The following is a 125,096-nucleotide window of genomic DNA, read 5'->3' as shown; positions in this document are numbered from 1 at the left end:
CAGCAGTGTTTTTTGGCTTGTTTTTGGTTTTCCCTGTACCATATCATGACATCAAGCATTACATTTTTTTACAGCATTTAACAGCATATTTGTATCCTGATCATCTGCTGAAACCCTGCAATGGCTCCATGCACCCAGTTTGACAACCAGCCAAGCTCATCTCCTTTACATGTTACTTTCAAACGTCCCTCATTACTGATGGATATTTCTCACATCCAGATGAATAGTATCAGCCTTCTGGGATTTGTCTTACCTGGAAAACCCAAGACTGAGAGTTGTCTAAAATGAAGCAAACTGTAGAACTTTCTTCGGTGTTAATTACAGGCTAATGTAGTATCTGCAGTTTGGAGTGAGTTTGACTTTATGTTGTGTAACATGGCAAATGGTCTGGTTCTTATATGGCACTTTTCTAATCTAAGCACTCAAAGCGCTGAACGACTAATTCTAAACTGACTTCCAGACTCTGATGGATGCATCGGAGAGCAACATGGGATTAGGATCTTGCCCAAGGATATTTGGCATGCAGACTGGTGGAGCCTGGGATCGAACCGCTAACCTTCTGGTTAGTAGCTGACTTAGTCTACCGCCTGAACTACAGCCACCTAAAAGGTGTATGGTTACCTAAGTCAAAAGAATAATTTTACTGTAACTCAATACAATAGAATATGCAAAGCTTAGCAATGTTGAGCAAATGAAAGAAAGCAGTCATATTTGTTTAATATGTGCATTGAAGGTCATATCATGGAAAAACAGCTGTTTACTACCTTGCACAGTGCAATCAGTTTTCCTGCTAGAAATTTCACAGTTCCTGTTAGAGCCAATAACCAAAGTAAAAAAAACTAAAATTGATCCCATTCAGTAGCACTTAACAGGTCAGTTCCCCTACCCTGGAAAACTAGCTCATGATCCTCATGCAGTCACTACAGTAACACTACAGTAACACTACCCCTTGGAGATCCCTAAGGACATTTATTGTCTTTTTCATTTTTAGTTTTAAACCATCTTCACTGTGTTGAGTGGATTAAAGCCAAATTTGTCAAAGAATGTTTTTTTTACTTATTTTTTTTAATTGTGGTGTCAATTCATTAAATCAGCCTAAAATGGCTAAGTTACAGCAATCCATCCACATTAGTCCCTTTGGACAAAAATGTCCACATTGAAACCCATTATAAACGCTATTTTTCACGCCAGAAAATTTACGGTCAAATCGATCGTCAGGTTTCAAGCTTAGGTTTTGTTTTGGACTACAGGCCTTAGAGTTGTAATTTTTTTATTTGTCCACCGGGTGGCGCCCTTGCTCCACATGTGACGCCTGCTGGAACATACACATGTTTGTGTATGTTCTCCAGCGGCCTGCTCGAGACAGATACCCGGAAAAGGCACACTAATTTCCCGCGTAGCACAGCAGGTTGGCCCGCTGCTCGTTCCGGAACATTTTCTGCCCTTAGGTTCGTTTGATTTTTTTTTTTTTTTTTTTAATCAACAGGAAATGACGTATTTGTTTTCACGTGGTAGCGGAAGTGTGTGCTGCAGACACGGGAACCGAACCATATGCTCCGGCGCTGCGCGAAACACACCCGCGGCAGAGGCACTCCTCCCCGGGGGAGCAGGAGCAGCAGCGCCGCCTGGGGACATTTTTGGCTTCTGGAAAAAAAATTAAAACCGGATCGAAATTAATGTTCGTGCCAATCTTTTGTCCATCTAAAGGCCTAATTATAATAACAATAAAATATTACTTCAAATGTTTTTTTTGGAAAATATTTTATGTTTTATGTTTTATGTTTTTGGGGCAAAAAAAGCAGTGGGCTCATGTGACGAAACCGGGATATAAAGGGTTAAAATCCGCGAAATGTAATTAAAACTTGACATGAATATTTCAGGGAGAAGTAGTTTTAAAAGACTGACCAATTTAAAGTGAAAAAAAAAATTAATATTTAATATTTTTATTGCACTTTTTGGGCGTGGTCGATAGTGTGCATTTTATGAAATGCGCTCCTGGAAAAAAAATAAAAGGCGATCGAAATGACTCTTGGTGCCAATCTTTAGTCCATCTAAAGGCCTAATTATAATAACAATCAAATATTACTTCAAATGTTTTTTTTTTAAATATTGAGTTTTTTTGTTTTTGGGGGCTAAAAAAACAGGGCGCTCATGAAGTAAAACTGGGATTTAAAGGGTTAAAACAACGAAAATATAATTAAAACTTTATATGAATATTTCAGGGAGAAGTAGTTTTAAAAGACTGACCAATTTAAAGTGGAAAAAAATATTAATATATAATATTTTTATTGCACTTTTTGGGGAATGGACATTTATGTCCATTAGGGATCAAGGTGGATGTCTTTTTTAGGGATCTCCAAGGGCTACAGTAACACTACAGTAACACTACAGTAACACTACAGTAACACTCTCAGTCTCAACACTTATTAGTCTTAATAAAGGTTTACAGCTGTCACACACTGCCTTAGAATAGTTTTGGTACACTGATGTATTAACCAACCAATATACCTTTCTAGAGCTAGGCCTAATAAACACACACACACACACACACACACACATGTGTGAACTTCAACTGTGATGAGAGTCCCGTCACGGTTAATGTTGTTTCTTCAGTGCTTTTCCTTCTGACGTTTGGAGGGCGAAAGGAAAGAGCCAACATCCGTGATCGTATCTGACAAATGAGATAAGAGTGATTTCCTCAGGGTAACTCTGACAATTAGTGGATGGACATAAAAGGTCTTACAAGCTGATTACGCATGGATAACCCAATTTAGAGCAACTAGAGCAAGTGATAGGGAGGGTCATACTGGAAGGTTGTTAAAATGTTTTGATTGCTCCCTCCCTGTGACCACTCTGACTTGGGTTATACCAGTTCCTGTCTTCAGTCTTGTGATCTTTTTTAGGTGAAATTTGTGGTCAGAATGAGCAAAGATTATTTTGTGCTTTAAATGATTTCTCTGAAAGGTTCTTTTTTCAGGGTGGAATGATCGCACAGCACACACGTTTATTGACTTTGAAAAGAAAAACTGGGTAAACAAGTTTGAATTTCATTTGGATTTCTCTAATCTACACAACTTTTTAGGATCACAGTGGGCATCTGGTGTTTTTCCACTGCCTTCCTGTGTTTACTTGTGGAGCCCTGGTTCCTCACCTACCATACTCACCTGTCATCCACTGACAACAGTCAGCAAGTCTGTATTTAAGACCAGCGCAGTCATCTATTCTCTGCCAGTTTGTCACCCATCTCACTTACCTCACTTAAGTCACTGCTTCACTCCCCTGCAGCTCAGTTACCTGGACGCTGGTCTCTTTGGCATGTCTCTGTAACCCACTCCTCAGAATCAAAACTGTTCACCGCTTTAATCTGCCTGTCCTCCTGCCTCCTCTGTATTATCAGGAAAACCAGGTTGGAACCACATTCCCAGACACTCCCTCAGTTGCCCTCCCCAGAGCCTCACGGCCTCCACCTGCAAAATGAGTGTTCTTCTCGATTCCTTGCATTAACTCCAAACTTCAGAACCTAATAAAGTCCTGATCAAAAGTTTAAGAGTACTTGAAAAATGGTAAAAAAAATAAATAAATAAATAAAATCATATTTTGCATGGTTGGATCTTAACGAGGTTCCAAGTCGAGCTTCAACATGCAACAAGAAGACTGCCGTGTCCCCACCTCTGTCTGCCCCCACGCTTCTGGGGGCATTGCTGCAGCTTCCCACCCTCATTATCAAGCACATTTGTGACAGAAACACAGGCATTTTCATAGTCACACACTCAAACAATATAGGACGAATAAAAACTAAAAAAGGACTGGTCATTGGCATGGTCTGGACTTCCCGTAGTTTACGATAAACTCCCTGTTCTTTGAGGTGTTGAGCTGTAGGAGGCTCCTCTGGCTCCAGACAAAGTCGCTCACCAGATTTCTGTTCTCATCGTCTCTGCCATTCCTAACACACCCCATGATGCCTGTGTCATCTGCAAATTTCTGACACATCACTGAGCAGAAGTCTGAAGTGTATAAGGTGAAGAGAAGAGGGGCCAGCACCGTGACCCGAGGTGCACCAGTGCTGCTGATATCCTGCAGCCTGATATAGTGGGGTCTTTCCGTGAGATGGCTGCCGATCCAGGTAGCCTCTCCTCCACGTGTCCTGTAGTGCCACCTGCAGGCACTGCTTCACCTACCGCTGACTTGATAATTGACCTGTCCTTTATTCTGAAGGTCACCTTCTTCCTGTTGAGGACACCCTTCACCACCTGTAGTTTTTATTAGAAAAACATGCTGCTGGATCCACTGATAAGGACAATGAAGGGATCGCCGGCTGTCTGACTGACTACATGAATATCTGTGTGGATGAGGTCTCCTCTGTCAGCGGATTCAAAGCAGTCTGTCTGCATTTCCCGACACAGTGTGGTGAAGCAGAGGGGTGTACTGTAGCTAAACAACGTTATGGTCTGCCTTTCAGAGTGGGGGTAGAGGTGTGACTCCGTATGCATCCCTTACATTAGCATGCAGTAGATCAGTTGTCCTGTTATTCCTAGTGGACAGTTCACAAACTGGTGGAAGCAGGCAAAGTGGAGTCCAGTGAGACGTGATTAAAATCCCTACAGATAATGAAAAGTGCCTCTGAGTACTGTCTGCAGCCACAGGCAGCATCTGCATCATTAATTATTCAAGAACTGTTTTGGACTACATTTTGAAAAAAGCAAACTGAGTCTAACTAATTAAGGTTGAGTCTGTCATCGTCAGCATCTACATGGATGTTAACATCAATCAGCAGAGCTGTTTTATAGTTGCTGTGTGGGACGCTCGAGGGCACAGAAATAGGAAAGTGAATGGATGCAAGCGCCTTGAGGCCACTGTTGTTGTGATTTGGCGCAATATAAATAAAATTGAATTGAAAAAATGCACATAGAATGATGATTTAATTGGTTCTTTAAGCGTATTAAAAGGGCTTATATAAGTTAATATATAATCCTGGACTCCCTTGTGGGGACTATATCGTCCTCCTGGGGGGATCGTGTGATCTAGGCTGTGATTGGGAGAAACAGCCTCCACAGTCTAAACTAACGTGTTTTATTGTTGGACTCCTTTAAAGGAAACAAGTTACAATTTTTACATTGCAAAATTGAAGTAATTAACTTTCATCCATTGCCTACTGAGAAAAGAACGTAATGAGAGTACGACTGCACTACCAGATAAACACTTCTCATTTCTCATATTTGTTTTTGTTACTAAGCTGTGTACATACTGGCAGCACTTCACTCATCGAACATTGCTTTGTAGTCGATGTCTCGTGGCCATTCCCCCTCTGGCTTCCTACCACTCCTCCTCCTGACTGTGAACACTGCTGCCTGAGCCCAGCCCCTCCTCAGCCTGGGAGCTGCTTTTACTCAAGCACCACAGCAAAGGGACACAGGAATCATGACTCCGCTATCGAGGGCAGCCTCTATGCAAGCTCCTCCAACAACAGACACCTTTCCCACAGCTGATCTTCAAGGCAGAATACATCACGAAGAATCTCTAAGGACCTTTTCTTTCATCTTTCCTCTCTGAAACTCACATTTAAGTTTTCTGGAATTCAAATTTTGCTACGACGAGATGAGTGTGAAAAAAAAGGCTGCACTTGTCATCAGCTGGCAGAAGTCATTTTCCATCATGGCCCCTTGGAGGAAAGGTAAAGTCTCCTTTTTTCCTCTCATAAAGTCCTGAAGCCTTGGAAATGGCTCCGTCGTCGTTTGCACAGTGATGTCCGTGACTTTTGTTTCTCAGCTGTTCTTGTTCTTCAGTGTTTTGAATCTTGAGCAGCATGTGAGAGTTATTGTTCTATAAAATTAAAAGCTGATGTCAGTTTCCATGCTTTTGTTTGTGGTACTTGTGCAACTACTAGCAAGCTTTCAGTTTGTAACCATTTAATCACCAGTTAAAGGACAGCCACTAATTTCATCAACACAAAGACAGCACCAAGAATGGGAGAGACTAATAGAAGCAGTTCTGACTCGAGTTACCGTGCTCCTGCACATTCTTGTCTTATCTTAATGGTTTTTGATAAGATGGGGCCCCACTGACTTTGATAAAGAAGACCGAGTAGCACGGATGGATGGCACCGTGGTCAGGAAGCAGTGGAAAACATAACAGGGGCCCCAGCTGTGCCTTCTGTTTCAATGTAAGCTCAGTGTAGGAGGCAGGTGCAAACATATGCTACTAGCTTGATTTCCTGCCCTCACGGCAGGGCTCATCGGATTTATTTTATGTTTGACTGCAGATAAACTGCAGTGGAATTCCTGTTGTGAAACTTTGTTATGCAAATATTCTTTTTAGTACTCAAGTCTAACTGCAATAATAAGACAACACATTTAGAAATGTTCTATTGAAAACAACATTGCTTTAGAAAATAAGAAAGGGCTATGACTGGGGATGCTGTTTTCGGTCCCAGGCCAGTAATGACCGATGAGCTGGGAAGGACTGAAGGGCTCGATGCTTGACTTACTTTGTCATCTGTTCTGTGTACATAAAATATAAAGGCAATGTCAGTTTCCTTGTTTTTGTTTGTGATACTTTAGTCGGTTGAACAAATCCAGGAAAAAACTGCTTATTTGTCATAATTTATTCAGAATAAACAGTTTCACCAAGATTTAATGACTAAAGACAATCACTAGTTTTCATCAAATTGATCCAGACTAGAATTTGATGACTTCTCCACGTCCCTAACAGGAAGCATCAAATTAGACCTGATGGATGTCTCGTAGACAAAAACACACTGATAATATTCCACCACCTTGGCTCTAAGCCCAGAAGTATGGAAGCCCGTTTCCACCACTAAAAACAAAAAAAGGATCCATAACTCAAAATTTCGAGTTATTTTCTCAAAATTTCGACATATTAACTCGAAATTTCGATTTATTAACTCAAAATTTTGAGAAAACTAACTCGAAATTTCGAGTTATTTTCTCAAAATTTCGACATATTAACTCGAAATTTCGATTTATTAACTCAAAATTTTGAGAAAAGCAACTCGAAATTTCGAGTATTTTCTCAAAATTTCGACATATTAACTCGAAATTTCGATTTATTAACTCAAAATTTTGAGAAAAGCAACTCGAAATTTCGAGTTAGCGCTGCCAATCAGTAATCTACGTGAATGACGTCATTTCCTCGTTACCCAGAAGCTGAAGCGTCAGCTACAAATGCTACAGCTAAGCTGTATTACATCCAGTCGCACAGATTGCTGAGTGTTTTCAGCCTGGCTTCACAAATGATGAAATCCCTGTTATTAGCTGAATCACACGGTGTTACTATCAGCAAACGTACTCGCCAAAGCGCCAATTTGTTGGGATCCGTTTTTGAGTGCGCGCTCCTCTGCGCCATATGCTTCCGGGTAACAAGAAAGCGACTTCATTCACGTATATTTTTGACTGGCAGAGCTAACTCGACATTTTGAGAAAATAACTCAAAATTTCGAGTTAATAAGTCGAAACTAGCTTTTTTGTTTTTATTTAGTGGCGGAAACGGGCTTCCATACAGAAGACCAGCCTTCCTAAAACAACAAAAAATGCTTGGCTGCTCCACCTAAGCCTCTTCTTCTGCAGCTCCAGATGATAAGTGGTCAGTTTAACCACCCACAGTGACCCTGACAAACACACACCACAGCAGGGCTGTAAAAATAGCAGGCCTGTCGCAGCCTGTTTATGACCTCGTGTTGTCAGAGGCCAACTAAACCAACACCTAAGCCCAAAGGCTTTCCATATGTGTTCTGTGTTGTAAATGTCGTTCTCTGCATTAAGAGACAGCCAGAGGGCACAAACCAGAAGGTTTAGTCCACATCTATAAGAAAAGTAAAGGGCTCTGGAAAACCACCTTTTATAAGAGCGTGTGCAGTTTGAAGGTGATTTCATGGGAAGAAAAAGTGCTTCACTTAAGGGTGTATGATGATCGTCTTTGGAGCCACATTCACAGTTTGTATTTCTTCCATTTATGATACTTTTGCTTATTCAGCATGTTGCACACATACAGTATACTTTTGTCATGTTTTTTTTATTTAGAAATAAATATTATCTTTATTTTAAAAATCATTTTTACTGGAAACTTTAAGTAACATAGCCTTTACCCAATAAATATCACAGTTTAGCTTCCTCACCTGGTTACTGGCATCACAAATGAAAGAAACAACTGAGGTTATTATCATATCAGCATTATTATTGGTTGAAAAATGTCCAGCAGACAAAAAACATCTGATGTCACCAGAGCTGCTTAAAATGATTTCCAGACAACTGCTCACATTAAGCATTTGTATTATTATTATTACAGTTTGGAAAAGCTGCAGATTAAACACAACTTTATTTGTTATCGTAATAAAACAAATGATTCTGAGATGCCAAAGTTTTTGTTATTTTTTTGAGGAAATTCATTTTGCAAACATGTAAGTTGTAACGTTGGGTTGTGTTGTGTGGTTGAGAAGAGGCGGCAAAACACCTAGCAGGCTAGGCGGAAGGATACACACCCACACTGGTATCAGTAATCCACGGTGGTTCTTTAATATTTAATACGGTTGCTAATTCTTCAGCAACCGTATAAAAGCCCGGCTGAACAGCTGCGGCTCAACAACAAAATGCCCAGCGTTCATACAACCCAAGCGCTGCAAACAAAACAAAAAAAAGGGTCTCGAAAAGAAAACATAAGTCCGTCCCTCGTTAAGCACGAGCGTGAAGGCACGTGTCCTCATAATCACAGAGAGAGAAAGCGAGAGAGCAGTGGCACACACTGATAACACCATCAACCCTCGACTTGGGTGTCTTAAAGGGACACCACACCATAACGGCTGTTACAAAGTCCATAAGAGCACCATCACCCAACTGTTAATAATAATCATTAAACCATACTCACAATGCAACATTAACTGAGGTCTTGATACCACTTGGGTGCACTTGAATCCAGCGACATACATTTTATCATCACACAGTGCGCGTGCGGAGACAGGATGTTTCCCTCTGCCTTCCAGGCGGCTCAGAGCTTTGTTATTAAGGTGTGAACGCTTAGGCATCAGGACGAGGCAACAGGGCACTCTGCTTACTCTACTTTAACAGCATTAGTCCTCAACTCAGACTTTTTAAGTACTCGCTTGATTGAAAACTCAGTGGAACGTGAATAAATATGATGGAAACAGCTGAAGGACGTCTTCGTACAGAGACGAGCTTTAGAATGAATTTGGGTGGGGGCAGCGTTGGTGGACTGTCTGTAATAATATGTTGCTGGGTTTAGAAAGCACAGACACTAGGACAGAGACTGCTGTAAATTACAGGATAAAATACCTGTTTGTGTTGTTTGGCCAGGATGAGGACAGCTGGATCACGGCGACACCTGTCCAGCTGACAGTTACTGCACAGAGAGCGCTTTAGGGATGGACGGCGATTGGATCACAATGGCCAGAAGTCTGTTCACATGGCCGACGTGGCTTTAGTGTGTAATTGCACTCGCCCATTTTTGTGTGCAGGCATGAACATGAACAGGGGTGCAGGATTATTGAGACGAGCTGCTGTACATAGTTTAATCGCTCTGATGGTTTTGTCTTTTCTGTTATTTCTTTATGGAAATAAATTCGTGGGCTCTTCTGTCACTGAAAACACATCAGCTGCTATTTGGCTTTGACAAGTAAACTCTGCAAAGGAGTTGCAACTGATAACAAAGCAGCCTCGCCTAATGGACACGTGTGGACCTGCCTCCTCTTCTCCAAGGAGAAGCATGGGTGCTGGCTAACTCTGGGTTAATGCAATAAATGAACAAAACCTTTAATTCAACTGAAGGGAAACTTGTGAGTGGTCAGAGAGTGAGGGCAAAGAGACAGAAGAGTAGCATCATATAATAACTGCTGCTCAGCCTACCTTCAGCACTTTGTGAGATGCTATTAGAATACAGTAAAATGTTCACATTATTTCAGATATGGTTATTATAACCTTGTGTTGATGAAGAACGCTGATACCTGGTGTAGCTTTCTAAATGTAATGTTCTGCTCATTTTGTAAGAGTACTGATAATCTCATCTGTATTTCCTCGAATAGTTATCATGTGCTCAAAGTAACAATCTTTAAAAGCAAGTATAGTGCTGTCTTTCAGGCTACATATAATTTAGTTCTAACAGCAGTATGAGCTCAGCTCTGTATGCTGTGTATTTAAAACCAACAACAGTAGCCAGGATGTGTTAAAATAGGATTTGGCATGAACCCTAAGATCAGGTGTAGCAGTGCACTGTGTGGAAAAGAATTACAAGTCACATAATCACTCGTTTTGTGAGCTGCAGGCTGTGATCAGCTGACACGTGCTGCTCACTGCTTCTTGTGGATTTAGGGCTGAATTCAGCAAGACATAAGCAGATGTTACAAACACTGTGAGGCTGATTTGTAACGCCAGTATAAAAAACCATCAAATTAAATAAATTCACAAGATAAATAAGAATAATTGATGTAACCTGTCATTGGCTGCCCACCATAAAGAATCATAGGGAGTCATTAAACTTAACCACAGTACTGCAAATTCACCATTTCAACCGTTTTAGATGCTCACTGCTGATATTTATGTCAACTTTGAAACCTCTGGTGAAAGACGTCCTGAACCTCACTGACTCTTTTAGTCGTGTTCAGTCGGCGCTCCCTCCCGTGAGCGTTCAGGTTCATCTCGTGTTCTGTAATTATGTGATATTCTAATTTGCAGTTTAAACTTTTCTGATCACATGTCTGTTATAATTCAAATTTCTGCGCCATGTCCACCAGTTAAACTTCTTTTATGTGTGCGTGACCCCTGCATCATCCCTGCTGGACATTCCTCTGCTGTTTATCAGAATATTGGGCCCCTCCCTTGGACAATCGCTCCCTTAAGCCGTGAGCTCATCATCTGCTCACTTTGCTCAAATGCTCTTGAGTTTTGCTTCTTGTAAAACCAACTGTGTTAAACCTAAAACGTATCCCTGGACTCAGGCTCTCAGAAGGATTTGTAGAAAAGCAGAAAGTCTTGAATGTATTCTCATTTCAGCCTGGTTTTCAAATGTTACATAGAACTGAAACTGTGCTTTTAAAAGTTTGTAATGATCTTTTATTAGTTGCTGACAGACCTGAGCTCGCTCTGCATTGTGGTATTCTAGTGTTTACACTGGACAGCTGTGCGGGTAATAAAGGAGCTGCCCTTGAATAGTTTAGATCCAATATAACCGACAGCAGTTTTGTGGCTGCTCCTCTGACATCCTGTTTTTATTAAATTACTTGTGTCTCATTCATCTTTCAGTTCAGGCCGCCACCGTTTACAGTTACAATGTCCCTTCTTTCAGAGGGAAGCTGTTTCTCACAAACACACACTGCTTTTACATGTTTTCTTCTGTGCTTAGACAAGAAAGACTTCTACTTTCATTCATATTGTTTTACGTTTATAGTTTCGTCAAAATTCCCATGCAAGAACTGCCTCCTCCACTCAGAGAGGATAAAAGCAAACAGGTTTTAATTTTGCATTTGCTTTGACAAGATATCCACCTTTGTTTTCTGGAAATATATTCGACCAAAAGGCCCCAATGCCGTCAACATGTTGACGTTACATTAAGTGCTCAGTACTCCCTGTGACCAGCTGTAGATCTACAGCAAGATCCTCATATCATCCTCATCATACAGGTGGTGACAAGTACTTGCACTGCTGTACAAGACACAATGTGACAGATGTACACATATCACCCCTCCCAAAGTTAACAAGGTCTCATTTGTGGTAGTTTCCTCCACAGTATCTCCTTTACAACATTTAAACATAATGATAGACAAGGTAGCGTGCATGTTACCGTGTATATGACAAGAAGAAAGCTACGACTGTCTGGCTAAGAAAGAGCTTTGTCTAAGGAAGTACGATTCTTGGCCCTGGAGTTCAACCAGGAAACTGTTCCCAAAATTTTTAACCATGATGACAAACATTCTTCAACCGAATAACTTTTTACTCAAAGACGCGTTCGCTGGATTCAAACCGTTTCAAACAGCTCAGAGAATGGTTAGGACAGTCATCACAGTATTGAAGGACTTCCTAAAATATGAAAAATGACAACTGACACATATTTCTTTTTCTATTTAACAGGTAAAGGAGGCAGTAAAAACACATTACTGGACAGTGAGGTTGTCCTGACAAAAATGAAGCTTTTTATTGACCAGGACAACTCACACCCCGAGCTGAATTCTCAGCTTGATGAAAAGCCTGGGCAGCCTCAGATCAAGCCTGGCTCCAAATATCCATCTGCCATTTTGTCAGATACTCATCTCTCAAACTTGTTCAAGTGTGAATCAGAGGACTCTGGAGTGGAGCTTCCCAGCGGAGCTCATTCACCATCCACCCCAACAGGATCTGAGCAGAGCTTTGTGGTGCACAGTCGAGAGTCTTCCTGTGACTCCTCCAACTTAAACTCTGAGCCCACCGTCCTCTCTGACAGACTTGTTGCAGATACAAAGAGCACTGAGAAAAACCAGGCAAATGACTCAGCGGATAACAGTTTAAATACAACAGTGGATACACAGGATGGTTTGTTAATTCATTCAAATACACTTATTTCTTCGGCTATAACAGTAGAGTTGCACATAGGTGAGGATGTGAACCACTGCATGGTTTCAGGTCCTGAACAAAGTGAGGATGCTGAAGAGTCCAGGGCTGTGACAGGAAGGACCGGCTCAGAGGATACGAGGCTTGGAGAGCAATCCTTAATACAAAGCTGTGACGACATGACAAGCAAAGTCTTTGAACCCGAGCCTATTAAAAGGAGTATCACCAGTGACAGCCTGGATGAGTACATGGATGAATGCTGCAGATTAAGTAAGGTAAGAAAAAAGCAGCACTGATCATCAGCTGATCCGTCCTCACACTTTACAAGGGTGCAAACTGAGCAGACTAATGTAGCCCCGATGTTTCTCGATGAAAGCAACCTTTATATGTGACATACACAATCATGCAGAGTAGTGAAATGCTTGTGTCCGAGCTGCAGATGCAACCGTGCCATTCCAGGGCTTGGTTTTTTTGTTAGCATGGGGGGTCTAGCCAGGACCCTTACTGGATGGGAATTGAACTTGCGACTCCCACTCCAAAGGTGTGGCTATCCAGCTGCCAGGGCTATCCAGTCCTGGCAGCTGGATAGTGAGATGCCAGATGAGCTGGCATGTCAGAATTTCCTAAATCAAATCTCCAGTAGAGGTAGGCGGATCGATCCAAATATCGATAGTATCGATACCAACACTAGTATTGGTATCGGATCGATACATTGCTTTTATCCTTCAGTGTGTAGCCCGCTGAACTGTGTTAATTATGTCTTTGGGAAAAATAAACCTCCAACATGCACTATGAAAAATGTCCAAAGCTTTTTGTGTGCTGAAAGACACAAAAACATTCCAGGTCTCCAAAAACCCAGTTTCTGTTTAAAATGTTTCACAATTTGCTAGTTGAGAATTCGTCTCATTAATCGTGGCACACTACTCTCCCCCATTTAGCTGCCTGAGTCACATCGACAGTACTGGCCCTGTATTTACTTGGTACTGGATCGATACCAAAATGTGTAGTGTGGCACAGCACTGCTGTGAACGAGGGAAAGTGTGAATGTTGAAGGTTTTTGTTGAAGCGTCCAGGTAAGTATCTACATGTTAAATGACAACATATGTGTGTTCAAATAGCATCGACACACAGCTTCAGGTTCTTTATTTCTATATGATAATTCTTCATAATTAAACAATAAGAACAAGCAGTCTGATGTCCTGCAATCATTACGAAGCTATAATCTGAAATACAATAACACATTAAGTTTTTGCACAAAGTATCGGTATCGGATCAGTGTCATCGATACCATCCTGAATTTTACTCGGTATCGGATCAGAAAGGAGATCAGTGGTATGGCACATCACTAATCTTCAGGCATAACACATACAGTACTGCCCAAAGATTTTACAGTGTAATGTCTTATTGAACCCGAGTCACTGAACAGCTACAGTTAGAGCATCAGTTCATACAGTATCCAATCAAGCATTCTGCTAAAGACTATGTTTCAGTTTAGTTCTGTTATGCTTTTAGTGTTTAATATATTTATTATTTTCCACAATGAAATACAAAAATACAAAGCATCAAATAAAAGTAAAAGAGGGGAAAAAATAAAAATAAAAACCCACCCTAACAAACAACACCCCTGTTCGCCGTCAAGTAATCAAAAGTTTAAAAGGAAAAACATACAATGCAAAATAACACCAGCCAAGGTATACAGAATAAGAAGAAAGAAAAAATAAGCAAACAAATATAATTAAAAATAGATAAATAAATAAATAAATAAATAAATAAAGGTCATTCCTGAACCTGTGTTGGTCAAAACATAGTTTGGTCAAAAAATATCAAAAAGGGTTTCCAGACTTTGTTAAATTTATTTACAGAGCCTCTCTAAACGAACATAATTTTCTCTCATTTAAGATGAAATAATACATCCTTAACCCAATGAGAAACTGTGGGCGGGGCTGCGTCCTTCCACTTCAAAAGTATTAGACGTCTTGCCAATAGTGTAGAGAAGACAATAATTCTTTGACCACCTGCTGGTAGTGCCAGACCATCGGAATTGACCCCAAATAAAAATAAAAGTGGATTGAGTGACACTCTCATTCCAAATATGCATGACAAAGCCCCACAGACATCTGTCCAGAACTTTTGTATTTTGGGACAGGACCAAAACACATGGATCAAGGTCGCCTCTGCCAATTTACATCTTTCGCACGTTGGGTCAATCTGGGGATACATCTTTGCCAGTTTTGATTTGCTAAGATGAACCCGTGCACTATTTTAAACTGCAGAAGCCAATGTCTTGCACACATGGAGGACGAGTGAATATTACTTAAAACATTGCCCCAGTCGGCTTCAGCAACACAGATTCCAAGATCCTCTTCCCAGGATCGCTTGATTGCAGACATAGAACAAGAACCCAGGCGCAAAATCAGAACAAGTATTGATGATATGGCCTTTTTCTTAGCCGGGTTAAAACACATAATGTCATCCATTACATCATTAGGGGGTTTATTTGGGAACCCTGGGATAGAGCCTGAACGAAAGTGTCGTATTTGTAGGTACCTAAAGAAATGAGAGGGGGGTAAGTTGTATTTATTAGTCAGCTGTTCAAATGAGGTGAACGTGCCATCAATGAATAGTTCTTTTAAAGATCTCAGCCCTCGCCTCTGCCAGCCCTGAAATGTGGCATCAGACATTGAAGGGGAAAAAACATAGTTGGAAGCTACTGGGCTGCCTAAGCACATCTTCAGAAGATCAAAATGTAAACTAAACTGAAAGCAAATCTGGATAGTATTATTAACTACAGGATTCTCAATTGACAGGCTTTTGGGTAACGGGATAGATGCACCTACGACAGACGATAGCAAGAAAAAACCAGAAGAGAGCTTCTCCATATCTAGCCATACGGGTCCGCTGCAGTCGTGCTGAGCCAGTAGGTCAGACAGCGTAAACTAGACCCAGTAATAATAACGGAAATTCGGTAGAGCCAGGCCTCCGTCTTGCTTTGACTTTTGCAGATGTGTTTTATGCAAACGTGGTTTCTTGTTGTTCCAAAGGTATGATGTAATTACAGAGTCCAATTTCTTAAAATAAGCATTCGGAATGTATATAGGGAGGCTTTGAAACAGATAAAGATATCTGGGTAATACAGACATTTTAACTACATTCACTCTCCCAACTGACGAGAGAGGAAGCGGCGACCATTTTGACAAGTCTTGTTGCATACTGAGGTGTAACTTAGTAAAAATTTCTTTAAAGAGATCACTGAGGTTTTTCGTCACAGTTATGTCTAGATAGACAAAACTGTGCGTTGCAATCTTGAAGGGAACAGTAATGTTTGCTAATGTGGAAAGAGGCATATTTAGAGGCAGTAATTCACTCTTGTGTAGATTCAATTTATAGCCTGACACAAGCCCAAATGCATCAAAAAGTTCAAGAATGGAGGGAATTGTTACCTCAGCCTGACACAAACAGCAGGAGATCATCAGCATAGAGAGATTTATGCTCAGTTCCATATCGCGAAATGCCTTGAATGGCACCATTACTTCTTATAGCTATTGCCAACGGCTCAATAGCTAACACGAAAAGGAGGGGGCTGAGGGGGCAGCCCTGACGGGTTCCACGATGCAAGCGGAACGGTTTAGAATAATGGTTATTAGTGAGTACCATAGCTGAAGGACAGGCACAGAGTAATTTCACCCAGGACAAAAAGGAACTTCCAAACCCAAATCTTTGTAAGGTCTCAAATAGATATTCCCATTCTACTCTATGGAAAGCCTTCTCCGCATCCATGGAGAGAAGGCTTTCAGCTTGACTGGGGGTGTACATTATATTGAGTAGTCTACGAATACTAAAAAAGGAGTTTTTAATAAAACCAATCTGATCTGAAGAGATTATGTTGGGTAAAAATTTTCCAATCGGTTGGCCAAAACCTTCGCTAGTATTTTGTAGTCTGAATTGAGGAGTGAAATCGGCCTGTAGGATCCACATTCCAAAGGGTTTTTGTCTTTTTTGGGAAGTAATGTTATACAAGCTTGATTTAGGCTATCAGGCAAAACACCTTTGGCAAGAGAGTCAGTATATAATGTAGCTAACACGGGGGCTAGTTTTCCAGCAAAGGCGGCATAAAAACTCGTTCGGTAAGCCATCAGGGCCTGGTGATCGGCGAGACTGTAACGGTTTTATTGTCGCTATGATCTCCTGTTCTGTTTTTAGTTAAATGGCTGTTACAAACAGAATTCCCTACAGCCAGCAGTGATGACACGTGCTGGATGTGTGCAAGGTCTAGTTTGTACAAAAGCTGCACTTGTTACATTCGCTTGCATATTGTGCTGACTGTTACCATTTTACACAGATTGAAAACGACTCAAAAGACTCTATAAAGAAGTTTTACATGTTCATACTGCATTAACCTTTGATATCAGTATCATAATTTATATTTTTGTGTGAGTGGGATATTACTATTAATATCACAAATAAAATGAGCATTTATATGAACATTTGGTGTTACATAACATAATATGAATGCTATATATATATAACCTCATGGTTGCTGCCTTTTCACGACGCTACAGTTCATTGGCCTGTACCTTCATGTAGGCATGTACTAGGGCTGCCACAAACGATTATTTTGATAGTCGACTAGTCACCGATTATTTTTGCGATTAGTCGACTAATCAAATCCATTGGACGTAAAACGTACAGCTTATTGCACCAGCAGCATCTGCTCTTATATAACTATCATTAGCTTACAGCTGTAAGTGTTTAAGGTGCTAACTAAAAATAAAGACAAGATGATAGTTTATTAAATTTTAATGAAATTTGCAGATTGTTTTGGTGAAGTTTAATAAACTCCTTGCTATCTAAAATATAACAGGACACTGGAGTATATTCTGGAGCATCTCACACTTCTGATAATCAGCTGTCTGCTTGACGTTTATTCAGCTGTGTAAAAACTATAACTTTAATCTCAGCCAAACCGATTTACTCAGGAACAAATAAAATACTAAAAAAAAAAGCCAAACAATAACATTTTAAGTTATCTAAGTGACTTATATATCATGTTTAACCTGAGTAGCGAAAGACGCGATTTGCCGGGAGTCCGGTGTTCTCACGGCTCTAGTGACCTAGCCCCCGGCTAGCTATCGAGCTAGTGGGTAACAGACGTCTCCGAAAACGTCGGAGCACTTTTGAAAATATGTGGTGTCCTGATAAACTGAGCCGATATTTGAGGTTTACACAGCTACATTCTCGCCTGAAAATATGTTAAACGTTTATTTTCTGACCCAGAAAGAATAATAAGAGTAATATTAAAACTAACTAGCTGCCGCCATTGTTGGAAACTGAGCTGGGCTGCGCTATGAATTCTGGGACACAGCTTCTTCTTCTTCGGGTTTAACGGCAGCTGGCATCCTTGTACATGCAGTGCTGCCATCTTCTGTTTCAGTCCGTTATTACACTCTTAAATCCTGCCACTTATTCCTGCGTCTTTTGGGATCTTACAAAGCTTCAAACAACGCGTCGACTATTAAATTAGTCGTCGACGTAATCCTTGACGTAATCGTGACTAGTCGACTAATCGTGGCAGCCCTAGCATGTACATATAATTGGTTCAAACTGGTGATAATATTGCTGACAGCACTAATTCATAACAATAGTCATCTCAAGCCACTTTGTATTGCAAGATAAAGATACTACAATATTAGAGAGAAAACTCCATCAATCATTGCCAATGGTAGAAAGAAGGATTAACCTTTGGAGAGGAAAAGTCCTCCAGCAGAATCAGGTCCGTCGTCCGACACAACTGACCCTGATTGTGGGGGACGAGAAGATAAGTGTATATTATGTGGTTATGTGTGGTAGACAAAACCCAAAAGAGGACACTGGTGATAACTCACTGAAGCCATTGGTGCACATGCATCAACCTGCGTGCAGCCTGTTGCAGTCATTCCTAGTATTTGTTTAATATTCTTGGATTTTTTTATCCTACTCTTACCCGTTAACTTTTGCCAACAAACTGGCCAAGTGTCTTTTTCTTCGGAACAATGGGCCATGGAGCAACAACTTCATGTCAGTCACACTGTTTGCGTTAGAGATCAGCTGATTGCCCTGAAGCTGACTGGTCTGCTGGTTTGAACACAGTGATTGTAGCTGATACCTGGATTGAAACACACCAAGCATGCAGAGATGGACAGAAGAAGAGGAAACAGACAGAGTGCAGTGAAACAGCAGAGAGTTTTGGAGAAACAGAGTCGTAAGTTTCCCCTCTATCTAATGGCAAATACAATGGAGGACAGCACTGGCCCAAAGTCAAAGGAGGCATCAGAAGTCTAGTTTAATATGCTTCACAGAGAAATTGTTGCACCAGTATATTTCAGACAGCTACATTTCCTTTGAGGGCTTTTATGCTGTTCAGGCTGCCGGAGACTGCAGCGCTAGCAGTAGGAGGAAAGCAAAGGAGACTTGCTGCTCTTGTTAATAACCGCTTACGTAACCCTGCTCACATCAACATCAAAGAGCATATTTGTTGCCAAGAGTTTGAACTGTATCCTTTGGGTACACCCCAAAAACTCTGTTTCCTTGATGTGGTCTCGCTTTTCACTTCTGTCCCACTGGAGACGGTCAGAAAATGACTACAGCAAGACAGCTCCTTAGCAAACAGAACCAGCTGTGCCACCAATCAGATTTGCATTACCCCCACATATTTTAGATACGCCGAGGGTTTCTACAGACAAAAACATTGATGTGCCACGTGCTCCCCAGTACAGTTCAATTCAATTCAATTTTATTTATATAGCGCCAAATCACAACAAAAGTCGCCTCAAGGCGCTTCATAGATACAGAGAAAAACCCAACAATCATATGACCCCCTATGATCAAGCACTTTGGCGACAGTGGGAAGGAAAAACTCCCTTTTAACAGGAAGAAACCTCCGGCAGAACCAGGCTCAGGGAGGGGCGGCCATCTGCTGCGACCGGTTGGGGTGAGAGAAGGAAGACAGGATAAAGACATGCTGTGGAAGAGAGACAGAGGTTAATAACAGATATGATTCAATGCAGAGAGGTCTATTAATACATAGTGAGTGAGAAAGGTGACTGGAAAGGAAAAACTCAATGCATCATGGGAATCCCCCGGCAGCCTACATCTATTGCAGCATAACAAAGGGAGGATTCAGGGTCACCTGGTCCAGCCCTAACTATATGCTTTAGAAAAAAGGAAAGTTTTAAGCCTAATCTTAAAAGTAGAGATAGTGTCTGTCTCCCGAATCCAAACTGGAAGCTGGTTCCACAGAAGAGGGGCCTGAAAACTGAAGGCTCTCCCTCCCATTCTACTTTTAAATACTCTAGGAACAACAAGTAGGCCTGCAGAGCGAGAGCGGAGCGCTCTAATAGGGTGATATGGTACTACAAGGTCATTAAGATAAGATGGGGCCTGATTATTTAAGACCTTGTATGTGAGGAGCAGGATTTCGAATTCAATTCTGGATTTAACAGGAAGCCAATGAAGGGAAGCCAAAACAGGAGAAATATGCTCTCTCTTTCTAGTCCCTGTCAGGACTCTTGCTGCAGCATTTTGGATTAGCTGAAGGCTTTTCAGTGAGTTTTTTGGACATCCTGATAATAATGAATTACAGTAGTCCAGCCTGGAAGTAATAAATGCATGAACTAGTTTTTCAGCGTCACTCTGAGACAGGATATTTCTAATTTTAGAGATGTTGCACAAATGGAAGAAAGCAGTCTTACATATTTGTTTAATATGTGCATTGAAGGACATGTCCTGGTCAAAAATGACTCCAAGGTTCCTCACCGCGTTACTGGAGGCCAAGGTAATGCCATCCAGAGTAAGAATCTGATTAGATACCATATTTCTAAGATTTTCAGGGCCGAGTACAATAACCTCAGTTTTATCTGAATTAAGAAGCAGAAAGTTAGCGGCCATCCAGGTCTTTATGTCTTTAAGACATTCCTGCAGTTTAACTAATTGGTGTGTGTTATCTGGCTTCATGGACAGATAGAGCTGGGTGTCATCTGCATAGCAGTGAAAATGTATGCTATGTCTTCTAATGATACTGCCTAAGGGAAGCATGTATAATGTAAACAGAATTGGTCCTAGCACTGAACCCTGTGGAACTCCATAATTAACCTCAGTGTGTGAAGAGGACTCTCCATTTACATGCACAAACTGGAGTCTATTAGATAGATATGATACAAACCACTGCAGTGCAGTACCTGTAATACCTACAGCATGTTCTAATCGCTCTAATAGGATATTATGATCAACAGTATCGAACGCTGCACTGAGGTCTAGCAGGACAAGCACAGAGATGAGTCCACTGTCAGAGGCCATAAGAAGATCATTTGTAACCTTCACTAAAGCTGTTTCTGTGCTGTGCTGAGCTCTGAAACCTGACTGAAACTCTTCAATAAACCATTCCTCTGCAGATGATCTGTTAGCTGTTTGACAACTACTCTTTCAAGGATTTTTGATATGAAAGGAAGGTTGGAGATTGGCCTATAATTAGCTAAGACTGCTGGGTCTAGAGATGGCTTTTTGAGTAAAGGTTTAACTACAGCCAGCTTGAAGGCCTGTGGTACATAGCCGATTATTAGAGATAGGTTGATCATATTTAAGATTGAAGAATTAATTAATGGCAGGACTTCTTTGAGCAGTTTTGTAGGAATGGGGTCTAAAAGACACGTTGATGGTTTGGAGGAAGTAATTATTGAAGTTAACTCAGAAAGATCAATTGGAGAAAAAGAGTCTAACTTAATATCAATGGTACTAAGAGTAGCTGTAGATAATATTACATCTGTGGGATGATTATTGGTAATTTTTTCTCTAATGATAAAAATTTTATTTGTGAAGAAGTTCATGAAGTCATTACTAGTTAACGTTAAAGGGATGGTTGGCTCAAAAGAGCTCTGACTTTTTGTCAGCCTGGCTACAGTGCTGAAGAGAAACCTAGGGTTGTTCTTATTTTCTTCAATCAGTGATGAATAGTAAGATGTTCTGGCTTTGCGGAGGGCTTTCTTATAAAGCAGCAAACTATTTCTCCAGGCTAAATGATGATCCTCTAGATTTGTGACACGCCATTTCCTCTCCAGATTACGAGTCATCTGCTTTAGGGTACGTGTTTCAGAATTATACCACGGAGTCAGGTACTTCTGATTTGAGGCCTTAGTTTTCACTGGAGCTACAGTATCCAGAGTCGTACGTAGTGAGGAGGTGAAATTATTAACAAGATAATCGACCTCTGTTGGAGTAGCGTTCAGATAGCTGCTTTGCTCTGTGTTGGTACAGGGCATTGGAGATGATAACAGTGGGTGGATTATATTCTTAAACTTAGTTACAGTGCTTTCAGAAAGACATCTACTTTGATAAAGTCTACTCTTCACCGCTGTGTAATCAATTATTGTAAAAGTAAATGTTATCAGGAAATGATCAGACAGGAGAGGGTTTTCAGGAAACACTGTTAAATGTTCAGTTTCTATGCCATATGTTAAAACAAGATCTAGAGTGTGATTAAAGTGGTGGGTGGGTTCTTTTACATTTTGAGAGAAACCAATTGAGTCTAATAACAGATTAAATGCCATGTTGAGGCTGTCATTTTTAGCATCTACATGGATGTTAAAATCACCCACAATAATTATTTTATCTGAGCTCAGAACTAAATTAGATATAAAGTCTGAGAAATCAGACAAACTCTGTGTAAGGCCCAGGTGGACGATAGATGATAACAAGTAAGACTGGTTTCTGAGTTTCACAGCTGGGGTGGACAATGTTAAGCATCAGGCTTTCAAATGAATTAAAAGTCTGTCTTGGTCTTTCATTAATTAATAGGCTGGTGTGAAAAATTGCTGCCACACCGCCCCCTCGGCCTGTGCTTCGAGATTTCTGGTAGTTAGAATGGCTCGGGGGTGTTGATTCATTTAAACTAACATAATCATCCTGCTGCAACCAGGTTTCTGTAAGGCAGAGTAAATCAATTTGTTGATCAATTATTAAGTCATGTACTAACAGAGACTTGGAGGAGAGAGACCTAATATTTAATAATCCACATTTCACTGTTTTACTCTTTGGTTCAGATGTGGATACTTTATTGTTCTTTCTTTGTAATTGTTTATGTTTAAGTTGTTTGTTGCTGGTTTTTAGTTTGTTTTTTGTTGTTTGGGAGCTGACACAGTCTCTATGGAGATGGGTTTTTGGGGGGGTAGCAGGAGGAGAGAAGCTGCAGAGAAGCGTGTAAGACTGCAACTCTGCTTCCTGGTCCCAACTCTGGATAGTCATATTTTGGGGGGTTTAATAAATTTGTCCATATTTCTAGAAATGAGAGCTGCTCCATCCAAAGTGGGATGGATGCCGTCTCTCCTAACAAGACCAGGTTTCCTCCAGAAGGTTTGCCAATTATCTATGAAGCCCACATCGTTTCTGGGACACCACTCAGACAGCCACCAATTTAAGGAGAACATGCGGCTAAACATGTCACTCCTGGTCTGATTGGGGAGGGGACCAGAGAAAACTACAGAGTCCGACATTGTTTTGGCAAAGTTGCACACCGATTCAATATTGATTTTAGTGACCTCCGATTGGCGTAACCGGGTGTCATTACTGCCGACGTGAATTATGATTTTACTGAATTTACGTTTACCCTTAGCCAGCAGTTTTAAATTTCCTTCAATGTCGCCTGCTCTGGCCCCTGGAAGACAATTGACTATGGTTGCCGGTGTCTCTAGCTTCACATGTCTGAGAACAGAATCGCCAATTACCAGAGTTTGACCCCCGGCGGGTGTGTCGCCGAGTGGGGAAAAACGGTTAGACACATGAACGGGTTGGTGGTGTACCTGGGGCTTCTGTTTAGGACTATGCTTCCTCCTCACCGTGACCCAGCCGCCCTGATTCCCCAGCTGCTTGGGGTCTGCCGGGGAACAGCTAGCGGGGCCTACGCTATTTTCGGCTGCACCAGCTACAGGGGCCTGGCTAGCTGCGGGTGAATGAAGGGTGCGAAGCCGAGTCTCCAATTCAGTAATCCTGGCCTCCAGCGCTGCAAATATGCTACATTTGTTACAGATATCATTACTGCTAAAGGAGGCCGAGGAGTAACTAAACATCTGACACAATGAGCAAGAAAGTGCAGGAGGGACAGGTGAAGTAGCCATGGTGCTAATGAGTCGGCTACGAGCTAAGCTAAGCTAGCGAGACAGTACAGAGACAGTGAGTGAATACTTTGGCTATAAATTAGGTAGTGAGTACACAGAAAGTGTGCTTCGGAGGAAGCACGTGAAGATTATACTATGAAAGAAGAATGTATTTAAAAGTTGTTAATTAAATCGCTAAGCAAATAAGCTACTCAGAAACACCACTGTGTTTGAGCAGGAACAGGAAGTGATACTCTACCGCAGAGCGAGCGAACACCAAGTGACAGCAAACCTCTACATGGACGAAGTGGAAAGTAAAGCTCCTGGCTCTTTCAAAGGGACAACACCTAGCCACTGGTACAGATGGGTGCATGACACCTGGCTCAAAAGCAAACCAAAGAAATAAAAGCCTTCACTGTTCACAACAACTCAGTGGAAGATGCAAAAGATAATAGTTTGCCGGAAGCCCCCACACACACAAACCAGCACCTCCTCTTTGACTCCCACTGACCTTTGGAACACAAACTTGGAGTCATCAGGACCTGCAACGCCAGTCAGAAAAACGTTCCCTCTAGAGAAAGAAAAGGAACACACACATGTAAAGAAAGCTCTTACAACACGTGGTTATCCCAACTGGGCCTTCATCAAATCAGTAAAGCTGCACAGAGAGAAGGTCAGATGCCAACTAGAAGGAAACAGACGGACAAATGGAACAACATCCCTTATGTAGGAGCGATTTTGAGATCTCTCCCCAGACGCCTCACTCTCTCACATCTTTCATCAAGTGATCTCAACAGGTAAGGCAAGGTCTCACAGCAGCTTCACCCAAAACCTCTGCTGATAGTGACCCATGCCTTTTTCACACCTTGGCGTATGTGTTGGGATGCATGATCAATACTTGCTCAACAGCACTCCCACTAGGTTTTAAAAATGTGTGACTTTTCTGGTGTTTTCTTTTGACCAAACCAAAACAACTTGTATTTTCTGTTTTGTGGAGGAGTATTAACAAACACAGCGTCTGTACTCATTCAGAAGGATCTGCAGAATCATGTCTCATTCATGTTAAGCCAACTGTTATTATCTTGTTGTGATGGACCGAGCAGTGAAGGAAACTTAGGCACAGGTTAAAGTCCAAAAAACGATTTTTTATTTAACCCAAAAAACATAATTGGTTAACTCGTGCAAAAAGAATCAAAATCTTGGGCCCATAAAAGAGGTCAAACTAACAAAACTCTACTCAAAGTTGACAACACAACTGATAACTCAAACAAACTGACCTAACTTAACGAGACAAAGGGGAAACTTAAATAGTGGCTGATCAGCCCACAAAAACAGGAAAAGGGGTAAAACACACAAAACCTAACTAAACCAAACATAATGAACTCCAATTCCCCCCCATGGTCCCGAGTTATGGCGTGAACCAATTTGTAGCCTTCCTTTAAAGCTCGCTCCGCCCCTTTTCCACCTCTTGGCTCCTTAATCAAGGGACTGGAACAGCTGCAACTAAGGTAACTCAGAAAACAAAAGATTAATCATACATAACAGTGTAAACTAAAATGTGCGCACTTATTTTAGAATGCAGCGTTATGTGGATATGTGAATGAATTCTAAACCAAAACCAGTTATTTATTGTTCTGTAAATAAATTCCTATATTTAAAGAAAGAAATGTGAATGCAATATTACTTATAAGCCTCTACACTAACATGGTGATATTACCACTGTGTGGCTGTAAGTGCAGCCATCACACACTCCCCTTCTTCAGATCTCTCCCTGGGACAGCGAGAGAGACAGTCTGCAGTGCAGTTATCCTTGCCGGGGATGTGGTTGATGGTGAACCGGAATGGCTGGATTGCAAGGTACCATCGCGTGATCCTTCCATTTGTGTCCTTCATTCTCTCTATCCATTGAAGAGCCTTGTGGTCTGTTTCCAATATGAACTCCCGTCCGAGAAGATAATACCTAAAGGAGTCCAGGGCCCATTTGATGGCAAGTCCCTCCTTCTCGATGGTTGAGTATCGCACTTCCCTCGGAAACAGCTTTCGGCTGATGAAGGCCACTGGATGACGCTCTCCAGGCGGTCCCTGTAACAGAACAGCTCCCAATCCTCTCTCTGAGGCATCAGTCTGAAGAATGAAATTTCTCTCAAAATCAGGGCTGTGCAAGACTGGGCTCTTACTCAGAGATTGTCGTAGGTCCTGAAAAGCCATCTTAGCCTCCTCTGTCCAGGTGATCTTATTGGGACTTCGGGCACCAGTCAGATCCGTCAGAAGAGCTGCCCTGGTGGAGAAATGAGGGATAAACCGATGATAGAATCCTGCCATACCTAAAAATGATCTCAGCTGTTTTCTGGTCTCTGGCAAAGGACAGGATTCTATGGCGGTGACCTTATTGACTTGAGGTTTTATTACTCCATTTCCAATCACAAACCCAAGGTACTCAGTTTCAGCCTTGGCAATGGCACACTTACCTGGATTAACAGTCAACCCTGCAGACTGAAGACGCCCCAATACCTTCTCCAGGTGTTTCAGGTGTTCTTCCCAGGTAGAACTGAAAATCACTATGTCATCAAGGTAGGCTGCAGCAAAATCAGACATGTCAGACAGTATCTGGTCCATCAGTCTCTGGAATGTTGCCGGGGCACCATGCAGTCCAAAGGGCATGGCTTTAAACTGGAACAAGCCCCACGGGGTCCGGAAAGCAGTCAGCTCTTTTGAGCGCTTAGTCAGTGGTACCTGCCAATAACCCTTGCAGAGGTCTATTGTTGTCAGGTATCTGGCCTTCCCAAGGCGCTCAACCATGTCATCAATGCGGGGAGTTGGATATGAATCAAATTGTGATATTGCATTCAGGTACCTGAAGTCTATGCAGAAACGGATACTGCCATCCTTCTTTGGCACCAGGACCACCGGGTGGCACCACTCGCTCTTCGAGGCTTCAATGATTCCTAGTGACAACATCAGGTCGATCTCCTCTTTCAACGGGATCAGTAGACGCTCAGGTATCCTGTAACTCATTCTCCTCACAGAAGCTCCATCTTTCAACACAATGTCATGTTCCACAATGTCCGTTCTACCAGGATTTTCACTGAACACCTCTAATTTACACAGGTTTCTCACCTGAGCCTGTCTTTCCTCAGGAAGATGGTTGAGAGATCCAGGTCCTGAGGAGTGGGTTTTGGCAGATACTGATCATCCACTTCCTCCTCTGAAACCTCCCGGATCAGAAAGACATCTGCTTTTGGTCTCGCCACCCATTCCTTAAGCAGGTTAATGTGCAGTACTCTGCTGGAGCGGGGCTGATCTGGAATAGCGACCTTATAGGTTGTTTGTCCAAGTTTCCTTTGGATCTCATATGGCCCTTGCCACTTTGCTAACAACTTACTGTCATCACTTGGAAGAAGCACCAGCACCTTCTCACCAGGACTGAAGGATCTTTGCCGAGCTGACTGGTCGTACCAGGCCTTCTGGTGCTGCTGTGCTTCCGCTTTGTGGGCTTGGGCCAGCTCCGTCATCTTCTCCAACCGTTCCCGCATCTGGACAACATAAGAGACAACATTGACAGCCTGTGATCTTTCTTGATCACCCTCCCAAGTCTCCCTTAGAAGAGACAAGGGGCCTCGTACCTCATGGCCATACAATAGTTCGAAAGGTGAAAAACCTGTAGAAGCCTGGGGTACTTCTCTATATGCAAAGAGGAGGTAGGGCAGCCACTGATCCCAGTCTGTACCAGTTTCATTGACAAATTTGCGTAACATTTGTTTCAGAGTCTGATTGAAGCGCTCTGTTAGGCCATCTGTCTGAGGGTGGTATGGCGTTGTCCTCAGGCTCTTAATCCCAAGGAGCTGGTACACCTGCTTCAACAAAGTGGACATAAAGTTAGTGCCACGGTCAGTAAGAATCTCACGAGGAAAACCAACCCTTGAGAAGAACTGTATGAGACAGAGGGCGACTGCTTTGGCTTTTATTGATCTCAAAGGAAAGACCTCTGGATACTTTGTAGCGTAATCTGTCACAACCAGCATGTAACGGTTGCCTGCCTTGCTTCTTTCTAGAGGACCAACAATGTCCATTCCTAGCCGTTCAAATGGAGTGCTGATAATTGGTAGAGACTGGAGAGGAGCTCTGGAGGGGATTTTAAGAGAAGACTTCTGGCACTGAGGGCAGCTTTTACAGAACAGTGTCACATCCGAGCGCACACCAGGCCAATGAAAATATTTTCTAATGCGGGCCATGGTTTTGTGCTTTCCCAAGTGGCCAGCCCATGGAATGGAGTGTCCCAAGGAGAGCACCACCTTCTGGACTGCTCTAGGAACCACCAACTGCAATGCTGAACCCTGCTGACGATACAGACTGCCATCTTTCAGGAGAAACTCCCCCTTGCTGTTCAATTCTTGCTCAGTCCCTTGGCTCCTCTCTGCAGCTTTCTGGAACAAAGATGTTAGAGATGGATCGTCATGTTGCATTTCAATAATATTAACAGGGATTTTGAAACCCAAAGGTAACTCCGGCTCTGTGCTAGGAGCTTCTCGAACAGCAGTATGTAGAAACTTCTCTTGCCTTCTCTGTCCACGTGACTTACGAGACTTCCCGGGTGCAGTCTCTATGTCCGCATCATAGAAGGGCAAGGCACGGAGTGGGTGTAGGGACTCCTCTTTCTTCTTAGCTTGAGCTCTTGTTACTGCAACATTGCATGTATGACTAGGATTCAGCAAGTCAAACAACACAGGCAGATCTCGACCCAGCACTACTGGAAATGGCAGATTCTCTGCAACACCAATATTTAGAATATACGTTTGTCCTTGTACCTTGATGTACAGATCTGCTGTTGGATATGATCTCTCATCTCCATGAATGCAGCGAACAGGGATTGTCTCCACATTAACTTTATTTGCAGGTACAAAGTCTCGGTGCACAAAAGTCTGAGTACTTCCTGAGTCAACAAGGGCCTTTAATGGTTTCCCATCAACCTCAACTAAGGTCATTTTGAAACCATTCTCAAACTCCACTTTAGGCTCCACACTTTGTCGGGGCACAAAACACATCTGCGTTATTTTTGTAGCATTCTTTGGGCACATAGGTTTTGTGTGGCCCTCCATCCCACACAAATAACAAATCACAGTCTTGGGTGGAGGTCTTGACGGCATATTGACAGACTGGCTCTTTGGAGGTTTACTCACCCCTGCTTTCTGGTAGTGAGGGACAGATTTTGAACCATCTCTCATTTTCCATGCTGTGTGGCTCCATGGCTGTCCTTTTCTCCGTGCTGCCACAAACACATCAGCTAGCTCTGCAGCCGCCGCTGCAGAGTTTGGATTGCATTCTTTAATCCATATCTGTAACTCAGGAGACAGCATTCTCAAGTATTGTTCTAAAATTAATATTTCACTAACCTCATGCACCGTTTTTCCTTTTGGCTTCACCCACTTCTCATATAACTCTTTCAATCTTGCATATAGTTCTTTTGGATTCTCATCAGGTTTTACCTCCAGTGAACGGAATCTCAGTCTATATGTCTCAGGATTAATGTCATATTTTTGAAGGATAGCTGCTTTCACTTTGTCATAGTCTAGAGAGTCATCCATATCCATATGAACATACGCACCTCTTGCTTTGCCAGTGAGTAAAGGAATCAGATGAAAAACCCAGTCCATTTTTTGCCACCGGCAAACTACAGCCATGCGTTCAAATGTTGTTAAAAAAAATGTTCAATATCATCCTCCTCTGTCAATTTTTCCAGCCTGGGTTCATAAAAGCGAGACTGACCTGACTGAGGATGTATTTGCTCATTACTGGAGCCAGCACAGGGAGGATCCTCCTCTTCAAAGGACTCTACCTCTGGTTGTTCAGGTTCCTCCATTTGAGGCTCAGGGACCGGGGAGGTACGAGCTTGCACTTCTACCTGCAACAGCTGAAACTGATGTTGCAGTGCTCTAAAGCGCTGTTCCTGGCGGGTAAACTCCTCCCTTCTTCTTGCTTCCTGGGCCTCCTGCTGACCCATAGGAGAACGAAGCATGGAAATCAGTTCTGACATTGTCAGCTCCTTACCTTGGCTCTCAGTACTATCCACCCCTCCAGAGGCTCCATTTTCCTCTCCTCCTTCTACTTGCTCTACAACTCCAACTGGCTGGTTTTGACAATCTCCTTTTGCTCCTCTGCCACTCCTTCCCATTCTGTGCATGGCTTGATGAGTGAAGAGGGGAAAAAAAGAGAAAAAAAAATCCTGTGCCTTCAACTGCTGATCCCACTCCTGACACCACTTGTGATGGACCGAGCAGTGAAGGAAACTTAGGCACAGGTTAAAGTCCAAAAAACGATTTTTTATTTAACCCAAAAAACATAATTGGTTAACTCATGCAAAAAGAATCAAAATCTTGGGCCCATAAAAGAGGTCAAACTAACAAAACTCTACTCAAAGTTGACAACACAACTGATAACTCAAACAAACTGACCTAACTTAATGAGACAAAGGGGAAACTTAAATAGTGGCTGATCAGCCCACAAAAACAGGAAAAGGGGTAAAACACACAAAACCTAACTAAACCAAACATAATGAACTCCAATTCCCCCCCATGGTCCCGAGTTATGGCGTGAACCAATTTGTAGCCTTCCTTTAAAGCTCGCTCCGCCCCTTTTCCACCTCTTGGCTCCTTAATCAAGGGACTGGAACAGCTGCAACTACGGTAACTCAGAAAACAAAAGATTAATCATACATAACAGTGTAAACTAAAATGTGCGCACTTATTTTAGAAGGCAGCGTTATGTGGATATGTGAATGAATTCTAAACCAAAACCAGTTATTTATTGTCCTGTAAATAAATTCCTATATTTAAAGAAAGAAATGTGAATGCAATATTGCTTATAAGCCTCTACACTAACATGGTGATATTACCACTGTGTGGCTGTAAGTGCAGCCATCACACTTGTCCACATTCATAATGAGAGGGCACAGCTGACTCACAGGGAGAGCGTCAGACAGCTGTGGAAGCTGCAGAGTCATAATCGCCGTTATGATATTCCTGGAAACATCAGACACAAGCCTGGGCTGCCTTTCGTTACCAGCAGAGTTATCTGACAGAGTTTTTCAAATGAATGCTTGCTGATGTTTTAGAAATAAACAACAAATACTACAACTAAGATGTTAAACATTAGTCTATAGTCCCTAAAAAGAGAAATAATTCTTTGTAATTCATTAACATTCCTCATCTTGTGGCAGATGTGACATATTGGCACAAAGACAACAGCTGTCACAGTCCAGCTGATTCAGATTCTTGGGTCAAGATTAAGCTCCAAACCTTCCTTTGCAATAACGTTTGCAGCTATGCTACTACTGGTTTTATCTGTGCAATCTTGTCATTTATTTTTACTTGTTCTTTGTGTCTCTCTTTCTGTCTTCTCTTTGAAAGCTGGATGCCTCTCTGAGCCTGACTCTACCTGTGGTCTCTTCAGTTAAAGGAAATGCTGCTATTGCTCATTGTGTCATTATTGGGATCATTTCTTTGGTTTATGTAAAGTGTACCTTATAATAATAAAGCATTGTGAGATGACTGCCTTTGTCAACTAGTACTACATAGTATTTTTTTAACTGTCAGTATATAAACAGAATAATTATATGAAATAAATACAAGCAGATCAACAAAATAAAGAAAAACTGAGTAATTTTCTGGAGGTTGTGTAACAACAATTTCATGTTTGTACACATTTGGATCCCTGTGTTTACAGCCAAAGCACCTCTGAGTCTCTCCTGAGTAAACTGCAGCTGTTCTGCTGCATCCTTCAAAGGCTTTTCTGGAGACACAGCTTTATTATTTCTGCCACATCAGTCAAACTTAGACACGAGAGCCTACGAGCTCACAGACCGAGTGCAGCGAGGCTTCTTTATGAAACTGCATGTCAGGCAACACTTGTTCATCTGTGCTGGAGGACTGGAGATTTTTCTAGTGATACTGTCACTGACCACAAGCTCCTCTGTCATTGACCCTCAGCGGTCTGTGTGGACATATCAAATCGGTGTCAAATATCTCAAATTACTCACATATTTAGCTAAATAAAGGCTCTTTGATGGCTTTCTGGGGCCCCTGTGAGGTAATGGCATTTGGCACTGGATTGTGGGGCCCAGCACGACTTCAAGCTGACAGGCAGTATTACATCTTCACTTGTCACCACAGCTAATAATGTAAATACTTCCCCTTCTAAATGGGGACTCTGTAGTTCACAGTACAGGGACGTTGGCTTTTTCTTGCCTTAAACCTCGTGTCAGTTCACAAATATTTGCTTTGTGTTGACTTGGTTGGCTATTCTCTCTGTTCCTCTGTGTGTTATTAAATACGAACCCCACGGATGCCTCAGGACTCCAGAGCTGGAGACATTCCTGAGTGCATTGCTGTCATATTTTGAACAGTAACATCGTAGCTCTTATCTTTGACTGCATATCTGATGTGTTGTATTAATATCCAATGCATACCTCACCAGCACTCGTGTGAAATGTAATTAGGAGTAGTGGATACTGGGTAACTGTAGTGGAGCCTTTAAATATGAACAATATTCCAAAGCTGAAATGGCTGAAGTGTTTGTTACAGCAGTGTAACAATAATGAAATACCTTCAGAGGGACACAACTGTGCATGGCTTCATCACAAGAGTAAGTCTAAAACTAACACAAAAAAAGCACGCTTCAGTCTGCAGTTCCTCCCCTAGAGCTTTGAAAGATATACTGCAGAGAGGTGAGGCCAAAGCACTGTCTGTGTGCTCAGGAGTGTTGGCAGGAAAGGCAGAGTACGTGATGTTGTAGCGCCTTCCTCTCTATCACGGTGCTCAGCATACACATCTGGTGTCTCATTCCTTTCTAGTAGTGTCATGTTGAGAAAGTATTCTGGGTGGAGCACAGATAATGGAAATCTTACAAATGAGGACCAGAGCAGATTTCAATTTCCATGGAAATGTTTGATGTTATTTTTCTTAATAAATTCATAAAAAGAAAATCATCACTGAAGAAGAAACACCCAATGCATCATGGGAATCCCCGGCAGCCTACGCCTATTGCAGCATAACTAAGGGAGGATTCAGGGTCACCTGGTCCAGCCCTAACTATATGCTTTAGCAAAAAGGAAAGTTTGAAGCCTGATCTTGAAAGTAGAGATAGTGTCTGTCTCCTGAATCCAAACTGGAAGCTGGTTCCACAGAAGAGGGGCCTGAAAACTGAAGGCTCTGCCTCCCATTCTACTTTTAAATACTCTAGGAACAACAAGTAGGCCTGCAGAGCGAGAGCCAAGTGCTCTAATAGGGTGATATGGTACTACAAGGTCATTAAGATAAGATGGGGCCTGATTATTTAAGACCTTGCGTGTGAGGAGCAGGATTTTGAATTCTGGATTTAACAGGAAGCCAATGAAGGGAAGCCAAACAGGAGAAATCTGCTCTCTCTACATATTTGTTTAATATGTGCGTTGAAAGACATTCATCCATCCATCTTCATCCGCTATATCCGGGGTTCGGGTCGCAGGGGCGTTCCCAGGCCAGCCGAGAGATATAATCTCTCCAGCGTGTCCTGGGTCTGCCCCGGGGCCTCCTCCCGGTGGGACATGCCTGGAACACCTCACCCAGGGGGCATCCTTGTCAGATGCCCGAACCACCTCAGCTGGCTCCTTTCGATGTGGAGCAGCAGCTGCTCTACTCTGAGCTCCTCCCGGATGGCCGAACTTCTCACCCTATCTCTAAGGGAGAGGCCAGCCACCCTTCGGAGGAAGCTTGCTTGTATTCGTGATCTCGTTCTTTCGGTCACTACCCACATCTCGTGGCCATAGTTAGGGACGCTTTTACACTCAGCTGCCTCTTCACCATGATGGACCGGTGCAGCGTCCACATTGAAGGACATGTCCTGGTCAAAAATGACTCCAAGGTTCCTCACAGCGTTACTGGAGGCCAAGGTAATGCCATCCAGAGTAAGAATCTGCTTAGATACCATATTTCTAAGATTTTCGGGGCCGAGTACAATAACCTCAGTTTGATCTGAATTAAGAAGCAGAAAGTTAGCGGCCATCCAGGTCTTTATGTCTTTAAGACATTCCTGCAGTTTAACTCATTGGTGTGTGTTATCTGGCTTCATGGACAGATAGAGCTGGGTGTCATCTGCTTTGAATGTTTAGAGATCAGCTGTGATCAATGTGAAAATGTGTGCTACACATTTGAAAGATATTGCCAAAAGGAAGCATGTGTAATATAAACAGAACTGGTCCTAGCGTTTATCATTCAATGATGGCAAAATGCCCTCTGCCCACGGTAGAGCTTTGATAGCATGTTATAGCATATAAGAATATGATATAGTCTACAGGTGAGAAATCAGATATGAAGGACTCTTTCATCCTCGAGACATTAATGCCAGTCCTGTGCATCACTCCTTATCATAGTGACAGGTGCCATCGTTTCTACTTTCAGACCTCCCTTTACATGATCCCGACAGTAAAAAGAAAGACAGTATTATACCACAGATATGCCAAATAAAAGTATGAAACGGTCAGCTCAGATGTTCATGGTTTCTTTCTAAAAGGAAGGCTCCATTCATCTTTCTCCTAACTCTAGTTTGGATTGTGGGATTCCTGATCTGAGCTTCCAATGTTCATTTTATTTAGTTTTCCAAACTTGCAGTAGTTCTTTTATCAGACATGTAGTATCTTTACGTAATCCAGTCTTGGTATACTTTCCACGTGAGACTCACGAGATCAGATCTGAAACAAGGAAGTGCATCACTGTGTGTGTGTGTGTGTGTGTTTAAATGGGGAAATCCCCTTAAGTCTTCCCAGCTCAGCGGTCTGAGCAAGGCCATAGATAAGATCAGTGCCAGCCCTGATAATGTTTACTGTCCCATCAAGAAAACCCCCAACCCCAATTACTGACTTCCCCTGAGGAAGTGAGAGCCATCTCCTGGACTGAATACCCATCCTTATCTTAATTAGCCACCAAAAATGACCAAACCTGGCTCAGTCAAATATTCACACTGCTGGAATTAATGTTCTCCTTTAAGTTGTAATATCTCTGATATTCATTGTGTTTTAATCATCGTTCCATGGTCATGTTTAGAGTTTAGTGCCATGCAGCATGAAGCACCGCCTTTGTCAGTAATAACGTCGTTCACTCCATTTGTGGCCCGTTCGTCTTTACCGTGTTGCTTTGGTTCATTGAGGTTTGCAGAAATTCATTTATGAACGACTCTCTTAATCATCTGAGTCAGGCTGAGGTCTGAACTTTGACCCTTCAGTCCTTTTGTTTTTCAGTCATTGTGTCAAAGATTTGCTGCTGTGATCGGATAAATGTCCTCTGGAATATTTTGGTATAGAGAGGAGTTTGTGATCAGTCAGTCTATAAGGTCCTGTGGCTGCAAAATAACACTCGTCCATAACCTCCTGACAGGATGCAAGATGAATGAGGTGCTGATGTGCTATGGCCACATGCTGTGTGTTAGGGCCAACTGTGTTCTCTTTGGTCTGTCTAAAGGGTAATGAAGACATTTGATTTGCTCAGATGCTGGTTTTTAAAGTCAGACTGTACTGTCGTGTTCTTTTAAGAGAGAAGAGACTTTCTCCAACAAGCCTTCAAAACAAACCGTACTTGTTCAGTCTCGCTCTGCTAGCAGGGTCTGATCTTGGGGCAGATGTGTCAGAACGTCCTGGGAGGATTGTGGGATTGCACTAACACACAAGCAACCAGCGAGACTTCTGTTGTAAGGGGGCCTCGTGCTGAAGATCAAAAGGTCGAGTACGTTGGATTTGGATGGGTGTTGCTGGTGCCGTGGATAAACGTGTTGCTTCCCAGCAAAATGTTTCATGATTCAAATCTGAGGCACGTCCGTGTGGAGTTCGTATGCTTTCCTTGTGCCTGTGTCAGTTTCTCCTGAGTAATCCAATCTCCACCCACAGTCCAAGCATATAAATGACAATGAAAATTTGCCATCGATGTTAAGAAAATAAAGTATTTCAAGTGTATAATTAAAATATAAATGTTTAGTTATAATGCAGTTTGTAGCCTAAAGCATTTTGAATGTTCAGCAAGACTAGCAAAGTGTCCCAGTACATTAGCACCATCTGGTGACGCCTTGCACCTCGCTCATCTGTTTAAACCGGCTGCCCTCAGGTCAGTGCTGACAACATATACACAGGAGGAGAGTGGGCGCACCTGAGAACACAGCTAAACAGAATCAAACTGATGAGACAGGAGAAGCAAAACTGAACATTATATACACGAGACAGGAGGCGATCAAAATAAAATGTAAACTTGACAAAACTGGTAAGCCCATGGAGGCAGAACACAGAGAGATGAGACAGAGGACACGAGATACGACTGGTGAGACTGAAGGTAAACAGAGGCGAGGACGCTGGAGAAAAAGCATGGTGACAAGACCAGGACAGACTGGACACAAAAGGGGAAATAACAAATAAAACAAAGCCAAAGAATCAAGAACTACAAATAACAAACTCAGAGGTGCTACAACATAACAGACACAGGAACTAAAACATAAATTAAAAAGTCCAGAACAAAACTGAAAATACTTGATCAAAGATCCAGGACCGTGACACTATCCATCTATTCTCTAAACTGGAATATCAGGAGGCAAAAACAGGATCTGCAACCTGTGCACAGTCATTTTCAACGTTAATGTAGATATGGATTTTTTAACTTAAATATTAACACATTATTAATGTATTTACTGCAATTGTAAAAATTCTCAGTCTCAATACAGTCGTTTCTGTAAAGCATCAGAGGAAATGAGTGATGTCAGTCCCTAAACCTGTTTGGCCATTGTTTCCACCACAGCCACTGTGGAGCAGCGTTTCAGTGTCAGCTGCATGGGAAACACTGGGCCTGAGCTCACATCCTGCTTTTGTTGGTACACTTACAGGAATGTTTGTGGTTGGATAAATATTTGCTCAAAGTTTCCTCTTATTAAAATATGGATTTTACCACATAAACCAACATTTTGAATATGCCTTTGCAAAGAGATGCTAGCATCTTGTGTCAGGAACTGAGGGTGTGACCTTTCCTATACATTTAAGGTTGGAAAACAGACTTGGAAACCCTTGATGAGACATTTTGTCTGAACTGTATTGCAGCAACTAAACTGCGGCTGTAAGGAAGCTTCAGTTTTTCCACATTTTAAATAAATGCACAGAAATGTTGATGAGCTGGCGACTGAGCGTGGGATCTTGAAAGCCTGGAAGTTGAAATGAAACAAACAATCAGCTTTGGTGTTCATGTAACAGGGGAGTGAGAGGGTGAGAATGAAACTGTGAGCGACAGAGTCAAACTGAGGTATCCTACGAAAGGCAACACGTCAGGAGCAGAGCAGCCTTTAGTGAAGCTTCACTGCAGACACGGAGACATGCATTTGCACTTTCTGACACTAAATGTATGCAAACTTTAGGGAACAGCTGGTGCAACAGAGAGAATGACACTGAGTGATTTTGTGGCTATGAGGCAGTTTTTCCAGAGGGAGCATTTCATACACAGCTGTTGGAGGCTATGCCTTAAAACATCAGACTGTAGCTCAGATGGTAGAGCACCACCTAATCGGCAGGGTGGTGGTTCAATCCCAGCCTGCATGCCAAATATCCTTGGACAAGACACTAGCCCTGAGCTGCTCTCAGATGCATCCACCAGAGAATGAATGTTTGAAAGTTACACAGAAAAAGATGTGATTGAGGCAAGTTGTGGAAAGTGCTTTTAGAGTTCGGCTAGAGTAGAAAAGTCTGTCCATGAGTTTACTGAAGTATCAAAATCACCTAAAATGTGCAGAACACAGGGTACTTTATTCAGTGGGATCCAGCAGAGCTTTTTCAGACTAGTTTAAAAATGAGTGGACTGCTTTTACACCTGAATGTTAATCTAACTGCAAAACATGTCCCTTTTTTTGAATGCGTCAGTGATATCAGCTCTGGTGCCTTGATCATCCTAATGGCACAGTGAGGGGAGAATGGTTTGATAACAACATCATCATGTTGTTGATGCTAGGAACTGGACCCAGAAACATCCTTATCAGCCTTGTTCTTACACAAACTCTTCCCATGGTTTCTGAAATCTCTCAATGTGAAGTGTGAAGCTTGGTGGGAGGTCACCAGGTAAAACCAGGTGAGAAAAGCAACCTGCAGGTCCAGCAGCACTGGGTGCAAGCTTATCACTCTCCTCACATACACTTCAACCTAGTTTTTCGACCCCCTGCTGCCAAGTTTAATTAATGTGTAGAAGGAGCAAGCACACACTAACAGTCACAGCAGGTGGGCAACAAAACGATTAGACTAAAGTAATGATGTCAGTGTTGAGTCTGACACTATCTGCTCTGGTTTAATAAAAAGGTCAGGATTTGAGACACTGTTAACCAAAACTTTCCATCATAATCATAACAAAAGCACTTTTCTTGCATAAACTAGACTAAATGATAGGCCTGGGTTTTATCTGTGGTGACATTCTTCATTAATAAAACTGAATAATGAACAAATAAACCCAGCCAGTAATTATGGTTATTACACTACAGCAGTCCTGGAGAAAAAATAGAAGCATTGTTTAGGATAATAATGGCGTAATTATCATAACTATCTTAACCCATATGCCTTCTGCTTGTACAGGCGCAGCAAGTGAGTCCCAGCCCGCTATCTTCAGGACTCGGTTACCTGGAGCACATCTGTCAACTCGTTGAGAAGATCAGCCAGATGCAGGAGACTAACCTCCAGCTGCAGAGGCAGATCTGCAGTCTGCAAAAGCAATGCAGGATGAGAAAGGCCAAAGAGGTGTGTGAACGCTCTTATTTCAACTCATGCAATAAAGTCGAGACCTAAACGTGAGGATTTCTGCTAGCTGCAGCTTTGTCCGACGACCTTTAAGAGTCTTTGTCTGCAACTGGGGGTGTGGAGATTGAAAAGCATGTCTCATTGGTCTATATGGTGCTTTCCTACTAGGTTTGAGCACTCAAAGCACTTTTCCTTCACATTCCAAGCTTAAGCACTTTGAACCTGATCTCAGAGTCCAGCGGAGGCGTCAGAGGAAACTAAGGTTTCAGTATCTTGCACAATGATATTTGGAGATGCACGCTGGAGGAACAAGGGAATGAACCACTGGCCTTTTATAGACAACCAACTGCCTCTACCTCCTGTGTCTTTATGCTTAAATACATTTTTGTTTTAAATATTATGAGCAGTGCTATTACTGTAGGGTCTTTACCTTACAGTGTCATACCTCGAGGTGGCTGTTGTGATGTGGTGCCATGTAAATAAAACTGAAGTATACTGAAAAGCAGCACAGAACTTGAGAACAGAAAGGCAGAGCGTGTTAACAGTGCTGAACAACCAGGTCAACCTCCAGCCACACTCACAGCTGTTTAAACTGACATAGCAATTCTGTATTTTATAACCAATACATTTAATATGGGCAGCACAGTGGTTAGTGCTGTCGCTTCACTCCAAGAAGGTCCTGTGTTTGACTTCACCATCAGGCCGGTGAACGAGCTTTCTGTGTGGAGCTTGGTGTCAGTCTCTCTGTGTTAGCCCTGCATCACATTGGAGACCTGTCCAGGGCGTACACTGGCTTCAGCCCGCCGTGACCCTGACAAAAACAACACTAAAGACACAGAGTAATCCTGACTGGAATATCGCCTGTGGTCTCTGAATGGACCGTCATGTACAGCTCTGTGTATGAGTGACAGCCCTGGTGCATCGTGTACAGCAGGGGTGGCAGGAAGAGCACCAGCAGAAAGCATTCACCATCTACAGTAACACTGTGTAGGATGTAGCGCACCCGAGCAAGTGTGTGTGTTAAGAAAATGACATGAACATCGATACTGTTAACAAATGAGAAGCTGAAAGGTAGAAGGACAGATTCAAAGGACGCACAACAGAGGCTGAGTCTCATTATCACATTAAGACTGTGACGGTTTATGGTCAACAACAGTCACCTCAAAACATTTTTATTGTAATGTAAAGTCCCTACAAACGACTCCCTATGAACACTGAACTTGGCGACTGAGGGAAAGAAAAACTCCCTTTTAACAGGAAGAAACCTCCAGCAGAACCCGGCTCAGTGAGGGGCGGGGCCATCTGCTGCTACAGGCTGCTGGTGAGGGGAGGACGACATGACAAAAGACTCTCTGTGGAAAACAGCCAGAGATTAATAATGATTGAATGCAGAGTGGTGTATAAACAGATAATGAGTGGAAGAAGCACTCAGTACAACAGCAAAGACTATTGTAGTGTAACTACGGGAGAATTCACCAACAAGTAAGTGTGAGAGTGATATGGTACTACGAGGTCATTAAGATATCACACATGCACTTTCTTCTTTCTTTGTAAGACCAAGCTAACATTCACACTCCCAGGGATGCATCAGAGAGTAACTTGGGTTACTGTCATGCTCAAGAACACTTGGCAGGCCGACTGGAGCAGACAGGGGTTGAACTGTGTTCTACCACCTGAGCTACAGCCAACAGAGGTGTGGCTACAGTGGTGAAGAGAAGCCTGGGATTGTTCTTATTTTCTGCGATGAATAGTAAGATGTTGTAGCTTTACAGATGGCGTATTTATAGAGCAGCAAACGGGCTCTCCAGACTAAATGGTTAAATTAGTGAGACAGCATTTCCTTTCCAGCTTACAAGTGAGATCACCTCTCAGAGTGTCTGACTTTTTAAACTAAAACGTAAGTAACGACACACTGCAGGCTTGTTTTGGTTATACCTAGCAAACTCAGAGATTTAATGGGAACAAAAGATGGCAGCACAAACCCAGCTAGCTCAGTCGGTAGAGCGTGAGACTCTTAAGCTCAGGATCGTGGGTTCGAGCCCCACGTTGGGCGATGTAGCTCAGCAACAATAGTCCCGGTCCCTAAGACCATCATTGTCCTTAATGACTACAGACCTATTGTGAAGTGCTTTGAGAAGCTGATCCTAAAGTGCATAAAGAACTGCCCGCTTCACCTGGAGAATGCTGGGACTTCAGTAAAGATGCTCTTTGTTGATTTCAGCTTAACTTTTAACACCATCTTTCCAGACATTCTTATAGCCAAGCTGGTAAACTCAGACTTCCGCCTCCGCTACATGCACATGGATGAAAAACTTTCTCACTGACCGAACACAATCAGTCAAGGTTGGCACCCAGAGATCACTCAGCACTGGCTCACCACAGGGATGTGTGCCGAGTCTTCTCCTATACACCATCGACACCAGTGACTGCACCCCTCGCATCCCTGCATCATCATCACCAAATTTGCAGATTTGGTGATGATGGGACACCAACGATGGCGACACCGCCTACAGAGATGAGGTCTAGCATCTGACAGAATGGTGTGACTACAATAAGTAGTGATTGAATGAAGCCAGTTGTATAAAATGCTCTGAATGTTCAGGTAGAGCAGAAAAGTGCTGAGACCCAGTTCATTTACCTCACACATCCCAAGGTGGGAAAAGACTGGGAAGGTAAGTGGTAACTAAAACGAATGAGCGGCAGGAATAGTTTGCAATTACATGAATTAACACGCAACTCTGTCTGGGTCTACGGTTGATTAATAAACTGGAGTGAAACATTGCTCCTCCTCCTGGGCCTGTGGGGAGGTCGAGACAGAGCTTTGTCTGTCGTAGATCGTGGTACTGTTCAGGAACAGATGAAGGATCCGGTGCGGGTATATGTTCTGGTTGTGATCTGTTAGAGGCTGTGGGTAAGGCTGATTGAAAGCAGCAAGGCAGAACAGACTCAAACCCTCTGCTCTGTTACTGGCCCAGTCAATGTGGGAGTTGTGTTTCTGCAGCCAGAATTAATGGAGCGTCTGGAGACGTGAAAAAGCCGAGGGTCTCCCTAACTAATCAAACAGGCTCAGGCTGGTGAGTGATCATAGCTTCATCACATGAAGCCAACTGATTATTTAATGCTTGAAAACAAATTTCACACACAGTGTTTTCCACCCAGCCGGTCTCAGCAACCACAGGTCGAAATATCCACTGTGGATATGAAATACGCCTCAGCCCATGCCTGCACGCGTCCTCTCAGCACGCCTACGGCATACGAGAGTTTAGTGGCATCATCGTGGGAAGAGAGCGCTGAGCGGCTGAAAGCGAGCAGGTGGAAGGAACCCCCCCAAAATGCCACCACCACCACCACCACCACTCCCCAGGAAAGGACTCAGGTGAAACAGCATCGTGGGACACTGCAACTGAGATCGCAGGATGAGGCTGCGTGACTGCTTCATTGCTGACTGTGTGATTCCGTGTCACCAGTGGGGGCCATCTGAGTGGGAGCTGAGGCTAAACTAGAACAAATCTCAGGAATAACTCGAAGCATTTCCTCTTGTTTGTAAGTGAAGTTCTGCCTTTGTTCACCCAAGAGATGCAGTGCACTAAATATTTCATTAAACACAGGAGACTTAACATGTAATCATGGGGAGCAAAGGTCTATTTTTGGACACCACTCAGACAGCAAGAAGAACATATAGCTAACATGTCAGTCCTGGTCTGACTATGGAGGAGAGGAAACTAGATTAACTAAACAATGCTCACAAAGGGCACCAGCTCAGTTTGGTGGGTGAGCAGGCGCCATATTCAAGAGGAATGGCCTGTATTTGTAGAGCGCTTTACACATCCAGTCAGCCACAGCCACCCTGGGGCGCACTGACAGAGGCGAGGCTGCCGGACACTGGCGCCACCGGCCCCTCTGACCACCACCAGCTAACGGGTGAAGTGTCTCGCCCAAGGACACAACGACCAAGTCTGTCCAAGCCGGGGCTCGAACTGGCAACCTTCCGATTACAAGATGAACTCCCAACTCTTGACCTTTGGCCTTTGCTGCTCTCTCTCACCTCTGTAATGTCTGTCCAACAAAGACAAAATCCTCAAAAATAATGTTAAAAGAAACCATTAATCGTACAAGTGCTGTGCCTGTTCTTTGGTCCCACGATGCACATTAGCAACAACATTCAAATTACACATCCTACTGTATCATCATATATGATCTGCATTACGTGGAGTAAAATTCTAAAACATCATTTTTATTTAAAACCACGTTCAAAATCAGTTTTTCAGCTGTTGATCACTTTCTTTTGAAATGAAAATTTCATGACACATTTTCTTCTTCTCTGCTTTTTCCAGGACTTCTTCAAAGACTACTGCAGCTGTGGTGCAGCCAGTTTAGCCTTCCAGGATTTCCAGAAAACGCAATCCAGAGATGAGTTTTCATCGCCCAGTGGAACTCTCTCAGACCTGTCAGCCGTTCCAGAGGTCACACAGCACCCACTCATATCGACCGGTGGAGGTAATAGAGCACCTGGAGAAAACACACAAAAGCACCCGCAATCTCTACAAGGCTGCTAGATTCAATCCCAGTATCTTCTTGTAGTGAATAAATAGTGATTCATGAGAGGACTACCTGACATTTATTCCACAACATCTTGTGCAGTAACAGTGATTATGTTTGTAACTAATATACAAAACATCGCACTGATGTAAATCCATAAAATCCAAAATCTGATATGAGATAAAACAGGCATAAACAAACATTGGTACAGAGTGCTGGAGTTACATCACAACTTCACCATCAAGTATCATTGAACACGTTTGCAAACTTCATGTAATTTTGCACATGTAGTTGTAAATGTACATAACATGCTGACAGCACAGCATGCTGGGAAATCTTTCACGGTGCAGCAGTTAAAATCTCACCACTAAACGTAGACTGTAGACTGTGGCCTGCCTGTGTTTCTACTCGTGTTTGTGGGAAATATTTTCTAACACTAGACTTTTACATATTTCAATAGTAGAAACACAAACTAATAAATCAGGAATAAAAAAACTGATGTGTCAATTAAAGATTTTGCAGTATTTTATGTTTTTAACCTGAGGCATCTCAAAAAAGTCTGGCTGCTGTTCATCAGGTACCATATCACCCTATTAGAGCACTTGGCTCTCGCTCTGCAGGCCTACTTGTTGTTCCTAGAGTATTTAAAAGTAGAATGGGAGGCAGAGCCTTCAGTTTTCAGGCCCCTCTTCTGTGGAACCAGCTTCCAGTTTGGATTCAGGAGACGGACACTATCTCTACTTTCAAGATTCACACTTTCCCTTCTGTTTTTCACTCATCATGTGTTTTTTCTGATGTGATTTAGTACTATATAAACAAAACTGACGTTAAAGATTGAGTATGCCAGGTTTGTGAAGGCAGCCTGATACACGTCGATTCAGTGAAGCTGCTGTCCAATCACAGTGTAGGCACGTTGAGCTGGAGGTAGCACTGAGGATATGCTCTTGGTAACCTGCCAGCAACAGTGAAACTTTCTGTGAAGTCGATATGATTTTGTTGGACTCGTAAATAAAGTCTTAGGTGATGTGAGCATGTAATCAGCCTGTTTATCTTGAGCCTAACATCAGGATAATGTTATCTCATAAGCAGCTGTTGTTGCTGCTCCTGTCAGCTGTAACCTGTTGGCAGTAACTGGCATAAATAAGCATGTTTATGGTGTGTTTCCAATCTGACTGCACCTTTAACCTCCTGGGACCTGGCGTTCACATATGTGGACATTTATTTAGACCAAAATACCAATCAGCCCAAATATCAAAGAGAAATTAAAAACGCTGCTGTGGAAGAGTTCAGGTCTGAGGAGATAAGACAGCAACAAAAAGAGAGTCTATTACTTCTTCCAACAGAAATCAAGGTGTGCTCGTAGTTACTAACGGTCAGAGTTTTATGGTTTCGGTTGGATAAAACTACAACTAATGACCAACCAACAGCAGTGAAAAAACTGGCAGCATACAAAGCAGTTTATTTGCACAAGCAGGCAAAGAAGGATGCTTAGATGCAGTTCTCAGCTTCTCCAAACGTAGAAGACGAGATATTTTCCTCAGACAGGACTTACAGTCTGTTCTGCAGCCTTCAAGCTTCTGAAAACACCCTGAACGAACTAAACTGTTCTCAAATTGTTTTAGCAATGCTCGAGTTTCACAGTGTGACCCAGAACTACCCCCACAGTTCATCTACTTTAAAGAAAGGTTCTGCTTTACCCAAACCCGGGCAGAAATCTGCTCCTGACAGGAACACGGACTACGCACAGTCCACATAAAGTAATTTCACATTCGGATTCACCAACTGTTATGTAGCTATAGCACTGGACTGAATAGGTCCTAGCAAAGTGCTATGACCAACAGAAGCTGTGACAAGAAGTGATCTGTTTACAGTAAAGTAGGAGAAGAGGGGAGTGGGATGAGCAGAAGGAAAAAGCAGACATGCACTGTCTCCAGCAGGAGTTCTTATAACAGCCATTACTGAATGAAAAATCACTAATCATGTAGCGATGCTTTGGAAACACACACACACACACACACACACACACACTGCTGTGTCTGCCTGCATGGTCGGGTCCACCTGTACTTAAATCAAAGTCAGTGTGTTTTGCCATGATAACGTCCATCCTTCAGTTTGGGCAGGACACCGAGGACACACAGCGTTTGAAATGTTGTGGCTCAGCACACATGTGTAGTGTGTTTGGTTTTTTTACAGGTGCTTACAGCGTTGACAAAATGCACGAACGGACCAAACGAATACTGGTTTAAATGTTATTAGTCAGGCACAAACTGAACTGTAAGTGCTTATTGTTTGCTCCCTGTTTCAGGAGTTACAGGTGGTGGTTTCACACTCGCTCCTCCGTGCAGGAAGAGCCTAAGCCAAAGGAGTCACACTGAGGGGGAGGTCCACGGGGACAGCACTGAGGGGCTCTCCATCCATCAGCACACAGTAAGTGGTTTATCCTGACAGAATCACATTCTGCAGCGTGATTAACAAATGTTTTCACATGAGATATATGAGGCGACGCTCTGCATTCCAAAAACTCTGTCAGGCTGACATTGCATTTACTGCTGGAAGGGGAAATTGATCAGTGACGATTTTGTGTGTCTTTGTGTTCAGCTGAGTGAAAACAGCACGTGGGCCAGAGTCAAAGACGTGGTAAGGAAGACTAAGTTAAGGAATCACAGCAGGCTGGGAGCAGCCTCAGCTTCACTGAAGATGTCCTGCCCACAGCTCTACAGGTGAGGAGCATGCTCCACACCACAGTGTACGTCTATGATCTGCAGTCAGGTCCAGAAGAACTTGGATAAACGGCCATTTTGCTCCTTTTTCACATTTTGTCGCGGCACACTGGCCCAAATGATCCGATGGGCAGCTAATCAGGGGTCCGTATACAGCTGGGGACCCATCAGAGAGGCAAAAGGTGGTCTCCTAACAAGTGATGCAAGTGAAGCAGACCATCATCAGGCTGAAAATGTCCCACTCTCCTTTACGAGAACATTTCATGACACCCACACACACTACACAAGAAGACTGATGTACCTGCACATGTTTCAGTGTATGTTTGTTTTTCTTCACAAACATAAACAAAACTCACGTTTTCTGCTCACTTTCAGTAAAACACACATTTTCCTGTTTTTACTTTTGCTGTAAAACATGTATCAACATAATCCTGCTTTCCTTCTTCAACTTGTCAAAGACACGTTACATCCTCACGGGTCGAAATCACACCAATTCAGAGCCACTGAAAGGGCACTGTACCCGTGTCCCCTGTGTGATAAGGAAGATTTATAGTTATTTATATGTGAATATCCAGCATGAGCAATGTGTTTTGGAAAGGACAGCCTAAGAGACCTTTGGGCAGGATGCAAAGACTGGGACTCTAAAAGGGGCTTTTCGCCTGTTCTGGATGAACACTGGCTCTTCTTTATTTGAGAGCTTGTCGAGGGAGGAGTTTAATGGGAGGTGGAGGGTTGCTGGCACTTCAGCCTCTCCCTCTGTCCTGACTGGAGCTTGGCACCCACCCAGATGGACAGAGCAGGGTTGGGAGAGTCAAATCAGCATTCCTCAGTGTTCTCGTGTAGGAGTGGGAGTCTGGGATTTAGGCCTAGTAAGGTCTCGCTGTAATCCAAGATGTTTTAGAAACACCCTTCTCCTGCTGACACATGCACAAAGTAAAAGAGTATCTTAGATGTGTACGTACACATGTTTACTCCCTGCCTTTTCATCTTTACAGGCCTGATCTGGGACCAGTACAATCATCTAGCACCAGCAGGAACTCTATGATTGCTTTGGGCCACCGGAGTACACTGGACTTCCCGTGGCTTGAGTAAAGATCCGGGTAGTGAAGAGTGCTTTTGATAAAAGAGCAGAACGACTTGATGCTGGCCAGACGACGGTTGTAGCATCTCCAAAATAATGAGAACAGTAGTTTGGAGTACTAAAGGGTCTGCGTCCTAATCATTTCATTAGCAGAAGCAAACCTGGCTGTTTGTTTTGGACTATACAGACTCTACACAGCAAAAGCAGATGCACACATAGCAACATGTGCAGCTTCCGCATACAGGGACGTAAATTATGACACGTTCTTACTGATGTCTTATGTCTTTTTTATTTGTTCCTCTTTAAATGCACCACCATTTCTTTCAGATGTTGCTTCCAGACTGTCTTGTGATTTTTTTAAAGTGTAATAGTTCTTCACTCAGTTTCACTTTCAAGGCTTTTATTTAAGAATGTTTTGAGGAATCGGGGAAAAGGGGACGACAAAGAAGATGTAGCGGGTCTAAAAGTCTATCTGCAGCACGTGAACTGTATCTGAAACTCAAGAAATGAGATCAAATGCAGCAAAGATCGGACACATGGACTCTTCACCAAAGCTTCATCAGAAACGGCCTCCGTAGAAGGCTGGCTGTCAGGAAGATGGAGGAAAGGCTGAGGTGTGTCACATTACACAAGAACTGACTGAAAATCAGTGTCAGCGGGTCTGATGAGGTGCTGAAGCCAAATTTGAAGCATTAGTCAAAAGTTAAAATCAGCGAATGAAGATGTGATCGGCTGATTTCTGCCACATGTAGTCAAGAAATGACTTTGTCTGACTTGTGGCCCATTTCCGTTGGCAGCCATATTCCCATACGTGCCTTTTACATGTTCTCCATCAGGTTTCGCTGACGTTTTATGCTTCGCCGTTCCTTTCCTCCGTCTGGTGTTTGTTTTTGCAGAAACAGCCTGTCTGGTCGGGCCTCCTCGCTCTCCAGTGTAATGAGCAGTTCATGAAGTCATCTTTTGATTGGAGACTTCTGCTTCTGTGAGACTGTTGTGCTGAGCTGGTTCAGTCTTCATGTTGAAGACGTTTTATTTGACAGCTGCTAAACTTTGCACTCGCTCTCTCCAGCCTAGTATGGCCTCGTCCACAGCAGCTCCTGTGACCTCATATTGAGACTTGTAGTGCACAGCTACCAAAGCAGGTTCAACATTTCACAGCACGTCCAGTGTAACAAGAGAATAAAACACCATCTGGCCATGAAACTGCTTGTCAGCTGTTCTTACTTTGTTGTTCAGCCTCTGGAGATGGGAGATGTAATATCCTGTCTGCGTGCTCTCTGTAACTGTGTAACAATGTCTTTGTCCTGATATATCGGACTGAAATCTGTAACTGCTTGCAGAGTTTTGAGCTCTAGATGTCAGTGCGCTGTTAGTACAAAGTCAAACTGATTCCTCAGAGGAAGTTTTGAAGGTTTTCTAAAAGAGGATTTTGAAGTTGGTGTGATGCAGAACTTTAACTCAAAATTATGAGAGCTGAAGACAAACAAAGCAAACACCACATGAGACAATATACAGTACGTGCTGGTTTATTAAGCAGAGTTTAAGTCCCCGTTCTTACAGCTCTCAGGCAGGAGAAACACTCAATAAGGATTTAGTATCAGTGATGTCACTGATGACAAATTTGATTCGATGTTTTCAGATGGGAGCTTTTTAAATGTAAAGATGAATAACCCAGAACAGCACTGCGTGGGCCGAACCTCCCTCTGCTTCTGCTTTGTCTGTTACAAGTAACAACAGTGATCACAACATCCAGCCACAATCATTACAGTTACCACATAATGTGCAACAGAAAGCCAAATGATTTGAATATGTGGCAGAGGAGACAGAAAACCATCATTTGCTGGGAATCATTCTGGCCTTTGTTGCTCTGGTCGAATTATTAATGAAGCCATAATGTGCTGTAAACCGAGCATGAGGAGCAGGAGGAGAACTCCAACAGAAACAACATTTGAAGTGGTTTTTAGTCATATTTGAGCTTTAATTTCACTCCTTGTTTTCCCTCTAGTCTCTTTATCATTTAAACAGAGAAGGCCAAGGTTTCCTGTTTGACTGACAATCACACACTGCCTCTACACAGGGACACTCATTTTTATGCTAAAGATACCAGTGCTTCATTTAATTTACACAGCACATCGTTTTTTTCTAATATTTTTTGAAAATGTTGAAAATCTTCACAGGTCATTAATAATATATTAGTGTAAATATGAACAGTTTTGAGGTGTTCAGCAAAGCTTTTCATGTTTTTTAAAGATCACTCCCTGGAAGTCCCACCTCAGAGTTGAACTGCTGCATCGAACTTTAACTCACACCAAACATCAACTTCTATTTCAAAATGAGCCAGATGAGGCGCAGAGCTTATCCAGCTGAAGACTTCTGCAGCATTTCTTCAACCAACATTTTGGGTAAAGTTGTACACAGTAAAAAACAAAGAAAGATGGAATAACTGGGACTAAAGCGAGATCTGACGTCAGCTACTCCCAAAGGACTTTGGTGTTGAAAAGAGCAAAAGGAAAATGTTGTCCTCAAGCAGTCATGATGTTATTCTTCGAAGAGAGGCGGAGGAGAGAGTTTCAGTTGGAAACTTTCTGTTCCCAGCTGGACGGAGAACAGAGATCCTGTTTTCTCGTGGCAGTGGGAGACTTCTGAAAGCATGGACAACTAGGAAAGAGAGAAGATATAGAAACAGAAGAAAAAAAGATCATGGTCCATCCTGATGCTCACGTGGGCATTGTTGATGTTGTTGGTGGTGGATAGCACGGCACCCTCGCTGGTCTGCAGCCTGACTGACTGCAGCTCAGGAGGTTGAGCTAAACCACAGGTTGCATGGCTTCGGGAGTGACTGTGCGCTGTTAGGAGCCCTCAGTCCCTGTGCAACCGCAGTGAGAGCTTGGATTGTATCGTCAGCAGTAAGTCTGGAGCTGAATTTCCAGGATTCTGTTTTCCTGTTGGACTATTATCAGGAACACTAGTCAACATTAGATCAGAGTAGGTTAGATAAGTATAATTCAAGGGATTTGATTCTGTTTTTATTACTTTTGGGTTGTGCTTTAATAAAATATCACCCATTCAAATAGTCTAAATTGTGCATATTCCTTTTTTAACCCTTTGTGAAGGTAAAAACTTGAGTATCACGGGGCAATTGTGGCTCAAGAGTTGGGAGTTCGTCTTGTAATCGGCAGGTTGTCGTGTCGTGTCCTTGGGCAAGACACTTCACCTACCGCCTACTGGTGTTGGTCAGAGGGGCCGATGGCGCGATATGGCAGCCTCGCCTCTGTCAGTCTGCCCCAGGGCAGCTGTGGCTACAACTGTAGCTGCCTCCACCAGTGTGTGAATGTGAGAGTGGATGAATAGTGGCATTGTAAAGCGCTTTGAGGGGTCCTGAAAAGCGCTGTATAAATGCAATACATTATTATTAATAGAGTTTAAATAGCTCTTACAATTTACTCCAGATTTCTAACAGTTCAACTGAGTGGCTTGGCACTGATCTAGAGGGGGGGCTGATGAATACTGGGCCTGCAAGGCAACTCAGGGTTCCTCCCAGTGGAGGAGGGAGGGTAGACATTCAGAAACCAGTGGCCTCGCTCATCAACTCCTAGACTCTGCACTGCCTGCTGACCCACAGAAACATACATCAGGATTAGATAAACGGGGACTTCCTGTTTTGGGGTGCTGGTCCCACAGATGGACACACCCTACCAAGGCTACGTGCACTGAAATAACTGGATAAGCAAAGACTGCTTTTTTACCAGTTTCGTGGCTCAACCTGCCAAGAAACTGCTTATCGGTCCATCCAGTTACTTCTGAGCCTCTGAAAATGTCGTTTTGTGTAAAAATAGCTAATGCAACACTTCTGTGCAACAAGCCTGCACGTCAATCACATCTTGATTGTTTGACATTTCAGAGCAGTACACAAGCACACAAACTCACCTGTAGGATCACCTGCTTGTGTTTGTTTTTACTGCTGTTGTGTAATGATAACTGTTTTTAAACTATAACAAAAAACAACAAGCACTGCGTCACATTAATTTCAGCATCAGTGGAATCTGTCATGTCCTAATGAAAATGCGCTCGTTTTAATACCCTGGATGGTCCTCGGTATAAGCAGCGGATTTCATCCCAGGACTGCTCCTGCTGAAGGTCCAGTGCTGCCTCAGTGAACACCTGCGTCACAGCACATACACCACAGACGCTCTATTACGATGTCATTTGTTACATATTGTGTAAAAAGTGCAAAAATGACAGTAATTTAGAAAGAAACCAGAACTGCAACATAGTTATTAGTTTGATCCGTCTCACATTCGATTGATGAGACTCACGTTAACTACAGAATGCTGTTGACATTAATGTTGACATTAAACTACAAACTGAGATTTGAATAGAATAAGTTGTGTACGTGATCCATGATTTCAGAGTTATTGCTCAGAAAACGTTTGAGCAGAAACAGATCAGCAGAGGGCCACAGCGCGACGCCCGGGGGTCGATCAAACCTACCTTCTTCCTGAGAGCCGACGCCCCTGTGTCTTGGCGTGCTGATGTCACATGTGTCTGTGGCACAGAGAGGGACAGCGTTGTTTCAGCCATGTTAGTTTCAGTACAACGTTCCTCATCCTTGGACTCAACAATGAAATCAAAACAGCAAGGTTTGGAAGGCCGCCCAGCTCCGCCCATGTCATGAAACGCAACACCAGAGCATCTGGGTTAATAGGATGTATCAAATGTGTCATTTAAATACAAACGTGTGTGTCCACAGAAACACCAAACAGATAAAGCAGCCATTAAAGATCAGGTAAACAGATTGCACAGAAAGACGTCAACACGGACGCCCCGGCAGCACGCACACGCGTGTTACCACATCGCACAGACTCGACGACCAAAACTCATCGAACCAACAGCAAAACATCGTCATGAATTTATCTTGGCTTCGCTGCCATGCTTCCACCACAATAAAAGCCCACCAGTTTCCCATCAAAGGTTGATGCTGGTATGTTCTGCATTACTCGCTTGCTTTTATGAACCAGCTGTTTTGTACAGCTGCTGTTTTCCCCTCAAAAATGACCTCTGACAAGAAAGCCTCATTTCTGCTGTTCAGTACCAAAGGAAACTAATTAGGCTGTAAGAAATCTCTTAGTTTCTGTATCCACTCTCTGCTGTAGAAAGTTCTGTTTCTTTATGACTAAAAAACAAAAACTGGAAAGTCTGAAATGATCTGACGTTTTATTTCTTACAATTTAAATCCAAAGAGTCGTGCTGATGGATTCCTGTCTTTTTCTTCATCATGTAGAAAAACAGTTAAATATGTAACGTCTTCACACTGACAGAGAAGAGTGGGCTGTAGGTGGTCCCCCGTTTAAAATGAGTGTGACACCCCTGCTGTGTCCTTTCTTGTTGGATTAGCTGTTTGGTTTTTCTCCTTTAACTGCATCAACATCTGTGCCAAAGGGTCAGCTCCAGCTGCAGGTTCAGTGCTTGGAATGACCAGAGCTTTAATCAGCCCTATTTGCAACACAATAACAAGGAAAGATGAGACTGTGGGCTGTCTGACAAAATCGCTTCAAGCCACTGAAAATGGGAGACAACAGTTAATGCTACGCTTTCTAAACCCCTGCTGAACGTCTGCAGTCACATCTGTACTGTCTGATTCCACACAGCCATAAAGGTGAACATGTGAGCAGAATACATTTTGCTTTAGCTCGGTGCTTGTTGTATTTTTGAACAAACTTCTATCATTTCATGCTGGGTTAAAGCACTGACATATCTTCTTTCACTGTCACACACACACACACACACACACACACACACACACACACCTGTGCCAGAGATGTGCTACGGCCTCTCTTTGGTTCAGTGGAAGGCCCGACTCTTCCTCCGTGGATGGCCGAACACTTGTAGCACCTCCACTGCCGCTGCAGCTCTGAAGCACAGCCCCACACACAATCCTTTTGCTGCAGGCACTGCAGGTGGTACAGGTGACCACAGCTGGAGAGACAGACATTCATAAACAGTCATTTTAATGTCTATGGATTGTTTTGCTTTTAGCAACAAGTTCCATCTAAGAAAGCCTAGTGAAGGGATCTGTGAGCTGTGGGCCAAGGGTTCTAATAATGAGCCATAACCAAAACTTCTGGCATAATCTGGATGGGGCGGTGTAAAATTCAATCAGTAGACCGGGTCTGCTTTTTGTCTCATAGGGCCTCTGCTGGGCTTTAGCATTACGTGGTTTGCATTGAGGTCTTTCAGACATTATTGCTGCTGTGTGCATTAAGGCACTCCCAGAGCAGGTCATTCTGACTGACTGGCTGTTAATGAAGATCACTGACTGTTTTCTCCTCAACTTATTTGGTTTTCCTTCTCCCTCCCATCATCACTAACCGGTCGCAGCAGATGGCCCCGCCCCTCCCTGAGCCTGGTTCTGCTGCAGGTTTCTTCCTGTTAAAAGGGAGTTTTTCCTTCCCGCTGTCTCCACGTGTTGCTCACAGCAAACTGTCTGATTGTTGGGCTTTTTCTCTAAAAGAATCGAGTCTTTAACTTACAGTTTGATGCGCTTTGACAAAACTGTTGTTTAAATTTGTGTTATTTAATAAACCTGAATTGAATCATTTCAGTTGTTTTGGTCAGGCCATTATCCTCGGACGATGACTGCCTACAAGACTTCACTGATGCTCAATGACAACATTACTTAACTTTAGATTTTGCACAAGATTGCTTAGTTCACTAGCTTATCATGTTGGTAAAACTCTCCATGACGGCATCTTAATCACAAATGGCTTATTGATTATATGGAAAATGATGAGATCATTAAAATTATAGGACACAGACATGAGACGACATGTAACAGGTCATACAGGCTCTGCGGGTGAAGAGCAGATCAGAAAATAGTTATTCAAGATAAAGTTTATAAAAAGATGATTCAGTTTGTTACTTGTTACCAAGACCTGGGTATGATCAGCTGTGAGCCTTTTAAGTCTTAAATATTGTATAAACAAGGTGTCACGACTGATTAACAGAACATTGGTTTGTTAATGTGTTATTCAATGTTCATAAACTAATACTGAGTTACAGTCATGATGCGTGCTAATGACACTTTGGCAATAACAAAAGAAGAAACATGGAGTGCAAACATGATTATACAAAAAGTAAAGGAGCTGGAAGAGTTTCCCATGTAAACACACACACATATGTATACATATATAATGCGTGTGTGTCACCTGAAAACAATGATCTCCTCAGATGCGTCCTGCCTCCTCTTGTACTGCTGGAGGCAGATGTTACAGCAGTCTTGTCGTGGGTGGAGTCCTCTTGTGACAGCAGCACGCAGGTGAGCCAGGGACCAGTGGAGGTCGTAGTTCAACAGATTGGTGGTTGTTTCAAGTAAAGTCTGAAACATTTTTTTGTTAGTTATGTCTACATTCATGTGCCATAAAGAGTTCAAAATGTGTAATTAGAATAACGTGTTTCCTTCACAGATCAAGGCTAAAGATTATTGTCACACCATGACTACATGAGCAGCACAAACCGCCCGTTTCAACCCATCAGATGGTAATGATGGGTTGAAACGGGCGGTAATGTCTATGCTATGCTGAAAACGTTTCCAAAGGCATATGTCTGCATTCATGCAAACAGCAACATGTGTGTAAAAGCTCGAGAGGTTCTGATTCATCTGTTTTTGCTCCTGGCAAACAACGATTATTAACACGTCATCATACAATGCTATTGTCCATGGAGACACGTCTCTATAATATGGTTCCTTTCATATACCCAACTCAAACAGCTGTTTAGAGCACAAATATTACCTGCAATTCACACACACACACACACACACTGCTCGTGCCTATGGTACGACAACTTTTCTCGTGCCTATGGTACAACAACTTTTCTCCGTGCCCCTGGTATGACAGCTTTTCTCGTGCCTATGGTACAACAACTTTTCTCGTGCCTATGGTACAACAACTTTTCTCCGTGCCCCTGGTACGACAGCTTTTCTCGTGCCTATGGTACAACAACTTTTCTCGTGCCTATGGTACAACAACTTTTCGCCGTGCCCCTGGTACACCGCTCAGTAGCACTTTGCCACACACACACACACACACACACACACACACACACACACACACACACACACACACACACACACACACACACACACACACACACACACACACACACGTCTTACCTGTTCATAGTTAAACGTGTCCAGCATACCCAGAATGAGGCCTTGAATCTCCGCCAGCTTGCCTTTGCCATACACTGGATCCTAACAAACAAGCAGGCAGATGCAGTCTGATGTTACGCAGTGTCAGTGAACAGTGTGACCATATGTCTGGTGCTCTGTGGCACAGACAAATAAGATTAAGCTAAATCAGGATGTAAACACAGCCAGTAATTAATTGCTGTGTTGGTATAAACTGCTGCTACTGTTCATAGGATTGTTTGACCAATCTGAACAAACATGTTGTTAAACAGTAAAATAAGTCCAAATAATGAAACGAGCCTTAGCTTGCATTAAACTCAATGCTAACATAATTTAAATGTCGTCAAACTGGGGCGATGTCGGACCACACAAAGAAACCAAGAGTATTTACTACAAAATGACTGGAATTCATGTGAAACTTTTCTCTGTGGGAGCGTCAGTGATGCAGTAGCTCGTCTGGCTCATGATCCGTCACAGACTTTGTAATCAACTGTCTGTGACTGAGAGCAAAGGTTATGCTGGAATAAATTCTAGATTGTGCTGTAGGAGAAGCAGCCGTTCTGATGAACGGTGGATGAACACATCCTTCAGCCGGAGGACCTGATAAAAACGTTTCACTCATCCAGGTGACTCAGTCTCAGCTGACTGCAGGTTTCCACATTTGCACAACGACTGAACTAGCATCACTGAAAGAACAATGGGCTGGGAGGTCGTGGTGTGCCACACTGCATATTTTGGTATCGATCCGATACCAAGTAAATACGGGCCAGTATCACCGATAACGATACTTTTCGATAAATAAGGTGGATGCCTCGTTGAATCGCTAAATCTCAATTGATTTTCATGACCTTAAGTGTTTTTGTGATGTTTCCTTTTTATTATTCAATAGTTAAAACACAGGACAGAATTAGGACAAAGTTTATAATTAAATAAAGAATTGCTCTATTATTGTGGCGGGCGTGGTCTGCGATGCCGCTGCAGGTAGGATGGACTCACCTTCACGTCATTTACTTACCAGGATGACTGAGCATGCAGCAAGACACATGAAGGGTGGGTTTAAGAATTTCTCACCGTACTGTGTGTGTGTGTGTGTGTGTGTGTGTGTGTGTGTGTGTGTGTGTGTGTGTGTGTGCATATAGATGCACGGACAGACTGCATACAAACCTGCAGGATCTGTTGAATGATGGCAGGTAAAGAAATAAAGCTGCTCATAGCATTGAGAACCTTCATCGTGAGCTCCTTCAGCACTAAGACATTTACAGACATGATGAATTAGCCACACCAAGAACTGATTCAATAACAAAACAATAACAAAAAAACGCTTGTACAATTTTCTCTCTGATGAGCAACAAAATCACAGCTCAAACAGTCTCACGGATCCTTCTGCAGTTAGAGCTAAACTGTTTTATTTCCTTTGAAACAAAGTTCATGTCGTCAAATCAGCTCCCCACAGTGAGCTAGCCCATCAGTGCTGAGGACTACAGCATATTCATCACCCTGCTCAGCCCCCCGGACATTCTCACTGAATAAACTCAGACTCAGTTATGTCTGCACTGGGTTCACTGCAAGTATATTTGTCTAATTTCTAGTCAAAATATCTCATCACACTTAAAATAAGACACAATCAGCTACAGAGCAACATTTCAGTGAGATATGGGGACTTGTTTTGAGACGGTGCATCTTGGATCTGGAGAATTTTCACTTGTTCCATTGGCTCTTTTTTTTCACTTAATACAAGCTCTAAGCTCTGGCATGCAGGATCAAACCATCAGTGTTCAGAACAGTGGAGGGTTCGCTTTATCTCCTGAGCTATGCTAACGTGACCCACCGGTCACTGCTGAACCCTGAGAGCGGGCAGGAAGGACAATGGGAAGGAGGTAATACTGGTCCTGGGTCAATGAAATATTCTTTTAAGGGAGTGCTGCATATTCTATCAAACAAAGGTAAACACACTGAGCTTTGTTTGAGCACATACAGACAAAATAACTAGGATCATTTGACATTTTTAAATGCTCTAGTCTAAAACAGCGGTCTCCAACCACGGACCGGTTTATGCCCGACAACATTTTCATGGACCGGCCTTTAAGGTGTTGCGGATAAATGCAACAAAATAAAACTAGTACTGGTACCGAAAAAAGATTTATTCATAACACACGTGAAAAGACCCAGGAAAACCGAGTCAACGATAAAAAGGATAACAAAATAACGCTGAAAACCGATAAAAACCCAGAAAACCAGATATTTCATACCTGAACCTCAACTCTCGCGGCCCGGTACCAAACGACTCACGGACCAGTACCGGTCCGAGGCCCGGGGGTTGGGGACCACTGGTCTAAAATGAGGCGGTAGGACTTTAACTAAAGAGTCTCAGTAGTTTTTCCACCACTGTGGTTGAACATCAACATCAAAACCTAAACTTGATGTGTAACGCTGGCCTGACAGTGTGTTTCACACTGTAGTTGTATTTGTCCCATCTCCTGCCGTAGCACAAGCTTATAATCACTATAAAACTGCACTGAACAAAGGGTTACTAGCTCGTCATATTCAGGTTATTAGGCAATGGCTGTTTTTGGCTTTGTTGAATCACAGAACTGGTCAGTTTGTCTGACCGAGGGAGCTCAGCATCAGTAGCTTTTTATACTTTAACAAAATGTGTTAAATTTACAAAAAGCCATCAGAGAGCTGCACAGATCTGAAAGACTAGAGAGGAAGCATCGTCATAGTGAGGCATCTTTGTTTACATGTGTAGTGATGCATGCAAACTGTTACCGTCAGAGGTGTGTTTAGCATTGAGCCCCTTTACTTGTTTCTGAGACGCCATCATTGTGTCCAACAGTGGAAACCAGAGAACCTGTGAGATAAGGAAAACAAGGAATAACTAGCAATGCCAGTTCTTCACAGCAAGCGTACCCGCGCACAGCACCCACCTCTCTCTGTTTCTGGTCCAGGCCCTGACAACTTCGATGACAGAAGACAATGATGTCATTCACAGACTCCTTTAATTTCATCAGCACCGATTCAGTTCTTACAGCCTCGTCCCATCTCCCATCCTTCGCTCCACTGTCACTCTCAGCAGTCAGAGCACACAGTGTTTCCTTCAGGGTCTTCACAGAGAGCAAAAAAGCTTTTTGACACAACAATTACATCCATAAGACAGCAGCAGTATAACAACCTGGTCTTTCACTATTTTAAGTATGAAAATGTTTTACTTCACAATGAAAAACACTGTCTGTGTAAACACCAACATACCACTTACAGGTCACTTTGTTACACGTGTTCATCTGCTTTGCAATGAGAGTATTGACTCAGCCAATCACACAGCAGCTGCTAAGTGCATTCAGGCCAAGCTGCTGAAGTTCAAAGTGAAACTGGGAAGGTTTGGGTGCAAAGTGACTTTGAACATGGTTGTTGGTGACAGACAGGCTGATTGATGGGCTTGGATTTGCCCACAAAACCATCTTGTAGGGTTTACAGAAAAGAAACTACCCAGTGAGCAATTCTCTGAGCAAAAATGCCTCATTGATGCTGCAGTCTGAGGAGTATAGGTATTCTGCATCGAGCTGATGCGAAGGAAACAGTAGCTCAGACGACGGCTCATTAAAGCCAGTTATTCTTAAAGGGCTACAGCAGGAGCCGATTACAGGAGGCACCACTTCAGCTAAGAACAGGAAACTGAGCCAACACTTTTCACAACAGAAGCCAGGAAACACTAATTTGATGAGCCGCAATTTCTACAGCAACATTCAGACAGGAAGATCAGAATTTGACATGAACATGAAAACATGGATCCATCCAGCCCTGTGTGTAGCACACTTTAGGTCTCTAAGTACCAATTAAGTTAGAACTGTGCGACACGACAGAAATCTCAGATATGTCACAGTTCTCGTCCCGAGAACGATATAAAGCACAGCTTTTCCTGTCAGCTCAGTGACTCTTGGGCAGCTTGTGTGAAGTGTTTTCAGCTGGGCGTCGAGTGTTTTGACCGATGCATTAAACGATACATTTCTACACATAAGTTGTAACAGCCGCCATCTTCTCTGGTTTTCTCTGTGCCTGCATCCACGCGGTGACCATCCAGACCATGAAAAAATATTGCCGTAAACAGTTTTGCGACGCCGCGAAACAAACAACAGCGTATAATATGAAACAATAGATGTTTTCATTTTGTCATATCGCACAACGCTTAATTAAACATTGTTTAAATGCTACATCCTGCCAAAGTATTGCCCGTCCCTTTACAACCACAGTGTACATGATGGCTGCTTCCAGCAGGATAACGCATCACGTCACAAAGCTCAAACAATCTCAAACTGGTTTCCTGAATATACTCAGATGACCAGCTCAGGCGGTAGAGCAGGTCATCTACTGATCAGAAGGTTGGTGGTTCGATTCCTGACTTCCCCTAGTCAAATATCCTTGGGCGAGATACATGCATGTGTGTGAATGTTAGCTAGAAAGCACTTAGAAAAATGTGCTGGTGTGAATGGGTGAATGCACAAGTTGTATAAAGCGCTTTGAGTGCTCAGAAGAGTAGAAAAGCACCATATAAGAACCAGTCACCCCGCCCAGAGGACCTCTGGTGTGAAGATCAATCAGAACCTCTGACGAATGTTTCAGCACCTCGATGCCACCAAGAATTAAAACAGCTCTGATGTCAAAAGGATGTGACAGCGTGGCAGCCCAACAAAGTGGGCAGTAAGGCAGTAAGGTCATTGCTTGTTGTCTCGAGTTAAAAAGGTTTACGATTAGAGCATAAATATTGTAGAGTCTTTACCTCACAGTTTAAATCGCAAGTGTTGCTATATAAATCAGCTGAATTGGTATTTTGATGTTATGCTGTTACCTCTAATGAGACAGCAAATGCTCCGTGAACATCTCCTTTCATCTCCAGCAGGTAGGCTGTAGCTTCGTTGCAGTGGTGCTTCTGAGTTATCTAGAGATAAAAACATTGAATGTTTAACACGGTCGCCTCAGTCTGGCTGCAGGATGCTTACCTGTGCAGTCACGACTAACATGCTGCTTGATTCTTTCCACTGAGCTGCTCCAGCTTGCTGTGTTTATGATTGACACTCAGGGTGTAGCTCATCCTTACACCCTGTGTAATTTCTTATATTTGAAAACACCCATTTAAGACTTGTGAATTTAAATTTACATTTTAAATCGTATTTCCTACACTGTGTCGAGCATGCGTGCACTGTGCACAGTCAACAGCAAGAAAAAGAGTTCAACTGCATTTAAAGTGTTCATCCTGACTCTAGGCAACAATTTCATCATCACAGCTGCGCAGACATCTCTTCTTCTTAAGATGAGGTTAGTTCGGTGTCCTGGTGGATCTGTAGATACTTAACAGACTGCAGTAAAACTTCTAAAAAAGCAGCTTGAAGGCAAATGAAGCTATGAAAGACTACAAAAACCTTTAATCTTCTTCCCACCTGAAGAGCTGAAACCCAGTGAGTTATCTCAACGACGAGGACCCCAAAGCTTCTATCGCGGCTTCTACCGCGGCTTCTATCACAGCTTCTATCACAGCTTCTATCGCGGCTTCTACCGCGGCTTCTATCACAGCTTCTATCACAGCTTCTACCGCGGCTTCTATCACAGCTTCTATCGCGGCTTCTATCACAGCTTCTATCAGAGCTTCTATCACAGCTTCTATCGCGGCTTCTATCACAGCTTCTATCGCGGCTTCTATCGCGGCTTCTATCGCAGCTTCTATCGCAGCTTCTATCGCGGCTTCTATCGCGGCTTCTATCGCGGCTTCTACCGCGGCTTCTATCACAGCTTCTATCGCGGCTTCTATCACAGCTTCTATCAGAGCTTCTATCACAGCTTCTATCGCGGCTTCTATCACAGCTTCTATCGCGGCTTCTATCGCGGCTTCTATCGCAGCTTCTATCGCAGCTTCTATCGCGGCTTCTATCGCGGCTTCTATCGCAGCTTCTATCACAGCTTCTATCGCGGCTTCTATCACAGCTTCTATCAGAGCTTCTATCACAGCTTCTATCGCGGCTTCTATCGCGGCTTCTACCGCGGCTTCTATCACAGCTTCTATCGCGGCTTCTATCACAGCTTCTATCAGAGCTTCTATCACAGCTTCTATCGCGGCTTCTATCACAGCTTCTATCGCAGCTTCTATCGCGGCTTCTATCGCGGCTTCTATCGCAGCTTCTATCGCGGCTTCTATCACAGCTTCTATCGCAGCTTCTATCGCGGCTTCTATCACAGCTTCTATCACAGCTTCTATCACAGCTTCTATCGCGGCTTCTATCACAGCTTCTATCGCAGCTTCTATCGCGGCTTCTATCGCGGCTTCTATCACAGCTTCTATCAGAGCTTCTATCGCAGCTTCTATCACAGCTTCTATCACAGCTTCTATCGCGGCTTCTATCGCAGCTTCTATCGGGGCTTCTATCACAGCTTCTATCAGAGCTTCTATCGCAGCTTCTATCGCAGCTTCTATCGCGGCTTCTACCGCGGCTTCTATCACAGCTTCTATCACAGCTTCTATCGCAGCTTCTATCGCGGCTTCTACCGCGGCTTCTATCACAGCTTCTATCACAGCTTCTACCGCGGCTTCTATCACAGCTTCTATCGCGGCTTCTATCACAGCTTCTATCAGAGCTTCTATCACAGCTTCTATCGCGGCTTCTATCACAGCTTCTATCGCGGCTTCTATCGCGGCTTCTATCGCAGCTTCTATCGCAGCTTCTATCGCGGCTTCTATCGCGGCTTCTATCGCAGCTTCTACCGCGGCTTCTATCACAGCTTCTATCGCGGCTTCTATCACAGCTTCTATCAGAGCTTCTATCGCAGCTTCTATCGGGGCTTCTATCACAGCTTCTATCAGAGCTTCTATCGCAGCTTCTATCGCAGCTTCTATCGCGGCTTCTACCGCGGCTTCTATCACAGCTTCTATCACAGCTTCTATCACAGCTTCTATCGCGGCTTCTACCGCGGCTTCTATCACAGCTTCTATCACAGCTTCTACCGCGGCTTCTATCAGAGCTTCTATCGCGGCTTCTATCACAGCTTCTATCAGAGCTTCTATCACAGCTTCTATCGCGGCTTCTATCACAGCTTCTATCGCGGCTTCTATCGCGGCTTCTATCGCAGCTTCTATCGCAGCTTCTATCGCGGCTTCTATCGCGGCTTCTATCGCAGCTTCTACCGCGGCTTCTATCACAGCTTCTATCGTGGCTTCTATCACAGCTTCTATCAGAGCTTCTATCACAGCTTCTATCGCGGCTTCTATCGCGGCTTCTATCGCGGCTTCTATCGCAGCTTCTATCGCAGCTTCTATCGCAGCTTCTATCGCAGCTTCTATCACAGCTTCTATCGCAGCTTCTATCGCGGCTTCTATCACAGCTTCTATCAGAGCTTCTATCACAGCTTCTATCGCGGCTTCTATCGCGGCTTCTACCGCGGCTTCTATCGCAGCTTCTATCGCGGCTTCTACCGCGGCTTCTATCACAGCTTCTATCACAGCTTCTATCGCGGCTTCTATCACAGCTTCTATCACAGCTTCTATCGCGGCTTCTATCGCGGCTTCTATCACAGCTTCTATCAGAGCTTCTATCGCAGCTTCTATCACAGCTTCTATCACAGCTTCTATCGCGGCTTCTATCGCAGCTTCTATCGGGGCTTCTATCACAGCTTCTATCAGAGCTTCTATCGCAGCTTCTATCGCAGCTTCTATCGCGGCTTCTACCGCGGCTTCTATCACAGCTTCTATCGCGGCTTCTATCACAGCTTCTATCGCGGCTTCTATCACAGCTTCTATCAGAGCTTCTATCGCCGCTTCTATCGCAGCTTCTATCGCGGCTTCTACCGCGGCTTCTATCACAGCTTCTATCGCGGCTTCTACCGCAGCTTCTATCAGAGCTTCTATCACGGCTTCTATCGCGGCTTCTACCGCAGCTTCTATCAGAGCTTCTATCGCGGCTTCTATCGCGGCTTCTATCGCGGCTTCTATCTCTGCTTCTATCACGGCTTCTATCAGAGCTTCTATCACGGCTTCTATCGCGGCTTCTATCACAGCTTCTATCAGAGCTTCTATCGTGGCTTCTATCACAGCTTCTATCACAGCTTCTATCAGAGCTTCTATCGCGGCTTCTATCGCGGCTTCTATCACAGCTTCTATCACGGCTTCTATCACGGCTTCTATCGCGGCTTCTATCGCGGCTTCTATCACGGCTTCTATCGCGGCTTCTATCAGAGCTTCTATCACAGCTTCTATCACAGCTTCTATCGCGGCTTCTATCAGAGCTTCTATCACAGCTTCTATCAGAGCTTCTATCACAGCTTCTATCAGAGCTTCTATCACAGCTTCTATCGCGGCTTCTATCAGAGCTTCTATCACAGCTTCTATCGCGGCTTCTATCAGAGCTTCTATCACGGCTTCTATCAGAGCTTCTATCACAGCTTCTATCACAGCTTCTATCACGGCTTCTATCGCGGCTTCTATCGCGGCTTCTATCACAGCTTCTATCACAGCTTCTATCGCGGCTTCTATCGCGGCTTCGATCACGGCTTCTATCAGAGCTTCTATCGCGGCTTCTATCGCGGCTTCTATCACAGCTTCTATCACGGCTTCTATCACAGCTTCTATCGCGGCTTCTATCACAGCTTCTATCGCGGCTTCTATCGCAGCTTCTACCGCGGCTTCTATCACAGCTTCTATCACAGCTTCTATCGCGGCTTCTATCGCGGCTTCTATCACGGCTTCTATCGCGGCTTCTATCGCGGCTTCTATCAGAGCTTCTATCACGGCTTCTATCGCAGCTTCTACCGCGGCTTCTACCACGGCTTCTATCACAGCTTCTATCACGGCTTCTATCGCGGCTTCTATCACAGCTTCTATCAGAGCTTCTATCGCGGCTTCTACCGCGGCTTCTACCGCAGCTTCTACCGCAGCTTCTATCGCGGCTTCTATCACGGCTTCTATCAGAGCTTCTATCGCGGCTTCTATCGCGGCTTCTATCACAGCTTCTATCACGGCTTCTATCGCAGCTTCTATCAGAGCTTCTATCACGGCTTCTATCGCGGCTTCTATCACAGCTTCTATCAGAGCTTCTATCAGAGCTTCTATCGCAGCTTCTACCGCGGCTTCTATCACAGCTTCTATCACAGCTTCTATCACGGCTTCTATCACAGCTTCTATCGCGGCTTCTATCGCGGCTTCTATCACGGCTTCTATCACAGCTTCTATCACGGCTTCTATCGCGGCTTCTATCGCGGGTCTATCACAGCTTCTATCAGAGCTTCTATCGCGGCTTCTATCGCGGCTTCTATCACAGCTTCTATCGCGGCTTCTATCGCGGCTTCTACCGCGGCTTCTATCACGGCTTCTATCGCAGCTTCTATCGCGGCTTCTATCACAGCTTCTATCGCGGCTTCTATCGCGGCTTCTATCACAGCTTCTATCAGAGCTTCTATCGCGGCTTCTATCACAGCTTCTATCACAGCTTCTATCACAGCTTCTATCAGAGCTTCTATCGCAGCTTCTATCGCAGTTTCTATCAGAGCTTCTATCAGAGCTTCTATCGCGGCTTCTATCACAGCTTCTATCACAGCTTCTATCGCGGCTTCTATCGCGGCTTCTATCGCGGCTTCTATCACGGCTTCTATCACAGCTTCTATCAGAGCTTCTATCGCGGCTTCTACCGCGGCTTCTATCACAGCTTCTATCACGGCTTCTATCGCGGCTTCTATCAGAGCTTCTATCACAGCTTCTATCGCGGCTTCTATCAGAGCTTCTATCACAGCTTCTATCAGAGCTTCTATCACAGCTTCTTTCAGAGCTTCTATCAGAGCTTCTATCACAGCTTCTATCGCGGCTTCTATCACAGCTTCTATCACAGCTTCTATCAGAGCTTCTATCGCGGCTTCTACCGCGGCTTCTATCGCGGCTTCTATCGCAGCTTCTATCACGGCTTCTATCACAGCTTCTATCAGAGCTTCTATCGCGGCTTCTATCGCGGCTTCTATCACAGCTTCTATCACAGCTTCTATCAGAGCTTCTATCAGAGCTTCTATCGCGGCTTCTACCGCGGCTTCTATCGCAGCTTCTATCACGGCTTCTATCACGGCTTCTATCACGGCTTCTATCACAGCTTCTATCAGAGCTTCTATCGCGGCTTCTATCGCGGCTTCTATCACAGCTTCTATCACGGCTTCTATCGCGGCTTCTATCACAGCTTCTATCACGGCTTCTATCGCGGCTTCTATCACAGCTTCTATCAGAGCTTCTATCGCGGCTTCTACCGTGGCTTCTACCACAGTTTCTATCGCAGCTTCTATCGCGGCTTCTATCACAGCTTCTATCACGGCTTCTATCACGGCTTCTATCACAGCTTCTATCGCGGCTTCTATCGCGGCTTCTATCACGGCTTCTATCACAGCTTCTATCAGAGCTTCTATCGCGGCTTCTATCGCGGCTTCTATCACAGCTTCTATCACAGCTTCTATCACAGTTTCTATCACAGCTTCTATCGCGGCTTCTATCACGGCTTCTATCACAGCTTCTATCACAGCTTCTATCGCGGCTTCTATCACAGCTTCTATCACAGCTTCTATCACGGCTTCTATCGCGGCTTCTATCACAGCTTCTATCAGAGCTTCTATCACAGTTTCTATCAGAGCTTCTATCACAGCTTCTATCGCGGCTTCTATCACAGCTTCTATTGCGGCTTCTATCACAGCTTCTATCGCGGCTTCTATCGCGGCTTCTATATATAGCTATAGAAACTATGTTCTACCCAGACACACTCAAGATTACTCCATACATTAACTAATGCAGCTGTTTATGGAATAATTTGGTTTTTAACTTCTGTACACAGAAACATGCAAAGAAGAATTATAATAGTACTTGTATTGCATCTTCTAGTCTGTAGTGCTGGGAGGTGTGGAGAAAGCTCAGAAGCTGGTCTGGGGCAAAGCGGCACATTAAATCCAGCAGAAGCTCATGGAGGTCACCTTCTTGAGGTAAGATGGACCCTGAATGAGGGCCTTCCCTGAGAAGAGCAGATGACCACATAAGGAGAAGAAGAACATAATTAGGATGAGAGAGAGAAATGCGGGATTGATTCAACTTTGTGCATCTGCAAGTCTGCTGGCTTCTGCTCATGTCCAAGTGATTTTCACTATCAGATGCTGAGCACAAGGGTCCCCACAAAGCTCTGTGCAAACATTTGCGTGCCTCCCAATCTTTCCTGACGACACACTCACAGCTGGACAATTTACATGGCACCAACTATGCACCTGACTTAAACAGGAGTATAACAGCAGAACTACTTGGCAATAACATCTCCAGCTGTGTCTGCAAGAGAGCATAATCAAAGCTTAAGACGGCAGATGGTAAAACGCACACCGTACCGTGGCTCCAAGAGGCAGTTGAGGAAATTGAAAAGCAGCTGATCATCCTTGAGAGAGAGAGAAGAAGAATATTTTACATAATCACTCAAAAAATAGGAGAATATCAGAGTATAAAGCACCAATATGTCTTATTAGGAAACAGTTTCTATGCATTTAACCTGCTTTGATGGTGAATGGATCGATTATATAGCACTTTTCTACTCTCCTGAAGCACTCAAAGCACTTTATACAACAGGCCTCATCTAACAATCACACACCGGAGAGCGACTTGGGGTTAGTATCTTGCCCAGGGATATTTGGCATGCTGACTGGAGCAGCCAGGGATGGAACCACCAACCTACTGATGTGATGGAGACCACTGCTTTCTCTTCATCCCTGCTGAATGATCTTTTTTCTAGTTTTGCTTTTCTAGTGTCCTTGTCAAAAGATTGTATCACAGGTTACAGGTAGTCCAGCTCCTCCAGGATGTCACATTCACACAGGTTTGCTGCGCCTCAACATGAGAGGAGACGAGCTGCTACATGACAAGAGCCAAACAGAGCTCTAGATGGGGATCAAACCAGAAGCAGGACTAGTATCTGTTCCTTTGTGTGAGCAGGGACAGAAATGGTAAATGTATTTGTATAGCGCTTTACTAGTCCCCACTAGGGACCCCGAAGCGCTTTACACATCCAGTCATCCATCATCCACACACTGATGGCAGCTACATTGTAGCCACAGCCACCCTGGGGCACTGACAGAGGCGAGGCTGCCGGACACTGGCGCCACCGGGCCCTCTGACCACCACCAGTAGGCAACGTCGTCTTGCCCAAGGACACAACGACCGAGACTGCCCAAGCCGGGGCTCGAACCGGCAACCTTTCGATTACAAGACGAACTCCCAACTCTTGAGCCACGATCGCCCCACAGAAAGAGCACTACCAGAGCTCACTGTGACACAACCCTTACACAATCACTGTTTAGCAATCCTCCAAAAACTGGTCTTCAGTTTCATAAGAGTCAAACTATCTCAGCATCCTCTGATAGGAGCTCTGGCAACGGCTCTGAAAGAGGGACTAAAATTAGACTTGAAGCCCAACATTATGACTTAAGAGACAAATGAACGGAAACTGGGAGGCTGTAGCTCACGAGTTAGAGCATCTACTAATTCTAAGGTTGGTTGTTTGACCCCTGGCTGCTCGAGTCTGCATCTGTGGACAAGATACTGAACCCTGCTCTGCAATTCACTGATGAGAGTGTGAATGTTAGATAAAAAGCAGTTATGGAGAGAAAAACATGCATGTGTGAATGAGGCATGCTGCATGAAGTAGAAAAGTGCGATATGAAGACTATTGTAAATACTGTACTGTTTACAGCCCTTTGGAAAATGCACAACATATGTATTTTATCTGATACACAACAAACGAAGAAGGCAAAGGTTTGGACAGCAGTCCTCAGGTTTTAATATTTGTGCTGTTCGAGGCTTTGATTAGGCTTCAGAAACTGCAACGAGGAATAACATCAGTATTTCTGTTGACCTCACCTGAAGCTCAGAGACGATGTCCTGCACCTCGGAGGTGAAATGAAACAGCACTAAGTCAGCTGATTTGCTGGGGTCAAGGGTCACCACGTCCTGTGAAGGTATGTTACAAAATGTTTTGGTATTTTTGGTCAGACAGTTTCATCCTTCATTCATCCTCCTGAATTTGCAAATACAGACATGTGGAAAAAAGGGAAACATTTAAAAATAGCAGCAAACTGGGATTCAAGCAGACTGCAAGTGCTTCAACTATTAGTTCATGTCTACTTAGTCTCTGAGTGTTTAGGTTGATATTTTGTAATCCGTTTTGCATCTGCAATCACAGAATATTTCAAATTCATTGACCAAGATGAGATCGGACTGTCTGAGAATTACAGCTGTGTTTACACAAAGACCCCACGAGGCCATGTTGGTTTTTTACTTTGTTTTTATTTATATAGCACATTTAATAACAGCAAAATGTTGGCCAAAGTGCTGCACAAAGATGAAAGATTACACAGTAACAAACAATATCAATGACAGATTTGCGTCACCTCTCTGAAGCAGCCTGGACTCAGACGTGGCCAGGAGCAAGAGATCACTTGATCTAAGAGCTCAAATAAGGCTGCAGCCAGTCAGACAGATACTCTGGAGCCTGACCGTTCAGCACTTTATATTCATCAATAAAATGTTGGATTTAATTCTAAAGCGGACTGGGAGCCAGTGCGGCGAGCACCGGGGAAACGTGTTTGCGTCTCTTCGTGTCAGGAGACGAGCTGCAGCGCTCTGGACCAGCTGGAGCCGTGCTAGACAACGCTGGCTAACAGCTACATATGAAGGATTACAGTGGTCCATAAAAGCGTGAACTGCCCGTTTTAGTTTTTTAAAAGATAAGAATGATCTCACCTTGGATAAGATTTAAAAAAGGACCGCTGTACAACAGAGTTAATCTGTTACTCAAAGGTAAACTTATTATCAGGGATAACCCCCAGATTTTTGGCATGCGGTTTAACACAAGGTGCCAAAGTGTGCAGATCCGGGGTACTAGAATAGCAGCTTGATCCAAAGATGATCGCTTCAGTTTTTTCCTCGTTAAAATTAAGAAAATTTGAGGCCATCCAGGTCTTAACTTCGTCGAGACACTGAAATAAGGATGAGCATGTGTGTCAACTGAAACCAAGTGTTAACTGATGGTGTGCTGACAGAAGCATCAGGATAACCTGTGACGTGTACAGGGCGCGCTGCAGACTGCAGACAGCAGCTCAGAGTGCAGACGGGAGACGACCACAGAAAACTGCAGAAGCAACCCGAGAGATCCTCAAGACAAGAAGATAGCTAGCTCAGTGGGTAAAGTGTTGGACCCGTGATCAGAAGGTCAGGGGTTCGATTCCCCTGAACGGCTACCCTTGAGGTACCCCTGAGCAAGGCACCGTCCCTACACACTGCTCCCCGGGCGCCTAATGGCTGCCCACTGCTTCACTGAGTGATCAGGTTCAATGCAGAGAGGAATTTCCCCACGGGGATCAATACAGTACACATTATTGTTATTCATCTAATCGTGATCCAACGCAGCAGCTTCAGAGTGAAAAACATTATTTGTTATGTACTAAGACTTTCTTCCTGCAGTGGCACATCAATGCTTAACCCTCGGTAAGGCAAGTGCAGGCATGGAACCTCCCAAACTCAGACAGCGTCCGGTTTCCTTTCTCTGAATAGATAAGACTTCATTATCATATCTACTACATACATCCTGTGTTTGATCTGTGTAGGGTGACTGCATTTCTGCCTGGCAACAGGGTAATAAAGATGTGGCAGGAAACTATAGGGTCTGCTTCCTGTGTGGACTGAAATCATTTCTACAAGAATAAAACTAACAAAAGACCAAAAACAGCTGTTGATTTCTTTTATTTAATGCACTAAACACAACAAGAGAGAACCGCAAACAAGGAGCAGCTTGAGGTGTCAACAACAAAAGCCTGCCAGAGCATCTACAGACAGGAAACAGCATCTGTATGCCCATAGACGAAGGACATCCAAGACATCTGACGGACCTTCAGACCAGACTGATTTCTGAGCTTCTGTCATTTGGGACAGTTAAGGCCACACTGTTGTTAAACCTCTTGAATTAAAGCTTCCACTTTAATCCCATGTTGATTGTCTTTCATGTTGAAGCACAAAATTACAAATACTTGTACTAACTGTCGACCCTTCACAGTAACAGTGACGCATATATTGCAAATACACGTTTGTAAAAAAAGACTTTGAGTCAAAAAAGAAACCAAAGTGGACTCACAGCAGTCAGAGTCAGAACAGGCTCTTTTGTGAACACTCTGCTATTGACAGAGTGAGCGACCTACAGCCTGCTAACCACTGTCAGAAATGTTAGAAATCTCTCATTAAACACCTACCAATGTGACCCATTTAGCCTGTGACTGTCACACTCAACCCACCATCTACCACAGTAATAAGCACCAGGATGTAATGCACAGCTCTGTGTGTGTGTGTGTGTGTGTGTACTAACCCTTATGTGCTTCAGCACTTTGCTCTTGACTCGTTGTTTTTCCTCGTGGCTGTATCCAGGCATGGACAGCAGGTTGTGGATGTAGTTAAAGATTTCCCACTGACAAACAGTCACACTCAATTATTCCATAGATATAATATCTACATATACAGCATAATACATTTGCAAGTTTACACTTTTAAGTCAAATGACCTGAATAATCTCACCTTTCTGAGGGGGTCTTTCAGGTAGCAGTCAATGATCATGTCATACTGATGATTCTTCTCATAAAGAAATTCACAGATTTGGTAGCTGGTGGCAAAACACATGATAATAAGAAGAAAATCCTGCAGCATTGCTACCATTTGAATTACATGATGTGTTCATATATAAACTCTCTCAGCTGTTTTCACAGGTAACGTATGTAAGGCAAAAGATCCACACTCCTATATGTGTTGATGTGAAAATGCACAAGAGTGAAATTGGTGTATCACAAATATGTCGTGCATATCAAATACTGACAAAGTTAAAGCAGCAATAAAACACTGTGTATTTTCTCTCACTCACATGGCTTTGTGCTTTGCACTGTTCATACGGACAAATCTATCAGTAACCTTCACATTTAGAAACTTCTCAACTTTCCCTTCTCTGAGTCCAGGTTTACACACGATTTCAGGTTTTTGCCAAACAAATCCAAACTCTGCTTGGTTCATCTGTTGCCCTCAGTGTGCACTTGTTTAAAGCAAGAAAACTCAAAGAGACATTTTTCCTTCAAAGGCTGGTGGAACCACAGCAGTCAGTTAAATCAGGAGTGAACTAAAAGTTGCTCATGCAAAGTTTGCATACGTGTTGATAAATGCTGCAGTTAAAAGTTGTTAAAACTGAATTCTCCTTCGTTGTGTTCAGCTACTTACAACTTGGCTTTCTCTGCCAGCATCAGGAGTCTTTCTTCATTAAACTGGACCACGCCCCCGACCTGCAGGAGCTCCAGCAGAACCTTTAAATCAATCACAAAGTTAGTTATTACGCTTGAATCAGCAGCTGAATGCAGTAGTTGTGGTCAAAGGTTCTCATTTACGCTCTAATGACGCAGCATCTTTAGTGACTCGGGTGCTCAAGTCTGGATTTTCTCTAATCTACGAGGTCTCACAGTTATTAAAGATGTATTCTGTACAATCAGCCGATCCTGGAAGGAGAACCGTTCAGTGAAACGATGATCCTGCCCACAGCTGTATGTCAGACAAGAACACCGCTGAAGTCCAGCAGCTGCTCGCTGCCGTTTACAGACTGTAGTTAAAAGAAGGAGGGATGCTGCGCTGTGGGAAACACAGACTTTCAGATGTGCTGCTCCGAATGCCAAATTCAAAATGAGCTCATGTTTGTCTTAAAACGGTTCCTTTTCTCAGTGTAAACATTTGGTGTATTTTCTATGATGTGTGAACAAAGCTGAATACTGCTGCCAGCATCAGCCGTAGGGCTCCGAGGACCTGCACTCCCAGCAGTCCGTGATCCTGACGCACATTTACAACCAGAGCACAAAGCAGGCGACCACGCCAGTGTTTTAGAAAACGCTGCGTCTGGTTCCTGTGCCAGGAGGTCGACACGCTGGAGCTCGCTGACGCCTATCGGCACCAAGGCAACTGTTGAGAGCGGCGAGCAAGCGCAAGGTCACGAGAGAGACGGAGGTTTGTGTATTTAACCTGCTGCCTTTCAGTGTGTCGGGAATCATCGTCCGGACAACAAAGGAACTCCAGCACCTGCACAGACAATGAGATCATTGAAAGATCAGAAAGAGGAAAGACAAACCAATTCATTTAAAGACTCAAAGGTGAAACGTCATCGACTTGTTTTCAGGTCATAGTCGAGAGTCCGTCTGGCTTAAGTCTCGTTACATCTGCGAGAGGTTGCTAAGACTAGATCATCTTCAATCCTTCATATGTTACACTAATATGTTAATAAAGTCTAAACACTTTGTGTGCACAGACACGACTTTGCCAGAGGAATGAACACTTTGCAAACAGAGAGGTGCAGGCGGCTGCCTGATGCAGTTCACCTGTACAGATACGCTCAAGCTGTGAACAACACAGAATCAAAACCTCATTTATTTCAACACAAGTAAGCAAGCAGAGAAAACAGGTTTGTGTTTGTGCTACGTCACACATCTGGAAGCTGCTTCTCAAGGAGAATAATGGTTCTAGTTCCTCCTCTAAATCCAGGCAGGATTCGATGGTGTGATCCAAATTAGGAAATCAATCTGTTCATGGTCATGTGTTTTTGTGCTCAGGCCGTGAGGTAGTCAAATCAGAAATGCTGAATAAACATTGAAATTGCTTCGAGGACGGCCTAGCTCAAAAAAAGACTGAACGTATAACAGCTACTGGTCACCTGATCAAAGAGCTTCCTGTTCACAAACAGGGTGTTGTCTGGTTTGGCCAACTGACGAGCTAAAAAGGTGAAGAGCCCGCCCACTTGGGAGGGAGTGAAGTCTGCGTTGTCCACCATTACCTAGAGAAACAGAAACGCAAACCACAGTCATGACTGCACCGTACTACACGAGTAGACGTTTGCCATTAAGTCCGCTTTATTTCCCAAATATGGTAAAAAATAAAGAATTTCTTATTTTGGGTTTTATCTACAGCACTGTGCAAAAGTCTGGAGCCAGATTTAGTTTCTGAAGGACTTCCAAAGTGTTTTCAGTGCAGTCCTGGTCCCAGACCATTTCCATCAACTTAACACTGAATCACTCAGTCAAAGACGCAAGGACTGACGTTTTCAGACTATTTTTTATTTGCATCCACTAACTGGATCTATGAAATGCCAAAGATAGCGCAGCGGTTTTGTTTAATTGGTGTTCAGTGTTTCCTTCACAAAAGTGTGAGGCCTACAAACAAACAGATGAAGAACAGCATCTGAAAGTCATGTCCATAAGAAAGACCCGACACACACAGGGTGTCGTGTCAGGAAGGCTGTGGGGCAGCTGGAAACAAGAAGAGCAGAGTGTGGGCGGCCAGCGCTGGAAAGCCGCCGCCACACATAGTAATAAAGAGTTCTTCACAGCCGGCGTGTGCGTCCTGTGCTCACTGCCCACATTGTGGTTTTACCTGAAGTAAGATGTCCACTATCCTCTGCTGGTACTCAAGGGCCTGCTTGTCATTTTTAAAGTCCTCAAATGTCTAGAAAGAAGTGAGAACATCATAATGAGTGAAGAACAACCATAAAAGTAACATTTCCCTTTTTGAGGGAAACTCCCACATCGGTCTGCACTCTGTGGTTATTAGCATACATCTACACTTGTGCCCTAAAGGTGATCTTTCAGGGTACTGTGGTGGTCTCCCAGTGCCGACCTGCCGCTTCACGTTCACTCTGCCTCTCTGCGTTAAGGGAACGCCACTTTTCCTTTCCTTCAGAGGACACGGAGCACACACGTTGTCGTCTGCGTCCTTAGCTGACACGCCTGGTTTCCTCTGCCACTCAGTATAAAACTCCAGGCATCATCAGATCGTTGTAGTCGCACACACTCAGTAATACTTAGCGTGCAGTTTTCCACTTCCCTGACGTTTCGGCCCAGTGCCCAAGTCTTGACTTTTCCTGACCCCTCCCCTTTGCAACCCTGCCTGTCAACTCTGATTCCCACTGCAAAGCAAACAGACATTAAAGAAAAGGCTGGACTCATGTTAAGCTTGGAGCTCCCTGCATACCTGCTCAGCTCCCCTGGCATCACACTCTTCCTCCTGTTTGTAAAGTAAGCTGTGTTGGAGTCCTCTGACACAGTAACAACTGTCAGAAATGACAGTCCAAAACACTGACCCGTGAATTCAACGTCTAAAAACAAAAAATGTGCATGTTAGCATTGAAGCGCACTGATAAATGCTGTGTGACGGAGCTAGCTAAGATGTGAGGAACTTGGAGAAGTATCTATATAAAGTTATCTACTCCAAGTTGATACCAAAGAGCTTAACTTGACGCCCAATAAACCCAGAAAAGAATTTGGATACTGTGCATGCAGAGCGCACTGTGTTTGATCACTGTCTCTGCATGCTGCTGCTCTGTATGCCCACTCTTTGTAAGATTCTTTATGTTCATGATTGTCGCTGTTTGCCACATTTAATGACAGACGATCTTCCCAGGGGAATTTGCATCTTCTCCTGCAGTCGAACCAGGGAAACCAGCCAACTGGGTAAACCATTAAACCATCAAACCACGCCAGGCTAAACCACAAACAACAACAAACAAAATAAAAACCCAGATCTGAATACATTCTGATTACATTTAAAATTTTAATCTCACCATGGCGAGAACATTGAGAAATTCCCTGGTGTCAAAGTGGAGGAGTGTACGAATGAATGGGAAAACGTCCTCTTCCTCGGACGAGTCGGCTGAGTGGAGACGGATTAGGAAGTCAAAAACCTGACAGACACAAGAACATGTCAAACATTAGTTACCAGTGTTTAGAAAAAAGGCATCACTGAAAGGTTTCTCTGGGATTAATCCACGGATGTTCCCGGTGACTGATTTCTGCGTCAGATAATCCGATGAGACAAACCAGCGAGTCTAAAACTCCCAGAGCTGCTCAACAGATGATGCCGTAAACAAACCCTTCTAACAGTCACACCTGAGGCGATGCTGAGCTGTGTGGACCCTGCATGTTGTACCCAAGCAGACAGAAAAAACAAGAAATGATGTTAAATGTGATACAAAAGTGTGTCTGCTGGAATGCTGACGACGAGGACGAATTTCACCTTTCAGCAGAGCAATGACCCCAAATGTGCATCCAAAGAAAAAAATGGCTTCACACGAAGATTAAAGGTTGAATCTTTTTTAAGATTTCCTTTGAGTTTGAGGATCACAAATCTGATCTCAGATCATCGTCTGGTGTTCCTCTAACAATCCCAAACTGAATCACGCTGTGAGTGATGATCTCCAAGACTTGAATGCCATTCCTGCTTTCCCTTCTGGGAAGGCCCTGACCCAGAAGGCTTATGAGACTAAATTAGTCCCTATTATAGTGAGCATGATAGTGTGGCAAACATCCAGCTGATTTTGAAAACAGGCTGGGAGGGCACTGACCCAACCAGCTATATTCCTCTGCTATATCACTAAAACTGTCCTTAGCCGTGTTTCCTTACACGCTAACATCAGCACATCGCTGTGGTTGGTTGTGTCCAGTTTACTCTGCTGGAGCGTCTCGTGACTGGTGCTATCAGAATGAACTGAACCGGGAAAAAATGTGTTTAACCAGCTAGTATTTCTGTTACCAACCAGCAAGAGCAACAGTCTTCACTGATAATAGACGTTCACAGTATTGATGGACCTGCAGGCGCTGTGATTTATAATCACAGGACAGCGTAGTTAATCAGTACAACTGTATCTGCATACCTGGTTCTTGACTTGAACCACAAGGTCTTCTGGGATATCTCCAAGTGGATACGCCCTCCCTGCAAGACAACAGCTACGCGCACACACACACACACACACACACACACACACACACACACCATATATTGTCAGATATATGCATAAACAGTGGTGTGTACATAATACAAAGATTCGACTCAGGTGCACAAACCTAAAGCCACGAGCTTAAAATCACAATAAACGTTCGACTGCTCGTCCACAGTAAACGTAGCATTTATGCTAAACAGGGGTTTATGCTACAATAAACTGAGGATGAGTTACCTTATGTACACGAGTAGTTTGTTTCCCATTACCACGTTCTCATCTAACCAAGAACAGAAATGCAGAGATTTATTTGATGAAAAGCTTTGCTATCAAGATGGACAACAACGGATCAAATGTGGTTTTTACCTGTTAGGCTCCTTCCCTCCTTAAGTGTTGGACCAATCACTGCAAAGAGTTTCTGAAATAAAGAGGATTTATCAATCAATGAATCAATCGATTCAGATGTTTTTTTAAAGGTTTGTTAAAAAAGAAAAAGCTTTGGAGACGATCAGTGAACAAACTGTTACCCATCATGCACCAGTACGTGGTGCAGATGGAGGCCCGTCTTCTCCAAATGACTGAATCAGCTCTGCTGCCATGGCAACCCTCTACATCTGCCTGACAGACTGCCCAACAAACGGGATTTTTATGAATCATTCTCATTTAAATCCACGTAGATGGAAAAACTGAACTGAATGCAGTGTTCATCTCACCATCTCACCTAAATGTTCATTAACCTTTATTTCTGATGAAATGAGACGATAACTAAATAAAAACTGATGCATAAGGACAAAAACTGATGAAATGACACTTTGCCACTGAATAAAAGTGAGAGGAAGCCTTATATTGTCTCCTGCCCTCTGACTGATACTGTAAACATTGTTGTAGTGGCTGTACTTGGATAATGACAATGACGTGAGTTCGGCTGTTGTCCCATTCTTGTCTGATAGCAGATTCCTGCTGCTCAACAGTCCCGGGTCGCCCGTGTTGTACTTTTGTTTTCATGCCTGCACAGACCTTCAGTGTTTATAGAGTTGCTACTACAAAGCCATGCTGTGGGAATAGATGTAGCATGAGGTTTAGCATTGTCTTGCTAACAGACATTGTGTGGACATTCTGATCTAAAACCTGTGCATACATTTCAGCTCTGATGGAGCCTGTGTTGCATACTGTTGATTAATGAGTATTTGTAGATGCAGTTTTGCAGATTAGTCACGCCGCCTCACTAACATACCTTTTTATACCCAATCACATCGCTGGCTTTTTGCTAAGCAACCACATTAGTCTCATCCATCTTTTTAGTAACACTTACTTTTCGTACTTTGGAACCTTTGTTGTCTCTTAAAATGACACATTTTCATTACTCGAATTCATGTCAGACAATAAAATAATGCTTCTGTAAAGAAACTGCCCTGCTATGAGACAAAAGGACCGACCTCCATTGGAGTGATGTAGTCATTCATCCCACTGTTGAAAACGTAGATCATTGCATCATAGAGCTGGTTCTCCCAACATACTTGGACCACCTACACACACACAGACACACACAGGACCATTTATCAGTATAACTGTACTCGGACTGTTCTCAGTCATTGGGTGGGCTGCTGCTGACACAAACACACAAACACACAGAACCTCGTCGCCATTTCTGATTTATATACAGAGTTTGACAGCTCGCACAGTTTTTGCTGGACGGTTTTTACTACACATGCATACACACCTGCTGGATGTCCAAGCTGGTAACATCTAGGTGGACGATGCATCTCTCCAGACTGTCCATCATACCATTACTATGGTAGTGGTCAAGGAGGTCCCTCATAATGGCTGCAGTGAGGTGTCCAACACGATCAGCAACAACGTACGACTCCAGTGACTCCAAGAACACAGCCTTAGCAACCATATTCTCTACCAGCCGCGAATACAGCTGGTTAAAGAGGAGGTCACTGTACACACACACACACACACACACACACACACACACACACGCACGCACGCGCACGCACACACGCGCACACACACACAGACACAGACACACACACAGACACATGCACACACACACACACGCGCACACACACACACACGCGCACACACAGACACATGCACACACACAGACACACGCACGCACACACGCGCACACACACACACACACAGACACACACACACGCACACACACACACACAGACACACACACGCGCACACACACACACACACAGACACACACACGCGCACACACACACACACACAGACACATGCACACACACAGACACACGCACGCACACACGCGCACACACACACACACACACAGACACACACACACGCACACACACACACACAGACACACACAGACACACACACACACACACAGACACACACACGCACACACGCGCACACACACACACACACAGACACACGCACGCACACACGCGCACACACACACACACACACAGACACACACACACGCACACACACACACACAGACACACACACACACAGACACACGCACGCACACACGCGCACACACACACACACACACACACACACACACACAGACACACACAGACACACACACACACACACAGACACACACACGCGCACACACACACGCGCACACACACACGCGCACACACACACACGCACACACGCGCACACACACACAGAAAAAGAAAATCTGAAGTCAACATTGTTGGTGGTACAACAAAAACGTATTCGGATCAGTTCATCCCTTTGATGTGATGCAGTACATGAAGTATAAAGTACTCCATGTGCTGGCTCAGACCCAAACACACATTTACAGAGTGTTACAGCATACACACCTGTGCACCAATGTTCCCTCTAAGCTGCGCACTGCTCGCACGTCTCTGCGCACAGAAAATCTGCATTGCGCACAAAATAATCTAACCTGAGTTGAAATTAAAACTTTAACAATTCTGTTTTGCAGTGTTAGTCATTACTGGCCGCTCCCGTATGGGAACGATGCCACCTTATCTCAAAGTCCACCAATAATGTGTATATGCGCAGCCAATCAGCGTCGCTGACAGGCTATGACAGCGTCCTTATGTGCGACACCGGTGTTTTAGCAAAGCGGCTGATGTGGAGTGAAGCCACGTTAGTGTACAACCATTGGAGATGTGAGCAGGACAGACGGAACAACTGACGGGAAAAGTGTGGACTTTATACCAGTTTTTAAATCGTGTTGATCGGCCACGTAAAACCAGAGTTATGATAAAAAACACGCAATGTTTGGTTTTCTTCCTGAATACTGTCGTTGTTTATATTTACTGCGGGAAGAAACGGGAAAAACGGCGTTTCATAAGGAAAACGCTCGAAAGCCTGTGAGCAAAGACAAAACCAACCCCCCCCCCCCCCCCCCGCCCTTTCCTATTGGTCGAAAAATGTACCATGTCGACCAATCAAAAAATGATATGGCAACGTGGCATCTAGTTGTTAAGAAACGGGGGACGTTTTAGGAGTGACGGCGTGTTTGAGATGTGAGAGATTTGAGACGTTTAGCGCAAATCTTGTGTAGTCAGTGTGTAGTGAGTGTGTAGTGAGTGTGTAGTCAGCGTGTAGTCAGCGTGTAGTCAGTGTGTAGTCAGTGTGTAGTTATTGTGTAGTTATTGTGTAGTCAGTGTGTAGTTATTGTGTAGTTATTGTGTAGTTATTGTGTAGTCAGTGTGTAGTTATTGTGTAGTTATTGTGTAGTTATTGTGTAGTTAGTGTGTAGTTATTGTGTAGTCAGCGTGTAGTTATTGTGTAGTCAGCGTGTAGTTATTGTGTAGTGAGCGTGTAGTTATTGTGTAGTTATTGTGTAGTCAGTGTGTAGTCAGTGTGTAGTCAGCGTGTAGTCAGCGTGTAGTCAGCGTGTAGTTATTGTGTAGTTATTGTGTAGTTATTGTGTAGTTATTGTGTAGTCAGCGTGTAGTTATTGTGTAGTCAGCGTGTAGTTATTGTGTAGTCAGCGTGTAGTTATTGTGTAGTCAGCGTGTAGTTAGTGTGTAGTCAGCGTGTAGTTAGTGTGTAGTCAGCGTGTAGTTAGTGTGTAGTCAGCGTGTAGTTAGTGTAGTCAGCGTGTAGTTAGTGTAGTCAGCGTGTAGTTAGTGTAGTCAGCGTGTAGTTATTGTGTAGTCAGCGTGTAGTCAGCGTGTAGTTATTGTGTAGTCAGCGTGTAGTTATTGTGTAGTCAGCGTGTAGTTATTGTGTAGTCAGCGTGTAGTCAGCGTGTAGTCAGCGTGTAGTTATTGTGTAGTCAGCGTGTAGTTATTGTGTAGTTATTGTGTAGTCAGCGTGTAGTCAGCGTGTAGTCAGCGTGTAGTCAGCGTGTAGTTATTGTGTAGTGAGTGTGTAGTTATTGTGTAGTCAGCGTGTAGTCAGCGTGTAGTCAGCGTGTAGTTATTGTGTAGTTATTGTGTAGTCAGCGTGTAGTCAGCGTGTAGTCAGCGTGTAGTTATTGTGTAGTGAGTGTGTAGTTATTGTGTAGTCAGCGTGTAGTCAGCGTGTAGTCAGCGTGTAGTCAGCGTGTAGTCAGCGTGTAGTGAGCGTGTAGTTATTGTGTAGTGAGCGTGTAGTGAGCGTGTAGTCAGCGTGTAGTCAGCGTGTAGTTATTGTGTAGTGAGCGTGTAGTTATTGTGTAGTCAGCGTGTAGTTATTGTGTAGTGAGTGTGTAGTTATTGTGTAGTGAGTGTGTAGTTATTGTGTAGTCAGCGTGTAGTCAGCGTGTAGTCAGTGTGTAGTCAGCGTGTAGTCAGCGTGTAGTTATTGTGTAGTGAGTGTGTAGTGAGTGTGTAGTTATTGTGTAGTCAGCGTGTAGTCAGCGTGTAGTGAGTGTGTAGTTATTGTGTAGTCAGTGTGTAGTCAGTGTGTAGTGAGTGTGTAGTTATTGTGTAGTCAGTGTGTAGTCAGCGTTTAGTTATTGTGTAGTGAGTGTGTAGTGAGTGTGTAGTTATTGTGTAGTGAGTGTGTAGTTATTGTGTAGTCAGTGTGTAGTTATTGTGTAGTGAGTGTGTAGTCAGCGTGTAGTCAGCGTGTAGTCAGTGTGTAGTCAGCGTGTAGTCAGCGTTTAGTTATTGTGTAGTGAGTGTGTAGTTATTGTGTAGTCAGTGTGTAGTTATTGTGTAGTCAGTGTGTAGTTAGTGTGTAGTCAGTGTGTAGTCAGTGTGTAGTCAGTGTGTAGTTAGTGTGTAGTTAGTGTGTAGTTAGCGTGTAGTCAGTGTGTAGTTAGTGTGTAGTTAGCGTGTAGTCAGTGTGTAGTCAGTGTGTAGTTAGCGTGTAGTCAGTGTGTAGTTAGTGTGTAGTTAGCGTGTAGTCAGTGTGTAGTCAGTGTGTAGTTAGCGTGTAGTCAGTGTGTAGTTAGTGTGTAGTCAGTGTGTAGTTAGTGTGTAGTTAGCGTGTAGTCAGTGTGTAGTTAGTGTGTAGTTAGCGTGTAGTCAGTGTGTAGTCAGTGTGTAGTTAGCGTGTAGTCAGTGTGTAGTCAGCGTGTAGTTAGCGTGTAGTCAGTGTGTAGTCAGTGTGTAGTTAGCGTGTAGTCAGTGTGTAGTCAGCGTGTAGTCAGCGTGTAGTCAGCGTGTAGTCAGTGTGTAGTCAGTGTGTAGTTAGCGTGTAGTCAGTGTGTAGTCAGTGTGCAGTTAGTGTGTAGTCAGCGTGTAGTTAGTGTGTAGTCAGTGTGTAGTTAGTGTGTAGTCAGTGTGTAGTCAGTGTGTAGTCAGTGTGTAGTTAGCGTGTAGTCAGTGTGTAGTCAGTGTGCAGTTAGTGTGTAGTCAGCGTGTAGTTAGTGTGTAGTCAGTGTGTAGTTAGTGTGTAGTCAGTGTGTAGTGTAGTCAGTAGTGTTGTTGTGTGTCAGAACAATGAGGCGCCTGCTGAGTGTTACAGGTGTTACAGCAGTGACACATCTGCTGCTGTCAGGCCTGCAGGTATCAGGCTGTTGTTCTCCTTCATCTCATAGTGGACACAAATTATTTTTGGAGCGGCACAAATAATTTGTGTGGCATCAGATTTGATGCAGAACAGCTGATTGTTCTGTAAATAGTGTTTGTTTAAAAACGTCTTGGCTGCATTTAAAAGAATAGCTGCAAAAAACTTACTTTTTTGAAGTAACTATATAATTAACTGCCCAACATTGGTCATTATTTACTGTATGTTGCAGACAGAGTTACAGACTCTCTCCCAGACCACAGACTCACAATACAGTCAGAGCTTTTTAAAAATAAAGAAAAGAAAGTTGTGTTTTCAAAATTGGAGTTCAAGTTATTTTCCTTCCAACAGTGTTAACATGCTGCAGGTCAGGAACAAGATTGTTTACATTCTCATTGTAAGTGGGCTGAAGCAGGTAATTAAAAGTAGTCTAACATAAATGCTGTAATTTGATTACTTTAATAAACATGTAACTTGGATGCTGGCGTGACCACAGTGCACACGTCTGCTGTCGCTCACAGTGGTCCAGGGGACGCTCAGGGAGTTTGTGTGTTCGCTCACACACGTGAAACATTAGAGGGAACACTGGTGTGCACTGGTGGAGTTTTTTAAATATTTTCATTGTAATCTATAAGCGTGTTTCAAATGCTGTCTGCAAGTTTAAAAACATTGAATTAATTAAAATTACACAAGAAGTTTTAAGATCTTTTGTCTTCATTTTAGTGTCAGAAGCTTTGATGACCCACTTTGTTGAATATTACTCAGTAAGATTATACTGTCAACTGAAAGATGAAGACTGATGGCTACTAAGCCTTTTTCTTCAAACTGAGCCTCATTCATCTGATCACACACATTCATAGAGGCACTCTTTTCTATACTTAAGGGGTTTATCTGAAATTCACGGTCACACAGTCAGCTGATTCACCAACTTTCCGATTGGTAGACGACCTGAGCCAACGCTGCCCCAAAGATAAAATAGCAGACCTAAAAGGTTATCCATCCACCTATCCTCTTCCCTCATCCTATCAGGTCACACCTCAGACAGGGCTAAGCTATGGGCAATTTAGATTCACGTGTGTGTTCACGTACGCCCTCTGTAGCAGCAGGCAGTAATCCACCAGGACTGGAACTACATCCTGAGAGAAACACAAAGAGAGGGTGGGGTTGGTAGAGAATTACTTCAAATGTTAAACATTCATGTCAACAAAACAGAGCTGATTAAACAGTAACAATCAGCATCTTAACTCTTTCAGCTACATACACATAGCCCATAGGTAAATCATGTTGGCTGCTTTATGAATACCAGCAAGGACAGAGAGAATGGAAACACTGGAAAACTCTCCGCTCTCTATGTGCAGACCTCTCTGCATTGACACCTGTTATTAATCTCTGTCTCTCTTGCACAGCATCCCGTCTTCCTTCTCTCACCCCAACCAATCACAGCAGATGGCCCCGCCCCTCCCTGAGCCTGGTTCTGCTGGAGATTTCTTCCTGTTAAAGGGGAGTTTTTCTGTGGGCAAAGTGCTTGCTGATCGGGGGTCATATGAGTGTTGGGCCTTTCTCTGTATTATTGTAGGGTCTACTTTACAAGCCTTGAGGCCACTGTTGTTGTGATTTGGTGCTGTATAAAAAAACTGAACTGATTTGAATTGGAAATCACTTTTTTTCGAACAACACGGGTAAATTTCTGTATCCTAAAAATGTTGCACAGCCACCGGCCACCAGATGGAGCATCACTGTTGAGAAGCACCATCAATCTGTTAGTCTAGGCCTGATCTTTTTCTTAACACCGTCAGAATGCCATCCTGGATACAAGATTTTATTTCATTCATTTTTGAGCAATGTGCATCATTCATAATGCACCGGCACACTTTTAGTCTTTATTTCTTTTTTACACATCTTTGTGGTATCATGCTTTCGTGTTATAGTTTACATCAGTTCTGTTTAGAGTATAATGTTGGTACGATGCGAGGTGCTGCACATTTAGCAAGCGTGGGATTAATGGATTTGTCTTTGTCCATTAAACTCTTCTGGAACTGAAGCTGATATCTGAGTGTTTCTTAGTCTGTCTCATTTTTCTTTGAGTCAACTAAGTTCGTTGGAACGTCCCTAGCTCTGATTATAATGCTCTGCAACCAGGGAATCTTTTTTTTCTACAAAACACAGAACTTGAGGCCAATATGCTTGATGAACTCAGATCCTGAATAATAAGATAAGAAGACTCGTCAGTTTAATACAAAGTGGACTGATCGGTTGGACGCCAGTACCATGCTACTGTACTAACTTTGTGGCTACACACTTGTGTTCTCTACGGCAGTTTAGTTTACCTGGAAATGTTGCTCCATCACTTGGATTTTGCCTTGTTCTGGACACTTTTTCAAAGCATGCTCAGCAAACTGGAAAAGGATCTCGATCATCTGTGGACACAGTGAGTTTAGAAAGCTGAAATGTCAAAGTAAAAGTAGATTTGATGCAACAGACAACGTTTATCTTTTCTCACCTTGTCACTGACCACTGCCTTCCTCTTCAGAGAATCTCCATACAGGCCTTAAAAACACACAGTTCACAAATGATCTGTCATAAGTAGTATATATAAGTATAGTATGTATAATATAGTATATATAACAGTATCAGTATAATGTTATGAGTATGGTAACATTTAGCTACAAGCATGCAGTGATACTGTTTGTCAAAAACTGGAAACGACCCCACTGTTGGTGCTGGTGTTGGTCAGGAATTATTCTTTGCAGGCAGCTTATTAGGGTCATGCTCAAGAGAGTCAACAGATTTGACCAAAGTGCCAAAAGCGTGCATTAAAACTTCATAGCCCCAAGACAAATGGCAGTGAAATCCAGGATACACATATCATAACTGATGGCTGGTCACACTGGATATGACCAAAGTCTGGATTATCACACGATCCTACTGGCATCCAAGCAGAATGGGCACCAGCTGTGCACATTTCTGGAATGCCAATTAGTTAATCACATATCGTACACGAGAAGCTGGAGAAACACCAAGGACTCAGAGAAGAGGTGGAGAAGATGTGGAGGGTGAAGGTGACGGTGGTCCTAGTGGGCATCGGAGCGCTCGGTATAGATATCGCAGGCAAGTGTAATGTGTGGCTGTGATATCGATGACAGAGGAGTGAAATGAATTATACCCACCAACCACAGCCTTAGCAGCTCCCTCGTGAAAGGACCAGGCCAAAGAGAGGGCTTCAACAAAATGTTCCTGCTTCATCAAGCAGTCAATGCGCTGGACATATAAGCAGAGACAGGGAAGGGCAAAGGTCAAGGTCAGGCCTACGCAATTCTAATTAAACAGTGATTGTTGCTGCTAATGGACAGATACTCAAACTGTCACACCCACCTCTCTCCAGTTCCGTAGAGTCATAATGTGAGCTGACTGAGGGGTGAGACAACATAACATTAGACAGTCAAATGGGACACGCTCAGTGTGTGCTCTTCTCTGAAATATGAAACTCTTCTGATTATTAAACCTCAAAACCCCGAAAATATACAATGTATACATAACTGATAGGTCCTAGTCATAGTCCACCGAGGACAATGACTGTCTTTTTCTGTTATGACTCAAACTTTATTAGATTTTAATATTAAAACAACAACAAAGAAACAAAGAAACAAAAAAACAAACAAGCCAGAAGACAGAGTGGACAAATTGAGAATCGATGCATATTTCCACCCAAAGAAAAAGATCCAAAACAACATAAATACACAATGATGCCAATGTTTCACACAGACCCAATTACAGCTTTCCTATTTAGTCCGACCTTAACTAATGAAAAGTAGTTAGCCCATTTGTCGTTATAGTCGTCCAGTCTATTCAGCAGTCTATAATCTTTCGTAAGCTGCCACTTGTCCCAAAGAGTCGATGAGGCCTCCACTCTTTCACCAACAGCTTCCTCTCCAGCATAATCGCCGTTTGTACCCAGCAAGAGGAGTGGGTAAGTGACTCAAAGCTGAAGGGTCTCCTAATACGTAAAGACTGTTCATGAATGGGACCTTGACCTACAACCTTCTCTACTACGGTGTGAATATGAATCCAATGATCTTGGACTTTGACGCACCCCCAAAGCAAATGTAAAAGAGTGCCACTTCCCTGCTGGCGCTTCCAGCATGCATCATCAGTCGCTCGACCCACCCTGTGCAACCGTGAGGGTGTCCAGTATAATCTATTTAAAATCTGAAATGGGAACAATCTTGAGTTCACGTGACATTTTTTTCAGATTCCTGAGGATGCCATTCCTCCACTGTAAAGCCGTTAAGTCCATTTCCCACGTTCTTTTGAGGGACAGTGTGTTAGGATCAGAAGCTAATAAAAGCGTTTTGTTCGCCTTGTAATCGGAAGGTTGCCGGTTCGAGCCCCGGCTCGGACCGTCTCGGTCGTTGTGTCCTGACACACTTCACCTGCCGCCTACTGGTGTTGGCCAGAGGGGCCGATGGCGCGATATGGCAGCCTCGCTTCTGTCAGTCTGCCCCAGGGCAGCTGTGGCTACAACTGTAGCTGCCTCCACCAGTGTGTGAATGTGTGTGTGAATGGGTGGATGACTGGGTGTGTAAAGCGCTTTGGGGTCCCTAGTGGGGACTAGTAAAAGCGCTTTACAAATACAGGCCATTTACCATTTAAAGGGAACTTTGCGGATAAACCAAATGTATTGGTCATCAAATGGCTTCGTTGCAGGTCTTTCCAAAATCCCTGCCTAGGTAAATCAAATTCTTCTGCAAGTTTTCCAAATGATTTAAATATACTGTTTTCATATAGATCCCCCAGCACTGTTACACCTCTCTGGAACCAGAGCTTCCAAAAGAAGGGTAATTATGGGATCTGGTGGTGGGATTACACCCAATACCAGCAGACTGGTTGAGATATGGGTCAAAGTTGAATAATTTGGACATTCTTTTCCATACTTCTTTCAAATGAGAAAATACCGGCTGTGATTGGACGTGGGGGGGCAGATTAGTTGATAAGCTATATAATGGTGTAAATGGCGAGCAAGCAGTACTTTCAATGGAAAACCAAGGAGGCGCTTTCTCAGGGGGTAAGAAGCAATGTGCCAGATGCCGAAGAGAAAAAGCATAAAATATAAAAGTAGATTAGGCATCCCTAACCCTCCTCTGTCCACTGGTTTCTGCCGTTTTCTCAGATTCAATTAAGCTTTTTATTACTCCATGTAAATGCTTTACAGAGCTGGTCAAACTGTTTGGTGTATTTCAAAGGAACATGAATTGGCAGAGCCTGCAACAAATAGTTGAACTTGGGTGTACATACCATTTTGATTACGTTTACCTTCAAAAAAAATACATCTGAGACCAGCGATCAAGATTCTCATATCGCTGAGTAAAGGTTCAAAATTTATCTTTATCAGGTCTGACAGATGAGGCGGGAAGACTGTCTTAATGCTGCATTTCCTCAACACTGAAGCCAATTCACAGAAGAGGCACCTTCAGGGTTTGAACACTGTTTGAATGGAAGAATGAGCCAAAGTCACACCTGAGCAATCAGCAGAGTCCAGCCTGCACACTTCTATCAGTATTCACATCCTCATTAACAGCAGCAGTCCGGTTACAACCACAAACGCCTTTTTATAACATCTGTCACAGATGTTTTTGTTTTCGGAGCGGGCAGCGCATCTAAGAAGGAACCAGATTGACTTGGTCGTTCAGTCTTTGTTAACTTTGTTTTTGAGAAACACTCATGAACTGTTCAAGTACTTGCACATGATGTTCTGTCACCACTGATTCTCATCAGTGTTGAGATGTTGCACGCGTTGGAGACGGGGATGGAGTTATTAACTTTGTGTGACTGTAATAAATAACTGTCATTTGTAACATTACTGTTCTGATCACACAACACAGAGATGAACTCGTGGCACACAACATGACCCAGTCAGGAGAGCCAGCGCTCTCTGAACCTGCCATTTCTGTCAGATCTGCCTCCATCTCACCCTACCCATGGCATGCTTCTCTTTCACACTACCGACTGCATGTCCTTCTTCACTATATCCACGAGCCTCATCCGTGATCTCCCTCTTTTCCACCTGCCTTGCAGCTCCGTCTTCAACATGCTCCGTCCAGTAAATCCACCGTCCCTCCTCTGCACATGTCCAAACCGTTTCAGCTTCAGCTCCCTGACTTTGTCTCCAAACCACTGAGCCTGAGCTAAAATGCTTCCATTGATAAATAACAAAAGTTTTCATCCATGGTGATGATATAACAGATGTATAGAACAGAAAGGTAAATAGTACAAAACAGTACCTTGGTGCCCAAATACACAATCTGTCCTGCGTAGCTCGAGACTGATTGGTAACAAGCCTTTTCTCCAACTAAAGCCTGAAACACAAACACAGATGTACAGCCAAAAGGTCAGTGGTGAACTCACTGACAATGCTTTCAAACACATTGTTATTATTTTCTCAGGAATTCTGGGACCAGATCCTGAATCACAAGAATTTAGAAGATATGCAGGTGTAATTAATAGAGAAGGTAACCAGGACCTGATTCATGCAACGCTCTACAGTGGGGCAAAAAAGTATTTAGTCAGCCACCGATTGTGCAAGTTCCCCCACTTAAAATGATGACAGAGGTCAGTAATTTGCACCAGAGGTACACTTCAACTGTGAGAGACAGAATGTGAAAAAAAAAATCGATGAATCAACATGGTAGGATTTGTAAAGAATTTATTCGTAAATCAGGGTGGAAAATAAGTATTTGGTCACCTCAAACAAGGAAAATCTCTGGCTCTCACAGACCTGTAACGTCTTCTGTAAGAAGCTTTTCTGTCCCCTACTCGTTACCTGTATGAATGGCACCTGTTTGAACTCATCATCTGTATAAAAGACACCTGTCCACAGCCTCAAACAGTCAGACTCCAAACTCCGCCATGGCCAAGACCAAAGAGCTTTCGAAGGACACCAGGAAAAGTATTGTAGACCTGCACCAGACTGGGAAGAGTGAATCTACAATAGGCAAGCAGCTTGGTGTGAAAAAATCAACTGTGGGAGCAATCATCAGAAAATGGAAGACATACAAGACCACTGATAATCTCCCTCGATCTGGGGCTCCACGCAAGATCTCATCCCGTGGGGTCAAAATGATCATGAGAACGGTGAGCAAAGATCCCAGAACCACACGGGGGGACCTGGTGAATGACCTGCAGAGAGCTGGGACCAAAGTAACAAAGGTCACCATCAGTAACACACTACAACGGCAGGGAATCAAATCCCGCAGTGCCAGACGTGTTCCGCTGCTGAAGCCAGTGCATGTCCAGGCCCGTCTGAAGTTTGCCAGAGAGCACATGGATGATACAGCAGAGGATTGGGAGAATGTCATGTGGTCAGATGAAACCAAAGTAGAACTTTTTGGTATAAACTCAACTCGTCGTGTTTGGAGGAAGAAGAATACTGAGTTGCATCCCAAGAACACCATACCTACTGTGAAGCATGGGGGTGGAAACATCATGCTATGGGGCTGTTTTTCTGCCAAGGGGACAGGACGACTGATCCGTGTTAAGGACAGAATGAATGGGGCCATGTATCGTGAGATTTTGAGCCAAAACCTCCTTCCATCAGTGAGAACTTTGAAGATGAAACGAGGCTGGGTCTTCCAACATGACAATGATCCAAAACACACCGCCCGGGCAACAAAGGAGTGGCTCCGTAAGAAGCATTTGAAAGTCCTGGAGTGGCCTAGCCAGTCTCCAGACCTCAACCCCATAGAAAATCTGTGGCGGGAGTTGAAAGTCCGTGTTGCTCGGCGACAGCCCCAAAACATCACTGCTCTCGAGAAGATCTGCATGGAGGAATGGGCCAAAATACCAGCTACTGTGTGTGCAAACCTGGTAAAGACCTATAGTAAACGTTTGACCTCTGTTATTGCCAACAAAGGTTATGTTACAAAGTATTGAGTTGTATTTTTGTTATTGACCAAATACTTATTTTCCACCCTGATTTACGAATAAATTCTTTACAAATCCTACCATGTGGATTCATGGATTTTTTTTTCACATTCTGTCTCTCACAGTTGAAGTGTACCTCTGGTGCAAATTACTGACCTCTGTCATCATTTTAGGTGGGGGAACTTGCACAATCGGTGGCTGACTAAATACTTTTTTGCCCCACTGTAGGTTCAGGTTCAAAATCTGTTTGCATGTTTGCATGAACAGAACTCGATATGTTAAAATCAGGAAGTGTCTTTGTGTTTAAATGAGCAACTATCCAAACGTCCTGTGCTGACCTGTAGAGCTACATTTACTGATAACTGCTGTGCTCATGGTGCCGAGTGAAAGCCACTGAACCTCGTGTCACTCCTGTCCCTGTGCTCCGTGTTCCCTCTGTTCACTGTCAAGTCCGTGTCTCTGTCGTGTGCTTCCTGTTTTATTTTGACGGTGCCGTGTTTTCTCTGCACCTGTCCTGGTCCCACGTCTCCAGTCAATCTCGTCTCTATGTTCCCTCTGTCACCGTGTCGTTATGTCGTCGTGTTCGCTCGTGTCTCTGAGTCTGTGCCTTCGTGTCGTATCTCCTGTCTTATTTTGATAGTCTCTGTCCTACATCAGTGTTGTGCCTTCCTTCGTCTCATCATGTCCGAGTTGTCTGAGCTGCGTTTCTTCCTGTTTCCCATCCTCTCGTGATCCTACCTGTATTTCGGTCCTCAGAGGCTCTTCGTGCTGCGTTTTCTCCCTTCGTCTTCCTGAGAGTGTCCTAGCTCGCTGTCCTGGTTTGTGTTGCTCCAGTTTCCTACTCTCAGGTTCCAGTTCCCAGTTTAGTTTTGCGTTTGAGGTTTGTTTTGTTTTTTGTAAATGTTTATTTCTAATGTGGAGTTTTTCCCAGCAATAAAGCTGCACCTTAACTTTAACTTCCTGTTTCTGAGTCCTGCGTTCGGGTCCTTCATCCTGCCTGCCACACAGCAGTTGCCATGACAACATGTCGTCATTATCAATAAAATAAAAGACAGTTAAATATTGCAGAAACTTGTTATAAATCTGGTTACCTGGATACCAAATGAATGATAAGGTCGGTTAATTTCTGGTTCCACATCTGTAACTTATTCTCTGGACAAAGTGACTTGTTTTGTGGTTTCTTCAAAGGCTGAATTTTGTTTTTGTTGGGTTTTTGCTGCATTATTACTAACAGAGAACTGTAGCAGGGTTTTGACTAACATTTTCATGAGTTTTGAATCTCAGATTCCCAAAAAACACGAACTATCAACATCTCAAATGAAAGCCTCAAACGCTGACCATGCCTTACAAACGAAACCCTCACCAGAGCCTGGGAGACGTTTCCTCCAGTTGCCAATGATTTGAAATGTCGGCTGTTATAGACCAGCTGCACCTGCTCCAAGTCCAGAGTCTCCAAAACCTCTTGGCTAGGCCGGTCCACCACGTGCAGCTTTTCGTGGCTGTCCACCAGGACCAGCGTACGGCTGTTAATCCACTGCAGAGACACAGAGGTACAGCAGGAAACAGACAGAGGGTCATATAAATGCCCATGACTGACGGGTGCAACGACTGTACAGCATTAAAAATGAGATGCACAAGTTAAAATGTATTTGGCATTTTTCTTAACCTACACAAGAAGTTTACACACAGGTTCAAATAGATTCAAACGCCATCGTAACGTCACTTCGATAAATGTCCCACCGCACCTGCACCTCAACCACACTACTCTGGCAGCCATCAGCACGTTTCTGGAACAATCCTGGCTGCATATTTGAGAGCTCATTTCAATTGGCTACAGATCCAGCTTTCCCTCAATCATATTAAAATAATCCATAATCAGACAATACACATGTTTAACTATAAACAAGTCTGCACTCATATTCTAACTCACTAGCCCAAACAACAAAGTACATTTTTACATTGGCTAAACACGCTGTGATTAATCTTAAACTTAAACAGTTTTTTATGCAGGCAGCAGAAACATGAGAAGGAAGAAGAGGAAGGATCGTGGATGCACAGGGCCTGCACAGTACGTACCACTGACACCCAGAATCCCACCAGCCACAGACCGACCAACCAAACGTAGCAGTTTGTGGACGACAGTCGTGATACCGAGTGATAGCAACATCAGGAAAAAGGAACAGGACAAGCTCAAGAAGCTCCGAGGGCTGAGAGAGGAGCTCTGGAAGACGTGGAGGTGAATGCAGCAGTGGTCCCAGTGGTAATTGGGCCACTTGGGCCAGTGACCTGCAAACTGGGCAGGTGGCTCCAGCAGATCCCAGGAACAACATCTGAGATCTCTTTGCAGAAAAGCGCAGTCGTAGGAACAGCAAAGATCCTGCAGAGGATCCTCAGGCTCCCAGGACTCTGGCACTGAGCCCCGCCCCGCTGGTGTTTGTCCTGTTTCACTACTGAAGACTTTTTGATGACGGGGACTGAAGTTTCTCCAACAGTGATGTCAGCTCAGCGTTTTATATTATCTGCACCAGAAAGTCTTTGTCCCAGGAAAACAGCAGAATGGAACTTTCTAATAAACCAGAGGTTCACTCCAGGAAACGCTGTCATCAGGAGTGATCGTATTTTACAAGAATAAACCATCCTGAAAGGTTTAAACTCCTAAATACATCCAGCACTCCTCTGCTGACCTGTGCATGAGTGAGTATGTGCCACTGTTGAGCATCTTCTCGGGGTACTTACACTTAGGCTGATGATGTCACAGCTGAGCTGGAATTGTCTCTGTTTGATGACGTGGATCGTCCCCGATTCCTCTTTCTTTACCTGAACAAACAGTGGTGGAGGAGAGAAACATGATCCCGGGATAACTGCTCTTTGACGGAAGTGTTTGCGCGCTTCAGAAATCAGACGTCTGGGAAACATTCAGTCCAACATTATTTAGTGTCAGCTTGTATCCTCGTAGCTTTAACATAGTAATGATTTACATCTACTGAAAGCTTTGATATATCACAGTTCAGCACTTACCAAGAGGAAGTGGACGGTATCTCCTTTGCAAAAAGCCAGGACTGGATTGACCATCTTCTGGACAGCAACAAACTGCCAGGCCAGCTGAGGAACGCTGGATGGATCCGACTAACAAAGGAGAACATAACACGACATCGGAAACGAATCTCACGGAGCGCCTCTGAGGGTGTGCCACGTTCCCATCACCACGTTGTTGGGGAGAAAACTCTGCCCTGTCCCGCTTAACTGTGACGTGATACTAAATAAAACGTAGACACGTTTTTGAAATAAGATCCAACCTTTAACTTCTTTAACTAAGAAGGAACAAAAAGGAGAGGAGCATGTAGAAGCACATCCACTGTACTGGGAAAGACACATATTTTGAACAGGGACCAGTGGCTGGTAACACCACCAGATAGAAATCCAACTTTCTAGTTGCAAAGCAAAAAAATGCTAAAAACAGCAGCTGAGTCACTTCGGACATGTTGGCAAGTTAAGAAATGAATGATGATGCTGAGTGTGAAACTGAGCCGTTCAAAGCATCAAAGCTGTTGATTTTAACGTCTCCTACGTGCTGACTGTCAGAGAGACACACGCTCGAGCAGAAGGCGATTCGAGCTGGAACGAGTCTTTCAGGACCTCTGGGCAGTTCTCTTTGTGCCTGCCTGGTAAACAAGGACTCGATAGCTCTGCTCTGCCTCTTGATTACAGCTCATGGTAAATGAATACAGCACAACAAAGTAGTGCCATCACATCTGACACGATGCCTCATCACGTCAGTGGATCTGACTCATACATGCAAACCGCACTTCATACCTTATTGTAAGGAAATGTCATCCAGACTTTCAGGGAGGGCTTTAATCCAATGACTAGAATCTGGGGTGAAAAGACAAAACCATCAGAACCTGATGCTGCACGAATGAGAACACGATTATGACCTGCGGACGACCTTTGGCATCTGCACACCTTAGTGAGAGATGCCATAGCGAGCAGAGAGTAGTGCGTGATGGGATGGTCTCTGAAGTCCGGAGGAGAACGCAAAGGTTCGATACAGCACACCTCCCCTTTAGAACCACTGAAGAGACATCGAGAGTCACATGACCGCATCCCCATCACCCTCCTGAGAACAAACGAGGGGAAAGCAGGGGAACCAATGAGAAAGATGAACATAAAAAATCACCGAATCAGAGTCGAGTTAAAACGGCAACACTTGTTGCTGGTGGGATTACATGTGTTCATTTAAGAGGTAGAAGACCAAAAAGTTCTTTCAGCACCTCGGTTACAAAAAGCATCCTCCCCTCAGCCTGCTCATAGATGTACGTGTGGTATAAGTGTGAAAATGCGAGGTCACCTCCTTCTTCAGTTATCACAAGATCTTTGAAAAACTTGACCTCTGACCTCGAGGTTAAAGTTACTAACTCATCTGAGATCTTTAGTAGATGCACCTATGCTATCAATTAGAAAATCCTCATTTCCAGCTATGCCAACAATACTCCGTCAGCTTTTCAGTGCTGAGGGGTAAAAACTGCTCAGGAACATAAAACCTGATGGTTGAAAATAACATTTCTGTAACATTTAAAGCCGAGTCGTTCACCTGAAAGCCAGCTCAAAAACAGATCCTCCACTGTCATTGCACACGGCAATAGTTGGGTCATCTGTGAACTGCAATAACAAGAAAGGCAAAAGAAGAACTCAGGACAGAAGTTAGACAGAAATCATCAGGGAGGAAACATTTGACATCTCTGAGCCGCAGGTAGAAAAATACAACCTTTGTTACAAATGTTTCCTTAGTAATAGTAGTGGAGGGGTGACGTTTGGTGACAACAACAAAACAAAGCTGACTTTGCAAGTGTGTGTGTGTGCATGGACCTTCACATGCAGAATGGCTGTCCCAGGAGGGTGGGCATCAGTGATGGTCCTCAGAAGCTTCCCATTGGCTAGATCCCACATTGTAATCTGATCGTGCAGACGGAGAGACGACACGAGGAAGGTGGTCATGAGCTCAAGTGAAAGCTGTGAACACATTCTGCAGTGCATTCCTGTCATATCAGCAACGCTGGTGCTAATTTTATTTTTGCTACGACCTTAATGTGTTTCTGAAATGGAGAATGAAGCAATGATTTAAAAGGCTGGAAATGAAACAAAGATGAACAAATCAATCATTTAATGATCGTTCTGAAAAAACTAGGCTAACACACGAAAATGCATTCGATTAATAGTAGAACGGACCTTATCCTGACAAAACAGTGTGCAAGTTTCACTCACACAGAGGATGACATGTGATCAACCTCACATTATGAGCGCCTGCTACAGTCCTAAATAATCCGTATAGTTAAAATGTGCAAATCTTTGCAAAGTAAAGATTTATTTAGGAAAATGCATTAACAGAAGGTTTAATGAAATGTGTCTGTAGCCCAACACAGGGCCACATAGCACTGGTATGGCTGGTGGAAGCAGATATTGGTAGGCTGTGTTACTTCACTATTAACTGCTTGACAAGCCACTCAACATTTGCAAAGCAGTAATGTTAGTGACGTCTTTTCTTTGTGTTACAATATTTTTGTATCATATTTCCCCATTTCTGCATCAGTGTATTTTGATTCTGCCAATTATGGTATCCAACCTGCACATTAAAAGACAACAAGTAATAAACAATTACAAATACACATGAACCACACTAACAAATATAACCTGTCCAAAACAGGGATTCTTGTTCCTTTGATCCTTGTATTGGTGTTATTTTAAATTCAAATAAAATGTTAAAAAACGTGGTGTCTAACCCGATACTAGTTCATGCAGTTATTACGTCTAGTTTGGACTACTGTAATCAGGACCCATACAGACCTTATGGGACCGTATCACCCCAGTCCAGCACTTTGCGCTCAGACTGCTGGTTTACTTGTGGTTCCTAGAATATTTAAACAGGAGGTAGAGCCTTCAGTTTCCAGTCTCCTCCCAGTGGGAACAGCTCCCAGTTTGGATTCGGGAGAAGACACCCTCTTTGTTGTGGAGGGAGGGGCATCCATCATAATCAACTATAACTTCACAAACAGTGTGTTTGGATTTCCCAAGGAGGATGTCGAACAGAATGCAGTAATTTGCAAAATATGCCGTAAAACTACTGCTAAAGACAGCAGTGCAGTGAACTGATCCTATTAGCTGAAAATGTTTTAAAGTGTGCACGTCAGCGTCCCCCCACACACTAAAGAAAACGTTAAACCAGCTGTGACACCTGTGACTGTTCTTCAGGCGTTTTCTAGACTTTTCTTTCTGTAATTTGAGGTCATCAATATTTTACAATTTTCATATGTTATAATCACAAAGGAGCACGTTTTTAATTTGAATCGGATTATTTTGTCTTGTGAATTTGCCACGATCAGGACGAAGCGCACGGATTCTAATTATTCATCATCTGTTCACTTATTTTAACATTTTATTGGGATTATAAAGTTCAAAAGATCACCAGCACCGACACACTGTTGGGTTAGTCATCATCACCCACACGCTGGCTGACCAGCCATCTAACCTTTGGTCAGAAAAGCGTCAGGAGGTAATGGTACTTCATTTAGAAAAGTGTGAGTTTTCATCTTTGGCATCATCCTGTCAGCATGGTGAAGTTCAGTGTTTCCCCATGAAGCATGAAAATGCTGTAACTCACCATGAAACAGGAAGCTGTTGTTCCTAGATCAGGATTCTTAAGTGAAGGCTTTCACTGTGTTAATGAGTTTGCTACAGACTGTGGTAGCAGCTAGCTCCATATTTACGTCTATCTGCATGTGAACCAGATGTTTGTGAACAAGACATTAGTGTTAATGAGCTGTTAGCTGTTAGCATTAACTCATATGACCTTCCTGGGCAGCGTCCTACTCTACAAATCAGACTTCAGATACACTGACAGTGGGGACACACACACTGTTGCATGTGTATGTGAGTGGAACAACCTGGCGTACAGGAAGGACATCACTCACTTTATCATCTGATGTGAACTCAACCACCTACACATCCACACTAGTGAGAACTCCCATCACAGTGAACATGCACGGTTTTGGCACTGATGTCGTGGACAAGTACAAATTCCTGGATGTTCACCTTCACAATAAACCGGACTGGTCAGAAAACACTCCAGATCTGTACGAGAAAGGACAACGTCAGCTCCTGTCTTCCTTCTCTCACTCCAACCAGTCGCAGCAGATGGCCCCGCCCCCCTGAGCCGGGGGTTTCTTCCTGTTAAAAGGGAGTTTTTCCTTCCCACTGTGGCCAAAGTGCTTGCTCACAGGGGGTCACATGATTGTTGGGTTTTTCTCTGTATGTGTTATTGTAGGGTCTACTGTGAAGCGCCTTGAGGCCACTGTTGTTGTGTATAAATAAAATTGAACTGAAGCTCTGCTGGGCAGGCTGAGGTGTGCGGGACTTTTTCAGTGACGCTCCTGCAGTCTTTTACCTTCTAACACCTTTGTACAGGTGACAACTCCCCTGGTGGGAAGGTCATCCCTTCATCCCAACAGCAGTCACACTGTAAAATACAGATAACTGCTGAAATATATGTACATCATCACTCCCACTGCACTTCATGTGCACATAAAAAATATCGAGTTCTAGTTACTCTTGGAAATCTGTTTTTGCCCAAATTCAATTTTTCTTCCTCACTGTTGTGCTGCTATAGTCCCCACGGTGGGATTCATAAAGTCTATTTATATCTGTCTATGCATCTCTCTATATATGTACTTATCCAGCCATCGTTCAAATTTGGCAGCTTAAGGTAATGTTTTTAAAAACAATAAAAAAGACTCTTAAAGTCTGTCCTAAACCAAAAAGGAGGGCAGCTGTTTTGAATTATTTTGGCAGCAGTTTTGTTGTAGCTAATCAAATTTCTCCCAGAGATTTCATCTGACCACCATGAGCATTGGTGAGTTCAACCTAATGACCCTGGCGATGCTAAATTGCGAAGCATGTGAGTTTGTTTTTTTTAACTGAAGGACACGTCTGTGATGTCAAATTTGGATTATTCACTACAGGACATTAAATTGTTAAAAACATCCTAAACCTTACAACTGATAAAATCATCTGTTTCTATATGAAATGTTCAGTGTTAATATCACATACGGGAACACATCATTAGTGAGTGACCTCATACACCACCCACTGGCCACGGGTAGTAACAACAGTTAGAAATCATCCACCCGACTACAGCAAACACCTCCACAGTGTCAAGTCACGACATGCACTGAGGTGAAAGGGCCCTATGATTTAACTGTTATTATATCATCATTACTATTTGGCAGCTTTAACAAAATAAACTGTAAATTAGTGGCAAATAAAGTCTATTTATCTTGTCCTAGTACCTGTCCTTTGGCAAACCCGCAGAGAAGTCGTGAGCAGTCATGGTTGATGCTCAGGGCAGAGACGGCGCCAAACTCTGCTCCAGTCGTCTTGGTACCCAGACAGAGCCGCAAGGCCTGGTTGGTATCTGGAGAGGAAGAGGCCGTTTAGCTGACAGAGCAGGAGAAAAACAGGCAAAAGACACACTGAAAGTTGTCCCAGTCCTCAGTTTTACGAGTGCAATACCAGAATTAAAAAGCACATAATTTAAACATAAAAACAAAACTGACACTAAATGAAGAGCCATAAAAGTAATCAAAGTACTGTAAATAAAAATAAACAAATGAAACCAAATAACATGCCAAACCAAAATGCACACAAAGAGTGATGTTTCAGGCTGAACACCAGACGAACAACATTCAGGAGGATCTGACAGACGTGGTCATACCTTTTCCTGCTCAGGCATCATAATGTCAGCAACACAGAGAGACACTGATCAGCCCTGCTGCAAGTTAAATACTGAGCAAATTCCAGTTAAACCACATCACAGTTAGAACATCATCCCTGAAGCCTCTGTTCCTGCGTGTGTGTTTGTAAATTCGCTTATTAGCAAGTGTTGTGTGTCTCTGAAATAACAGTGAAGTTTGCCTGGCAGAATGCTGTTACTGAAGTTACACATCTGTCATGTTTAAAGGGGACTTCTGCAACATTTTATAAAGTAGAACCAAAGCAATGATGCTAAGACGAAATAAAGACAGAAATGCATGACTTCATCTCTTTTAGGGAAATCAAACCAGCTTAAAAGCTCAGTGGTGTTTATGTGCGGCAGTGTGCGTAACACACGCTGTAAAGCAGTACCATCCTGAAGTCCCACCTTGTACAAACATTCGATAACCACCTTAAAGGTTCCATGGATCCGTCTAACCACTGTTAGATACGGCAGAGAAACAGAGGGGTGGGACGCTCTGAACATGAGATAAGGAGTCAGGTGGTACGTTGTGATTACCTGAGTCAATATAACCTGGTGTGATAACAGCTAATGCACAGTGGGACTCGTTCATACCCGGACTAACAATCCGTTTTGTATTTTTCAGTGATACAAAGGTAAGTGTTCCACTATGGTTCAAACTTACCTTTACTGATGTGAGCTAATGATGCTGTTTGTGGCTTCATTTCCAGGTAATATCTGGCTTTCAATACCAGATTTTCTGCACCACATTTATTCATTGATTAGTCTTATTTTGCCAACTACTTCATCTGAGTGTCATTTTATAGTCTGGATATTTGGCACAGTCAAAGTTTGAGTCGACCGTCTGACTGGTTAGATCCTTATTTGGAACTTAGGTTGCTAAAATAAAACATGCATACATTAATATAAGCATGCTTTATGTAATACAAATTAAAGGTGCTAAGTAAATGTAAACTAACAATGACAGCTACATATAAAAGATACATTTGAATAATTACTTAATCCATCAACATGTCTACTGGGCCCCAGCCCAGCAAGACTGTCTTATATTATCAAGACTTTCATATTAAACGTCATCAATTCATCTCTCTTAATTCTTGTTCCACCATTGGCCCACTTAGTCAACTGTCATTGTGAATTCAGATGATAACTTGTGATTTCACAGAAAACAGGTCTGCATTTTCTATTTCCAGGCCTCACTCGTGTAATTCTAGCCACTGTCACCACATCATTAAGCAAAACACAGCTCACTACGTTTGACGACTGTGTCTTCCCTTTAAAAATGGTGATATAAGTGAAAGGCTATGTTCTGATTCACAGCCTCCTCCTGCCATCACATCAACACGATGCCTCATCGCAGCTGTTCTGTTGAGATTAACAACAACTCCGGCTACTACACTCTGGCCAATCCAAGGTGCGGTGTTACTTCTGTACTTTCCATCTGATGCAAGTTTCAAGAATGGGTTTAATGCAACATAAATCATCTTTTGCTGCCAATACAAACAGTCTAAAATGCTCAAATCTACTCAGTATGCACATGGCAATACTGCAGACACTTGTGATGTTCTCAATTTAGTAAGTAAGTAAAATTTATTTAGATAGCGCTTTTCACAGGTAAAAAAAATCAAAGTGCTTTACAACACAGGAAATGGCAATATAAAACAATATGACAGCAAATCAATGATGTCATTATGGTCCAGTTCTCTATGTAATGTTTGAGTTTTAGGGGAATTTGCAAATATTGAGAGAAAGAACCAGAAGGCTGTCGGTCATGAGTTTTACAAACTGGCTGCGATGGTCACTGGTGCAGGGACGACCTCATTGGCTGTTGGTTTCAGCACGCCATGTGAGGAACACAGTCATGCTGTTGAGGATGCAGCAGAGAAGTTGTCGCCTTTATTTAGACATGAATTCTCCAGATGTGCTGCTCCAGAACAAAAAAGACGCTGTTGGTCATTTCTGCCATATCGTTACAGTAAAGATGCAACTGCTAGTTAGCCATTAGCATGCAGAAATCCTGTCAGCCCTCATGGTGAACCATGAGACGGTTCTTTGAGTTCATGTGCTGTCGAGCCAAGAAAAAGTAGTCAAGATGATGATGTGACCCAAGCCACGATGTATAAGACGGCTGCAGAATGAAACCCACACACCTAAAGCACAGTGGTGTGGTGGTTAGCGACATTGCCTAACATCGGAAAGGTCCTGGGTTTGAATCCATCAGCTTTCTGGGGCCATTCTGTGTGCAGTCTGCATGGGTTTTCTGGCTTCCTCCCACAGTCCAAAACCGTGCAAATGAAGTTAACTGGTGACTCTAAAGTGGCTGTAGGTGCTAATGGTTCTCTGTCTCTTTATGTTAGCATGAGATAGGTTGGGGACATGTCCTGTTCAGGGTGTACTCTGTCTCTTGTCTTATGAAAGCCTGAATAAGCTCCAGCCCAACCATGATGGATGACCACGTCAATAATTATAGTTGGTTATAATCTTTTTAAACCTTTGGGTTTATCATTGTTGAAAACTTATTTACAAGCACAAATATAATAAAACTGTGGCAAACTTTGCAAAATCCAACACAGCCAGTGCACATCTGAGCAAATGGAAAGAGGAAAAGTGTTTGTTTTGCAAATTCTTACCAAAGTAAAATCCTAAAATGAATGAATCCATTACTTGCATCAGAAGTTCTTCAATGATCTGCATAAGGGTGGATAGAAAATAATGATCCAGCACATTTTTATGGACACTTGTGTAGCTTGCCTGTAGCTTCATGTGGGAGGTGAAAAACAGCAGCTCAATGTGTCACTTTTGAGGTGGATTAAATGCACATTACTCCTGATGATGGTAAACAGCACACTATTGTGCAAAGGTGTCAAACATCCGGCCCGTGAGATCATTTCATTGGTCAGTTATTAACGGCCTGTCGGTATGTGGAAATCAAATCATCAGCCCTACTGAGAATCCATGTGGGCAGGGCTGGGACTATTTTAATGGGCACACCATGCAGGCATTCACATGCAAAGACCATTATGTGACAGCACGTATGCCATAAACATGCAGAACATGTTTACTTTTCTACAAAAACATGCAGAAAAACAGTTAAATATGAAATTTCTTTACACTGACAGAAAGGAGCGTCTCACCCATTACTGATCAAAATGGGCTGTATGTGAGTCTGACACATGTGCTCTAGATAGTCCAAAAACATGAATCCACTGCAGCAAAAACACCATCAATCCTCTACAAGCACAGCAAAGACAGCACACCTACACAATCATTATGGGCAGAATCACTAACGCAAAGGTAGGAAGAAGAAATCCCACAGTGACGTTTAAGCAGAACGTATGCTAACCCCAACCAAGCAGTCCAAGAGTATGTGTGTGTGTAACAAAGCTGATCTCTCATCTTTAGCCCTGCTGCTTCCTGTTTTGCACTTTTATTCAATTTATTAAAATGAAACTCCTCCATACATTCGCCCTATAAGGATAAGGGTTGGAGCACGTATGTGGGTATAAGTTTATTGTTACTTTTGTTGTGTAACTTCAATAATGCGAATGAGAAACCAAAAGCGTCACAGCCCTGTTGGGTTGTTCAGCTCTTACAATACTGTTGTGCATGCAATGTGTCCTATTGACTGCATTATTGTTACATAGTTTAGACAAACAGTGTTTACTTATTGGAAAGTATAACCAGAAGAACTGGTCAAAGTGTTTCTGTTAGACCCATCTAACACACTGTGTCTCCATGCTTAGGGCTTTCAGTGAGAGTGGCAAATGCGAGGTCCCTTTGCCACCCATGGTAGGTCCCTGCTCTGAAGCCAGTGCACTGTTCAACAAAGTCACTGGCAGTGCAACTGGAGCAGTTGGAGTCTTCACCTATGACCTTGTCAACCCTGACATGAACGACTATAGCCACATCATGGCTGTCATGTTCTCCGTGCCGTATGATCGAAGCCTCTACTCCAACTGGTTTGCCGTGGGGATCTTTGACAAAGGAACCGACTGTGACTATAATCTTTATGACATCATGTATAATGGGAGTGAAAATAGTTTCGTAAGAGCCAAGGCTGACGGGTCCTGCATTTCTTATGGAGGTGACTACGTTATTGTCAGTGCCTCCATGTCTGATTCAGGTGAAGCAGTCCTGAGGGTGGATGTCAATGACACAGGGATGTACTAACACAACAGACGCAAGATGTTACACAAGTAAAACAATCACTGGCATCCCACTACGTATCTGCAAGGGTCAATCAACTGGTAAAACTGGTCACTTGCTAAAGTGCTGATTTCAGTGTAAACGAGTGCATGCCGTTGTATACTCAAGAGTGCTTTCTCTAGACTGATTCATGAAAGATTTGTATGTATCAAAAACAGGTTTTCTTTGTAACCAGTGTATAACGTAACAATAAATCTAAACCTTTACCTGATTTAAATTTGTCCCTCTTCTGTTCAACATCACCTCCGGATTCTGCAGAAGTATTTCTCTGTTTATTATCTCAGTCTTTAGGTCCATTCTGTCGAACGGTGGGCCTCAAATATACACAAGATCAAATTCCCTTTCAAACCGACACTAGGACCACTAATGGTGATGGAAGGACCTCGAGCTGTTCTGAACACTTTCAGTGCTAAAGAGTCAACTTGGAGTCAACTGAAACGCCAGGCTGTTTTGAACATTTAAAAACACCCAAACTGTTCTCCAGGGTGAGAATGTCAAAGGGCGCTGTAGCATCCTGAGATGATTCAGCAGAAATGAACAAAAATGTTTGGTGCGTGCCAGGACGGCAGCAGCACAGAGGACACTGACAAAGTGTTGCCTCCTTCCTGATTCCCTGTGTTTTTGTATGTTCGTTACACTTAACTGTTTCAGATCAAACAAATTTGAATATTAGACAAAGATAACACAAGTAAACACAAAACGCAGATTCTAAATGAAGGTGTTTTTCTTATTAAGGAGAAAAACCCAAACATACCTGTGTGAAGCACTGATTGCCCCTGAACCTAATAACTGATTGGGTCACCTTTAACAGCAACGACTGCAATCGAGCCTTTGTGATGACTGGCAGTGAGTCTTTTACAGCACTTTTTGGCCCACTCATCTCTGCAAACTGTTTTACTACAGCCACATTCGGTGGGTTTTCAAGCATGAACCGCCTTTAAGGTCATGCCGCAGCATCTCAATCGGGTTCAGGTCAGGACTTTGTCTGGGCCAACCCAAAGTCTTCATGTTGGTTTGCTTTACCCACTCAGAGGTGGACTGGCTGCTGTGTATTGGACCTTTGTCCTGCTGCTGAGCCCAAGGGCACAATGAATGAAATACGTAAGAGCGATACAGTGATAAATGAATAGTTATCCTTAAGAACTATTTTCCTTTTTTTCACCGTTTCTCTTATCAATTTTGCACAATTGTGTCTAATTTACTTCATTTGTATTTGTCAGATCTGGTTTTTGCTCACCGGTGCCACACATGTATGTTCTATCTTTTATGTGTTTTCTGTATTTGCTTTCCTTTACATCTTTACCTTTGTGTGTTATTGAGTAAATAAGACTTGTAGACTCAGCACTTCTACTACAAGTATAAATAAAAAAATTAAAAGAAAAGAAAGGCACAGCACACATAAAACAAACAAAACAAGACGAGAAAGAAAATAAAAATAGCAAATAAAATAAAGGACAAGTCAACGCCAAGTATCATTTTCTAAATTATTCCCTTCATAATGTCTCAGAAGCTCAGCTAAAGGCGACCACGTTTCTGCTGAGAAGGTGATTGGCTGCAGACTCCCATCTTTGCAGGACCTGTACACCTCCAGGACATTGCGGCGTGCAGCTCGGATCTCAGCTGACCCTTCTCACCCTGGACACAGTCTGTTTGACCTGCTCCCCTCAGGCAGGAGGCTCCGGTCCATTCGCACCAGAACCTCTCGCCATAAGAACAGTTTCTTCCCCTCTGCTGTGGGACACATGAACAATAACCATATGACTGTACCCGCCACTAACACATGACCCTACGCTGTGTTCACTGCATCATTCCATGTTTGGCACTGATCACCACCTGCACTCATGTATATATCTTTCTACGTAGCACTTTTAATTCTTATTCTTTTATTTTTCCATGTCTATTTAAGTGCTATTTATGACACTATGTTTGCACTGAAGCACCGCAGCAATTTCCTAATGTTGTAAACCTGCTCAACATTTGGCAATAAACCCCATTCTGATTCTGATTCTGATTAAGATCTGCTCCCTCTCCTCTGACAATAAGTAAGTGTGTCCAATTCAGCACATGATGATGCCTCCTGCACCCACCTATCACTTTAGCGTACATCTATTTTCTTCCAACACAAAGATATTCACCGCCTGGCCTGCAGGAGGCCAAAGTCGATCCATTTTAGCTGTGTGGAGCTAAAACCACAGTTCTCTGGATATATAACCAGCTCGTGGCAGTTATCTGACTGTGTGGTTGGACCAGTCAGTCCAGTAAGGAATATTAAACAGTGTTAAACCTGTTCTTTTTAAATGGCAAACACCATCACAAGTAAATGGACTGGTTCTTATACAGCACTTTTCATCCATTTACACAAAGTTGATTACACTGGAGAGCAACTCGGGCTTCAATATCTTGTTAGCATACATTAGCATGCTAACTGGAGCAGCCAGGGATCAAATCACCAACTTCCCAATTAGTAGATGATGTCTCTACGTCCTGAGCTACAGCCAATCCTACAGTAGTTGAAAAACGTGCTGAAACCTCTGTACTGTGGCTTTCCAAACACACATATCCTAATGCTAGAGTACAACTAAGGCGGTTAATATGCTGAAACCCGTGGACCTATCATCTGAAATGTACAGGCATGAAAATGGAAGTGCAGAGAGCTTCTAGCAGTCTACAAAACACAATGTAGTTACATTGTCCTGTAACTGTTGTTGCAATGATACTTACTGTGAAATGCACTTCTAATAATTGTGATCATGTTTCCTGATAACAAATGGTTACTTTGTGATGAAATAAATCAAATTCAATCCCATTTTTAGAAGCACAAAGACGGTCTTTATTCAAGCAAGTCAGGAGGTCAGTTGTGATGTACACAGGAAAACATCAGGACTTTGTGCAGCACACATTCTGCTTTTAAAATTTCATACAGTTCATTTCCCATTTGTAATGTGACGCTGAAGCCGTAGCAAATTTGCCTGTATGCTTTATTACTGCATCGCTACATTAATAAACGAATGCAAACGAACTGTAACTGATTAAAGACTGTGGAGCCACATATTCATCTTTACTGTAACAAACATTTTAGATTCCACAGATCTGTTTGACCAGTGTAAAGACACATTCATCGATGCAAAGGCAGCGCGTGCACTTTCATCAAGTCATCAGCATCTTCATGGCTAAATGATCCAACCTGGATTGACACATTCCACATGTACTCAAACTGATGCCAGTTTTTGAGCGACCTCACAGTTGCCCTGCTCCAAGCTGCTTCTTTACACTCGTGAAATGAGCTATCGCCCCCTTAGCGCAGAACAGTCCAACATGGTCCTACATGATGGCCTCTCTGTCTGCCAGTGCCACATAAAACGCTACCGTTAGCTGTGATGTGACAGTCACTGAGTATCCTTCATCTGCGTCTCAACAACACCAACGCTGAACGTAACATGCTGTAGTTGGCTAAACCACTGTTGTGTATCTTCAATACAAACATCTGCAGTCAAACCTAGATTCCTGTCAATCAGTAAGTCAAGTGTTTGGGGTTTGCTTCTATTTATGGGCTTCTTTCTGGTTCATTGGTGATAAAGTGATACAGTTATTCTCAAAGGGAAATATTGTTGACAGTGTAAATGTAAATAGACAGTATTACAGTTCAGACTTACCAAAGACCAAAGCCAGACCATGAGACGTTCCCACAGCAATGACACCCGACACTGTCTGAAGACACGGGGACGTACAGCTCAGAACAGACTAAACATGGAAGCGTTTTCAGATAGACAAGTACAAATGACAAAACACATCAAGGCTCCAAGTGTGACTGCAGCTGACGGCTGTCATTACTTGTCAGGTTCTGCTATGTGCTGATCCACGTCTGTAGTATGTAAAATATTTTTAATTATTGATGCAGGTGTACATATTCAGTCACTACACACTCTTTGTGTTGAGATGAACTACTTAGTAAATACTCACTATAGCTGTTGGAAGTCCAGCGTCCACTTTGTCCTGAGTGAAGACACAAAATGTTTTAGTTAAGAGTAGGGATGGGTATCGAAACCCGGTTCTTGTTGAGAACCGGTTCCCACTGTTTCAATTCCTTGGGATTGTTTGTCATTTTTGCAAACGATTCCCTTATCGATTCCAGTCGCCCCGAATGACGTCACCACGTTGCAGAGCGTCATTTACCTGGCAGGAAACACGGCGGCTCAAACGCTCAAAAGTTTGGTTACACTTTACGAGAACGGATGACAACAGGGCAACTTGCAGTACTTGCAAAGTAGATGCTTCATTTAAGGGAGGAAACACTACGAATATGCAAAAGCATTTGCTCACAAAACACACGATGACCTTAAATGAATGTCGTGTTTTTAATTCCATGAATCTCAACCCAGCAGCAGCGGTAACGTTTGCACGTCCTCTCCCGTTAATGCAGCAGGTAAATAATCAACAACAGTGCATATTATGTTAGCGCGATCTGCCTTATTACAAACCTGCCATTACTGTGCATTTAGTGACCATGATGAGACAGAGTCTGGCTCAGATGCTGGCAGCTCTCGCTGCAGTCTGCCGGTAGCGTCTCCTTTCAGGCCAGGATAGACGAATGTCACCGAGCAGAGACTCAGTTTGTGGTCAAAGGCTTGCAGCCGTTTGCCACAGCAGATGATTTTCAGTAAGTAAATGTGTTTAATTGTAGGCAGGGACATTACTGGATATTCTTGTGTAATTGCTACAGAAGAATATTTATTTTATTATTTTACATTTACAATTTTTTCCTGGGGGCCCTGTGACACCCACTGAAGAGCTGTAGGCTGGATCTCTTAAGATGTCACTGTTGGGTTTGTAAGGCCATGTTACTCCTAAATGTCTGTCTTGTTCAAAGAGAAGATATAAAACAAAGTTCTAAGCTAATCGATTTGTGAAAATCTTATCAATACCCATCCCTAGTTAAGAATGAGGAACGTTTGAAATTCAGATTTTGATTCTGCAGCTGTGTTATTCATTTTCTGTGCTAAACTCTTTCAGATTGCTCGTAGAGATAAAAACCCACTCGAGTATTATAAAGCTGGGTAAGAAGTCTTAGACTAGGTTAAAGTACAGACTTGAGCTTTGGGTCAAGCAGCTCTTATGTTAGGATAAGACTGTAAACATGTTGTGTGTCTGTGTTTCTGTGATTGTGTAAATGCAGCTTTACATTTTGAGGACACACTCTGGTTTCAGGTGAGTTTCACAAAGCGTCAGTATGAATGAAATCAAACACGATGATTTTCTAGGGCAGACTTTCCGTTTGAATTCATTTTTTGAAATGATAAATAATGCATCACACGGATGCAGTGATGCTCTTAACAAAGAAAGAACATATTTTGTGCTCTTCCAGGTTTTTTAGTGCTGCTCAGTGAACACCACCCTGATTGATTTAGCCACCGACTTGCTGTTATCTCCGACAGATTCATTGTTTCATTTGTGTAGCTTATTTATGGCCGGCTTCACCTGCAGAGCTCCAGTGAACAGTTACTAAATGAAAGGTCAACACTTATCAGCTTCATTTGCTTTGAATTAAGAGAACAGGTCTCACCTGGGTATTTAAAGGTTTTGCAGTCACCTATTTAACTCATTCTCTGCCTCTGACGATGGAGGACTGTGTTTGGAAAGTTGCACATTTTTGTTAAACCCCGTCGAGCAAAGCTAAACATATACAATGTATACAATTCTCTGTGGTGGTGTCCAGAGTTACAAAGTTACCACAAACCAAAAAAGAGTGTGGAAACATAGGAACTGGTTTGTATGTAGCTGTGATGGTTGTGGATGTGTGTTACAGCCTTACAGCAGCAGACACGATCTGTGCAGAGATGCCCTTCAGCAGGCTGTGTCGAAGGACACATCCATGAACTGTTGAACTCATGTCCACGGTCCTCTTCCTTCTTTAACACAGACACATAAAAACAGAGGTAAAGAAAAGCAAACACACAAACAAATGCATTTATTAACTTAACTCCATGCACTCACACTGGCTGGCTGCTTCTCCTGCTATCAGAACAACGTTGTTTCCTTTTCCGTTACAGCAGCAACTACCAAGCAGTACCCGACACACTCAAGACACACCTTTAATTTATACTCCTAAATAAAGCTTCTACATAAAGCGTTTAAAATTTGGACTAATTGCAAATTAAAATTACTGACAAATTGAAATATTTGTATGTATTGATTTTAGTCTGATTCTTCAGATCATCACTTTTCTTTTTTCTCTACATAGAAATGTAAGAATAGCAATTTGTGTGTGTGTGTGTGTGTGTGTGTGTGTGTGTGTGTGTGCGTGCACATGCCGTTTAAGGTGTGATGGGTCTCCGCTGTCAGAGCTGGCCAGAGAGGAGGTCTCGCAGGAGTGAGCATCCATGTTGTCTGTGTTTAGGATGCAGGTGTCCTCCAGTACAAACGGTTCCTCCTCATCCTCCAGCTGCAGCAGAGCACAACATTACAGTTAATACTGGAGAAATGTCCCTCTGTGATTGTGTTTATATGTCTGTGACTGCAGCAATACTGCACAGATGAGAGAAGGCAGATTTCCTGTGATGCGTGCCTTAAAGGGCATATGTTGCTCAGCGATGCCACCGAGGCTTTGGTTCTTTCAGACGTGCTGGAGTTTACTGACTGATGTAACGGTGGCCGTGCTTTTGGCCCCTCTGCTTTGAAACAACCTGCAAGAGGAGACTTTCAAACTCTCCTTTCAGAAACGTGCTGTCACTTAATGTAATCACTGTCTCTTCTTCTGTCTGTCTTCTATTTTTAACTTTCTAAAGCAGACCTGGGAAATGCAGAGCAAGAGGGCAACATCCGGCCATGGGCTGGCCAGGACCGGCCCACGTGAGCTGGGATTCACATGTAAATAAGTTTACATCATGGAGTTTGTCTCATTTCAGCCATCAAACATTTAGACTGAGGTTTTAGCCATTTCTGATGAAGTTATCCCGTCTTTCACAGCTCCACCTCAGACACTGACCCAACAGTGTCTCATGTCCCTGTGCCTGCTAACCCAACTAAAAGCTCAGATTAATAATGTCCCCAAACCAAAAACACCAAATCATAAACCACAATATAAAAACTAGAGATGGCACGATACCACTTTTTAATGTCCGATACCGATATCATAAATTTGGATATCTGCCGATACCGATATGAATCCGATATAGCGTATTTGGTAATCAATAAAACTGTTTTTTAATATCTTGCTGCATTTTGTATAAGTTCATACTCAAGTTTAAAAAACAAGAGACTGAAGCTGTTCTGTTAAACCTGTATGCAAAAAACACACTGCAGCCAAAACATTTCATAGTTCAGCAACACTGATCAATCTAATAAACTTAAACCTGCTCCATCCTCCCTGTTCTGGTGTTTTACAGAGTACTTAGTGGAAATATTAAGCAACCCAACTAATAGGGTTCCAACTCCCAGCAAAAATATTGGGGAACCACCCCCCGCCCTTAATCGATGTAATCAACTTTAATTTAATGCAAGTGTAAAACAATGCACAGAAATCAATTATTTTTCTACAATATTTAAATATTCAATTCAATTCAACTTTATTTATATAGTGCCAAATCACAACAAAAGTCGCCTCAAGGCGCTTCATAGATTCAACATCTTTCTTCAACAGAACTGCAGACTGCACAGATGGTATCTTCCCAAAGGCAAAAGTACTGTAGCTTACTAGATTAGATTTGATATACCTTTATTAGTCCCACAAGGGGAAATTAGGGTGTATATTAGACTTATTAGTTACTATATACAATAATGGATTTCTATACATTTCATCAGGTGACCACTTTTGTTGTAAGATTCAGATAATTATTTATTCAAAGCTTTTAAATGACATAACAAAGAAAAGTATGTCTTTGTGCCCCCCTCTCCCTGTTAATGCCCTACCTGCCCCCTGGCAACACTTTGCTAGACCCGCCCCTGCACAGTTACCAGCTGTCAGCTACTTAAAAAAGGATCCTGGTGTTATTTGTCTCTCAGAAACAGTTCATAACTTCAACTCATTCATGTCACCTAAAAGGTAAACCTGTTTCTCCATCACAGCTCTGATGATTCAGTAAGGACATCTCCTGGTTTCATCTTCATGTTTCCCTCTCACCACATATCCAAACCATATCATGACCAGCAGGTTTACAGCTGTGGCTCCAGCAAACATCAGCTGATACTAGAAATTAATATTAAATAAATTCTAACAACAGCTGATCAAGCTTAAAAGTGCTGCTGCTGTTTACTGCGACATCTGCTGGTTTCCTCTTTCTGGCGCAAAGTGGGCGATGAACAAACAAGAGAGAAAAGCCGATCAGCTGATCACTGATCAGTTTCATGATTAAAGTAGAAACAGGAGAGGGAGGGGGAGAGAATGAGAGAAGTAGATGCAACTGCGCAGCAAAGACAGAACAACTCCAGCTTTGTGTCTATTTTTTAATTCTAGTCCGGGACAAATCGCTTCCTTTTCACCTCAGTATGGAGCTCAGTCCAGCTGTGGCTCAATACATCAGTTGCTTAACGTGGAAATACACATCCAGGGATGAGCTTACACACCTCACTTCTCTGGGAGAGTTTTCCCCGAGATGAAATGCCGCAGTTAGGAAGCATGTAGGAGGCTCCAAATGCTCCAGACCGCCGTCTCGCAGACAACAGCCGATCTGTCACGTGACACATGCTGCTCTGATGCGCCGAGCTGGGTTACGCCAAGTAGCGCGTTTTGTGAGGGGATTTTGTGATACTTCGGGTCGGATTACATTTTTTATTTCTCTCCGATATCCGATCCAGTAATTTAGGTCAGTATCGGAGCGATATCGATACGTCATATCGATCGGTCCATCTCTAACAAAAACTGAAAATCTGAACCAAAAGCCAGGGGCTACTGAATCCTGACTGAAACTCTCAAAACAAATCAAAACTCCACACCTGGCTCACAAACACCTGCACATCACTCACTATAGCATTTACTGACACTGATCATCTATTTTGGAAGCATTCTTCACTTTCATTAGACCACGTCAGCCGGTTAGGTACCCGAGTCCTAGCAGCGAAGGAGCTGTGCAGACATGTGACAGACTCTTTGGATCTCCTCGAGCTGCTGCAGTCATGAATAGTTCGGTTTCATCTTCCAGCTCCAGCCTCACCAACTGAGAGTGCAGCACACCACAGTCCTGGCTCCACAATGCTGTCGCCAGCTCTTCCCTTACTTTATGCTCAGTCGTTATCCCAGTTACTGACACAAGCTCACAATGTAAGACAGAGTGGCCTGGTCATCAGAAAGCACTAACCTACCAATCTCTGTAATTCTAACATAAGGAACCTTATGTTATTATGAAAAGGATTTCATTACCTCTTAAAAATGAGACCCTTTAGTTCTCATTGAGACTGTGCCTCACCAGCTGATCCTGTATTAGGCAACATGTGTTTTGTTGTTTTTTGCTCTCTCTCACCTGCCGGGGGCGGTGCTCAGTATGGGCTCCCGCCCCTGGCATCTCCACACCTACTGCCTACCCAGGTGATGGCAAGGCCTATTTAAGATGGCAGCACTGTGTTATTCGTCGCTGGATCGTTGAGCTATCAGCGCCAGTCACTCTGCTGGTTTGTATTAATAAACTGACTGTCTACTCTGCAAGGACTCCCGGTCTGCGCCTGAGTCCATTAACTAACACCTGACAGAGGCTTGGCTCGAACCACAGCACCGCTGCCCTCTCAAATCAGCTTTTATGTTCCCTTCTTAAAGTTGACCAGCTCACTGTGGTTGATGATTCTTCTAACACTGACCAAGTCATTGAATTTAGTCCCAGTCAAAACAGTGGGCACCACCCTCGACCGCGTTTTCACCCTGGATCTATCCTGTGTGTGTCCGTTTTACTGTTTTGTAAGGTATTTTTCACACTTCTAAAAGTTCTGCCTTCCCACAGGACATCTCGACACTTTTTCCTACCTGCTACATTTTCAGCTCTCTTCTCTCATTTGCCCATCTGAGCACCTACCTCTTTATTATCTTGGTGCTGGCCACAATACTTCAAAAACAGCCACTGTCACCCCTTTGCTTAACCCTCCCCACATTTTAAACAGTTGATGTGCTCGGGTGAAAGAGAGAGTCTGACTTTGTTTCTGCTTGATCTGTGTGCAGCCTTCAACATCACTGAATTGGAATCTCTGGCACTGCTTTCATGTGGTCACATTTTGATCATTTCAGAATTCACATTAGCAATTACTCAAACCCCCCCCCCATATCCATCACCGTCACTCCCTGATAGTAATGCATGAATGGTAAACATGAAATAGTCGGTTACAGCATGAAAGAAACACAAGTGGAGCTCCATTAGGCCTGGGCATCGTTGCTGATTTCTACAACCGATTCATTCTGATTCACAAGGTCAACTCAGAAATATAATTATGGTCATTTATCTTGGATATGTACTGTCAAGTAGGAACCTGCTACACCTTGTAAATTAAAAATATTTAACTCTGTTTCTCTGCAACTACAAACTGAGTGTAAACTGTCTAAGTATAACAAGAAAGCTGACACTTCATCACAGCAGACTGTGTCAAAGTCACTGAGGATAAAACACTGAGGTGTTCCTGGCCTGGTCTTTTGTAGCATATAACGCCCCTGACTATATGCTGCAGTAGATCAAAAATGGAAGAAAACCATGAATCAACATGTGAACATTACCTGATGCTGCTGAAGTGAAGCAGAGCAAACAGAGATTTTAGCTAAGCATTTTCCAATTTGGCACAATGTGTAAAAGCTGAAATTTCTTCAGTACTGAAAAGCAGAAATGGGGCTTTTTGACAGAGAAAAAACTATTTAATTTGAATAGGAATATCGATTTTTTTAACCCACCCCTATATTAGACGCACACAGCAAGGTGTCCTGTCACTGTGCAAGCGCTGGGATAAGTCTGAATGACATTATTCACTTTATGAAAACACAAATCAAGTCAAGTCAATAATCTGCTTTCCATGTCGGAGCTCCCCGATCATGTTTGTATGAAGGATGGGAACTCTCATCGCATCAGATCTAACATTTAACTTAACAACATTTTAACAGGATACAAGAATTATACACGTTATTAGATAAGGATACACTAGACCAGCGGTCCCCCACCTTTTCTGCTCCACGGACAAGTTTAATGTCCGACAATATTTTCATGGACCGGCCTGTAAGGTGTGGCGGATAAAAACAACTAAATAACATGATACGCCCGACACAAAAACTTCTATAAATATGATAATAAACAAGAATTCACCGTGTCCCACATAGCGAGCAGGTCTGGCTCAGATCTGGTATCACGCCGGCACTGCTGGCTGACGCCTGGCATGATGAGACGTAAGTCATCCAGATACAGGCCAGGCCTGGCATAGATGGCACTGTCTTATAGCACATCTGTCCTGATTGTGGTGTATGTGGCCCAGGCCCATAGAAAACAGGTCTGGCCCGGATCTGCCATCAAGCTGGCACTTCTGACTGACCGGTGTCATGGCTGAGTGTATGTCAACCAGATGTGGGCCAGGTCTGGCAATGATGGCAGTGTTTATGTTCCTATTTTCCGGGAGAGTAGAACAGCACTATATAAGAATCAGTCCATTCACTGTCTGAACAGAGGTTTGTCATGTTACTTTTGCACTGTTATGTTCCGGCACATGTTGTCATTACATGGCTTGATTAAGGGATACATTAGGCTGACATCTGAGGCCAGAGCTGAAACTGTTCAGGGCCAGCACAGGGCCAGCAGTGTGCCTGCAACTGGCCTTGTGCTGGCCCATGTGTGGGCCACCTCTGGCAAACCTGATTGATCTGGGCCATCAAAAGGCCGTCATTCTTTGCGGTATGTGGGCCATGTGTAAACACATTGTGTGGGCCAGATCCGGGCCATTCCAGTTTTGCTATGTGGGGTGATTGTGTAACTTTATTAGCAGCCTCCTCCTGAAATGCGCCAACAACATTGAGAGTAACATCCTCCTCTGTGCCCCTTAATGCACTCTCGTCGTTATGGTAACGCGTAAATTTTTTTTTTTTAAATAAGTGAGTCTGAAGCTGGAAATCTAATGGGTGATGTTGAATGTTATCGGTGTATATGAACCACAGGTTAGATGTCAGTTTAAGGAGAAAGACTACTTCCAGAGTAAGATGGATTAAGTAGGACACAGTGTCCACAGGGGAGAGAGTGGGGACTGGAGAAGACTTCAGTGGACATGTAGGTGAAGAAAACAGATGTGATGAGGAGGTGTTCAGTAGGTATGGTATTAAGGAGAGAAACGCAGAAGGACAGATGTTGGTGGATTCTGATACTTCAGAAGGATGTGGAACATAGCATAGCAAGGCTAGCATGACAGTGGACACAGGAGGATCATATGCAGAAGGGGAGACTGTAAGGTGGTGTCAGAGAGGAATGCAGCCAGGCTCTGTCAGATGGCAGTCTGTAGAATGGCTTCAGACATTAAGAAGACAAAGCGAGTGAAGGCAGAGGCAAGGATTTAAATGGTGGAGGTTGAAGGAGGAGGAATAGTCCACAAAGTTCAGGGAGGAGCTGAGAAAGCACGACTGGAGTGCTGAGGAACTTCTGGTGTATCCTGTTGGACAGAGGAAGGAGAACATGAAGTTTTGGTGATACAGGAAAGCATTCACAGGAAGAGGTTGGCAATGAGAAAGTTCAACAGTCATGGAGATGAACAAAGTAGACAGGAGTGCTGGGAGGCTAGATGTACAACAAAGAGGGAGATGGCAAAGGAAAAGCGTTATGTGAGAACGAACACTGTGGAAAGAGAAAAGGAGTGGGTTCACCACAGCCATTTACAGTCTAGCCAAGGTCTAGACACACGTGCAGAGGAGGGAGAAAGGATTTGGACAAAGGATCTCGAAGATAGAGCAGCCAGCAAGGACGAAAAGAAGAAGACCACAGAGAAGGTTCCTGGATGTAGCAATGGAAGACATCAGGGGGGTTGGTGTGAGAGAAGAGGATGCTATGGGTAGGCTGAGACAGAGCCAGGCGATCTGTTGTAGTGACCACCAAACGGAAAAGCCGAAACACGTCATAGAAGTAAGATTAAGGCATTTATGAGTGTTACATTTTCACTATTCCCAATCCAAACGAAAACAGTCTTGCTGGGATACAGATCTTTCTCAGCTTTAACACTGCACACCCATCTGGTCACACAAGTCAGTGCAAGGCTTGTTCCCATGAGGAAAACTCCAGTGTGGGTCTGAAACGTGAGACCCTGCCAGAATGTCAAACTATGTCTGAATCACAGAGAACTTTGATCATTTGTTATTTCGCGAGAATTTGCTCTCGTGACTGCTTTTTTTAAGCTCTTAACTCTGTATGGCATGACAACTAACCACAGCATATGGTAAAATAGAGTGTTTCCTATCTCTATACCACCTGCAGAATATTTTTATTTCTTTCACTAAGCAGCCACTTTGTGTCAGGGAGTTAACCGGTAAGTAGCCAATATCACATTTCTAATGTGCTCTGCTTTGATTAGATTATATGCACCCACATGCTTACTTTGGCGTCCTTTCAAGGGCACTTTGAATAAGCAAACACCGTTTGTCATCAAGTCACTGTAGTCTACTGTCAGTTTGGAAGAAAAATGAATCGTAATCAGATTACAGACACTCCTTTTCTACACAGAGTAACAGTAACAGCCCTCTTATTTGTCCAGTACAGGTGCCTGCATCACAAAACTGTTACACCATCAAGCAACAGCAAGAAGTCACTGCAGCTGATGAAAAACTATTTAAATTGAGAAACAAAAGTGCTTTCACCTCTTACACCAGACACAGAACAGCATCCACACATAAAAGCTATCAGTTGTTATTAGCCAACCAGCTAAAGTATTAAGTCACAACATATGCCTCCGTCTTTTATTATCCTGGCACACAAGTAGGCGTGCCAGGATAAGAAAGATAACACATTAAAGTGGAAAGATTAGCCTGAGTAACAGGCCAGAGTAAGACTGAGTAAGCTTTGCAAAAGCCTGAGGCACAGGACATTTATCTAGCTGCTGTTTACTTCCCCAAGGACACTTTGGTTAATGACTGCCCACTTTAAAATCTACTGGCTTTTATTTTGCTGTATAGTTGCTGGACATGCATGCAATTTAACCGCTATGGGAATGTTCAGTCAAAGGGTCGGACAACTGACAACGGCTTTCCTCTATAGCCGGAGCTGAGAATCTAACATAAACCCAGGAAACTTTAACTAAAGGTTACATCTACAAGTAACTAATTACAATTACAATAGTATAACAAGTAATCAAGAGGAATTAAAGACGTGGACTTCCTTATTCTTATTTATCTACATAATTACCATGGTTGATTTCAAAGCGTGAACAGTCACGTTGACCCATTCATTAAATATTTGTGGGAAAGTGCAGCGTGACGACGTGTTTTGCCAAATGATAATAACACAAAACACTCATCATCCACCATCCTGCAGCATCTGACTGAAGCCTTAAATACTGTGCATAAAAATATTTATGTGAAACACACACTGCACAACCACCTGTGTCACAAGACAAGGCGTGAAACTTGCACTGAGATACTAACGGTACAGTTTGGTATACTTTGTTGTGTATTTTGTATGTTTTTGGACAAAGACACCATAGTCGTCATTTTCCTACGTACGTGTCCACAATACATTTTAAATCAAGCAATCAAGATGGAACTGACTTTCAGTTTTCATTCCACAGTTTCAAAAAAGAATTGCATTAACTGTTTACAGACATTGTTAAACCTTTAAGACCTACCACAGAACCAAGTCCGCCAGAGCTTATATTATATTTTTACCTGCTGTGGAGCCATTTTTGGGAGCATTTCAAGTTGCTATACATCAATACAACCATTATAGCCCAAATCTTAATAATATGTCTGCATTATGTGCATAGCAATTACATAAAACTGCAAAGAATGCGATAAACTACAAAAAATTGAAAATCGTTTTTGTTTTTTTAACATATATTTGTAGTTAGAGAAATTTAAGAGGCTTATCCCTCAAAACTGTAAATACAAAAAAGTTGCACAAAATAGTTTCCCACCACAGGAAACTTAATTTAAGTGTCTTCATAGTTTTATTTTTGAAATACACCAATTTTTATACACTGCAGGAAAAACGAAAATAAATATTATACTGCAAATTTGCAAAAAAAAGCAGCATCTGCATCAAAATAAACTATTTCCAGCTGTGCAATATGAGTCCTCAGCATCCCAGAAACCACACAGAAAGTCATAAAGTCAAACATAACTTTTAAAAACACCAGTATAGGCTCATAAGGCCACGATGGTAAAAAACTACATTTCCGCAAAATGACGTCACTTCCGGTTTCGGGCAGGTCATGGCGGACATGCGATAGTTCGCGCTGATGGACGGAGGAAGTGTTACAAACAGCTGATCGGATCAGCAAAGCGTGTTTCTGGAATATTATGTTTTTGTTGCTGCGAGTGCTTTTTATGCAGTTTTTGCAAAGCTTTTTGTGGAAGGAAACTGTGACCGAGGACAAGCTGATGGCATCAGATGTAAGTACAACTCCTCCGGTTTCATATGCAGAAAAAATTATTGCGCTAGCTTACGTGGTTGCAGAACACCCGGATTTAAAAATAGTTACGCAAAATGGAGCGTGCCGGCTCTGACCGGTTTTAAAGGGTTAAACCCAGTCTCTCATTTCCATCATCTCTACAGAAACGACACCCATTCCAATTATTTTAAAGCACCGCCTTTGATGAAGCAATCAATGTGCTGTGGGTTGGTGTCTTGCAGCGTCTATCACCCTCAGACCAATGTGTTGGTGGAGCAGCTGGATAAAACTCCACAATTCTCAAGGATGAATGCATTTGGGATCACTGCCCAGACCCTCTGCTGTTGGGAGCTACACCAGGCCTCCACAGGACTTTCTCCCTTTGAGTTACTCTATGGCAGGGAGCCGCGGGGGTGTTTAAAGAAAACTGGGAGGAAAGTCCAAGCCCACCTAAGAAATACATTCAATAAGTTCTGGACTAAAGCTACACACAGTGGGGAGGTTGTCATTGGAGAACAGGAACCCAACAGAGGGGCTAGGCCCAGACCATCTTTACCAAGAGGTAAAGTGCTGTGCTGCTCCCTTCCTCTAGCTCAAAGTTACTCGCCAAGTGGCAAAGAGCCATGGTGGGGGACGCTGACCTCCTCAAAGCATCGAGAGAAGCTAAATCCACTTCTCTGGCGAGCCTGGTGAAGGGAAAAAATAAGCTGGGGCCGGGGACGCCATGTTTCACTATTCCCACCTCCCTCCATTGTGAGGACTATCTCACACAGGCCCAGAGAGCGGATGTTGCTGCAATGCAACAGCGTTTTGCAGATGTGTTCTCCATCCTGCCTGGTTGTACCACTCACATAGAGGACAATTTTGACAGGCGCCCTGGCGTGATGGTGTGCTCACGGCCCCATCAGTTACACAAAAGACAAATTGTTAAGATGGAAAAGGCGGAAGTGCTGAAAATGGGACTAATAGAAGATTCACGCCCCACAGTTTTTGTGGTGAAGAAAGATGGGTCTATATGGTTCTGTGTTGACTACCATAAGACCTGAACGAGGTCTCACAGTTTCATGCGTATCCCATTCCCCGGGTCGACGGGGTGGTTGATTGCTTTCGCCATTACCTCCTGGGGCGCTCTTTCACCATCTGGTCAGATCAAACCCTGCTGCAGTAGCATGAAGCATGAAGCATGCCAACAGCCAGATCACCCAGTGCTATCTGGCCTTACAGCCTTTTAAGTTCAAGCTGGTCCATAGGCTGGGGGTACACATAGTCACTGCTGATCATGGTGGGCTAGGCTGCACGGCTCCCCGGCCTAAGTCAGAAGTGGGGGTATGGGACAGGGTGTGGTCTGTGGCTCAGCTGCAGGGAAGGGGAGGAGCAGTGGGTTCACGGTGTGGCGTCATCAGCTAATTATGCGTCTTCTGATGATAGAGCAGTGATTGGCTGAGCTGGAGTGTGGCAGCTGGAAAGGTGTGGAGTGGACTGACTGAAAAACACTGTAAATAAACATACACTTGGGTGTGGTTTAGCTCAGTGGGATGAGCGGGCAACCGTATGCCATATGGCTGAGAGCGGCGGGCCCGGGCTCAGGGTTTGAGTCCGACCCGCGGACACATCCCCCCCTCACTCTCTCCCTCTGCTTTCCTGTCAGTCTTCACTGTAACTATCCAATAAAGCCAGAGAAAGGCCTAAAAATAATCATTTAAAAATAAACATTTCATTGGCAACGAGAATATGATTCCCAGAGTCTCGTGAAAACATGAATATTGATGTTTAGCATGATTTAAACGTGTGTGTTTGTGTCATCGTTTGATCATTTCAATGATATATTTGCTTTTCTTACCACAACACATAGAAAGCTTTGTAGCTAATTATAAACACTTTTTACATGGAATACCTCATTGAGAATGCTTTCCAGTGTGGGAGGTGTGTCCACTTGTGGAATGTCAAACTCCTTATCATCAATCTGAGAACAAAAGTCAAACAGAAACATACAGGATCAGAACGCTGCACTAGTGTCTCGGTGTCCTGCTTTAACTTATCATGTACACAATGCATTTTAGCACAACACAAGAGAGCATGCAGCACAATTATGACTGCAATTTATAATAATCAATTGTAATTTGTGACTGAACATTCTTCAAACTAAGCTTTGCTTTGCAAGGAAAACACATTTGTGAGCAGCAGAGTTGAGTATGTGGGTAGTGCCCATGCAAAACCAGCTTGTTTTGCTATTTACTTTATTTGTTGTTTGGTGCTGTTTGATGCCCGGAGTCTAAAGAATCAAGCTACATTTGCAACTTAACACTTTTTCCATTTAACAAACTGGAGCTTCAGGAGCATGTGGAAGTTTTAATCACTGGACTGGTTCAGGACAGTCTGACTGTGGAAGCCGAGGCCAAAGGTGCTTAAGCCACATAAACCACCTGTGTAAAGAGCTGCAGACTGCAGTTTACAGACTTATCCCGTCCAGCCATTACAACTTAAAGGAAAGTTTTCACTGCTGTTATTGAGTCTGAAGGTTGATTTTATATGGACAACAGCTGATGCACTTCTGCCCATGAGGAGCACAGACTTCATTTCTGCTGCTCCTCTAAATTTCTTCTCTGTAAGAATTATGAGTCTGTGTGCTAAAAGAATTATTTGACACTATTTCCCTTTTTCAGCAGATCGAGCTCCTGCAGACTCCAGATGAAACGTCCACTCTGTGTGGCTCTCACAGCAAACACTCGGTCACATCCAATAGAGACGACTGTGCTGCGGTTTGCAGACACGTGTAACAAAGCTTCCATACACAGCTTTGCATAATGGACACATGTAACGACAGCTGCTCCATCCTGAACTCTCTGCTCTTTAAGCCCAACATACATGACAAGTACTGCACTCTGTGTGTACACATGCTTAGATGCAGCTGACCAACAGATGGCAGCATTAGATAGCTACACTGTATTATGACAGCCTTCCATAAATATGTGCTAAGGTTACAATGCAGGGCTATGTTACTAAGATTACTTTACATGACAGCAGCACAGTGTCTTGTGAAGCCTGTTAGGAATGTCTCAGTTGAAGGAAGAGACCCTACAGAGTAGAAAAGCACATTTTAATTACTGCTGAAACACAGTCCACTGTGTAATATCATAATTAGGGGCAGATCCTTCTGACAGAGAGCAGAACGAAAAGCAGTCAAAATCCAGAATGAGCTTTGACTGTCCTCATGAAGCCAGAAGACTCCTTGAAAAGCTGCTGACTGTCTAACTCCAACTGAGGTTGTAGGCTTCAGGAGGCAGCTAACACAAAGAAAGAGCTCAAAGCCCAAAGCTGCTTTTCCATTTATGGATCAATTTTCTGATACTTACTAATGGAAGATTTGTTTTCTTTCAGTTGCCGTCTCTTTTGTTTCTCTTAATGCAGGCAAATGCTTGTGCAATTAAATTAAAAGAACCCATCTTTTTGCCCACATTGTCTAGAAAGTCTTGCTCCTCAAGCAAACAGCAGCCAAATGGCCAATCTAGCAGGATCCCCTAAGAACTTGCTATTACTTCATCATGATTTAATCACACAGCTTGATTCACTGAACACAGATTCAGGTGCTGGAAACATTTCCCAGGACATTTCTTTGAGATTGACATGATAGAGCTGGTGCAGTACAATGCAAATGTCCCATCACGTCCCAAAGCTGCTCTGTTTGGATCTGTTGGCTGTTTAGGCCATCTGAGTACAGTGAACTCATCATCATATCTGAGCTGATATGAGATGGTGTTATCCTCCTGGAAGCAGCCATCAGAGAATGAGCACAGTGCTGTCATAAAGGGATGCTCTTGTGCATATCGTGGTTGTAACAAGTGGTGACTGACTTCTTCTTGCATTCCTAACAGCACGAAGCAGACTCGCCATTCTTCCCAGTCCTTTGACAACAGCAAGGCTTTTTCTCCCAGGGAAATACCCAGGAAATTATGCACTAAATTCATACCATGTGATTGGCTGATTTAAGAATTCCCATTCAAATGCAGTTAAACAATTGTACTTAATTGTACCCAATGAAGTGGACAATTAGTGTTTCTTAGGAAAATCTGAGATCATGTATTAGAAGAACTAAAAAGAAATGCATCTGTGCACTGAAGGTGTTTTTGCAGAGGACAATGAACACTGTTTTATACAAGACGAATGCTGAGAGTGTAAAAAATGTCATTTAAAAATGCAACAGCTCATCTTTTGCTTTTAAAAAAGGAACATTCTCCTTAAAACTGACCACAGATGCACCGATCAGCCAGGGACAAGAATCTTCACCATGTTTTGGGCCCTGACCAGTGACGGGCCAGGCAGCCTCGCATATATTATTATGAACCATTTGATTTTAAGCATGCACAGCACTTGCTCAGCGGCACAATGTCGCTCACACATTCACAGAACAAGCTAACATGTGGTTAGCGTGGAAGCTCTTTGCTGTGAGTGCAGAAACAAAGCAAACTGCAAAAATGTGCGTGACAACAAACCTCAGACACTAAATCACGTTCAGTCAGCTGAACTTTAAAGATGGTAACAAAGTGGATACAATTAACAACATCCAGAGCTCAGAGGCAGCTAGCCTCGTCATGAGGACCCAAGAAGGTTAAAGGACAATTGGGGAGAAAACGAAAAAAGCACTGATTTCCTGTTATATGCTGAAGTTAGAAACCTCTGATGGTAAACGATGGACGCACTTGACATTTGTTTTGTTACAAAAATCTCTGCACTTGCTTTTGTCTGGTGAGGTAAAGGTGGGAGGCTGTACACCAGCTTATTCTCTCTTCATCTGCTGCAGCTCTCCAGTAGCAGTGCATGTTTTCAGTTGTTTCAATGACAGAAGATCATGGAGCTTACAGCACTTTGGGGAAAATTAGAATTATTTCTCTTTTTATAACAAATATTTTGCATTGAAGAAAAGTTGTTGGGGTTTTTTGCTTTTCTTTAATGTCAGTTATAGCTCTTAGAAAGAAAACTGGAATCTGCAAAAAGGACCAGGTCAAACTAAGGAAAAGAGAAAAGCAGAAATCGGATGATCTCTATGACTGTCTTATTGCCAGTCTGGGGAATCGATGTTTTCGTTTAGATAAACTGTGCCACGTCCCGACAGCACAGTGAGAACTACTTGATTACATCCCAAAAGGTTGATTCTGCTCATCTGGACGTAAAACCAGTTCATTCTAAGCGTGTGCAACACATTAACTTTTGGGGATTTCCTCACCTGGATGATTGCGCATGCGTCACATGACAGCTGTCACACTTTAACATACAGCCTTGGTCATAAATGGGCTCACCAAGCTCACCTTGAAAACAGTAATGCTGGTATGGGCTTTCATCACTACATTACATCATATTATGCAATTTGAAAAAGTGTAAACAAACAGGCGCCACTGGGCCTCATTTTGAGCCATCGGAGGATAATCATGATCGTTATTAACACGGCGTTTCTGCCCGTTCACGTCAGAGGCCCGTGCGTTGGTGATTTATTGCAGTCGCATGTCATTCTTTCACACCTAGATCAAGGTGTAGTCCAGCTCTTCATGCACCTGTAAACGTCACCGCTGTCAGCTGAACTACACCCCAGCGGAGTTCGTGCTAACCCCACACAGCAAAGCAGGACGAATAAAGAGCCTCTCACCGAGTCCACTTCCATCAGGTTCAGCTGGGAAGAGGCAGACAGTAGGCTGTGGGAGTCCGGGGAATGCGACATGTCTCTGTTTACACGGACAAAACTCGGACCGCTGCAGAAAACAGAGGCGCTTTCCGTATATTGATCTACGCATGCGCGACAATGCGTAGACAATTCAAATCGGAACTCGAAATGGGTTTTACGCCCTTCCTTTCACAATAAAAGCGCAGGACATACAGTGAGTGAACTCGGCTCAATCCTCCCAGTGACCCTGTGGACCAGTGGAAATAAAAGGATGGACAGACATTACCTCGTTAAATGAACTCTGGCTATAAAGCCTATTTAATGATCAATGAAAAAAAATGTTTAAAACAAACTTTTAAAAGTAACTGCACAAACAAAGAAAAATTTGTGTAATTACCAATCAAATCATAAGAAATATTCACTGATATTGTATAATACGTGTCTCTTTAGTTGTACACTAAACATATTTCACACAATATTTTCATCTGTTTTAAAAAATACAGTAATATATGCTTATGAGGTTTGGCTTGAATTCAAACTCTGCTTTGTACATTCTGCATTTCAGAAAAAAATCACAAAGAAAATTCCTTACAAAATGCACACACAAGAAGCTTAAAACTCTCCTGCAACTGAAGAGTTTTAACTGATGTAAGGAAAGACAACCACTTTGTAGAAACAAGCAAAAAATAGATGCAGATACTGCTACTGAGGTATTTTAATCAGAATCTCAATCATAAATTCTTTTCAAAATAAAAAATATATGTAGATTTTATAAAGGATAGTAAAATCACTGTCTCACTCCCTGGGGATGGTATGTGTTCCTCAAGCTCCTCGCGAGTTTGAGGGATCTGTGCATCTTAGCTGATCCTAGGACTGCACTCTTCTGGACAGAGACCTCTGATGTTGTTCCTGGAATCTGCTATAGCAACTTTTCTACTTTTGGGAGTTATAGCTCATAATGTTCCTATTATCACTGAGACCTTCCTTCAACATCTGCTCCAACTGGTCCTGCAGTCCCTGGTAATTCTCTGGTTTCTCTTTTCTTTCTTCAGACTTTATCCTTCAAGCTCGGGTCCTCTACCAGACGCCTGGGAGCTTGACAATCCTCCGATCCTCCACCTCTCTGTCGCCCCTTGGTATTTTTCATTGATCATTTATTTCGAGCATTTGCGTACATATAAACAAAATAGAGCATGTATACAGGAAGGAAAACACTGTCTCCTAGTACAACAGGTGCTCGAAAAGGAGTGAGAAGAAGTAATTCTTATATATCTGTGAAGGTTCTCAGTTATCCAGGTCATTGACGCTTTTCTTTCCAAGGAGCTTG

The 125,096-nt window shown here is 43.2% G+C and overlaps 3 protein-coding genes and 1 non-coding gene across 6 annotated transcripts; 3 read left to right on the top strand and 1 right to left on the bottom strand.

Annotated features, from left to right (window-relative positions):
- Positions 1-5,300: 5,300 nt before the first annotated feature.
- LOC146685412 (uncharacterized) lies at positions 5,301-48,934 on the top strand. Of its 2 annotated transcripts, XM_085441524.1 has the most exons (8): positions 5,301-5,671; positions 12,090-12,527; positions 12,618-12,820; positions 38,274-38,435; positions 42,770-42,932; positions 45,280-45,401; positions 45,573-45,694; positions 46,690-48,934. In XM_085441524.1, exons 1-8 carry the CDS (start codon positions 5,596-5,598, stop codon positions 46,784-46,786), a joined length of 1,383 nt encoding a protein of 460 aa, XP_085297650.1. In that variant the 5' UTR covers positions 5,301-5,595; the 3' UTR covers positions 46,787-48,934. The 2 variants fall into 2 exon arrangements, with proteins under 2 accessions (XP_085297650.1, XP_085297649.1); XM_085441523.1 differs by having other exon boundaries at positions 12,090-12,820.
- Positions 40,416-40,488, top strand: trnak-cuu (transfer RNA lysine (anticodon CUU)). Its single transcript has one exon. It is a non-coding gene; the product is annotated as a tRNA-Lys (tRNA).
- On the bottom strand, positions 48,286-123,882 carry vps8 (VPS8 subunit of CORVET complex). Of its 2 annotated transcripts, XM_085441521.1 has the most exons (45): positions 123,755-123,882; positions 120,011-120,079; positions 108,897-109,027; positions 108,398-108,494; positions 106,549-106,581; positions 106,242-106,296; positions 97,937-98,061; positions 94,464-94,550; positions 94,189-94,256; positions 93,561-93,714; positions 93,411-93,470; positions 92,616-92,723; positions 92,334-92,414; positions 90,961-91,131; positions 87,959-88,033; positions 85,053-85,088; positions 84,848-84,938; positions 84,181-84,227; positions 84,008-84,097; positions 82,770-82,816; positions 77,494-77,716; positions 77,210-77,299; positions 76,140-76,191; positions 76,011-76,053; positions 75,711-75,783; positions 74,622-74,741; positions 73,436-73,507; positions 72,720-72,839; positions 72,035-72,091; positions 71,249-71,331; positions 70,562-70,646; positions 70,356-70,454; positions 67,859-67,948; positions 66,337-66,383; positions 65,831-65,975; positions 59,807-59,896; positions 57,891-58,067; positions 57,733-57,814; positions 56,128-56,210; positions 54,946-55,026; positions 53,981-54,150; positions 52,583-52,751; positions 51,267-51,320; positions 50,856-50,936; positions 48,286-49,433 (listed from the first exon to the last, which is right to left on the bottom strand). In XM_085441521.1, the coding sequence occupies exons 1-45, from the start codon at positions 123,824-123,826 to the stop codon at positions 49,314-49,316; spliced, it is 4,203 nt and encodes a 1,400-aa protein (XP_085297647.1). In that variant the 5' UTR covers positions 123,827-123,882; the 3' UTR covers positions 48,286-49,313. The 2 variants fall into 2 exon arrangements, with proteins under 2 accessions (XP_085297647.1, XP_085297648.1); XM_085441522.1 differs by lacking the exons at positions 48,286-49,433; positions 50,856-50,936; positions 51,267-51,320 and adding an exon at positions 51,329-52,268.
- LOC146685411 (DELTA-stichotoxin-Hmg2b-like) lies at positions 98,903-102,799 on the top strand. The gene is made up of 3 exons (XM_085441525.1): positions 98,903-99,017; positions 99,703-99,796; positions 102,126-102,799. The coding sequence occupies exons 2-3, from the start codon at positions 99,729-99,731 to the stop codon at positions 102,550-102,552; spliced, it is 495 nt and encodes a 164-aa protein (XP_085297651.1). The 5' UTR covers positions 98,903-99,017; positions 99,703-99,728; the 3' UTR covers positions 102,553-102,799.
- Positions 123,883-125,096: the final 1,214 nt, after the last annotated feature.

The sequence above is a fragment of the Copadichromis virginalis genome, linkage group LG19 (assembly GCF_057382275.1).
Source record: "Copadichromis virginalis isolate Kocher_CV1m ecotype Utaka linkage group LG19, C_Virginalis_male_GT1.1, whole genome shotgun sequence".
NCBI lineage: Eukaryota > Metazoa > Chordata > Actinopteri > Cichliformes > Cichlidae > Copadichromis > Copadichromis virginalis.
Note: the sequence above shows the minus strand (reverse complement) of the source record. Positions and strands in the feature narration are given on the sequence as shown.

Excerpts from the sequence above, each read along its gene's own strand:
- vps8 (XM_085441521.1), bottom strand. The coding sequence starts at position 123,826 with ATGTCGCATTCCCCGGACTCCCACAGCCTACTGTCTGCCTCTTCCCAG. Across the intron at positions 75,784-76,010 it reads AAACTACTCGTGTACATAAG|CTGTTGTCTTGCAGGGAGGG; the intron begins GTAACTCATCCT and ends GTGTGCGCGTAG. Across the intron at positions 55,027-56,127 it reads TCATTCAACAGATCCTGCAG|GATCCAGTGTATGGCAAAGG; the intron begins GTTTGTATGCAG and ends CTTGTTTGTTAG.
- LOC146685411 (XM_085441525.1), top strand. The coding sequence starts at position 99,729 with ATGCCTCATCGCAGCTGTTCTGTTGAGATTAACAACAACTCCGGCTAC. Across the intron at positions 99,797-102,125 it reads TACACTCTGGCCAATCCAAG|GGCTTTCAGTGAGAGTGGCA; the intron begins GTGCGGTGTTAC and ends CTCCATGCTTAG.
- LOC146685412 (XM_085441523.1), top strand. The coding sequence starts at position 5,596 with ATGAGTGTGAAAAAAAAGGCTGCACTTGTCATCAGCTGGCAGAAGTCA. Across the intron at positions 12,821-38,273 it reads AATGCTGCAGATTAAGTAAG|GCGCAGCAAGTGAGTCCCAG; the intron begins GTAAGAAAAAAG and ends CTGCTTGTACAG. Across the intron at positions 38,436-42,769 it reads GGATGAGAAAGGCCAAAGAG|GACTTCTTCAAAGACTACTG; the intron begins GTGTGTGAACGC and ends TGCTTTTTCCAG.